The sequence below is a fragment of the Aplidium turbinatum genome, chromosome 1 (genome assembly GCF_918807975.1).
Source record: "Aplidium turbinatum chromosome 1, kaAplTurb1.1, whole genome shotgun sequence".
Lineage (NCBI taxonomy): Eukaryota > Metazoa > Chordata > Ascidiacea > Aplousobranchia > Polyclinidae > Aplidium > Aplidium turbinatum.
Window position 1 is genome coordinate 18,545,218 of NC_137472.1, and position 144,179 is coordinate 18,689,396.

At 37.6% G+C, this 144,179-nt stretch overlaps 2 protein-coding genes, 2 non-coding genes and 1 pseudogene across 6 annotated transcripts; 3 read left to right on the forward strand and 2 right to left on the reverse strand.

Moving 5' to 3' along the window:
- The first annotated feature begins 2,702 nt into the window (after nt 1-2,702).
- On the forward strand, nt 2,703-77,453 carry LOC145770325 (uncharacterized). Of its 3 annotated transcripts, XM_082581928.1 has the most exons (23): nt 2,703-2,818; nt 6,847-6,971; nt 19,238-19,313; nt 46,406-46,485; nt 56,324-56,415; nt 61,661-61,835; nt 62,244-62,342; nt 63,335-63,477; nt 64,085-64,255; nt 64,957-65,203; nt 65,534-65,675; nt 66,913-67,060; nt 67,253-67,489; nt 67,759-67,960; nt 69,208-69,362; nt 69,589-69,727; nt 69,998-70,232; nt 70,640-71,446; nt 71,843-72,012; nt 72,193-72,405; nt 72,844-72,960; nt 73,225-73,307; nt 75,652-77,453. In XM_082581928.1, exons 1-23 carry the CDS (start codon nt 2,776-2,778, stop codon nt 76,013-76,015), a joined length of 4,263 nt encoding a protein of 1,420 aa, XP_082438054.1. In that variant the 5' UTR covers nt 2,703-2,775; the 3' UTR covers nt 76,016-77,453. The 3 variants fall into 3 exon arrangements, with proteins under 3 accessions (XP_082438054.1, XP_082438061.1, XP_082438069.1); XM_082581935.1 differs by lacking the exon at nt 72,844-72,960; XM_082581943.1 differs by lacking the exons at nt 2,703-2,818; nt 6,847-6,971; nt 19,238-19,313; nt 46,406-46,485; nt 56,324-56,415 and adding an exon at nt 60,857-60,971.
- Nucleotides 77,454-82,556: 5,103 nt separating this feature from the next.
- On the reverse strand, nt 82,557-82,697 carry LOC145785053 (U4 spliceosomal RNA). The gene has a single exon (XR_014291111.1). It is a non-coding gene; the product is annotated as a U4 spliceosomal RNA (small nuclear RNA).
- Nucleotides 82,698-83,721: 1,024 nt separating this feature from the next.
- On the reverse strand, nt 83,722-83,862 carry LOC145784705 (U4 spliceosomal RNA). The gene has a single exon (XR_014291031.1). It is a non-coding gene; the product is annotated as a U4 spliceosomal RNA (small nuclear RNA).
- Nucleotides 83,863-117,587: 33,725 nt separating this feature from the next.
- LOC145786522 (E3 SUMO-protein ligase ZBED1-like) lies at nt 117,588-118,510 on the forward strand (annotated as a pseudogene).
- A 10,235-nt stretch (nt 118,511-128,745) lies between these two features.
- LOC145770898 (eukaryotic translation initiation factor 1-like) lies at nt 128,746-135,215 on the forward strand. Its single transcript, XM_082582645.1, has 4 exons — nt 128,746-128,880; nt 131,079-131,236; nt 131,832-131,933; nt 134,522-135,215. Exons 1-4 carry the CDS (start codon nt 128,847-128,849, stop codon nt 134,564-134,566), a joined length of 339 nt encoding a protein of 112 aa, XP_082438771.1. The 5' UTR covers nt 128,746-128,846; the 3' UTR covers nt 134,567-135,215.
- Nucleotides 135,216-144,179: the final 8,964 nt, after the last annotated feature.

Consider the following 144,179-nt stretch of genomic DNA (forward strand, 5'->3'; position numbering starts at 1 on the left):
ATTGAACAAATATTGGAAGCGTGAAGAATTCCCAGCTAGCGTCACACATCTCTGAACGACACAATGTCCTAAACAGGTTTCATGACGGTAACAAAACATTGGAAAAACACATATGCCGCAGAGCGCCACAAATGCAATATCTTAGATTGCTTTCAATGAGAGGATGACAGTGACGTGCGGTGAGGTTCCTAGATGGTGAGGCACTAATTTTTTCAAGTCACTTTCACAATAAAATTTTTTAACAACAAAAACGGTATCATACTAATCAAAAAAATTAACAGCATGCTTTCACATTTATTTAAAGTAAAATCCATGCGCCTATCCTTTTGGACTAAAACATCTGTGACTTTGTTGTAGAGACCTTCTTTAGTCCAAACATTATCACTAGATATTGAAAACAAGAGACAGGGAAGCAGAAAAGGTGATTTTTAAAGCATAGCCACACAGCCACTTCTTTTTTGAGTAGCAATCTCTTTGAAAGTTGTAAGTAATTTTTTTTGTTCAGTCGTCTGATGCAAACCTTATAAATTTGGAACAGGTCTTCCTTTATTTATGACTTCAACTTTGGATTAAAAGTTTAGTTTTTAAAAATCTCTTAGATTTGATACTAAATCTTCCTCCATTTTAGTTAAATTTTATAAGAAACGATCCTTTTCACTGCAAGAAGTCACATACCCCGTACTATGCGGGCATTCCAGGTTGACAGAAAAGGTTTCATAGCTGTGACGTCACAGCTGAGGCAGGCCTCAAATCGTAGCTAAATCGTTCATGATGATTTCTGGGCGACTTTGCGAAAGAAAAAGACACGCATAATGCCGTGTAGCCTATGGAAGTTTTCTGATCTGAAGTGGGGCACAGCTTGGCGCTGCCTCTCCTCACGTATTTCAACGATTTTGACCACGTGAACGCTCGATATGAATATCGCCACAAAAACAGAATAAAATTAAAGCACAGTTTGGGTGTAAAAACGCAAAGTTTTGAGGAAAGGGGGCACGACTACAGCAATTCACACAAATTAAAGCACTTAAAAACGTACAATATTTACTACTTTTAACAAATAATATTTATTCTGTGATAACCACTTCTTTGATATAACTATTGCTTTGCCAGATGTTGGCAGATGAGGCACTGCCTCACCTGCCTTCCCTGACTGCACGTCCCTGGAGGATGATAGAGAGAAATTAAATTACTGGTGTTTAAGTAAGATTTAATCTTGCAAATTATTCCGAAATTTCGTCGCAGTTTCTGTAGCAAGTGAATCATATGAGATTTCATGACAAATTTCAAGTCAGTAAAATGCCTAGAAAACTAACAGTTTTAAAACGTTCAATGGGTTTTAACTTTACACAGATGAGTCAAGTTAAAACAATTTGTGTTATTGTTTTATTTTATTGACATTTAACGACAGCCTATTTGCCGGCAGCCAGTTTGTTACCTTTAGCATTTCCATGTTGGCCAGTTCATAATAAAGCCCGCTAATACTGTTACCACAACCACATAAAAACAAATTAGAGTCATCAGCAAACATAACAGATTCAGAGTGTTGTAAGCTGTTGCAGAAATCATTTTTATATGTCAAAAACGGTACAGTTCCTAGTAGGCTATTGAACCCTGCGGGACCCAGAAACATATTTCATGTTTAGTAGACATTGATTGAGATATTTCTACTACGTGAAATCGGTTTAATAGGTAGGCTAACTGCTGATCCAGTCATGGGCTGCACCCCTGATACCGTAATAGCAATAGAAAGATCATGTAGCAAGACTGTTTTACATTCTTGTAAAGATTTCAGTTGAAATCCGAGACCTAGGACCTACCTAGCAATAATGTCGACTCCTTGTGCCATATTTATATGTAGGCTATGTAGATATCAACAGCAAACGCAACACTTCATAACTAAACAGGAGATGAGAGCTTCATCAACACCATCAGAACATCATCATCTTATCTACCAGCTCATCCACTTCACCACCCACTAGGACAAGAAACAATAACTTAAACTGGATCTCAAACCTCAATCGTCGTAGGTGACTAGGTGTGATGTGCTGTCTTACCATAGAAGAGCTCAACACCTGGCCCCTGGGCCACATCAAAAGGGCTTTTGTATGAGAATGTTTTTTTTTATGTTCGGTTTTCTTTCACCATCCTATTATTAATATGATGATTGCTCATCCACATCAATATTGGATCTGGCAAATTCAATCCACAACACTTTTTGTTAGGCTGTCAGTTATTACTACATGTGTGCTTCGCTTTGTTTTTGTTTTATTTTTTGCTGTTTGTTTTTTTGCTTTTGTGGCCGTGCTAACTGCAGACATATAACCTATTAGCCTACTATAGGCCTACATGATTTAGACTACTATTCAGACACGCTTGAAATCTTTCAAGGTTTTGTCACCTCTTACCGTTCAGTAACGTGCTGGTAGGCCTATATCAACTATCGTAGTTAGCAGAATTTTTTTCGTCCTGGATGCGTCAATGACGAAAAATAAAATAAATGAATATGAGGAATGACAATAACATCTGGACTGAAAAAGTAGAAATAGTTGCCATGAACCACGCTTGACTGATTTTTACTGAGTGATTGTTATGGATGAGTGATCAATCAGCTGAGTACAGTAAGCAAAGCACAAGGTTTTCAGTTTGATAAATGGTTAGGCTACACTGTGGGTTGTTTTTGTGGTAGTCGAGTAGTTGTTCTGGTACATTGTGAATAAAACATTCCAAGTTTGGTCTGCGCTTCATTTAAGAAAACAACAAACGAGGAAGGCCACAATGGCTTCCAATGCATCAAATCAAGGATGGTTGGCTGTGTGTGGTGAGTGGTTCAAATGATTGATTCATCACTTGTCTTGCCCTCTTTAGGTATTGACATTTAAAACTTGCAGTTAGGCTTTTTTGAACAATAGATCTTGTAACTTATCCGCTGTATTTTCTGAAATCGTTTGCTGTTTTAACGTCTATATCTTGTCCACCCCAATAGCTCATCTGGTTAAGTGCCTGACTTTACTTGCAAAGTAACTGCAAAATCAAGCAGCACTGGTTTCACTCTCGTGGTGTTCACTTAAGAAATGCATTTCAAGGACATGTCTCTTTTCAGTGCCATCTAGTGTACGGAACAATTCACAGACAACACTATGCTACTTCAATTGCAAACTTTACTCTTTAAAACTTGGTGAACTGGCTTGCTACAGTAGTTCAGAGCGCAGTGCGTCTACTGTGATTATATCCTAGTTGCTGGGGGGCTGCAACTCTTAGACTCCCCAACACTTTCTCAGAAATCTAATTCGAGTTCATTTTTCATAAAGAAGTGGTTTGGTACAGATAGTTTAACTTTTGTGGTTATGTTTGAAATAACTTATTCACCGGACCACTACAAATATTCTACTTGTCAAACTGGACCTTTGTTAACCCTATCTGTAGCGACACGGGGCTTTATGAGGACGCTCTACTCTAGTAGTGAAATATTTCACAGAAGGAAATATGTTAGAAATAGGAAATTTCTTGACTTTTAGTTTTTATTCTTTGTGAATTTTCTAATCCTAAACTGGTCATTTTTCTACCTTCCTGCCCTTCACAATAAGCATTTCGTCTCAGGTGGCTAAACGTTTTCGTGCAATCCTAGTTATATATATATATGTTAATGTTAGTACAATATAAATGTTAGTGCAATTACTTTGAAATGTAAAAACACCCAAAAAGGCCATTTAGCATTACTTTATGTTATAATTCAAAATTTCAATTTTGAAGCTATTTTCGTAAATAAAAATTGACTTTCTGACGATATTTTCATCTCAAACAACTAATTTCAATAAATTTGTTGGGTAAAAATTTAATTTCTATATGCATAATAAACATGGTTATTATCTTGTAGAATATTTTGGCTCTTTAATTTTTATAGCTCCCGTTAATTAACGATTAATTAGCATGGGGCTAAGATAGCCCATGACATGCTTTTCGCTTGCAAAAACCGCTAGTATTAAGATGGGTTAAGATTAGTTTAATAACCCTGCTCTACACGTATGTGAAACTGCCACTGGGAATAACCTTAAAGAAGGTTTTTCAGTTTTATTAGAAAGATTCCCTCAATCAAACTTATCTACCAAGTAACTATTGTGACTGTCAATGTATTCAGATGGCAAATGGGTTGTTTTTTACATCTGGGATCTGGGTATAACCAACTCATACTGACACATGAAAAATTCGTTGATGTCTGTTGCTTTATGCAATTATGTTTTTGAAATCAAGGCACCTAAAAACATTCACATAGTATTTACTCTCAGAACTAGCAAATTAGTTAGTGGTCTTTTTTTTTTCAACGTATCATGACAATTCATTGGTACATTTCATTGTGAAAGGAGAGAGGAAGCAAAGACCTTACCAGGTCACCAAATCAGCTTCCATCTTGTCAATATTTTACAAAAAAGTTTAACCATAAAAATTATACTGAAAAACACAAGAGAAAATAAAGAAACATTGAATAAGGTTACAATCGCAATGTGGTGGTTAGTACATACAAGCCGAACATTAGCAAATTGTATATAAATTATTAAACATATCATGATAGACATAACAAAAACATAACACACACAAATCAGCTCCCAAAATTCCACAGCACTGCAAGATCAATTCCGCCGAAAGCTACACAATAGAGTCACATTTAGCAAGAGTAACAACCAAACCAGATATGTTTGATATTGCTTTTTGAATGAAAATGGTGGTGGTGGTCATTGTTTTTTATTGGTAGCCTATCATGTAAGAGCATGTAGGATATGATAAAGATGCCTTTCTCATGTGTTATTGCAGGCTTGGAGGCATAGTCAAGTGTCGCAAATGAGTATTGTAGCACATGTCAGTGAATCTGTTGGAAAAGGCCAGGTGCCGATGATGATTAATCGAAAGTGAGGTCTGCGGCCCTCTACCAGAAGTTTTTGAAAAAATGCCTTAGAATTACATATTTGAGAGCATTTTCAGCCTAAATTAAAAGTAAAACTCTGTCAAATGATGCTGCAACTGAAGGTGAAAATTTACTAAGTTACATAAATCCAAAAGAGCTGTAAGAATAAATAAACTATGACAGGCCTATTATGGTTGGCTCTATGGTAGGCTTCAGTTTGTCAATAAATATTTTTCGCACAAAATACAATACTGTAGGCTACTTAGTACTTATCTAATGTTTACATTAGATGTGAGGGTATTCTTGTGTTGCAACAAAATTCCACATCACTGCTTATGACTTAGTATTAGCAGCAAAGTGTTGCATGGCAAAATGCCGCATCAATTTAATCCAGGGATTCAGAAGGACATGATTTCCAACTAAGCTACATTAACTACCTAGAAGAGGGTGTGTTAATAAAAAGTATTGCCAGATTACTTTCAATATTCAAGTAGAAATACTATTTTAAAGTAATGTCACCCAAATCTTAATCTATTGAAAACTAGCCCAAAACTTGAAGTTAGACAAGACAAGTCCTAAACAGTTTGTAAGCAACTCATTACTCACCTTGCAATGATATTTGTAAACTTGCCTAAAGTCAAAAGAAACCAAATACATAGCCTTAATGTCAAAAGTAATAGCTTAGCCACTGAAATAATATTTTAGGAGAAAACAAAAAAAATCTGACAACACTGCAATTTAGCACACCCTCTTTGTGGAAAGTAGTTGAACATCTCATACTTCTAGAAATCCCTGTTTTGATGAAAGTAATACATCTTCTCATAATGAACTTCCATAGCTTACAAGGTTGTTAGTCGGACAAAAATATTTTGCCCTTCCAACTAAGCCCCTGGGCAAGCTGTATTTATGTTACAGGCAGAAGGCTGACCATAATGATTGGACATTTAACAAAAGTTTTAAATCACTGTCAAATGAGAAAGCAAATCACCAGATATCTTTTAGCTTGATTATTGCCTATGGCAAGGCATTCATCATTTAAATACTATTCTTCAAATATATTTTTAAATTTTAAGATCTTACCAAGTTTAATATTGTGTATGAGATGCAGCTAAGTATGATGGAGGGCATATTTGTTACTATTCAATGTTATTTCGGCATTATTTATAGGCGTAGTTGCAATGCAAAGATTGCGTCGTTTTAGCTGTATAATGTGTGTATGCATTCAGGAAATAAAACAGGATGTAATTGGAATATGATTGCTAGCTTGATAACTAGCAATCATAATAGTTATCAAGCTAGCAATAACAAAACAAAACACCTTAATTTAGCTACTAGCCTGTTCATTAATGTGTAATAAATTTTAATTGTATGTGTAGTGTGTACATTATTTCATTTTTGCAGATAGTGCAAGTAAACTGAGAGATTGATGGTTGTGTTGTAGTTTTTAACAAGGTCAAAAATATTGTTCCCTGCAATGAATTAATTATCTTATATCTTGCAAATATCTTTCATTACTGGCTGAAGAAAATGCATTGTGACATCCTTGTTACATCCATGGGAATAACCCTCAATGATGTCCTAAGTAGTGTTGGCTTGACATTGTCCAGAAACGTCTGTGGTTGGCAGATTTGTCTCAGTTGACGCTCAGGACCAGGTGGCATGCAGAAATGCCATCAAACAAAATAGGCAAATAGACATTCGTTGGCATCTAACTCGCGCAATGCCGGAAACCGGATACTAATTAAAGCAACCAAATTTTATTTTTCATTGCAATACAGCATATGTGTGAAGTTGTATTTTCTGCTTTTATGGTTTTGTGTTATGCCTAGACATTGAACAGGCTATGGGCAAAACGAAAATCTACATTTTTATCTCAAGAATATTAAGCTCAATTGAAAACATTTTCTATACTTTTATAAAATAGATTGACTGTGGAATTATATTTGCAGATATTCAAGGTTTGCCAAGTCACCAGTTATCGTGTGGACAATTGGCATCGGGAATCTGGACTTTGAAATACTGCTTTCTTGTCCAGCACAAGTTGATGATAGTGGATTCGGATCATGTGGAACCGGTATGTTTTCTGGTTTTTAATTTAGTTATTTGAATATTGCTGGTTTTATGATTTTTATGACTGTTCTCTCACAAGTAAGTTTTAATGGTTGTGGTGCCTAAAATGCTCTCCAATCATTTCCCAGGCCTTATGTTGACAACAAACAACATCACAAGTGGAAGTGTTCAAGTAAAAATACAAGCTATTTGTTTAGATTTCGATTTTATTTGATTTTATGGTTGTGTCACTGAAGATTTGTACAATTTTTGTGGTTTTTTGATCTATTTGAGTTGACTTATTTTTGTTTGTAACATTACATATGAAGTTTTGTAGACATTCAGTGCAGATTTTTCTTCTCTAAATACGTAGTAATAATGTGATTTGTGTTGATGTAGTTTCCTTTTTTTTTGCATAAAGGGCCAAATCTTATGCTGTTTGTGGTTTTGATTTTCAACACAATCATACTTTTTGATGGTTTGGTTAATAACCAGATTATATACAAACTGACCAAAAAGCAGAAAAATCTGTTTTTAACATTTTGTAAGTTTTATTTTTTCTTTTGGTGCCAGTAGTAATTTTAAACTTCATTCACTAGTCTTGAGTCCACATCACAACAGTAGTTATGGCTTTTGCAATGAATGACAGTTGGCTTTTCTCTTAAAAAGATTATTTTCATCCAAAAATATAACTGCCTTTTTCTTGTTATGTCTCAATCAGCAAGTCAGTAATTTTATTATTTGAAAAGACTGATTTGCTAACCGGGGTCCTACTCTTGTATCATTCAGAAGAGCCAGCTAGTTATGCCGTCACTACAACATGTTTTGTTGTAGTGATGTTGTTTTGCGTCACTACAACATGTTGTCACTGGAGTGAACAACTGAACATGCACGTTGTAGCTAACCAAACCAGTATCAGAGGAAGTTGAAACAGGCTAATTTTTATGTTATGTTAAGCTTTCATGTAGGTTAAAAACTGATTCATTTGTTAGTGATAGTGTGATTTACCAGAAAAACCTTTATCTTGTGCATTTTGGTCATGTAGTGTAATATCTTTCTCTTGGCAACAAAACCAACAATGGTTTTTGCTTCAGAAGCAGCATTTGGGATTATTAGTGTGGCTTGTAGCAATGGATTTGCTATGAATGTTTTGAATTTTCTGAGTTTATATTTCATATGTTTGCTTCTAAGAACAGAAGCTTAGTTCCTAATATACTAGAATCTTAAACTTTTATTGCTTTCATCTAAAGTTGTACAGTATAGCGTAATTTAGGATTTGTGTTTTGTTCTACTATTCCGTTTCGGAATGGCCCGTTTCGGTGAGTCCGATTCGGAGAGTTCCCTATTCGGTGAGAGCCCTATTCGGTGATTTTTTTTTTAAATTATCGGCTACCGTAGCCTAATTGTCATTGCCGTTTTAGGGTTAGGGTCTTATTTCAACGTTTAGCGACGTTAAAACGATGTAAAAGCGGCAATGATAATTAGGCTACGGTGCCCGATAATTTTCAAAAAAAAATTCAAAAAATTACCGAATAGGAAACTCTCCGAAAAAGGCTCTCACTGAAAAGGCTCTCACCGAATCGGACTCACCGAATAGTAGCAGACCCATTCCGTTTAGTGCAGTTCAACTTTTTTATGCAACTTTCAAAAATCTGTTTCATTTGCAGTTTTTTTTACATCGATTAGATTCATTCTGTGATAAGCTTTTCACTTTGCTTGTATATCATATACCGTAGTATGATTTTAATTGTATGCCAATGTGTTTTTATGTATCCATCACAGGTAGGCTTATAAGTTGCTCTCAGCACTTTACAAAGCAGCCGTGTAGAGGCGCAACCCAGTATAGTCGAGTAAAAATATGATTCAGTATCACTTTTAAAAAGTCGTCGATATGATCTGTCAGGGTATCGAGCCCACATCTACCGCATCAGGGGGTGGACAATTTAACCACTAAGCGAGTCGGGTTTCTTCGTTTTATTTTCAAACAACACGCATTTTGTAAATCGTTTTTAACGAAAGAAGAGGCGTGACGTTTGTATAGATATTGAACTGTCTTACCCATAAGAAATTTTGTACTCTATGTCTAGACTTGAGACTGTATTAATAATAATATGTACAATTGTTGGCAATGAACCTTTTTTTCTTCCTTTCAGTGGAACTTTTACACAGCAGACGGTTTAGCAATGAGTAATGACATGTTTGTGCTATGACCTTTATTAAGTTTTGTCTGTGATGGGATTATAAGCGATTGTTACAACGTTTAGCTTTAAAACACCTGTTGAGATGTTTTGGGGTTATAGCTTTCTATTAGATAGCTGAAACCTACTTTTCTCAAATCAAAGTAACGTTTTGTAGTTCACAAGATCACTAGCTATTAGCGATTGACTGAGCAGGGAAGTTTTAAAAACTCCTGAATGAGTGAAAAGACGTGAACGGTGTGGAAGTGTTTTGTTTGAGCGATTTGATGAGGTTGGTTTAGTTAGTTGAAATGGCTGGTTGTGTCTGTGACCAGTGAAAAATTGCTGACCCAGCAGTGTTGAATCTTTATTTTTTATCTATTTCTCAGATTCAATCATAGAGTAAAATAGCAACGGTTTATCATGTCGAGCATTTCCTCAGCAAGTCCTTGCCTTTCACCGTTGTTTGTTCGTTTAGCAACATTGTATGAGCGTAAATCAGTGAAACCTTAGACCTTCAAGTTTTTAGTTATTTTTATGAATAATTTATGTCTTTTATTTCATAGAATTTTAACCTGCTCGAAGGCCATCTGGTCAGTGCCGCAGTGCGTGCAGCTGCCTACCAAAGTGACGTTGAGGCTACGTTAAAGCAGCGATTTTGTCAGCGAAGTGATAAACAGGGTTTCGTTTTGAGTGTCATTCTGAGTCAAAATCTCAACCTTTATCAATTACGAGTAACTCGAATCGATGTGAAAATGCGGACAAGTTTACGTCATCTGATACTCAATTTGTAAATCTGGCAGAAGACAAACTTGTGGATTTGTCGTCCTGCAGGCGTTAAACCATTGTACGAAAGGACGGATTTTGCTGACAACAACAAACGTAATGGGATATCAACAAAAACCACACGTGTTGAAATATACTTCATCGGTGATCAGAAAATTTGTTTTTCTTTGAAGACTCAAGTCAGTAAATCAATAGTTTTTTTTACATTTGCAAATTACCCACTGCCGTCTGAGAAGCTTTATGTGCCTAGACCACCAGTGTGCATACATGAGACAAAATTTCGATGTATCGTTTTTATTGCACATGATCTACATCAGTCCGTTCGATGTGGTATGTGTTTCTTATCCAAAACTGCACCGGCAAGATTTCGGAACAAATTTTAAGACGCGGTCTGGATAACGCCATGCCAAAGTGACGCATTGACGTAAATGACTTCTTGTTCCAATAACGCCGTGGTGAGGAGACACGTTAACGGGGAGCTAGGTGCTTTGAACGGAACAACTTTTTTAAACATTCCCAATGTGATCAACCCGATAGCATGACGTAGATTTGCTGACATTATCTTTTGCTCTCACCATCACCTTTTCCAGTTAGGAAGTCCCAAATTACGTTCGCTTTCTGAGAAATTTTACCAGTGTCTTCTCCCAGACAGCAAAATCCGTCAATTGTACATTAATTCAACGTCTGTAGACGTTGAAGCATTGTGAAAATGAAGGATTTTGCCTCTCGACTGTGCTCTGTGCCATCACTTTTCATCCATTTCACGTGCAACGATAAATTTTCAACGTGAATGTTGCGGTTGCTTGAAAATGTATTGAAACTGTGATACGGTTTTATTCCGCTGAAGCGATTCGAAATTGATTTCGGTGATTTTAATTCGGAGCTGGCTTGCTTGTTATAGGTCGTCTTTCTCTTTTTAAGCATTCTTCTGTTTACGGTGAAGCTTACCTTTTAATGAAGTTATTATCGCATTTACGCGCAGGTGAGTTTTACTGAATATTTTAAATATTTGGAGATTGATTGAGTGATCCTCTTCCAAATTTTTCACCTCATTTTATTGGCTTGAATGACAGGACTCTGAGAATTGCAAGGTGCGCAGTTTAAACTCGTCAACTGCGTTTTAGCAGTAAGACGTTTTGGCACTTTTTCATTTCCTCGGTTGCAGTTTGCAGGTGTCTTATTCCGCAAGTCAAAACGCAATTCATTTAACCTTGATTCGACGTATACAGACGTTGAATCGTTGTGCGAAAGATTATTTTTTTTCAACGAATCTGTGCATGTCCTGAGAGTGATATCACCAAGCAAATGATCTGCATGATGAAACCACAACTTAGTGAGAAGGTATAGACAACGATGTTGGTAAGTAGGATTAGGTTATGCGACAAACCAAAATGATTGCACATGCGTAAACACACGCGGTGTCACCAGAAGGCCAGTCCCACCCAGTGACGTGACACTGCGTAAGCAGCTTTGTAGCCAAAACCTAGCCAGTAAGTCAATTAATCTCTTTTTATATTGTTTCAACCTGTGCAGACGTTGAATCAATGTAAAAAGAAGCTGAGTTAATGTTTGCGAAGGCCACAGCAAGGTGATGATGTCATGCAGGCACAGCACATTTTTTACCTTTTTGTTTTACATCGTTTTAGCAAAGCGCGTCTTTTATATTGGTTATTTCAGTGTTAAGATAAAATTTTACTTTTTCATGCGCAGTTAACTTAAGAAATGAAGTCTCATCGCTCGGGATTTAATGTTCTTTGTTCTCCCAAAAAAGATTTTTGGATTTTAGTTAGCCCCAAAAAAAGATTTTAGATCAGTAGGCATTTTTTTTTTCGATAAAAAGCGGAAATATACTGACACAGAAACCTTGGTTTACTAAGGTTTACTTTAGGTCTACTACAGGTCTACTGCCAAAGTGATGTTTATGCATTGTAAGAAGAAAGGATCGAATAAACTTCACATTGCAAAAAAATTAAAATTTCTCTGTAAATCATTGAAAATTGCAAAAAAAATTCAAATACAAACCTAGTAATTTTTTTCAACTTTTTAAAATACAAGTCTTCCTCTTTTTCAGCTTCTTCATTGAGAAATTGAAGTAGAAGAAGCCTGCTTCATTTTTAAAAAATTTAATTTCATTTCTTGTTCAGTCAAGCGTAACCTTGCTGGTCTGATTTGTTCAAATCTGTGCTAAGTTTTTGACGTTAATTGACGCGAAAAAGATACAAAAAGGAATTTTCTTTTTAATCTACTTGTGAATGCGATTTGATTTTCGATTCAACAAGAACGTTGTTGAAGCCGTGCACAAATGGCAAAGCCTTTTTGTTTAACTCGATATTTTGAAAACGTTTGTTTGCGTTTATTTAAGTGAAAAGTCCAATTTTGTTTTTTAAATTCCAACTGTGGTAATTGTATTGCTGACTGGTGTTGTGAGTCGAAAGACTGTAGGCCGTCATGCCAAATGTTTAAGTTTATTGACGTCCTGAACCTTGTTGGGAAATGTTTCGTCATACGATTGTTTTTTCTCCGAGCGATATTGTTCTGCGAGGGTAAACACCAGTGGTTTTCAATCAGGGTTCCGCGGAACCCTAAGGTTCCGCCAATAAGTCTAGGGGTTCCGCAAGTTTACATTCAAATCCGAGAGTCTATTTTATTATTATATGGCTCAAGTTTCTCATTGAATTATAATGAGAATAAATGTAATTTTTTACCGTTTGTATTTTTATTGTAGGTCTACGTAAATAAATCTGAACATGAGTATTTCAATTCAATTTTATTAATCAAACGATGTTTTTTGCATAAGGCAATTAAATTATTGAACAGGGGTTCTTCGAGCTTTTGGAATGTTTCATTGGGTTCTGTTCCACCAGGAAGGTTGAAAACCACTGACCTAGACAGTGAGATTGGCCGGAACTAATCATTGATTTAACATCTATAAACGTTGAATCAATACAAAAAATGCTTAATTGTTGATTAAGACATATATAAAGACATATGTTAAGACATATATAAGACATATAAGACATATATATAAGACATATATATTGAAGAAAGTGACCTCTTTACCAAAATTGTTGATTAAGAAGCTGCTAATCTAACCAAAGCAATAAAGTTACAACTTTCCAGCTCGAAGAATTAGTTATTTTTGACATGTTATAGAAAAAACTGATTTGCTACCATTGTGGTGCGACTTACTCCAACTAAAAGGAGAATACCTTGGAATCCAATATTCATTTGAAATAGACGCTTTTTTGTTGAGTAAAGTTTATTTGATTATTGAAGGAATTAAAGACAAAAACTCTTGTTGCCTGAAGAAGCCTTAATACGGTAAAGAATTTCATTAATTTTAATCGGGTTAGATATCATTAGTTGAAAAATTATGAGATAAGGTCGTAGACGTCGCTTCATAGTGATTTTGGAAATGGTCAACTTTGTCTTTCACTATATAATACAATAAAAGTTGTACATTGGATGTAAATTAGTATTACCACCTCATCAATTTTATTCTCTTTTTTATGATCATTTTTCCCTCTATGTTAGGTATTATTCGTTTCATTGTGCATTTGTTCGTCAAAAATTACACGTTTATTATTTTAGTAGATTACAAGTTTCATTAGATTGGACGTATGTGGTTGTAGACCACATGTCATGCTACAAATATTGAACCATGTCTTGAAAAGTTGCAAGACTGATCATATGCGTGCGCCAGTTAAAAATTATGTCTACGTTCACAATTTTTTTTAAGCGTCAGCATTTCGGGTTGCTTACTTATCGTAAGTTCCCAATTAACAAGTTCCGTCATTTCTATATCTGTACAGAATAGACATTAAATCTGTTCTAACACTAGTTGCAACATTCTTCTGAAGAAATTGACGTCAGTGAAGCAATAAACCATCCTGTTTGTTGTTGCTTTTACTTTTAATTTCATCAGATGAACGTTGCAACTAGTGCTAGAAACGATAATTGTCCTGATGAACACCCAAATTGTCAGTATTCCCAATTAACAAGTTCCGTCATTTCTATATCTCTAGAGAATAGACATTAAATGATAGACAGACAAAACAAAATAACCTTAACTGGTTTAACAATGTATTACACACAAAAAACATAACGCAATTAAAATAAAGATAAACTCTAACGTTTTCGACACGTACTTGTGTAATCTTACTGTGCAGTATGCACTATATTATAACTGTAACGACACTCCGGACTGAAAAGCACAAACTCAACAAATGATTCAAGAATGATTACGAGTAAATAACACGGTGGGAAATAGATCACGTAAAGTGTAAAGTACTAGCATACTTAAATGAATAGACAAATATTAATGTATTTGTTTGTTTTTCATAGAGACTAGCTTTCTTCAGTCTGCTGCGGGAGAGGGGTGCTTGGGGGACACTCGCTCAAAAATATGTTTTAGTATAATTACAACGTTTTAGTAGGCTACCATTATAATTGTTGAATGACGTTTGCCCTCCCCAACAGTTGTTTTTGCCCCCTAAAATTTTTTTCTAGTTATATCATTGGTCTGCTTCCACGGCAACGTTTCATGCTTGAAAATCAAAGTTTTTTTATGCAAATAGGTTTGTAGTTGTACATACTAGGCCAAGAAGTTATTGTTTGTCCTACGTCACTGGATGTTGGAACCATGAACATGAACAAGACGGCTTTTGTCGATTGGAAACATCATCTCCAGTTTTGCACTCGGTGACGAATAGAAAATTCCTATTAAACCGCATTTGTGATAGATGCATTAAGAAAATGAAAAATCATCACTTGCGGGACAGAGTACGTAACTGCAACGTCGAAATCTATCAACGCGGAAATGTTGGCTTACCTCAAGGGAAAAGTTTAGCTTGTAGACTTGTGTCTTATGTACTCTTAATACAAACCAGTCTTCGCCTTGACAAAGTTTTCACAGTAAAACTTTTGTGGCTTCACGTTCTTGACGTTAAACCACGTTAGATTGGCGTCAGATCGTCACAAAATATTGAACCCATTATCGAAATCAAGAAACACAACAGAGGGAATTCAACCAAAGGTTGTAGAGTTACTCGAGAGAGATGAAGTTGAAACCAGTTTTGTCATGACCAATGTGACCGCATGCTTATAATAACCTGCTCCGACGTTTTTCAAAGCGTTTGATTAATGTACTGATGATAGAGGTACTTTAATATTCGGCAGAAGTGTGTGGATTAGTGTTGTGTTGTGATTTGGAAGCTGTGGAGTTAAAACGGACTTGCATTGCAGTTTTGTTTGTGTCAGATAGGTTCTGTTTCAGCTAGGCTAGGCTGTTTCAGCTAAACCTTTTCAGAGCAGCGACTGATGCTTCTGCAAATCATCAAAGAGGGACAAAAGAACTTTTCAAAGCGACGACCAACTGATTTAAATTTTAACTAACCACGTCATTTTAATTCATTCAGTTCACCGTATTATAACGTTAAATTTGTGTGAGGTTTCTGAAGTTTTCCACTGTGCTTTATTGCAGGTTTTAGTCATTGTTTTCCGAGTAAATAGCTGTATTTTGTTATTAAAAAGATCTCAAAGCGAGATGGGGTTTTTACTTTTATTGTCAAGACTTTCTAGACGGCTGGGCCAACACAGAACCGAGCTCATTGTTTATGCGTATAATTTTTTCATTTACATTCATAATACGTTACGGGATGATAAAATGGTAAAAAACTTTGTTAATTTTTTTGATCGTCACTCGTCATGCAAAATGTGCTGTCAATTACTCAAAAGTATAGGAAATATATTCAATCATTCTTAATAATACAATCATTAAGTAATATGACACTTGTTTGACACATTAACATTGGTTTGGGCTGGCTGCGTCAAGTCAATGCTTCTTGGTATTTCATAAGTAGTTGATGAATCAGATTATCAAGTTTTACTAGAGCGTAACTCAGAAATGAACGAAGGTGCAGTACTTGTTATGGCAGGTATTTTACATTGTGCAAGGTTTTGTTCAACACTAGCAGATCAGAACAAAGTGCTTGCTGTTAAAAAGTATGTTAGTTTTGTTGCTCAGTTTCGAGAGTATTGACTGCACTTTTCGCGTGAATTTTATGAGTAGGCTAGCACAGGACTTAAGTTTGATTTGACAGCTAAGTAAGTGCGTTTTATACTAAACATCAGGTCTCTGTGAAGGACATTCATTGAAGATAGGTTGCGAACGTTTTTGGTTGCAGCACATTTATACAACTTCACATGGCGAAGCAATTTGTTCAGCACAGGTTAGAAATTTTCTCAGTTTTTATGTTTTGTGGAAAGCCAACCCTTTTATTTTAACTTACACGATTGTTTAATGTTTATCCTGCACTACCAAAAGTACTTTGCTAGGTGGTTTTTAGTTTTTTGCTAGTTTTTCACAAGGCTCACATGGAACTTCGTGTTATAGAGTCCATGGAGTATTTAGTGCTCCAAATCCACCATCAGGTATTTTAATAACAATCAAGTAAAAAAAAAAAAAAGTTAATGGCGATTTCGTTCGCTGGCTCTAATGTCAGTTTTTCGCTGATTTGAAGTTTTTAACTACCTTTTTATCAACATGTATCGTTTACTTCGTTGCTCTGTTTTTCAATCACGTTCATCAACCTAAAAACTTAATCAAGACAAAAGAAAAGTTGGTAAAGTTATATAGAGTTACCATTGTTAGTTTTGTCTTGGTGCTACCTAGCCAGCCAATGTCCTTTTTTACATCGATTTACTGTCCACAGACATTGAATTAATATAAAAAAGGCTAATTTGCTGGGCTTGGAAGATTGTCTACTAATTTTGGTACTGACTTGGAACTGCACAAGAAAAGCAGGCGGTTTCTGAAATGAAACAGTTGCTAATCGACTTGTTTATTTAATTCCAATGAATACCAACTACGAATTCAGCATGAAAAAGTTTATCACAAAATCTCTTGCTCCAGTTTTTTCTGATCTCTTTGTAAATGAAGACAAATTGTGTGCCCAACTGCCATTATTACCTTTCAACTTTCAATAACTATTGATGTCGATATACGGTTAACCAAGTTAAAAATACATGAATTAAAATTATAAAGAGTTAAATTTACAATTACGGTAAGTTACTTTGAATTGATTAAAGAGTCACCGGTAATTGAATATATATATAATACATCTCTAGTTTCTTTCACAATTTCCACCTAATTTGATGGTTCTGGTCTTAATCTAATGTCATAAGATTTCAATTCTTGGTCAAGGCTATTGCTCCTGGTTACAGTTGCCCCTTGGTCGTCGAATCCACCAGGCGATTTAAAAAATCACATTTTGTAGGTCATTGTGACCACGCTTTCAATGTAGAAAGAAACCGAAAATAAATTTTATAAAAAAAACTTTCAAAAAGCGGCAGTGCGTGTGGGTTTAAAAGAATAAAAGCAGTTTCTGCCTTAAAATGTTTGCTTTCAAATTTTTAGACTAAAAGTAATTTTGTTTAAGCCGTTTATTGTCTATCGATTTGTTTAAATTTGTTATTGTTTGTTTCCAATTTTTGAAGCACCGGAAACATGATGTCATGTGGTAAGTAAAAAGGATGTCACGTAATATTTGAAAGAACACCAACGTTGAAAGAACCAAGAAAAATCAGTGAAAGAAGCCATCACCCAACGTTGTGCATCGTTGCATGAATGTATGAAACTTCCTTGTTCAGCACGAAAAAGCACCTCACGAATCCCGGATGTGTTTAATTTGCACTTTGGTTGTCAGAGAGTAACGTGCTTATTGATCAAAGGTCGATGTTGATCTAATGTTATTATACGTCCAGGTTGACTAAGCCTAGGTTTAAATAGACGCTGGCTTGAAACACTTGCACAGAATGAAAAGACGGAGGTTTCGTGCACGTCTCAGAACCTGTCCAGAGAAAATTCCAGGGGAGACCACTTCGGTATCTTCAATCAAAAGTTGGGAGGCCCCCCCGAGGAGATACACGCTAATGGGGAAGCGATTAAGTGAAGATATAGCCGGCATTCAACGGCTGCAGAGAGGCTTCAGAAAGGTTGCAAAAAAGAAACAGTCTTATATTTCTATCAGTTAAATTTTTTGTAGATTGTTAACGTTATATAAAATTATAAGGAAACACGAATGATTTTGTACTTAATTAATATTAAAACAGCGCCGTTCCAAATGGCGATTAAGATTTCTGCCGAAAGTGCTAAAAAAATCAGCTTCCGTTATAGATAGATGTAGAAACTGGCGAGCCTTCCCTTCGCGTAGGGCAAAGCTCTGCATGTCATCTGCTGAACCTAAAGAGAGAAGGAACGTTTATTGTTTTCGTGGTATCCAGGCTCACGCCCAGTGTTTGAAGATTTAGGTTAAGTGGACGTGTTTTTGTATCTTTGTATCCGCATTCAAACTTGTGATTAAGTGTTTTGCCAAAGACACAGCATCGTGCTCCCGCTATCGAACCGGTGCCCTTTTGAGCATGGTGCAAAGTATTTCAGCACTGGGCTACGCAGCCGACGCGCATGATGATGATGACAACAATGAACAGATTTCGCGTGATTTCGTATAGATATGAAATTTTGTGGTGATTGGGGATGTTGCGTCACGAGTGGCAGTAATACAAGTCGTCAGTTGTCTGTCGCTGTCAATTTTTACCACCACTGTACTGTGCAATCGGCTGCTGAGAAACATAATGCCAGTGTAGTTGGCCCAAGTAAACATTGTTTTATTGCAGTCCAAACTTTTGCGAGTTGGGATCTTGCTCGTGTACTCATTCTGCAGCAGCATCTCTCAGTGTTTTAGTAACGTTTCGCTTTTCCCTGTCAGCAAATCAGAGGCATGGGTGCGTCTCAACCGTCTTCGTACGGGCGTCGGGCTTTTCCGCTCAACCATGCATCAATGGGGAATGGCCTCTTCCTCCTCCCATGAATGTGGTGCCGAGGAACAGACCGCCGACCACACCATCAATGATTGTACCCTCTTCAAGCCACCTAACACAGTAGAAGGTCTGCGCGTCATGGATGATGAAACCAAAGGCTGGCTGCTCTGTAGCAGCCTTCCAGTGTAGTGAGGGAACATCGTGAATCTGGGGTTGTAAAAGGATAGACCCTCGACCCAAAGGCTCACACGACGACGACGAGTTCAACCACGTCTACAAACGTTAAATGAATGACAAAAGGGTTGATTTGCTGTTGTGTTTCTGTTTGTTTGTATTGTTTTGTATTCAAATTTTCAGCTATTTGGTCAGTGTAATTTTTTTGTCAGCTGCTCAAGATACCGGCTCCAGTCCAATTAAATGTGAACTTTAGCATCGTTTTTTATTACTCCTTTGTTAATGTCTGGTGACGTTGAAACGATGTTGTTGATTTTTGTTATTTTTTTTTCAGCTTTTCAGCGAAAACTCTGGAAACTGTTCAAAGGAGGACGATGATGTTTTTCACAAGTCACGTGACTCAAGAGAAGGTATGCATGCTTGTTGTTATATTTTTGGGATTAAGTCAAAGTTTTAACAACAAATCCACTCGCTCTTTTTTGCATCAGATCTTTGTCTAACATTGTTGTTTAAATGCAAATCAGGCAAATTTCAATCATGCCAAAAGCTTGCTACCGACCCGCAGTTTTTTGTTTTTGAACTATCTCTCTTATGAACTTGTTTTTGGACGACTTTGTGTGAAGTGAATACAATGTCCTTGAGCATTGTTGCAATGGAGTGTTTAGTTTCATTTGTTTACGATGGTGGACCATTGTCATGTTCAATTCTGGTTAGTGACTAAACTAAATGGTTGGCATAAAATCCAGCTTGATATAATTTGTCGTTTTTGCATCACCAGACGTTGTAGTAGTGTTAAAAGACAAGCAGTGCTCAATGTGAATTATTTTGCAATTCAAAATGTAAAAGAAATTATCCTTTACTTTAAAGTTTTAATTAAACCAAGGAGAATAGTTCACTGAAATATTGTATAGATATTTGATGTTACATTGTCGTAAAATGCCAGTAGTACTGTGGGTGCCAGCTGTGCCTGCGTAGCATGTGATCAGTGCTTCCACTTCTGACAATTGATAAATCCTCTTCAGTTTCCTTTTTTGTCCTGAAAAATTTCTTTTTTCCCAGTCCGAAATCCTTCAAAATTTCCTTCATAGGCGAGGTTATTTTTGACGTTATTTAAGTTAAAAAAGGCGCTAATACAACTTATTAGAACAGTAGGCTGCACAAAAGCCGCATATATTTTACAATAACATGGTTTACTTCCTTTGTTCACTGTCCAGCCAAAAAACTGCTTGTCAGTTGGTCGGTTTTGGGACATTTACCACCTGGAGTCCTGGCCATCATTTACCAATTACCACTGTCATCTTTCCTACCCGGACTTCTAACCTATTCCTAACACCAAAAATGCACAGGTGGTAAATGTCCAGTAACGAATTATCCATCCATTAACAAATTTATTTATGTGTTTAGCTATAGGCTAGGCTATCTATTTTTTCTCCTTGTCAGTAACGTCTTCACTATCATCTGAGACTGATGAAAAACTTCAGGATATTAGGCCTATTCATGACACTAACTCAGTCTGACTGTGTAATACACATACACAGCCTAGCTAGCTCTATTATTATGACACCATAATAGGTTAGCATAGGCTGTAACTAACTTTTCTAAACCGGAAGGATACCACTAGCCTAAGCTTATCATACCTAACTGTACGTCGAAGCTCAGTGAACTTTGTCATTGCTACTCAAGTTCAACTGTAAATCAACGGATTACCTAAGAAGTAGTAAGAACTAACTCACTTACTACACTCACGTCCAACTCCAATTCCCAAAATGGCGAGAATAGAAATCATAAATCAAGCGACAGAAAGACGAGAATGGGAAAGAAAGTGAGAGGGGGTTCCGGATGTCGAGTGACAACCGAAACCAGCTGATCATCGTTATTCCAGTCGTATTTAGAACTTTGAAAGGGAATATTAATAAAACTTTCTTTAAAATTGCTAAAAAGAAGAATTCCCTTTTAAAGACAAAATTTCCTTATAAAATTGTTAAAAATCCTTAAAAAATCCTTCCTATTTTCATTTCCTTTTTTTATCCTTCGAAGCGTTGAAAAATCCCGATTTCGGGATAAAATCCTTCAAAGTGGAAGCACTGCATGTGATCTACGAAAGTAAAGCATGTAGTCTACGCCTTCCATGGCCCGCGTTTGTGCGTCATGACAAGACATTGGATCTAACGTATTCTTGTTTTTTTTTTTCGAACTTAGCCGCAAATGAAAGGGCAGGTCTTATGTATGAAGATTTTGATTTTCAGTGAACTGATATTGAATTGATGGCATTGCTATTTGATCTTTGTGTAATATTAAATTTTTTTTACTGTCGTGCCTCCGTTTTTACCAGCTGTTTCAGCCACTCCCAATTTCACTGCCTGACGAAAGAAGCAAATAATCAGGAATCACTAACTCGTCACTGCACGTTGACTAGGCTTTCCTTACCGGGACCAGAGCTGTCATTTTATGCGTTATACTACATAATACGCCGACGTCAGTGAACGCGCAATCCGACAAGGTAGCTTTGACTCCCAACCCAGACATTGATTCAACGTCTGCAGGCGTTGAATCAATGTAAAAAAACGACTGATTTGCTGTCTGGGAAGTGTTCGCGTGTGTGCACAGGAAAAGGGCATGTTGTTGGTGTTTGTGGTGAATATTGCCGAAGTTTGGGGGAATTATTTGAGGTTGATTTTGATTGTGTGAAGAAATTAATGCTATAGATGGTATTAATACCACAAAAGAGTGCTCAATGCCAAGAGCAATGCTAAACAGAGCCAATTCAAGTAAATTGAACCACTATTATCAAAGTAACTTTTACAGCCTGATTCACGCTTTTCTGGATCGTCAGAAGGTTGCCTACCATCACGGTGCCCTTTTGTAAGGCATGCTGCAAAACTCCAGCTCGCTGATTTCAGCACGTCAGATGCCTGGTCCTAGGAATTGAGCACTGTGCCAAAAATAAAGTCTCGCTTCGTTCTATTCGATGTCTCTCCTGCCTCTTCACTCCCACTTGGTTCTGAACTTCAGAGAAGGGAGTGGGTGACACTGAACCGGATAAGAACGGGAGTTGGCCGCTTCAATGCTTGCTTGACACGCTGGGGCATAAGGGACTCTGCTGCTTGTCAGTGCGGTGCGACGGAGCAAACAGCTAACCACATCATCTTTGGGTGTCCCATCTATTCCCCTCCCAATGGAATAACAGGCCTACGCACACTTGACGATCTGACGAAAAGTTGGCTCCAAGTCCTTCCATTCGGCTGACCACAAACTTTCTGCTTCATACGAACGACGACGACGAGAAGGTGCTGAAAAACATGCAAAAGACAAACCATGCTAATTTCTGCCTTTGCTTGCTTAATATTACCGATATCTCTTTCGCATGTTTTGCTTATATAAAAGGAGCAAGTGTTGATGTAACACCTTATTTGCATATCCATAGCAAGAACGCTCACAGTGAGATCAACAAACAATCGGAAAATATTTCAACAAGAAAACAATTTATCTGAACTAAATGAGAATTGTGAAGAATATCGATCAAGTCAATATTGATCATCTGCCTTATTTCTATTTCACAATGTTGAGAAATGCTTTATAGCTCGAGAAAGGTTATGAAACCGTTGAAAGTGAAGTCAAAGGTGCCGTTTAGGCGGTGTGGTTTATCGCTATAATCTTTGCGATCGTAACACCCCCCGTGTTTGACCACCACCCACGTATGTGTATTGAAAAAGATCGTCAGGCTGAGTATCTTGATGCATTGCATAGTTTCACAACACAGTGGTTACATCTCATCGACTTTATTACAAGTAGCACGAATGATGTGATAAGCCTAAGGTCTGTGGGATGGTGTGGTGCGAGGATCGTGAATAGAGTGCTAATGTTACATTAATGTATTCTGCAGTATATGTAGTATGCAGGCTGCAACTTGTACTTGTTTTGTTTATTGCAACTCTGATGTTATCTATATCATACCGATCTACATACATTGTATTATTTTATATTCCCCGAGTGATGCACTATATACGCAGGATTTATACCGTTTTTGGTTCGTTGTTAAATTTCGTCATATTTTTTTACACAACCAAGTAGGAAACACCCTAAATTGCAGTGGAGGATAAATACACAAAATCCCACCATTGCTAACTAAAATCTAAACAGCAGAAACATCCCGGTGGGTCGTTGACTAAACAACACCAGCATGAAACTAGCAGGTTTTGGATTTTTCAGTTGTTCGCCACCCACTCCTGTATGTGGGTTGCAGTCATTGTTTTGTGTTGTTTATCATTCATACACTCACTGTGGTTGTCACGTATGCAATTGATTTCTTATTTAACTTCCGAGCAAGCAAAACCTGTATTTTGTACGTTGATTTAACATCCGCTGACGTTGTCATAGTAGTATGATTGTTCTTCTCATTAGTGTCACAATTGCTTTTCAAGAATAAATACATTGTTCAACAGATTTTCTTAGAAAATGGAAGTTTCTCGAGTTAACATATCTACTGACTGGAGTAGGTTTCGAAACGATGACGATAGAGACCAAGTCATTACCTAGCAGTGCTAGAGTAATGACCGTAGTCGTGGTAAAACTTTAATTTTTTTATTGCGCTAACCTCCCCAAAATGTAATATTTTATTAAAGCCATTCGTAGTAAAACTTTGTGGACAATTGTTGTTCTTGGAAGTTGTTCAGTCATCGCAAAGTAAACCCCATGTAAGCAACGCACGCATCGTATTGGACATCTCTTTATTGATTTGATAGCCATGCATTATTGCATATAGGAAGTTATTACCACAGCTGAAGTTTTGAAAATATGTTCAGAAAAAGAAATCAATTAGCTCTCACAATGTTTTTCTTTTGACTCTGTTCACTGAAGATCATTATGGGCTGCAGGAATTACGTTCGGGAGATCTCTTGAATAATTTAGTTTGAGTGAGATAGCTTTCGATTCGTATGGACTTGGACTGTGCGTTGAAGCTTAGGCTGATTTTGAAACACGGTTCATTCTGCCACGTTTGATTGGAGTAATGGAGTTACAAATGTTTTTCACCGTTTTCACTTTTATAAAAAGTTATGATATGTTTAGCTTCAAGAGAAAACTGAACCAGAATATGTCAAATAATGTAATCTAGGCAGTCAGCTCGTATGGAAGATGGTTGTTTTTTGTATGAATCAGAGAATAAATGTACCGATGAGAACATGCAACCGTATGAAACAACTCTCATTTTAGTGAAGTGATAGATGAATCAGGCTAATCACATATCAATTTGCAAAGGTTTTTCAAGGTTTCACTGAGCTATCCGATTTTCTGCGTTCTTAACTAAATTGGCTATAGTTTCAGCTTTACAATCCCAACTCAACAGTGCATAGATTATGGACATGGGTATGCAAATAATCGTATTAGAGTTCATTTTCCATTGTCTATTCTCTATTGTTTTATTCGAAGTTATACTTCATCAATTTGGTACTGCATGAAATATGCTAATCACTGCTGAAAGTTTGGCTGCAGTAATTGTATTGCAAGGAAATGCCAGCAAGGAAGTCCCATACTGCGCAAAACTTAGCGCTTTTAAAAAAGGTCCTCACACTGAGCTGGACAATAACGTTTTGAGGTGATATTATGTGAGAGCAGAAGCGTTTAGAGAGCCTGTGACATGTACATTTTGTAATATTGGAGTTTGGGAGGATTTGTGACAAGCACTGTGCGGTTTTGTCATCGCTTTCACATTAACTTTTTCACTTCGACTAAGAGTAATTCTGTAAAACACTTCTTCCCATCGAGGGTTTGATAAAACAAGCTATGATTTTCTGCTTTTTTACGTGTTTTTTTGGACTGAGTGCTGGCTTTCACAATTCCTAATCAGCTTTATGCTGCGCGTTTTTCTGGAAGTAAACGTCGTTTTACTGGAGGTTGAAATAATTGAGTTTTTCTTGGAATTGTTCATAGGATTTCTCGGTTGTGCTTAACGTTGTAAATAATTTAGTTTTGCATATATTTCTAAGTGACGATGGCAGTGGCGTTATCCTCAACAATTGATTAACAAAACTGTTCTATCCCAGACAGCAAACCAACCATTTTTTACATTGATCACCGTCTACACTCTGCAGACGTTGATCAACGTACGTCTTAGATCAACGTCTGCGTCTGCAGTCGTTGATTTGTCACTTTGTAGGCAACTTTGTACTTAGGCACTTTGTAGGTAAGTTGCTGCCATCTTCGGTGCTGGTGTAAGTCATAAGCCAACAGAAGCTCACTTTACAGTTTAACTACTGGAGGTGCATTTGTTTTATGTCCCGCAAATAGTCTCCGTTTCCAGCCACCAAAATCGCTTTTTTTATGTAGATTGAAGTGATGTAAAATGGACAATTTTGTTCTAGTTCGGCTGTTGAAGGGAATAAACATATTTTAAATAATAATTGTCCATTTCTGAAAGTAGAAATGAGCGTCAAACACCCCAACCTTTAAAGGTTACCCTTTTTGCATCGTTTACATCCCAGGTGTTGAAACAATGTAAAAAGTATCTTTTCTTAATTTACATGCGTTTTCTCGAAGTGAATTGATAACCGGACACTGAATATTCACGACTGTGAGAAAGTGTGTGATTTCATATCGTGTAGTAATTTGGAAAGTGTGTTTTTTTTCTCAAAAATACACAATGTTTTATGCGCAAGCAATGTTATAATTATTTCTTATCAACTCTTGAGTTTGTACAGAAATTAATTTTTTTTTGTTGCTGTTGACAAATGCTAATATTTGTCCCCTTCACGAGGAGCTTGAACTATCAATAGAATAAATAAAGTTTTGTCCATTTAAGGTAGATAACGGTATCTCGGTTTGACCCAAAGTTTGTTTTTGTTCACAAATTACAAGAAAATTAAACCTATTTTTTTTGTCATTCTGCAGATATGGGAAGTCCAAAGCGCATTTTAAAATTAGAGAAATGTATTTGAAATTAAAAACACACAGTTCATAATTTAATTCTTCAATTTTGTCGAAAGGTTGATAAACAAAAGATATTTATTTAGTGTCGCTTTTTTATCTAGCAACCATTAATTGACGTAATGTTTTGCAACTTGTTGATTGAAATTGCAAAACACAATGCACTCTACAGACTGAATTTTTTGTTTTGACCGAGCGTGCCCCTTGCTGACCTTTATTGATTTCTTTATCTCTTTCTCATTTTCTGAGCAAATATTTCAAACCGTGGTTTACCGGCGCGAATTCGTACACTTTTGTCACATTGAAACAAACAACGCGAAAACAAGATCTTTGTTAGAGGCAAAAGTGTCTTGAAGAATTTCTTAAATGCAGCACATAAAGAAAAACAAACACAGACGATGGTAAACCATTAATTTTAATTGTCGAACCAAGCCCTAGCCTTTTGTACGAATTTTTGTTGACTGATTTTATTGACAAGTGCTAGAGCCGTTGTCATTTCGTCATCCTGTATACAGAGAAGTCCTTGACAGGTGCAAGTTGTAAGTGGCTTAGGGAGCGAGCTATCACGAGCACTTGTCGATTTAGCGCAATTACCAGCAATTGGAACTGTAGCTAGCTGCCTCCGAGTTAGTTGACGAGATTCAGTTCTGTCACATTGTTAATAATTTTAAGAAAGAAAATAGTCTGATTTTTGTAGACAGGTAATAGAATTTTTACCTGAGCAATACAGCGTAGGTTTATATCAGTTTTACTTTTTCTGCAGATGAGGACGGTGTGCCGCAATAGCAAGGTGTAAAATAATTTACTTAATTTGAAAGTATCTGCAATCGTTCAAACTGCATCAGAGTATAGAGCACTTTTATTGGCAAAATAAAAACAGTTCTTCTATATATGTACCCACTTCCCTTGGAAATTAATTTGAAAACTGCACTACAAAAGTGGTCCGAAATCTTTTATATCCAAAACCACCAAAACCTACGATCATGAACAAGAGTCTTAAAGTGGTTTCAATATTCTTTTTCTTCTGGTTTCTAGTGGTCTACAAAGCTAAAATCCTTTTTCAGATACAAAGTCACAAGAAAATCATGAAAGTATTGCAATTTTGCATCAGCGTAACATATCTGGTGCATTGTTTTTCTGAGCAAGTGCCTTTGCTGACGTGGTCTGTCACAGCAACTGTCAAGTTTTACCAACAGCTGCTAATCCCTGATGTAATGAAATCTTTGTTGTTGCAGATACTCGACGTAAACTTGTGTCGAAGCTGCATAAGTCTTCATGTAATGGTCAGTGGATCGCTTTATGTTGGAATCACTTGGCTGAGTTTATTTGAAACAGCTCTAACATGAGCTTTGATGAAAGCTAACAAAATCTGCCCTTTCTACGGCGAAAATTCATGTTAACAGAAGGGATTTCTGTAAGAAAGTTATTCTTACTAGGCTTTCTCAGTCCAAGAATAACCATTTATTCAAGTTTAAATAGTAGAGATCGCTTTGAATAAACAAAAAACTGCAAAGTTATTATCACTACACTTACAGTAAATAGTCTTGAAATTCGAAAGACAGCGAAAAGTCTATTAGCATCACAGCACAGTTCTACTGAAAGTCCACCACAGATTCGCTATGTTGATAAGTTGGTTTAACAGGGAGAATTTGTCCTGTGAGTTAAAGACACCGAGAATTAATTCATGATAATAATTATTCATTCTGCACTTTCAGATGTGCAGTTCCCTTTTAAATCCTCATGTCGTCTACTTCTTGCCTAATTTTTTTCCTCTTTAACTGGAAGATTATTTTGATACTGCTTAAAATTACGATGAAAACTTATACTCTATTTTTGACAACACAATTTTGATGACGTCAGGGCAAAGGATTGGATGACTTAACTGTCGCTAGTTACACTGTATCAAGTCAGTCACAAGAGACTATTGATCTAGAGCTCACATTTTTGCTAATTTTTGCTAAGTAGATATGATTGTTGACCGCGGCAGACATGCCAGAGTTTGATTTGCAGAAAAGAGAAATGGTATCATTGAACAACTAAGAGTGTAACGAGGGATAAAATTGGGCTGTTTTCCTACTTTTTTGATTTGTCATCAGAAACTTCGTATGAATAACTACCTTCTTATAATCACAAAATTTCAAGAACTGGTACTGAAAGTTTGCGCAGAGTTCCGTCGCAACAAAGCACAAGAATAACAAGTCGGTACCACATGAGCGAAAGTAACAAAACGCTTAACTGATTATTAGTTACTAATCAGTTTAGTAATAGTTACGCTTTTTAGCTAGAAAAATGAAACTACCGTTCGTGTATTAACCTAACATCTTAGGTAGAAATTGCAGCTGCAAACTCACTCTATTGTGAACTTTGCAGTTTTCACATTTCCAAGCTCTGGCTTGGGAATGTTCAGCTGATACAGAACTGAGTTTTTCTGATTTGGCTGCAAGAATTATTTAATTTAGCGATGCGACTAACTTGAGTCAATTGTAATGGACAATTAAATACAGAAAAGTTTCCGTTGATTATTTGCAAGGATTTGAACACAGTTTTGCTCTTTCAACGTTTAGTAGAATTCAATCAAGTCGGATGACTAATGTTTTATTGATTGCGTTTATAGCGTCTCTAAAATAACAGCACGAGATGTGATGAATAAGCAATTCCATCGTTGCCATTAATCAACGGTTAAAATCGATAATATTTATACTGCTTAAAATAGCCTGTTGTGGTGTGGATAGTGTCAGGATTATTTTACTTACAATCGTAATGCACTTCTCACAAAATGTTCACAAAACCCGCTTTTTAACTGAGTTTTTCATGAAGTACGTCTAGAAGCGAACGTTAATTTTTACTTTCTATTTCGGATAATTTTAAATATTTTCCTTTGAACAACAAGATCGGAGCCAAGTCTCTGAAGATGAAAAAAGTATAGCTTCCGAAACCTTTAGCGAACCTTGAATTCGGTTTTTGCGTTTTGGGCTCTGCACTTCTATTTTGACTGAAGCTAGTTTCTTTGCCGATACGAATCAAAGTTGAAACTGTTTTTAAATTTTTGTAACATTTCCTCAACAAATGCTGTACTTCGGTCGTAGGCTGAAACGTGAGCAAGCCATCGATCAATAAAGTTGATTGATCGAAGAGTTTGTTGACCAATGCAGCAGATTTTTTGATTAAGTACTGGGTGTTGCACTAAGTTAACTGCTCTTTCCTTGAAATGGTTCTCTATTGAAAGAACTTTCGACTAAGTAGTTGGTATGTTTTGTCAAGTGAGGTAAATTGTAATTTGAACAATTGAATCTATGGAACAGTCTATGGAATCTATATATAAGTTTGTGACAAGTTTTTTTTCTTTGCTGTGTAGATCTGTTGTTGGTTTGAGCAGCGTATAGTGATTTCACACGCACAGAGAAGCTGCATTTTCATAGCAAGTAACCAGTAAAAATACAAAATGTGATTTTACACTGGAAAAATCTTCACAAGTTGATATATTGTTAACCATGTAATGGTGAAAATATCTTTTTGTTGGGTCACTGATGCAGCATTTGGTCTGTTATATTCACTGAAGAGTTATATACAACAGAAGATGGAACAAGCTCTCAAGTTTTGCACTGGCAACTTAATGTGTGATTCTGTAACAAAACACACAACTCTATCCGAAGAAAGCTCAATTGAAACCAAAAGTCCAGAGCCAGATGTATTGAAAGAGATCCTTATCGCTGAAAAGCGATCCAAAGAAGATCACTTTCAATACACTTCTCCAGGAACAGATAGCAAGTCAAGTATTGAGAGCAAGACGAAGCCAAAGATATACCTACGCCACCTACTGCCCTCGCAATCATGCTTCAATCTTAGTTGTGGCTTCAACAGCAAGCGACCTAGTTCAGCATATTGCTACCAGCTCGAAGACATTCCTTTGACTTCAATGGCAGAGGATTATGAATCTGGTATGTGTTGTTCTTCAATTAGTTTAAATTAAGTTGAATGAAGCTATTTTGTTTAATCTGGATGAGATGACATATTGACACAAGTTTCTGTGGTATTGACATGCTAGATCAAGGCGCATATTTTTATTGTTCACATTGGCAGAGTTTAAAACAGTGGTTCCCAAACTGTGGTACGCGTACCACTCATACCGCTAGTGGTACGCGAAGGTCTTTTAGATGGTACGCGAGAAACTCACGCACGTGGACGTCCACGGTTGACAGTAGTTAAAATAATACAGTTTACGCAAACTTTCAGATTACTCAATGTGCATTATTGTGTCATAATTAATTTTATTCGTAGGAGATTTAGGCGTTTATGAGTTTATTTTTTATTATTTTTATTATTTTTTGTTGCGACGTTTTTGAAAATTTTTGTTGGACTTGCGACGCACTCAGCGATAAGAATTTCAGTCATTTTTATTTATTTGTGTCTCTAGCCTTTATTTGTCGCGCGACGAGTTGCGCTATGTGATTGTTAAACCATAAGCATTTGTTACAGTTTCGCAAAGATGAGTTCTCATGCAGATTGCATGGGATAACAATATCTGTGGGCGCTTTATTAGGCAATTGAATTGAGATACGAAGCGGAATCATTGTGTGACGCCCTTGAAAAATTGAAACTACGCACCAAGAGCGTGGCGACGCACAGTTTGAGAACCTCTGACCTAGGTCGTTTAACAGAAAAGCCAAAAGTTTTCAGTTTTTAATGTTGCTACTGATAGTAGCAGTAGTAGTGCACCCTATTTATTGGTCTTCCACTAATCCGACAGCTCAATAGCTTACTGTAATTATATTTAGTCTAATGTTAAAATCTTTTAGTCTTGAAGCGCTGTGCTAAAATTTGTTAAACTTTTTTGCTTTTTATTGTATATTTTTGTGATTTTTTGGTTGTAGCGTAGGTGGTACGCGAACACTGTATGAAACTGCTAAATAGTACGCGAATAGAAAAGTTTGGGAACCACTGGTTTAAAGCATTTTGTTCCAACGAAACACTTTTTTTACTACGAAACTATTTTGAATAAAAATATTTTTTTAATTCTTTTGTTTCAACTAAAAAAAGGGTTTTTAACAGCCTTGTTTGGTTTTTAACTGCAATGATTACACTGCGGTTTTACATATTGTTTTTGCAACTGTTCATAGCGTAGGCTGTAGTTTGGTTAGTCTACAAGCTGTGTTAAACAGTCCAGTTAGTGGCGCATGTGAGCTAGCACATACTAAACAATAAGGAATGGTCGCACTTTGAAACACGCCATGTTTTTGTCGTTTGCCTCTCGAATTTTAATGACATGGCCTAATCGACTAGCAACGTTTTGTGGTGACAATTTTTGACGCTTGTATGAATTGGCTAGTTATTGCCAATTACCAAATTTGGCAATGTTATCGTAAAAACTTGTTAATCAGCTGACAGCTGATGATATTGTGAGCTTCGTGTCTGTCAGCAAAAGGCGGCACTGCAGTCATTTTCGAAGGAAATCGTGTTGTTCCAGTGTTTGCAGTTTTCTTTTTCAAATCTGCAAAACGTTTTGGTGTTGGTATCGTATGCTATGTAATTGGCATCATAACTTCAGGCAATGTCCGCCCCGATAGCTCAGTTGGTTAGCGCGTGACTTCGTGAACGAAGAAGCATCAAGATCAAGCGGCGCTGGTTCGACCCTCGAGGTGTGCGCTTGAGCAACGCATTCTAAAGAGTGCTCTCCATTCAGCAGCACCTAATGGATGGAATAATTGCTCGGCAACAACACTTCAACAATCGGAAAACTTCACTATATCAATCTCGGTAAGCGGCCCTGCGTCGAGCCTCTACAACTACAAGTATGCGAAACTATCAGGAATAATCTAGCAAAGCTTTGACAGTCCGACGATAAAGATTCAAAACCAACCAACCATTTTACCGAAATACTCTCGATGTCTAACCATGAACTTGAATCAGTCATAACCAACTTCTGTAGTGCCACTGATGTGTTCACCTATCCAGGATTTTGGGTTGAAGAATTCAATGTGGCAAGTAAAGCAAAGGAGCTATTCTTGGTGGCCACCTTAAGTCACATGATCAAGTGTCTTTCCAAAGATACAAACGCGTGTTTTCTGTCGAATCGTTATCAAGAATGAAGACAGGAAAAGGGAAAGGGTTTTGAAATCTGATTTTACCCGACAAATGTTTTTAAATGTTTTTAGTGCAGATCACAAGTTATGCATGCTCTACAAACGCATAGTGCTATTTTTTAATTTAAAACAAAAGGTGCACGATGCTATGTTTAGCGTGGTATTTACGTCAGCATCTACATGCTAAGTTTTGACAGCTGTCTTCACAATTATATTACAAAGAAAAAAAAAACGCATCAAATTTCCATTGTAATGCTTGTAAGTATAAGAAAAAGTGGCTGATATCTTAATTAAAAACGTCCTGTCAGTTTGCCAACGTTTTTTTAAGCATTATAAGCAAGTAGCTCTAGGAGTAAAGTAAAAATTTCCATTTTTTACATTGCTTTGATGTCTTAGTCTGCTAACAGCCAGTAGCCTATAGATTTTAATTTAATTTAGAGCTGGATTCGAGAACGAGAAGTCTGTGGTATCTGATCGGCGAAACGTATTTTAATCGCAAATTTAGTTGAGTAAGCGTTTACTTGCCAAAAAGTACAAACACGTGGTTAATTATAGAAGCTATGTAAAAACGGTAACTTTGAGTTGCTGCAAAGATTGCTGTTGTACAGGCTTGTGCATTAACTTTCAGATTTTAGCAATGTGGTTGAATTTGTGCAGGCTGCTGAGATGTTCAGTGGGTCTAATTCGTTGAACTGAGTTAGAAAATCTGTTGTTTATCAGAATAAACTTTACTGAAAGTTTCGAGAAATAGATGAAAATGATATGGAAATGAAATGGATACGAATTTAACGATAACGAAGTTTCAGACAACAAAACCCATCATTTTTACATTGATTTTATGTAAAAATAACAGATTTTCCTGTCTGGGGTATGATTGTTACAAGCGACTCTAGAGCGATCATGACTATCACAATCTACGTCAGCGGACGTTGAAACAATGTAAAAAGAGTTGGTTTGCTTGCTGGGTTATTGGTTTACCTACTGACCACCCACCCAAAGCACATGGCTGTGTCCACGGCTGCGTCACAACATGATGCTCATAGACGTTTTTCTAGGCGTACTCGAAAATATCCCTCATTGCCTTTCCAGCTAATAAAGATTTTCAATATTCCTTTCCGGGAGTGATTACAACATTACTGGTTGACATTAATCAATTAACGAATGATTGCGATACAACGTACAGCATCATGTGGTACTTTTGCAGTAAATGTGCAGGATCAAATTCTGTTCAGCTATTTTGAGACCTTTCAAACCTCAGCGTACTTAGTTGTTCAGCTATGCTTCTGTAGCCCACGTTGTCATGACACTTATTTTTAGATTTCCCGTCGTTGTTTCAACGTTTTCTGAACGTTTGCTGGCATGCAATACCACGCTAAAAGATTAATTGTCATATTTCCGGCTTGGAACTGAAAAGAAATGATACAATTATATTGACATTTGCCTACAACAATGGCAGTAGCTTCAGTGAGAGATACAGTTCAAATAAAGCGACAGTTTGTCTGATTGCTGCGAAATCACTTCAAATCAACGTAGAAAAATGTCTACTCTGAAGCATTGTCAACAGTATTTTCTTGATGAAGTTTTAACTTTTTGTAGCCGAGAGCTTTGGCTTTCTCCTTGTTCAACCGTGATTCAAGTCAAAGTGACACCGTCTGCTTTTTGATATTTCAACTCAGATCAGCTATATTGTTATCACCAATCACAGATGTTATTTTTTTTATTGGATCACAGATCCATCTATTTTTAGTGTTAGTGTGAGTTAAAGAAAATTGTTTTCTAATCCAGGATTATATAACAATGCACCAGAATATTGCATTTATAATATACTTGGATGGATGACATAGAGCGGCGTAGAGCAACAATCAATGAAAAGCATTTTCAAACCTGGTGGCAGTAATTTAAAAACTGGTTTTCTGACTTCTAGTAAATTCAATTTTGGCAAAGAGGTGATTTTCTTGAACCATAGATAGTTGATTACTTGAAAATGGCCAACATGAGTATGGGCGAAAACGTTTGTAATTTTTATTGGTGTTTCCTAAAAGAATTTCCATGTTACCAACTCAGTGACCAGAGCACCAAACATTTTCATGTGTTCTTGTTGCAAATGATATTTTGAGCGTCCGCCGAAGGATTCGGCTACTGACTAGTGAAGCCAGGGAGCAGTTTCTTAGTCGAACCCTTTTGTGATGTCTTGGGGTATTTTATACGCCGGCTTACAACATTGCTTTGACTTTCCTGTGTCGCATTGATAACTGTGACGATTTTTGCGTTAAAGTAGGAATTATTTATAAACTTTACTTTTCGTAAAATTGGTTTAGTTTGTCATGCTTGTTAGGTTCACAGTATAAGCTCTGCAGTCTACATCATTTTATAGTTAAGAGCGATTTTTGAAGGTTTTGGTTAGTTTAAATGAAGTAAACATGTCCATATTGAAATTTAGTTTTAACCGCTTACATTTCACTTTTACTTTCTCTTTTTTTGCGTTGCATAGACGTTAGTAACCTTAAATAGCTTAAAATGGCTGGTACTTCCTCGGATTGGACTCCGGGTGCTTTTCTAAAGCACAGAAGTGTGGCCAGGTATAGTTTATTTGGTTCCAAAAGCTTTCTGAAGATGCGACGAGCTATCTCAGTGGCAGACTTTCGCGACTTGTCATATTTAGCCGATATCCACACAGATGGTAAGTTGAATATCTAACTGATGAATCGTTAATTTATCATTTAATCAACTTGTCTTGGCTTGAGATATCTTGGGCATGATCACTGGACCTGTCTGAACTGCTGTCTGTCACCATCGATAAAACATTGTAAGATATTCGCTTAAAAAAAACGTATCGTTTTATGAAATTTAATATTAGCAACGAGTGCAAAAATAAGCTTTTCCATAAAGCATAGTAATGAAGCGAATACCCTTTGACAAGCAATCTCCCACAAAGGCTAATTGATGAAGTACAACACAAGCCACAAACACGTAGGCCTACAAGGAAGTGTTAATTTCGCAACTTGTCAAAATTCATGCGGTGGAATCGAGTTCTAGGTGATCTTGCGCTTGTTAATTGTTGCGATTCTTAATAGAAGTCGTGATTGGGTGAATAAAAGGTGGGCGAGGTATAAAAACGACCAGGTTATATTTATACTTTTCTTAATGTAACTTGTCTTTATAGGTTGTCTCACATATAACGTATACTAAGTTCTATAATTAAATCAATTTTTTCTCTTTTGCGTTGTTTTATGTGTAATCATATGATCAGACATTATTGTCACGGAATGACAAGCATTTATTGGTATCTTATTTTGAGTCATCGTCCTACTGTTGTCCTACCATAAGGTTGACCACATAGTAGACCGCACTCTAACACCTACAGGACACCCGCACAACCTTGTTTTGAAAGGACATTGCACCAGCCAGAAAAAGTTGCCTTTAATGCATCTGACTTGAACTATGGAGAGTAACTCTTGCCAGCTGGGATACATCGGAGACATTTCGTTGCTCTTCTGACGTTTTTAGGTGCTGATCCACCAGACGGTCTGTTCACCTATTTGAAACTAATTGTTCTTGTCAGCAAATCAATCTTTTTTACATTGATTCAAAGTCTACAAACGTTTTCTAAATTTAATGTAGGTAGGCCACCCTTCAATCACTGTGTGTCTGAAAACATTCCGCTCATAATTCTCTTGATTGTATTTGTGGTCTCTGTTTGAAGAAAATTATATCCGTTAGGTGGGGCAGACGATTATGCATGACGCGGTGCCTTAACTTTTGATTTGTTGCTAACTGTTCAGGTGTTTCTAACATTGAAGACGCAGTCAGTGATTTGATGGTGATTTGTTTGACCTTACAGCTGCATCAGAACCGAGATGCTGCGTGATAGTGGATTTGCTGTCTTTAGAAAATATAAGTTGTTTTGTGTTAATATTATTTTGAATAAGATTCTTGAAGTAGATTTATAAGATTAAGAAATATGTTTAATTCTTTCTATTTTACTTTGTTCTTTATTGTTGCTTCGAAGGTACTTCAGTGTGTGATACACTTGTTGCAGTTTTTCTGCACACAAAAAAAGCTGTACTAATGCAAAAGTACAATGGATTTTTGCCAGCTTGAAGTGTTGGTAGCAGAATTACTAAGTCTTATACATATGTGCTTGTTGCTATTACAAAAGTCTGGAGCTTTTCAGACTGAAACCAAATTTACTAACGTAAAAACTAAAAAGTAATTTTTATATAATGCAATTTATTTTTAACTATCAAAAATAAATGCCAAAGACAAGAATTGTGTGGTAATTTGAATTGGAGATTGCAACAAGATCTAACATGGACGTCATTGCTCTGGAGATAAACCTTCGGCCACAGAGATTCAAACGGAGAAGTCTGCGAATTGTTATCTTTTGACGATGGTTTAATTAGCGAAGTCGATCGTTTTCTTTACAAGGATATACCTCCACCCTTCTCTATTTTCTCCATGCGAAAAATTACACGGTTTATCGAAGTTAATAACTGCATTGAAAACAAGCAAATGCATCATTATTTTGTTAACTTCTTGTAAGTGGCGTTTCTTGGGTCAGTTATCTGACACACACTGTTGCCTGGGGCTATAGCATAGCTTGTTGCTTTTGGTTTACGCTTAGCCGCCCTTAAAAGTAGATGGTTTTTCATAAATATGTTGTCACAGTTCGTGCTGCAGGTGATCAATTGCAAAGCTGCCAGCAAAAAGTTTTATTTTGTATGACTTTTTCGCTGTATTTGGAAGGTAATGAGTTGGAGTGTGTAGAAAACATGATTTTGATAGCTTGAGTTGTGAAATGTCATAAGTCTGTTGTACCAAGTCACTTCAGAGCAAAATTATATTTCAAGCCTGTCACTTCACAGGTTGATTTCTTTCATAGATTTAGCGTCATTCAAGCATTGAACTGATGTAAATGTGATTAGTTATCTTCAACCCGTCAGCCATGTCTGTTTACCATCTTTTTTGTCAAGCACAGTGGAGTACTCAGGCTACACATGACTTGCTCAGCTGGCAAACAAAACCCGTATTTTTGTATTGAATCAACGCTTGTAGATGTTGCATTAGTGTAAAAAGGACAGTCTTTACTTCAGTCTCGCAAGCGATGCTACGCATTTGTTGTCAATGAATAGCTAGCAAAACTGCACTGGAGCAAAAGAGAAGCCTTTAAAAATCACTGTAATTTGAACGTTTTTAAGTTTGAACAAGTGGTTTTTCAATACATTTGTGAGTAAATGATTAGCGAGCCAAAGCTTTATCGGAGATCGTGTGTAGCTTTCCAGTGTCAGTTTTTTGCTTTTGTGTGTTCAATCAACTCAGCTAGCAAACAAACGCGATGTAATTATGTGTCAATTTTATTTGTCTTAATATCTCAGCAGTTGCGAAAGCAATCTGTAGAAAATAGAAATGTGGGAATATTCTACCAGTCATCTGAAATCAAACCTGCAAACAAAACAAAATTTAGTTGTTTTTCTGTTATTTTGCCACCTGTCATCGTTTTTCGTTCGTTTCCCAGACAGCAGTATCCCAGACAGCAAATCAGTCGCTTTTTACGTCTGCAGACGTTGTATCAATGTAAAAAGCGACTGATTTTCTGTCTGGGATGGGTTCTTTGAAAGTTGCCCAAAGTTGAACACTGGCTTTATGATGTTTAACTACCAAGAGCGTACGTTGTTGGTCTTGTGATAAAATTTGATGTTGTTTTATTCTCACGAAGCACTGAACTGTCAAGATTTCTTGATTTTGTTTTCATTTACATATCACATTTCATTTTCATTAATTTCATCGTATTTCGCATTTGGGTTGCAAACGCATAAAGTTATTGGTCAAAATTAGGCCAAATTTGTAAATTATAAACTCAAAATTTCAAGTTTTTAGGTCAAAAAATTGGTGGCTCTACATATTACACTCTACCAACATAGTGGCTGGGCTTGCGTCAGTTGTTATTCAAAGCGTCTTTACGTAGTGGACTCGTGCGAAACCTTAAAGGATTGAGCTTCTGATTTCTCGGAGATTAGTCAATCAATGAAGCTGCTGAATTTGTGACACTTTAGTGAAAAATTATATCTTCAACGTTTGTTTTGAAGAGCCTTATTTCGTGTGCGAGCTGTACTACCTTGTATGGAAGTTTGGCATTCAAAGGTAGTGACTTATCGAAAGTATTATTTTGTTTTATTTTTTGTTGGCTGAGTATAAAGAGGGAGAGCAGTTTGGCACAGGACGAGTTTGTGTTTCTTAACTCATAACCATTTGTTGATTGACGTATCAGATTCTGATTTTTCTTTTTAAACTGACCTACGCACCTGTTAGTTAAATGGTAAATCATACGCTTCCCTTTAACAAATAGGGTAATGGGAGAAGGAGAAAGTAACTTCTCTGGAAGGTAACTCAATTCCCGTCTGGATGTGAGTTAAATTGATGCGCGCTTTTCTTTAAGTTTTCAATCAGTTTGGTTGATTACAGTTTATTGTGCGATGCTTCTCAGGTAGCTAATCAAGTTTTTTACGTTGATTATACGTCTGTTCACTTTGAATCAATGTAAAAGACGACTGATTTGCTGGTGGGATTGTAGTCGCCTGGAATTTGATGTTGCAGTCGTTTGGATTTTGATGTTGCAGATGTTGTGTAACTGCCTGCAGCGTTTCACGTAATTTTCGGGACTGGGTTTTGGTTATTGAGGTTGGCTGTTGTTCACAGCTTCTGCAATTTCACCAAATTCGTAAAGCAAGTTATTTCGTTGCTCTTGTCGAAACCTCTGCATTGTTGTTGACGTTGCCTTACATTGTCATTTACAAAAACCATGTCAACTTTTGGATGTCACTTGAATACAATTCCGTAGAGATCAAAAGCCTGTATTGTTCAACGCTAGAACTTATTCAAGCGTGTAAGTGCTTCACAGTTGAATGGCTTCATGTGTCATTGGTTTTATTTGCCTGACGTTCGTACTAACGTTTACCTGAGCTCGGTGGCTTTATGGTTGAACATTGTGTGCCAAGTCAGAGGTATAAAGTGAATGTTGGACCGGTGACGTTTGACGAGACCAGTGCTTTGTCAGTGAAGAGCTACTTGAGGATTCTTGAGGCTTACAGTTTGTATTTTAGATACAATAAGCTTAACTTGACGATACTTTAAAAATTGATCAGACAAATCATGTTTAGATGTTGTTTTGTACGATAGCTTTGAGAAAAGAAAACTGAGCGACAGGTTTAGTTTACATTTAGACTTTAGAGACACTTCATTATTTTGTAAGGTTGTGATATTTAAATACTTTTGCATGCTATCAAGTTGTGTAAAGTTTATACATTATGAATTTTTTACGTAAAGTTATACACTTTTAATACCAGGATTCATTTTTTGACCTGATTTCAAAATCATGCAGGTTCTTTAAAAAAGTGAGCAAGCGTTTTTAAAAAATCTTGAAGGGTCAAGTGCTCAGTCATTTATGAACACTTTTGCATGTTAATTATCGCCAGTTATTGCTCATCAGGTATTTCTATCTGTAGCCTAATCGAAACTGGGAGTTTATTTGAAACATCACGGTTCACGAGTGTTTTACGTTGCATTGGCTTTGTATTAGATTTCGTTGGTTAGATCACATCAGTATCATTTGCATTTTTTCTGAGAATTACTTGTGCGTTTGTCTCACATCGTTTGGCGACAGACTTCATAGCGACAACAGTCGATCGATACCACAGCCCAAAATGTATTCATTCAAATGCTAATCACCATACGTAGTCACTTGGCTGAGCGACAACGAAATGTCTACCAATAAGCTTAACTAATTTGGCCAATCGAAATGCAAATCTCCGACCACCATAAATGCAAGAGTTGCGAAAGCGTTTGTCTACACTACAGAATTTACACTTGTGCGAGCCTATACCGTTACGTGAAGATCAGCTTAAAATGCATTCGCTACTGATCAGTCCGGTTGTTCCATTGTCTTTAGATGTTGCATCACTGTGAAGACAGATTTATATTTGCTTAGTTTTGATCAGATGAAAGGTATAGTTGTAGTTTTTAAGCGTGAAGCGCATTTTAAGCGCCGATACCAAGAAAAGAGTTGACAGCCTGAGTGTTTAGTTCTAACTAACAGTTTGTGTTGGCCTTACTCAAACAACAAAACCCTTCATTTTTATATCGATTAAACTTCTGCAGACGATAATTCAATGTAAAAATAACAGATTTTGCTGTCTAGGTAATGGTCGATAAATCTATCCCACAGGACAGAGAGAGACTGTTAGTAGGTTCAATATCCTTGCATGAATGATTAAATGTTTGTTTTCGGCGAATGCCTATTGCCTACCCTAAATACATGCTGCATATTATCAAAGTAAAGAGTAATGCTTTCTACTTGAAGATTGAAACTGTTAAGGGAGCGTCAGTGCAATTTTCGTATAGCAAAAGTTGACAAAAAAGTGTTTTGTATGTTAGTGTACAGTGGCCTAATTATATTAGTTAATTGGCCTAATTATATTTCAAAAAACTATTGTGAGAAAGGACGTTGCCGATTAGGAGCAGGTTAAGTTTTGAAACGAGAAAAAATATTGCTAAACGTTTGCTTGTAGAACAATTGCTCCCCTTACAATTCTCTGATCATTCGTCATACTGAGTCCTCTTGAAAGTACATTTTGTCATGTTTAATGTAAAAGCGCGTATAATATAATAATATCAATAATATCAATCTGTCAAGCAGTGGCTAACCAACGGATGCCCTGACATATAGCGACAACACGAGAGAAGAAGAAGAAGAAGAATTTATTGTAAAGAAGCGTTTTTGTAGCCCCGTTTCAATGTTGTTTCGCTTAACCTTTACTGAAATAGACGTCCGCATATTTGGCAATGGCTCTACAAATGTCATTGGAAAGTCATAAATATCGAATGATTTCCCGGAAAGTTTCTTGCTGCCATGTATTGAAGCATTTGTGATTTACTGAACGAAAGAGTCATTAATCTTGTTAATTTCACTCAGTCGTCTCCCAGTCAACAAAAATTGACGTTTTATGTCGTTTGAACGTGCAGCGATGTTGAAAGGGTGTAAAAACAATTTCTGTTACCTGTTTGGTAACGTGCCTCCCTGCGTGGTAACGTTTGCAAATTCGTTGTTTGCAACAGCCGATTCCAACAGCGGGTGACAATATAATTGATGATGTTCACTGCCCAAGCTGCATGGTATGTTTGCATAGTCCATTTTTGCGTGTATTGCAGCAGTATTCTTCTTCAGAGTGCTGAGTAAATGCAGTGTTTGTGTTATTCATGTAAAGTTTGGAAAAAAGACTGGTGAGAGAGCCAACCTAGAGTCAAAAGCGCAACCATTGTAACCGCGATTACAAATTTTGGAAATGAGCAATGAAAGAAAATCTCAACAAAACTTGAAAGATTTGAAACCAAGTCTTGTTCCTCATTACTACGGTACCAATCTGAAATCTTGATTTTTTTTACCGACTTTGGATACTCCAAAATTCATTCGACATTGGACTCTTTGGTTTTCTTCGTGTCACGGATGAGTGATCACGTCCTGAGTAATTAATAGAATCAGGGTGTAAAAGCATTTCTTTGCCAGCTGCAATATTAACAGTTGCACCGTAAAACTTTTTGTCTCACTGGGTTTTTCACACTCCTACTAGTCTTTTCAAACGATTGATCCATTCCCTTACCACAACAGCTAAAGCACTCTTCCGTTTTGACAGGAATCATCATCATCATCATAATCCATCGTCGGTTTGTTCCCCATTTGTTTGAGGAATGTCAATGCTTTTGCTTTACAACTAACCGTTTTCATAATTATTTAAATCAATGTTGTATATCGCTTCTGGCCTTGAGTCTTTTACAATTATGAGAAAGAGTTGAAGAGTTTGCTTTCTACTCCAAAAACAAAGTCCTGTTATTTAGTCACCCAGTGGTGTAACTGTGATGTTATTCCTGCTATCTGATAGCTTGTATTGATCAGTTTCATGAGAAATCTATGATATTATAGGAGTTTTGTCAAACGTTCCAATTTTTATAAAATAAAATTTTAAGAGATTGTGGAAATCGAAAACGTTCAACTTATTATTTTTTCTGTCAAATTAGGCTTGTGCAAGACAATAGCCATGTTTTCCAAATATGATATTTACCAAAACGCTGTCATGCCAAAATAACACAATCTTGATAATTTTCATCTATCAATGTCAGGGAAGGGTTTGTTTTGAAACTAGCTTCATTTTCTCGGTATTCAAGTGAGATATCTTGTTTTGCAGTCAGAACATGTCTTATTTTGAAAGACAGCTGATAATGATGTCAATGTTTGATTGATGGAAATTTGCTTTTAAATATAGTCTTAAATTCGAAATACAACTGGTAAGTTTTTTTTCACTCAATCGATTGCCAAGTCATTGACTGAAAGAATTATGGTTTTTATGGAAATTCGTGCCCCCAAAAAGCGGAAGTGCCGAAGTACTTTATCATTCTTTGTGTTCCTTCATATTCACACTTTTCTTCGTCAGTTCCTGTTGGTAAAATGTTGATTTTTTCCTTGTCGCATGGTTGGTGATGGCATTCGCTACTAGCGTTAAGTGCGAGCTTTATTTCTAGTTAATTATGCAAGAATCTTGAACCAAGCAATTTAGGACACATATAGCTGAGCGCAGGTGAGCAAAGCAATTGCCAGGCAGGTTTGAGTGATACCTGTGCAAGTGTGCATGGATTGGCTACTCTAACTTATAGTTGATGCATCGTACCAACAGCAATGTCAAGGTGAAGCGTGAAGAGAGGAAAGGTCGTTTCAACTCGACGTTTTACACTTTTTTTCTACCAACAGAGTAAAGTGGGACAGTCATGATGGAGTTTTTTTTGTTTTTAGTGTTAGCAAAACAATTCTTGTCATTACTTTGTAGTTTCTTTGTTCTACCGGTATGGCATTGGTCTGTTTTGTGTAGAGAGTGTGATGATATAGTTCTTGCCTTCACTGGGATGTAAAAATCTGCTACCAAATTGATAAAAAATGTATTGTGCGCATCACCATTAAAATATGTTACTTTCACATAACGTAACGTTTTTCTTTGTTAATTTTTCTCATTACTGCATGTCAATTTGCATGCTAAAAAGGGAATTAGGTCATGAAAGCTGGATGGACGTTATCTTTTAACAGGACGTATGTGTTGTTGGAAATCTTAGATACATAAATTTTTGTCTGCGTTAATGCAGGATTTAGACTAAACATCAGATTTAATATTGAATGTCACATTCAGCCATTAACTCTTTTAGAAAAGTGATTAATTTTATCAAAGATATTGCTTTGCAGAGAGTTTTCTTCTATCTAACGAACATATCACGCTAGTGTAAGCAAACACTCTATTTTAAGAGTCTTTGTTTGTCATAAACTGATTGAAGTGATAGTGCCGAATAGGTGTCAGACATTTTTGAAAATTTACTCTGTGTTCTTTTTGTAGAAATAAAGCATAGTTAGTTGAATAAGTCACTCCCTAAGTTATCTCACAAAAACATTCTGTTTCTGTCATGATCAATTTTCCAAAGAATATTATAATCAAAACATAAGTGAATCTAATCCAGAAGAAAACGACTCCGAAAAGGAAGGGGATCCATAACTTAAAATGAAGAAACACATTCCTCCAAAGCTGTCTTCTCCCGTCATAGACATTTATGATCCCTATGCCAATCCTGGAAGAAGTCTCCCTCGCACTCCCAGAAGTGCTGGACGAAAAAAGGGCAAGAAGTTTACTTTTGTCTCGACCAGGATTGGTATCAGGAGATCCTCCACAAGAAGACGACACAGAAGTTCCAGCAGAAGAAGAAACAGCCTTAGCAAAAGATCTTCAGGAATATATGGGATTGATACTTCCATAGCTGGCTCTGGTAAAAAGGGGTTATAACCTTACTTTTACTGTAAACTTAACATCACTGTAACGTAACAAATATGTAATTATAAATCAACAGAATTAAGCTGTTATCCACCAAAACCTCTTCACTTTCACCAGTTCCCGTGATACATCCGTGGACTAAAAACATTTTTTTATTCCTTGTGGCAATTAAGTTTCGAGGAAAGTGTGAAATGTTGATTCGCAGCAGTTACGCAGTCCATTGATGAAGTGTGTAGTTTAGTCGTCTTTTCATTATTGCTGTGAATTACAGTTCATAAAAAGTAATTGCTTTTGTAGTATATTTAGCGATAAACAAGCCATAATGGTATAGTTTGAGAAATCACGTTTTTAGGAAACTTGTTTATCAGAACTTCTAGTTTGATAGACTAAAGTTGGCCTTGAAGTGAAAGTATCTTAGTTTGTGTTAGCACTTAGCAGAGAAGATGGCGATTTAACTACTGTACACATGGCGCGTTTTTGTAAGTTTTTGCTAATTTTACAGTGTCCAACATTATATGGTGACTTGACTTCATACATTGGGTTGTTTCTCCCTAACACCAGAAAACATTGTGACGTCATGCCAAAATAAACAACAGAGGTGTAGACTAGAGGTTTAGTCATTGTGTGAGCTACTGTATTTTTCTTTTTAGGGCAACTGAATTTTGGTTCGTGTATGTCAGCTATTTCGCAAAAAGAAACGCTTAAAGTCAAATTTTCTTCAATGCTTGCAAACGTAAAATAACACTATTTGTGACAAAAAAAACGTACATTTAGGGTTTTTGAAGATGTGTGAATTGAAAAATTATTTTTTTCTGTCCAGCCTAAATAAGTTACAGAGCAACTATAATTTGCCAGTTTGCATTTATTTTTTTAAATTTTCTTTGAAAAGAACGATAAGTATTTGAATTTTTAGATAATCAAAGCAGGTCTTCACTTCCAAGTGTGAAATACAAATATAGCTCACACAATGAAAGGAAGCTGTACGCAGCATTGCAAACTAGTTTGTTGCAACAGTACGTCTTGCTCAATCATTTCACCGAGTTGTGTGTTTCTACCGGCGAGTTCAACTTTCACGTTTTTATTTTTGCTTTTGACTTTTGTGTTAAACTGGCATAATGTGTAGTTAAACTGCTTTTGTCTGCGTTGTGATACATCTAATTTTGCAGTCATATAAGGTAAGGCATGCCTACAAAGTAGCCACTACCTTTGGCAAACAGTTTTTGCACACGAGTTGAATCTTATTGACCCTAGAAGTGATGTGATTTTGAAAATTTTTTCAGGCGATTTTTACTTTTTACAATATTCACTTTTCTTAGTTCATGTTTCATCTTTTCGACATAATATATTCACGTCTCAAAGAAATTACTTTTTTTTACGTATAATAACAGTTTTTAATGTTCATTCACAGAGGTTAACTGCTCTGTGTCTTCATGTAACCCTTTTTGAATTATTTGCTGTAAACGAAGTGGCACACCAAAGATCGCTTTCTGTTTGACAACATTTTTATGAGACGTCAAACTGAATACATAGAATAGAAGGATACTGTTTTGCAGTACTGGACGAAACTATCCTGACCTTGCTTTTCACTTAGTCTGTCCGAAACGAAAACATTGTATTACAAATTTTTCTTGTCCCGACATTCTTTGTTTTTTCTGTTTTATTTTTCTAAAAAAAAAACGATTTCGTTCCGTTGTGAATACGATACTGAACGATTTGCTAATTATTCAAGTTGGAATGTTCTAAACATAAACGTCTCGTTTAGTTTCGATACAAACGTTATTTTTATTTTGTTTTCTTTCAAAATTTATTTTTTTTTAAAGATTTTTATTACCACAAGAAATGAGCCACCACCGCCAGCCCTGTACTGTTAAAACGTTGAATCAACATTGAGTTGTGGCAATTTCAGTGACTGTTTATCCAAGGTTAACGCTCACACAGTTGATCGTACAAATTTGCGATCGAACTAGAATGTCCATGGTGCTATCAGCCTGTCTTTTGGGGTGGACGTGTTTACACCTGCCTCTATTCCCACGCTTCTCGCGAGCTATACCTTTTACCGCTTTGCCTTTCAGAAACGTTTAACTGACATAGAAGTACGCCTTGTTGGGCGCACAGGTCTGTGATGGTGAAGTCACTTTGGCAAGTTTTTTTTGCCACGTGCCATTTTATGGTGCAATGTTGATATAGTGTTAGATTGTTTGTAGAAAAATTTCGCAGTAATGCTGTTGCTTGTGTGACTAAATCCTATACTGACCTAAACATTTTTTTTACTTGTTGTCTTCCTTAGTGACTCAAACTTATAACAGACTTCAACTACAAGTAGAAACGACTGAGCTTTGTATTTTTGCCAATCGTAGTTATCCAATGAAGTATTATTTTTTGGCTAACTTAGCTACAAACGCAGAATTTTTTTTATGTATCGTTAAAAAGCATTTCTTCGCTCCAAAAGTTATTTTGCAACCAATAGATTTGTTAATCGATTTAAAAAAAAATCTTTTACAATTTTTGTCTGTACGTCTTGTAATCTTAACACCCATTTAATGTTATTGTTTTGTAAATTGATGGCTTTAAATCTTCCGATGACAATCATCATCTGCTTGCCAAGGATCGTGCAAACATTTTGACGTATGTCTCTGTATTTCTCAGAAACCACGTCAGACACACGGCGAGGCCACCCGGATGTGGATTCAGGAAATGCATTCAGTCCCACCAAAGATGGACTGCCAGTGAGTGACTGTGCAATGATCATTTTCCCAGTCAGCAAATCAGTTTTTTTTACACTGATTCAACGTCGAATCATTACAAGAAAAAGACAGGTTTGCTGGTTGAGTATGTTTGCAACTGTATGAGGTTCGCCCCGCTTGACCAAAAGTAGCCTAATCTTGGGAATAGCTCTGTTTCTGTTGATCTGTATTTTATCGTTTTTGCGTTTGGAAATTCATTCACCAAAGGAAACGAAATCTTTTATTTTTTTTTTAGGGTCAGTAGCATCTCTCGCCTTGTGGTGGTGAGAGTGTTTCTCCAACCAGTAAAAATTGCCCCTTTTTTACATAGCCACGTTGAAATAACTTAGAAAGCCCAGTTTTACTGGCTGGATCGAGGATTAATTTATGATCTGCTGTTCGTTCCTCTGCACTGCACTAACATGGTAGTGACATTGTCAATAACAGAGCGAGTAACAAACAACACCTGAATTCTTGCTTTGCTTAATTGGGCTTTTTGTCAAAAACGGAGTTTAAAAATGCTTCTTCAAATAAAGCATGTTGCAGTTTCTTTGAATCACATATATAATCTCATAAGAAAGAAAAAGTAGCTTAAAAAAATTTCGTTTCACTGTAGTTATGTCTGAACTATATTTAAGAGCATAGTTAGCACTGTGGCGTTAAACAAATGCTACTTTTACGATTACTGAAGATTTTGTCATAAAAGCAATTGATTTCTTGAATGTTTCTTCATGTTGAAACGTTTATATATTAGACTGCATACAACCTTCAGCATTATATTATAGCTTGATATAATGTCCATGTCCGTCAGAGAACTTATTTTAAGTCCTGATTGCATTCTTGAACAAAATCCAAATGTTAATGTTCAGTTGTTAAACCATTAGTTCTCCAAGTCTAACAGAAGCCAGGGTGGGTTACCTTTGGGCTTGACGTGATGGGAGTCGGTTGTTTGTTGCTTTTAACTGGATACCAAGCTAACCAAAGTGTATTTGTTATCGTTTCAACGTTGCCAAACGTTTTTTTTTTTTTGAAAGATCCGAAACATATTTTAGAAACCTTCAAAATCTGTGCGTGGTTTTCTTTTAGGTGGCGCCAGCGAGTTGTTTGCTTGATTGATCATGACGAGTGCGCTCGAGACTGCGATTTGAGAGATTCTGCTCTTTGAGTTTTCAAAGCTGTGTTTTTTTAGTTTTTGTTTTTGCATACCGGTCCAACTAGTAAAATTCATTCTTTTAACTTTGATCCTTTTGTAACGTCTGTAAACGTTGAATCTATATAGAAAGACGGGTTTTGCGAGCTGGAATGTTGACATAATATGATCTGTCTATTTCCGTGTCAACTGCCAACTTGTGGCACATAAAGAATTGCACAGTGCATATACCTTCCGAGCACAAGCGATTGTACATCCTTGAAACGCACCTATTCTATGTCTACATAACAGCCTTAGTATGAAAGTGAATACTTGATCAAAAATCCTAAGTTTAAGAGATTGTCATGAGGAACCTTAGAATAAGTTTCCCTGTACATGTAAAAGAAGCACGTAATTTGATTGCTTTTCTTACGGAATTCTCATATTTTTCCACCTAATTGTTTTTCTATTATTTTTCCTCTGAAAGATCCCACAAATGTTTGATTGCTAATGGGATGATTTCATTTTGTAACCATCCCACTGTTCTTTCAACTGAAATGTTGTTTCTAACTCAACAGAAAAAAAACAAAAAAAAAAAACTCAGCAGATACCATCAACTACTCTCCCGCCAACAAATCAGTCTTTTTTCACACTCTGATTCATTGTCTGTACACACAGAATCAATTTAATAAGAACTGATTTGTCGGCGAAGTAAAAGATCTTGTAATAACCACGTCTATGCTTAAGTCTTGAAGTAAACGTTCTTCTTCTTCTTCTTTCGTTTGAGACTAGATCAAATTTCAGGGCAGGTGGTGGAGAGCCAGGTGAGTGTAGCTTCGTCCAGCGTTGCTATACCATGCGTTCCATTCGTTGTCTGCGTCCGATACATCACATAAAAAAAATCAGGACTTAATTTAAATTAACTAACACCTCTTTTCTGATTCAAGGATATTTTTTTTATTCATTTCTATATAACGTTGAATCACCGTAAATGGATTTGATTTATTGACCTAAAGGTTGGCATTGAATTTGTGTTTATGACAAAAGCTTGGAACTGAACGTTTGGTTTTCCATTCACGACTTTTAACACGTGATCTGGTGTCACTTCCGTCAATTTTTGCGTTTTTTCAACGTTTTCTACACAATTGGAAAATCTTGCAAGTGAAAGCCAGGCCCGTTCCCTTTGAAGAGACAGCACTTTTTTTGCGTTAATTTTAACGTTTGCAGAAGTTGAATTAATGTAAAATGACCTAGGTGGATCACTAACTTCAAGAAAGTCCTTCATAGGCACGCAGAACAAGTCCACCAATATCCGGTTTGTGCAAATATAGAAATTGTATGCAGTAGCACTTGTGCCTCGACAAACTCTTCATGGATGTATGTTTGGTAGCTGGGTTTTAACTTAACTATTTTAGTTTTTACATATTATTGGGATGCGCTTGTCATTTAGACAAATCTACAAATCTTAGACAAATCTCAGGCGCTGAAGTGTATCTTGTTTTCACCTATATTTTTCTGCAGATTGCCTCCCAAAGGTTGACCAGTACTTTTGGTATCAGAGTGCTGCAGTGCTTGTGTAGAATAGTACCAGCCAGCAAATCAATTCTCTTAATTGTTACATTGTTTTGACGTCTACTAACGTTAAATCAATGTAAAAGAGTATCAATTTTCTGATTGGTGTATCAGCTAAGCTTCGTCAATATAGACATTGATAACAGATTTTAGTGGTTGCAGATTTATAATTTAGACACTGATTTTCAAGTTAGATCTGCATGATGAATGAATATAATCACATTTACCTAATATTTGACGTCTGCAGAACGTTGAATCAATATGAAAATGTCAGGTTTTGTCAGAAGGGTGTTGTTTAAGCCCGTAAAAGAAAGCACAAAAAGAAACTTGGTCTTCACTGTGCCATCAGTTCTGTTAGTTCATAAAATTACAACGGTTACGTCAGTATGACGTTTCACAACGCAAAATGAATAAAAAAGGTTTTATTTTTTACTTCATCTTTCATTCAGCACACAAGCAGCAGTCACTCCGTAAACCGTGTTATTAACATTTTATTTATGTGTACAGACAGCGGGTTTTGAAGATTACGTAATGTCTCTAACCGCCCATCACCTTTTCTGCCTGTAAACAATACCGGAGATTTGTTGCTTGTTGTTTTTCCTCGCTAGTTTACCCCGCCAGCAAATTTTTTATTTACAGTGTACAGACGTTGAGTTAATGTAAAATACGACCAATTTTGCTTGTACAGTTAGCTCTTTTTAGACCATGTGCCTTGAAGTGGTTGCATTTTGTGGATCTTTCAAAAGAATTAGTTTTTGCAGCCGAAAACCGTGATTTATTTGCTTCTGTGTCATTAAATGCAATAAGTGTCTATTGCCTAGTGCATATTAAGAGAACACAACTTCTAATGGTTGAAAATTGAGTGATGACGTCTCAGTTTGGCACATGATGTATCTATTCTCAGCAGTCAGTCACAACTGAATTGCAAGAATGGCTTGACAAAAAAAATTTCGTTTATTTTTGTCAAAAAAAAATTTCAAAATAAAATTGCAATCAATTTTTTTAACTTTAAGATTATACTTTCACATTTATCGCATTAAGTTTTTATGTTGCAACAAATATAAAATGTTATTAATATCACCGTTAGCAGCATGGGTATAGGGAAGTTTTCCGTCTTGTGTTCTTTGATCGCATACATTAATTAATTATTAATCATACTGATGGCAAACAAATTTTCAGAAAATATTGTTCTATTTTTAAGTTTTACCTTTTTTGGCATTTCTATTGCTTCGGTCTTGCATGATTGTTTTAAAAACATCGCGTTTTGGTGTAAAAGTTATATCAAAATGAGAAGATTTGTTATCCGGTCTTATTACAGTACTCGTGAGTCGTGACTAATCTCATGGCTAAAAGCTCTGTGTTCAACCATTTCAGCAAGCCTAACAGTCTTTTTATATTGATTCAACGTCTGCAGACTCTGGATCTAAATTTCGTGATGTCCTGATTTCCTTTACACAAAAAAGATTTATTCCGTTCTGCTGGAGTAGCGAAAAAAATTACCTTTAAAAGTTCCGCCTTCAAAAGTTTCACCTTTATATAAGCAACGCTTGCTGTTTTAGTACTGAGCACTCGGCTTTATGCTGACTGTCAGGTAGAGCGTTCAGATAGACCACAAACTCGAGGTTTGTAATGCTGGCAAAAAACTGTGTCGAACATTGTTGTGTAAGCAGTGAAGTCAGCAAGTTTTGCAACTTCGGTTATTTTTACGTTTGTTTAACTCTGTGCAACTGTCAATGATTTCAAATGGAATTATCATACTGGTCAATGTTTTTTTTTCCTTCTGTGAAACAATCCTTAAGCATATTTATATTGGACCCCTTTAGTTTAGTCGGCATTTTCAGCACTGCGTTTTTTGATCAAGTAATTATCGAAGCTTGCCTTAACAAGTAACGACCCTTCATTCATGAAATCGTCCGCATTTGCCGTTTTGATTTTATTCACGACCCCGCATGACATTTAACTGTATGACATTACCGTCGAATAGATAACATTAAACTATAAACGGGCCTAATCATAATAGTCTTAATCCGTCAGCCCGGGGCAATGACGTAGCATCAAAACATGTTGCAAAGAAACCTTGTTGCTGATTACAGCTCAAGTCGTGAGTTACACTGTTCTCGTGCTTGTCGGAGTCCAGAAGACGATTTGTTTGCTTTTGTAACTTTGTGCTAATTTGTCATCAAAATACGTTAACTAATGCAGAAAGTGTGTTTTTTGTTGCCAAGTTCGAGACAGTCAGATGAAGCCCTTTTTTGTCAAAATCGTTAAAAGTGAAAGCTCTTCGTGCTCGCAACCGCAGAGTGCGACCTCAGCAGTGAAACCTTCGCGAACTTGGCACGACAGAATATGTTACTTCATTTAATTGAATGTCATCTCAAACAACTCGAGCCTCAGTGCAGTAATCCATTGAAGAGATTCTTTTGTCAGCTGTTAGATGTTGTTAGATCTGTGTGATGACGTTTATGTAGCAGTGGATAGACAGATCAAGTTCTTTGTAGACCGTTGTTTGTATTTTGTTTACATGTTATTTATTTGTTTGTACTTTACTTCAAAATGATGTCAAACTTCACTTCGAGTAACATTGAACTAACGAAGAAAGATTATGCTTAGCAAAAGTAAAACTTGTTTCTAAGGCAGGCTTCTTGAATAAAGTCAAGGTTTTAGTTGGTATACTGATGCAGCTTGGCTTTAAGAACGTTTTTCATGCTTCTATTTTAGTTGGTAGATAAACAATAGATTTTGAATACATCAAAGCGGTCAATGAAATGTTTCATTGTGCTGGTCAGAGAAACAACTGAATAGACATTGTTTGTTTCACTGCTGACTAGTTTGGAACAAGCCACTGCCTCAGGTCACGTTCAAATCTTTCTTGTGCAATACTATATGAAACGAAGCTAAACTCACTCAATGGTACGAGATTTGTCGCAATCCATTGATTGCGACAAGCAGGCACAACACTTTCCCATGGAAAAGGACATTTGAAAAAAAAATGTTAGGGAAATGCATTGGAGGTGCTGCTCAAAAGCAATTTCCAATTACAGTACCTACTATTATTTTAGCAAATTTGAGAAGCGAGCTGGTCATTCATGCAGGCGACTTGTGAAAGTTAACTGATGAATAGTATCCAGCGTTTGTATAAAATAGTGTCCAACTGTTAAAAAGAGTGAGACCACATGTTTGTATTTATGTTTTAATGGAGTTTATGATCAAGAAAGTATAAGCGTTTACTGCGCAGTTAATTCAAAGTGATGAGAGTTATAGCTTCCAACACATGTAAATGTAAATTGTGCAGCTCGTCAAAACATTTCTGCTGAATATAGATGAATGACCTATCTATACCTATTTTTTTTCGAAATCTAACTTAGCCAGTGAAACATCAGTTGTTGACAATCAAAATACTAGAGTGAAGATTTACCAGTGAGGTTCTAATTGTGATACTTTTATTTATTTTGTGTTTTTTGCTGTAATTGTACCAGTGGGGTTAGACTTGCACAAGAACTACAATGCTTCTATTTAGCACGTTTCTTAAAATGGTTACTCCTGTTTGTGCAGGAACTTTTAAGACTTTCCACCTAATTTGGCTGACCGCTTTTTAGATTCAATTCTTTTGCGATGATCAGATGCATTGAGACGGTGACTCAACGTCTATTAAAAACTTTAACTGTTTTCCAAAGTGGGATAGGCAGATCAATATTGTAGTTTGCGGTTAAACGTGCGTCAGACAATCAATGAACCTACTTTTAACAAAAATCGCTATAAAGCATTGAACCCGAAACATTAATGCATTTTTTTTACACGCGGTTTAACTTTTCAATCATTTTCCCCGGTACTGTGCAGTCAGTTGATCTTAAACGATCGTTCATAAACGACAAACATGCTAGAAAAACCTAATTTTTGCCACTAACCAAAAAGTTTTCATTTGGACAAGACCAGGTGACCTGTTTGTTTCGCGAACCTAGTCTCGCTTGTTTATTTTTCTATCGCCATCTTAGTCGGCAGCTGCGATGTCACGAAGGGTTTGTGCTTATCAAGCAAACACAACATGTACTGGCTTTGTCAGTCGTGCATTGACGCAACTTGAATGCGTGTTCGATGTAGTCCAGCTTGAAATGTTAAGGCAGTCTAAGAAATGACCAATATCACTTGTCTTCCTATTTGGGATGAAGACTGGCAAATGAATAGGCAACAAAGTGTACAAATGGAAATAAAGTATTGGTTTAACACTTTACCATACTTTTAAACAGAAATTTCTAGAAGTTATCAGTTGAGATAGATTTAGCTGGGAGGTATCACAAATAAAAACGAAAGTTAATTATTACTGTGAATATTATTGCGGTATTCTAAGAAAATTCACATTTTAGATAAAGTGCAGCTTGGTCATTTGAAAGCAGCGCCATTAGTGCAGTAAAAACTTGGAAAGAGCAACGATATAATAGACATCTGAAGCTTCATTGTAGTTTTAGATCGATCATAAAAATCAAAAATGTTACCCAGAAGGTCAGGCTCTGCACAGTTTTCTCTTTACAAGGTAGACTATGTGCAAGTAGACCGTGCATTCTTGGTGTGATTCTGGTTGTGTATTTGATCAACTTGTTTGTGCTTCTACCAAAATTAGGAAAGTTTAAAAGTGATAGTTAATTTTAAACATGATTAGGTTTTGGAAATAATTGAGGTTTCAATTTTTTTATTTGTATTCAAATCTTAAACATAAATTGATAAACGATTTGTTTCAGTCAACTTTTAATGCTGTGGTTGAAAGCAGGAAACTATTGTTGCTTTAGTTTTTAGTTTAATTTTTTTTTTTTATCAACATGGCTTCTTCCTCTTGCTCTTTGAAGCACTCAAGTACTTTCTGTGCATCCGATCTTAGGACGAATATACGAAAGAAGAGCTTTGAAGCGGAAGATGAACCTGTGCTTTACAGGAGTTACACGTCACCGCAGTCCAAGAGGCACAGCTTGCGTGTCCCAGGGCAGTACTTGGACCCCAGTGGGGTGCCTATATATTGTGGCTCTTCTATTAGTCTTTTGGATGCGGATGATTTCGACTCTTTTGATGGAATTACACTGCCTCGTTGCTCTTCAGAAAATAACTTTGCGGATTCCGCTAAAGATTGTAACGATGTAAAGAGAAATCACTCATTCAAGGTGTGTAGTTGTTATCAACGTCATATTATTCAAGGGAAGTGAGAGGTTCTTGGATACCAGAACAGGGATGTGCTTCACTTGATAATAAAAAAGCTTAACGTTCTTGTGTTCGGGAATGACCAAGGCCAGGCCTTTTCTATACAAAAATTGTTTTATTTTAGCAACGTTTGATGACGTAAAGGAATCGCTGATATAACTGTTGCTACTCTGGCAAATCGCTTGTCGGATAGTTTGGCATGAACGCCAGGCCACCTATTCGTGCGCGATGCTACTCAGTTTTCTTTACTTTGTGGTTGTGGATATCCCTCTTGGGTGATATGTGAATCAAGCATATTGATTTGGCACTGAAAACCAGTGCTGAATCAACATTACAGTGATGGATAGGTATATTGACAAAATAGCATCAGTTTCCCAGCCTCAATTGTATAAATCAAACATGCATTTTGCTGTGGTTAAAACAGTGTCAGTTTCAAATTTCCAATTTAAAGTGATGGAAGTGTGAACTGTACATTCAACATTTATCTCTGGTAACTTTATAAAGCCAATGGATGGCCTTGGCCTCACCCTAAAACAGGTGGCAGCCGATATTTCATCTCTTGTTTTAGCCCAACTGATCAATATGATCGATTGTGGGAATAGTGAATAATGAAACCATGGTTCTATGACTCAGGTCTGGTCACCAGTCAACTAGCGGAAGGTACCTTTTAAAAAATCATGCATAAATGGCAAGGTTTTCTAGTTGGGCAAGATTGATAGTTTGTGTTTGTAATTTGTTCCATTCACTGGGTGCCAAACATTGAGAGTAGTGCCCTGCTTAATCGTACACGCCGATTTTTCTGCCTTAACAAATTTGGTGTTTTGATGGAGTGCTGGGCCGACTTATTATTAATAATGTAATTCTAAACTTTTTGAAGATGATGTCACTAAAATGATTTGTTTTTTTGTTAAAAATGAAATGAGTTGTTTCCGCCACCGCCTTGTATTTCGTTAACTATTTTTCGTAACATTTTTTCGGTGAGGTGAAAAAAAACAAACATCACCTAAACAAACTCACTCAGCATGGGTAACATATGCCAGTGATTATTTCATTTCGTTTTGTTTGCTTTTTATTTCTTTGTAAACTTGTAGGAAAAATTTGAATGCCACCAAACATTACTCTACTAAAACGTCATTGGCGAAACAGGTGCGGTAGGGTTTGAAATTTTTGAATATGGTGCTGGCTGTGAGAGGTGTGCTGCCAGTTTTGTCTTCAAATTTGCAAATACTGGTCTTGAGAGCTAAGCACACACAACTTGCATTGAAATTTAAATCCTGCTTCAGATCTGTTGTTTGTTATTGAAAAGTATCATGAAAAGTTGTTATGCTTATGAGCGACAGCATCGGCAAACCCAGCTAGGGAAAGCCTCCCTTTTTATATCAACGTTTGACGATGATAAAGCAATGTAAAAAACTTATTGTGCTTGCTGAGAACTTTGTTTACAATACTTGAAAACGTCTCTTCAGTATGACTAACATTCAGGTTAAAGTTTAAACAATACTGTATCTACTGTGTCTTTAGAAAAAGGGAGTAGTTGAAAAATATTTCAGTCATCGAATCAGACAATCAGATCTTTTTTATATCTATTCAACATGAACCAATGTAAAATAGGACTGATTTGCTAATTCATTAACTGGCCTGATAAAACATTGTCTGCATCAGCAAACGAAGTCATTAGCAATCTATTGTGATTTTGAAATAAAAGATCATTTTTGATGTGTTTTCTCCAATACTGTGTTTAATTCTGTTTTTCAATGTTTTTTCCAACCTTTAAATTCCATCATTTTATAATTTATCAAAATGATCTGCCGGTACTTCAAAGCGTCAAACTTTTCCAGGCACTTAAACATATGCTTCCAACTTTTCAGAGATTCAACGTCTATTAACGTTATATCAACAAAAAGCCTAATATTCGTGCATAGATTTGCAACAACTAATGTATTATTCATATTTCAGACCTTTTTACAACGCAAGATCCCTCCTGCTATGCGGAAGGCTAAGAATTCCAAGATGGGCCAGGGAAAAGAAAATCGACCAATGGACATGACGTAAGAAACTAAGAATGCTTTTTAAATACCCGGCTTTGTTGTAGTTGTGATGATGTCGCAATGCATTGAAACGACACAAGAATTTCTTTGGCATTTTAAAGCTTTCAGAAAATTTGCAATACCTATCCGATACAAATTTAATATGAAGAATTTAAATTTTATTCGGAGTGTTTACTGTTCCTTGAAGTGCTCAATGGAAGAAAGGAAAAGTAAAACACTAAAAGCACAACGTTTCTTTCATTATAATGGGAGCTAATCATCCTCAGAGCAAATATCGTGCAGTTTGCATCAGATGAAAACTGCAAAAAAACGTTGCGTTTGAAACTGTCTTCTGTTTCGATCTTTCAGAAATTTGATTTTCACTTTTCACGCATTTAAAATATGGTATATATTGGTAACTACATGACCAAGTAGACAGTTTGTCCCCTACAACTTGTTCTACAAATTCAAGCGATTGTTCATGTTTTAAAACTAGCTGCTGTATTGTCAGATTTATTTGTACACAACAAAATCCACTGTTTTGAATACATCATACACCTTCTCGTGTCGTGCAGCACCTTTTTAAAATTATATTATGTTAAATGCCGTGTGGTTGTTAGGTTTTATTTGTCTACAATTAAAAATTGCCAAGAACCGCGTGTGATCAATAGGCCTACCGTTGATCACTTTTCCCGAACTTGTGCGTTATTGTTTTGTTGTCAGCCCCCTCTTTCTGACGTAAGAGCTTGTCGAACCACCTTGTAAATGTACGTTCGCAGTGCCAGTCACCACGAATGTCTGTGTTCCTGTTTGGTTATTGTGCAATCTCAAAAAACAATGACGTTGAACACGTTTCTGCGATCTGGTATGGATTTTCTGCTTTTAGTAATTTTGTTGGATTTTCTTCATATCTTGCTTTCACGGGTGGTCAAAATAGTGGATAGTTGCCATGTGGACTGTTGGGCATACTACAACATCGTGTTTTGATCCTAATGCAAGCTAGCAAAATCAGGCCTTTTGCGTAATATTTGTAGAGGTCAAATCAATATAAAGACCTATTTTGCTAGCTTGGGTAATTGCCTGCAGATCATGTCGCAACTACCATTTATTACATTTAAGTAACATTAATTTTATGAGCAGTGGCACTGGCCAGCTTGTAGCTCCATGTTATTCGTCACACCAAATTTAAACGCTTCTTTGAAATCACTAACTTGGCTATAGGCAATCTTTGCATGCACAGTGCATAGTAACCTTTCGATATAAGTGATAGAAAAAGTCTTGCATTTAAAATCAGAAGAGAATTTTCCAAATCTCTTCATGTGCGGCTTCTCTGCACATTGACGACCGCTGGTAATTAAACATGCGACTGGAAAATGGGACATTCCTTAGAAGTTCTCGATTATATTCTTAGTCTATGACTTTTTAAAGGAAGAAGCGAGACTTGAAACGAGATAGAAGTCGTGATAGTTAGAATGAAACCTTTTGAATCTATCAGTAGATTGTGAATGTCGAGAGTTGAGATTGAAAATGGAAACTCAACGTAGCATCTTACAATAACTTAAACCACAACGACTCTGACAACCAGTATTGAGACGTATTCTATGTTTGAAGTACCACAGCAAAAACAATACAAATGCACCACAGGTTATAATGAGATTTATTTGTACAGTAATGATGCTGGTATTAGGACAAAGGCAAAGGACCACAAGGTCATAGGTTTTACACTGGTAGCATTGGTACTTCCTCAACTCAGAGCAATCCCGCGAGCATAACTAATCTCCAGCGATTGGTTTTGACATTCAAAAGGTAAAAAGATAGATCTTTAGACCCAGATTATTGTAAATAAAGAACAATAACGTAGTACAGTGGTCTCCACGTGCGGCTGGAAACTAAAGAGTAGCAAGTTCGATTCCTTTCTGCGATTATATTTTTGCCGCATATTGATGACTTGACAGCAATACTTGGATTCTTGCCATAACCACAAAGAAGGGACATCAACATTTCTATCATGCTCCGACCAGCTTATATATAAGTCAATATCTAGTTCGAAAAATTTGTCTTTTTACATTTATGCAACGTCTGCATATGTTGAATCGATATAAAAAAGACGAATTATGCTAGCTTGGCAACATGTAACCTAATGAAACCGGAAATCTTCCAACTTTAGGATGTTACCCAATACCCGCCTCCTTGATTGCTGGCTAAATATATATTTAATTAGTTTGGGCATAGTTACATGGCGTAGTCGAAGAAATGGAGGTGGTTGAAGTGTAGGATGTGCTGTGTTAAAGCCTAATCTAAGCAGTCATTGACAGAGTTTCTAATAATCTGAAGTTGGCGATGAGAGAGAATTAAAAATGTTTACTGATGTAAGTTTATTCGATCAAAACACAGGTCACTGTCTGCAACAGCTAACAAGTAATTTTAGCAGTGGGAAGCTTAAAACTTGGTGCGGTTGATCTAGCCAGTAAGGTTCGTAGACAGTAGACATTCTATGTCATCTCAGTCGGCAAATGCTGGCCTGTTACTGGGATGAGCTAGCACTTTGCAGGGTTGCATTTGCTAAGCGTCTTTTTTGCTTTCAGTTTATCTGACAACAGGAAATATGAATAACAGCAGCGCGTTGCTTTGCCAACAGCGCAATATGTTCAAATTTTATTCATAGTGGAAAATGCAGCTTTTTTCACGCAGAAAATATTTTTAGCAAATTGACGTTGCAATCAACAAAGCGTTGTGAAAGAAAGTTTACCAAGTTATCTTAAGAAAACTTGCCACGAAAAAGACAAGCTTCAAACACTTGTTAGAGTTGGCAGTTGAAAAGTGGTTGGAGTTAGTGTTAATTTGCTGTCTGAAAGCTGATGCGAGCAGATCTGAATTTTGCAGCGAATTTTTGCTAGTCTTGACTTTTCTGAAAATAAGTAACGATAAGAGCAAGGGGTTTCAACCTGGAATACAGTATATGTTGCTTATCAAAAGTGTAAATGCAGTAAAAGAAAATACAGACAAGATGATGAAGGTAAATTTATCGTAATGCAGTCAGCAGAGGATAAACGGAAGCAAAAATGTCCAGAAGCTCTGGATTAGAGAGTCGTTAGTGAACATGCTTACGGTCGTACCCGTTGGTACACCTGGAAAGAGTTAAAAATCATTCAATATTGTTCTATCTGTTGAATAAATAGCTAGTTCCTTTTTGCGCCAATGTAATCGTGCTTGATGTAAAAATGATAATATTTGTGGCATTACTATGTTCATGTGGTTGGTAGGTGTTGTCTCGGCGTCACAGCGTAGGTGCCTACGTGTCTGAACCCTGAAGCCGTGGACCCCACAGTCAGGGTTTGTCAATATCGTTTGTTCACACCACGCTTCGTTCACTAGCCTCTTGCAAACTTACTTGAAGCATCGATTCTGTTGAATTTGATGTAACATCATACAATATATTTCGAATCGTTGACGCATGCGTGAATATATTTGTAAAATTCTGTCATGTTCTAAATAATTCTAAAAAGTGCTAGTTCCTTCTACTCTAATATAAAATAACCCGAGGTTTCTGTGTGCAAGCATTTAGCTAAGTAGTGTATTTGCATCAATTAATTTGTTGTGGCCTGGTATTACTTAGAATTAGAGCACATAATTGCGTATTGACCGTAGCACCAGTTAAACTTGTAAAGCAGACCAATGGTTTTAACGTTTTTACTCTTGATCTCTAAATTTTACCCTCGCCGACTGGTTGATAGACTTTATTTTTAGATCCAAATTAGAGCATTGGTCATGCTTATTTTCCTTTCTGACTCCACTACTAGACTCTACGCAGTACGTCACATCACTTATCTAGATCCCAAGTTACACCAGAAACATACACGTCGATCACGTAGCCTACTGCACAAGCACTATATAGCAAATTGTTTATGTATACTAGATAAATTGTATCTTCGAAGGGTTGAGAATCCTTATGCACCCCTGGTTATTAAGAACCCTTGCTGAAGACTTAGCAATGTACAAATCAACAGTTTAGAGTGATTTCACAACAGGCCAGAAGCTAGATAGATAGATGGGTTGGTTATTGAATCATCTATCGCTGAGCAACAGTTTTGCGTTTACACCCGTTGCATACTTACAATATTAACATCCTGAATAGTTTTGCAAGGCAAGGAATCACACAACCATATGGTGTTTGTGGGCTGAGTTACTTCCTGATGCTTGAATTAGAGCTGTGCTTTCTGCAAACCTCTTGTTTTTTCTTTTGATGTTTCAGTTACACTACAAGGATAGAACATTGTTTATTTCATATGTAGATCAACCTGAACGCTTTCAGCAGGCAATTCACTCACAGAAAGCGAGCAAAGTATATCACCACTTTTTTAAAACTAAATTTATTTGATTTAACAGCAGCTTTTCTTCTGAGTTCAGCTTTTTTGTTCAGGCAAGATCCTCTTAATATGAGGGGTAGAATGTTTCCAGGTAGATTCATTCGAGGGCTTGTCATGCTGTAGCTTAATAGAAGGTATCATAATGCTGTGTGTGGAGGGAGTAGATGTGGAAGAAAATCTACTATGCTTTTCGTTAATGAGTTGTTTCGGGTAAGTGTTGAGCGCCGTGTCTTGCAAAGTATTGCAAAGTATTGTTTGAACATACGTTTGTTTTGATGCTGGTTTCCTTGCGTCGATATAGTGCTTATATCTTTCCACTTAGAGCTAGTATAGAGCTTAGAGCTTATATCTTTCCAAGCTGTCAAGCTAGCAGTGAGATTGCTCACCATGATTTGCTCATCATTGATTCTCATCATTGATTCTCTAAAGTGTTTTTAAAATTCCTTATTGTACGTGTAAAAGATGATTTCAACAAGTGAGGTGAAGTATGCACGGTATCGCTCAGAAGGAAAACCCATAGTTTGAAGAATCCGTAGTGATAATAAATTATTGGGTTGTTTTAGTCATTGTTGATGTGGTTATTTGTTATATATACATTACAATTAAAATTAGGAATCTTTATATCTCGTCACACCTCCTACTTTTCCTTGTCTTTTCACGGAGATTTGACATTTTATTGCCCCCCCCCCCCTCAACACACTTAATTTATTTTGCTACAAGTCGTTAGTTAGCTTGTTTTACGTTGGATTTTTGTCCCATTGATGTCCTGTTTTTTAATAAAGTGTTTGTTTTATACCTGGGATGTTTTGAAATAGATTCTTGGACGTGAAAGAAAATGCACAAAGCATCGGCATCCAAGATTCAGATATCAGCAATTGACTATGAATCCTCTTTTCCAGATCCTTAATGGCCCAAGGAAGCAACCTGAGAAATACAGAGGTCGAACTTCCATTCTTCATGCCTTCTATTGAGTCTCCTGATGTCATCGACCTCTCAAGCTGCGCCACTGAGTTCCAAGGTGCCACAGTTCGTCCATTGCATCACAGTATCCTTGGACGAGACCATTGTTTTGAGGTACATGTTACGTTGCTTACGTTTCCTCAATGCTTAGACAGAGCAAGATCAGTTCTTTTTGCATCGATTCGACGTGTGCATTCGTTGAATCAACACAAAAAGACCTATTTTTGTAGCCGTGTAAGTTTGTTTTATATCGCCTGTAATACTTCCAAAGTCCCCTCTTTAAATTGAAGAAGCCAGTTAAACCTTCATGGCAACGTGACAAAGTCAGTCTATTTCACATAGTTTTACGATAGTTAGGAAGTCACAAAATACATTACGTCTTGTTCGTGAAGCCGGCCGATTGATTTTTTTCCAATTCTTTAAGTCACCTTTACAAAATCCAGTGTCTAGGAACCACTTCGATGCTAAGGCTAAGTGTGGTCGCCGCGTTTTTGCTTGTTACGAGTCAATTTCACCATCCAGGTCATCACGAGCAACGGTGCAAGATGCTTCGGATGCGACTCCGCAGGAGAGAGAGAGGCCTGGATAGAAAAGATAAAACGAGCCATCAATCCTAACTTGGTATGTTCTTATTGTTATGCATGTGTGTGTCAGCTTGTCTGTTTAATCACATCATTAATGCTTAATTGGTAATTGAAAGGAATCACTTTCGGAAACTTTTAAATGCTAAGAATTCCTGACAAATGACATCCGGAAGTTGTTTTTTGTTCCTGTGTTGCCAAGGGTACTTAAACATATAAAAAACAGTCTATTTATAATATTGAAGTTATCAAGCACTATATTGCCGCAAATGACATTGCACAGCATTAAAGCAGCATCTGAATAGAACCTTTCAAATTATGTTCGCAGGTGTAACTTACTGCAGTTACTTTTCACTGGAATCTCATGATAAAATGTAACACCTTTCAGCAATTTTTATTTTTAATCGTATTTTGTAAGAGATTCGTGTACACTGTACAGTGTACACTGTACAGAACTGGCTTCATTGTAAATCAATTTCAACCAAGTACTGCATCACGACCAGGATAAGCATTTATTGTTACTCAAAAGAGGCAGATCGGACGTTTTTAACTCCCATGGAATCTTCGTCCAGCTTGCAAATCACTGCTCTTTTACATTGTTTCAACGTCTGCACCTGTTGAATCAATGTAAAAACGGACTGATTTGCTGACTGAAAGGAAATTTAAATATTTCCTTGAAGTTGCAATTCTATACACTGAGTGACCACTCAGTAATGTGTATTAGAAATTATTTTGGTGTGACATAACAAACAGTTGACAACAAAACAAGGGTGGTTCAATAGAAGCCTACAAAATCGACCAAAATTCAAGTGCTTTTGTCCTAGCGCTTAACCAGACAGCAAATCAGCCATTTCTCATGTATAAATGACTGATATACTGTCTGGGTTTACGCTCGTCAGGATAACCACCAACTACATCAGAAGACAAACAGCTACTTAGAAATATGAAACACTGCAGTTGCATGAAATCGTACTCCACCAAAAAGCTAAGAGAGAAAAACAAACTCAGTTCTTAAGCCTTGTTCTATTTCAGGACAACAGCCGTCGCATTGAGCATCAGTTGACCCTGTTTGTTCAAGAAATGAAGGGACTGCCAACCAAGAAGAAATATTTCTGCGAAATTTGCCTTGATCGAAAGTTATGTGCGCGGACAACTTCCAAATGGAAGAACGACAAGTGAGTTATGAAGTTTCTATGCAATGGCGATGTAACTTCACCGTTCGTTGAACTTACATTACATTCGTATGACTTTGTTGTACTGTATTGCAAAACACACATATGCTTGTGCCGTACATTAAAAATGTCTTTTAAAATTTTAAAGTTTAAATGTTTCTATTTAAAGGGTATTTCGTTGTTAGTTTTCTAAATCTTGCCATGCAACATCGGCAAAAAATGCCATTGATTGATTGAACATGCTTGCAATACATTTGCATGAACGGGTGTAACGATGGAAAGACCGTTTGGATTGAAATATTCAACAAACCACAGATGCCAATCTTCGCTGCAGACACGCATCGTGCACCGTCATAGAATGACACGTATTGACTGGATCATGACCCGCGATTGGCTCCATATTTGGCAGTTTTAGGCTGTTTGCTTTTCTTTAAGAAGGTTTGATTTTAAATCAAGCCTACTCTAAAGTGGTCGTTTCACTCCCACTAAAATTTGCCGTTTTGACGTCGTTTCAAGGTGTAGTAGCGTTTAAATGATGCAAAAAGGCAACTTTTACTGGCTGCTTGCTAAACATGGTTATATTCATATTTTTCTTTATTTTGCATTGCAGTAGCATATTCTGGGGCGAACACTTTGAGTTTACTTCAATGCCAGATATTCAAGACGTCACTGTTCATTTGTATAAGGATTCCGACAAGAAGAAAAAGAAAGACAAGGATTACATTGGACTTGTAAATCTGCCTGTCAGCACTCTCGTGAACCAACAAACTGTTGAAAAATGGTCAGTGCTTTTCTCATAAATTGTGTTTCTTTTTTACTCCTTTTCTGGTTGATGGCGTGTTCTCTTGAATACGTTTCGACAGATTTGGTCATTTGTTTTCATCATGAATTATCATGAAAATGTTTTCAGATAACTTGTGAATTGAGCACATGACTCATGTACCACAGGTCACTTGGTTTTTGCTCCTACATCAATAAATTTCTATATGTCCGTAGTCCACTGTGGCGAGAGTAACCAAGGCAACAAACTAGGTCTTTTTGCCTAGATTTTTACCATTGTAAAAGATCTTTAAGCTGTGAAGAGACAAGCAGCTGTGTTAACTTTTGCGTGGCTTCATCCAGCCATCAAATCAGTCCTTGTTTTTCATGAATTTAACGTTTGCAACTGTTGCAATAGATATAGATTTAATGTAAAAAAAGGGACTGATTTTCTAGTTAGGCGGTGCTTCCGTGTATAAATGAAGCAAAGGCTGTCCTGTGCTGTGTGTTCTCAATCTTGTGTGGCAGAACATTTTGCTGCTTCATAATGTTTGCTTTAAGAAAATTGGTGAAATTTTTGTTGTCTTTGTCAGACGAAAACAATCCTCGTGGTCCAACAAAACGGAAAACCAAAAACTATAATTAAGCAATTAAGTGCAAGGCTGGCCAAAACACAATTTTTACTTTGACTCCTTCACATTTTTTTTAAATATTCGCTTTCAGGTACACTTTATCGACACCAAGCGGAAATAACAAAAGCAAAACGGGCGAGTCCATGGCCTTGAGGATCAAAGCAAAGTTTCTCTCAACCCGGGTCTTGCCAACCGACCAATACAAGGCTTTCGCCGAACACATTTCTAATAATTACTTGAACATTTGCCGCACGCTAAGTAATGTTATTTCTGTATCGAAAAAAGACGAGATTGCAAAGATTTTGGTGAATGTCATGCACGGAACAGGATGCATCAAGGTGAGAAGGTTGTTTAGTTTTTGCAGTGAAAAAATACGAATGATATTCAATTTACGCGCGGGTGTTTTTCTTTTTAAATTTCTACATATTGCATGGTAACTGGCACCCGCCCAGCTAAGAAAATCCTCTGTGTTTACATAGGTTCAACGTCTCGTACGTTCAACCCACATGAAAGAACCATTACATCAACTGGGCTTAAAACTAACTCTGTGATTGCAACGAGTTTTTGTTCTTGCTTAAAATAACACAGTAGCCTAGTTGGTTTATAAGACAAGAAATATGATTTATTTATCCTCAACCCTTATAATATCAGCTCTTATTTGACAACAGAACTACATGACTGACTTGATAATGGACGAAGTTGAAAAGGTAGAGGAAGAGAGCTTGATTTTCCGGGAAAACACCATTGGCACCAAATCAGTGGAAGCCATGTTGAGGCTGGTGGGAATGAAGTACCTGTACGATACTTTGGGTGAGCACGTTATTTTTACGTAATTGAAATGTCTTTTTTTTAGTGAATTGTTTCGTTTGAGATGTGGGCAAACGCTTAAGACCCTTTCCCAGCCAAGTTGCATATTTTGCTAACGTCTGGTAGTGGTTTAACGTCTAGTAATGTTGAAATGATTTGAAAAACTGCACTTTTTTTTCGGCTGGATTTGTTGTCACGATATAAAAACAGTGGACAACTCAACTGATAGATCAATATAGTTATTGTTTTTACATCTTTATAACATCAAATAACGTTGAGGCTATGCAAAACAACGACTTGTGTAATCTGGGCTGTTTTCCGTTCATGACTCAGGCAAGACTAAGACGCATATCTACATAAAAACGTCAATCATTGTGTTAATGCCTCTATGTTATGAAAATACTCAATTTATTTACATTTGTGAGTGTTATTTTTAATAATTTGTCATGCTATTGCCTCCGCATATTGCAACGCGTGTAGGAAGGGCATATTTTAGGTATTTTAGATTTCTGGCAACGCTGTCTCAACTTGATAATAATAATATTTCTGGAACTGTTTTCTTGAAGAAAATATCTTGTTCAGATCAGTTGCACATTAAAGTAAACTGTTCGCTGAGAGGATGTCTAAGGATTTTTAGGTTTTATAATATTTTCACCCTCGTGTGGAGTATGGGAATTTGTCTTGCCATCTTTGCTGATTGGCCAATTATCGCGTGATGTAATACCTCAATGGAAATCGTGTGCCGCAAACGGAAATGACGTATGAGGCGTGTAGCGTGGCTTCCACGTCTTTGATTAGCCAATCACCAAAGAACGAGCGGTGTTTTCTATTTGGAACTTCCTGGCTTGTCATGCGATACCACTTGGTTGTTATTTTTACTTTAATAAACAATTGAAAACTTGCACAAAGTCCAGCGAACAAGTGACGTATTGTTCTTTTGGCGATGCTCTTCTAGTTTAAGAAATTAGCAAACGTCAACTTCCTTGACTAGCATTCTGATAGATGTATTTGATGACGAATCGTTTGGTTGTTGATCAGTCATTTATCAACGTTTTGTTTAATTTTGGTCTTTTGTTTATCAAGTCGCTGCTTTGTTTTGTTTTTCAGACCTAAGTTTTCAGAAACTTATTGTTATCGCTGAATAAAGAGCAGTTCACTCGAAATTTCTGAGCATCATTCAAATAATAAATTCCCATACGATCGAGTATAATTATCTTAATTTTTCATCTTTCTTCTACAGGAGATTTCATCCTTGCTCTCTTTAACATGGAAGAGGAGTGTGAGGTTGATGGGAGCAGACTTCCTCCTCAGGCGTCTTTAGAGACCAATCAGAAGAATCTTCACATGAGCTGCGAGATTGCTTTATGCAAGATCGTCACATCCGTTAGGTCAGTAGAGATAAAGATTTGTTTGAGAAGGATCTACGTTAGTTTATAATATTGTTAGTATACGTTAGTATAATGTTAATGTCAAAATACGTTAGTATAATGTTATTAAATCTCATTAATTTTTTTCAATTTTTATCTGTATCATTGCAATTACTTCTCAAAGCTATATTATGTATTTAACTTTTTCTTCAGTATTTTTCCTTCGGAGCTTCGAGAGGTCATGGCTTCTTGGAGAGTGAAGTGTGAGGCTGCCGGGAGGCCTAGGATTGCTAATCGCTTGGTCACTGCATCCCTTTTCCTTCGCCTGTTGTGTCCTGCTATCCTCAATCCAAGTCTTTTTGGATTGGCCAACGAAGTCCCGGATATGAAAGTCGGGCGGACGCTGACTCTCATCGCAAAAGTCATCCAGAACCTTGCGAACAGATCCAGGTAGATTTAATAATTTCATCTTGAAATCTTCCTCGTTGTATTTTTCTTAGGACGTAGGCAAACGTGACTGCAAAAGTCATCTCCCACTCTTTTTATGCAAAATATTCTTGTAATTGATTAGATTCAAGTATTACACTTATTGTCATCTTAAAGACATCGCAACTACTCACGAAACTCATTACTCACGAACTACTCACGAACTTTATCACTCCGAAGTGATGAAGTTGCAAGTTCTGCATAAATTTGTATTAATTTTTCTCCTCTTCTAGATTTGGTATCAAAGAGGAATACATGCAATTCATGGATGTGTTTGTGCGAAAGAAGTGGGATGACATGGGAGAATTTATCGCGAATGTGTCTGATCCGACTCTTCCTCCTCTCCACAAGGGATTTAAAGGATTTATAGACCTTGGAAAGGAATTCGCAAAACTCCATGCATTTTTTGTCGAAACTTTGCCAACGTTAGACCAAGTAGGTATTTTATGCCGTATCATGTTACTGTTTATGCGCCTGCAAACTTAAGTGCATATTGTTTTTACATTGATTATTTCATAACTTTTTTTTTGTTGCTCCCCCAATTATTTCTTCCGTTTCAATTTAAGTTTGTTTAAACTAAGAAACCGAAGTGTGAAGGCTTCATTTATCATTGGTCACAAAATAAGTGGAATTAAACCAAACAAGACTTGCCGTTACATTTAGACCTCAGTATGCCATAAACTGCCATAAACAGCGCCCTGCGCACAGTGACCGGATGCCTGCGTCCCACACCATTGGACAATCTCCCCATTCTCGCTGGCATCCAACCTGCTGAGCTTCGTCGCGAAGAAGCCACTCTGTCCCTCGGTCGACGGGCACTGGAGCCTAATCATCTTCTCCACCACAAGATCTCTGCCTTTCCAAACGGGCACCCCCGCCGACTGAAATCAAGACACCCATTCGTGCCAGCCGCTCGGCTTCTGATCAACGAAGCTGACGAACAAGACATCTCTGCGGCTACTTGGGCGGACCATAAATGGCATTCTGAATGGAGGTCAAGCACCACCAGACTCCATTCATTCATCCCCGACGCCGACACACGCCCCATCGGCCTGACACTACAGAGACAGGCATGGGTGCGCCTCAACCGTCTCCGTACGGGCGTCGGGCTTTTCCGCTCAACCATGCACCAATGGGGAATGGCTTCTTCCTCCTCCTGTGAATGTGGTGCCGAGGAACAGACCGCAGACCACATCATCAATGACTGTACCATCTTCAAGCCACCTAACGGAGTGGAAGGTCTGCGCGTCATGGATGATGAAACTAAAGACTGGCTGCTCTCTAGCAGCCTTCCAGTGTAGTCCGGGAACATCGTGAATCTGGGGTGGTAAAAGGATAGACCCTCGGCCCCAGAAGCTCAGACGACGACGATTTAGACCTCAAATAACCTTGCACTGTTTCTTTGCAGAAGGAGTTGTATTGACATTTTTAACGTTCTTGTAGTAATTAGCGTCTCGAGACATTCATCGTGTTAATTTTTTATAAGCTTCAGCCCAGTCAGCCAATCAGTCTTTTTTACGTTGATTCAACGTCTGCAGACAGCGAGGTCCTTTTTTCTGCAGATTCAAGGTCTGCAGAAAAAAAGGACTGATTTGCCAGCCGGGCGATACCATTGAAAGGACCTCGCTTTATCTGAGGGTCTGCTGTGCACTCATAACAACATGATATTCTTTTCTCGACAGAAAACTGTGAACGAGTTAGGGGATCTTCCTGCCTTGCTGAGCGAGGTCACCGAAGCCCTCGCAAGACCAGCTACGTCATACGACCGGTCAGTGCAAAGCCACGTCACTGATCAGACCCACATTGCACAGCTGACTGAAGATATTTCTTTATCACAGTGAGTCATCTTAGTGCTGCTTTTGTATCATCGACTTGATGCAGTGACTGGAAGGTTCACATTTGCAACCTAAGTCAAAGTGAAACGCTTCAGGAGGGAGTTTTTAATTTTCACACGTGGGACACAAAGGAAACAATACTTTTTTTACGGCTTCATCAACAAATATTAAGGATAGAAGCATATCCAAATTCTAAATGAGACTTAAAATTTCCATGTTTTGCTTCAGTGAACCCAATCCTTTGGTGCATCCGAGATGCGATAGCTCTCCTGTTCTTGGAAGACGAGGTTACCTTTCTGGAGCAGCTTCGTCTATGCTAGATCTCCGTGACTTCATGAGCATGAACGAAAGCGCGGGCGGTAATGAGGTAAAATGCAACATCAACATACGAAATTTCTGGTGATTTTTGGGATTAATCGTAGTATTTTTTATATTGGTCATTTAATACCAATGCAGTTCTTGTCAGAGAGGTCTTCGTCACATGCTCAGCCAAACTAATTTCACAGAAGTCTTTTAAAAACTCTTGTATGTTTAAACACCTTGCTTACTACATCTTCATACCTGCAAATTTCTGCATCTTTTTATTCGCACGTCTATGTGTCACCTGCATCTTTAATATCTTTTGACTCTTTTACAGATTGCCTGCAGCTACAACAATAGCAACAACACTGCGTCCAATAGTCGACAAACCCTGACGTCGACCGAGAACCTCATTCCCGCCTCCTCCGTTGCTCAGCATCCGCAAGATCCTGAGAGACCTCCTCTCATGTTCAGCAATCCAGCCTACCAACTGCCCAAACATCGCAACCATCCATCCAAGGCTTCATTTTCCGCTGGTGATATGTCTTCTCATTCGTACCAAGAATCAAGAAGTGAGTGTTTTCATTGGCTTTTAGAAAACTTTTAACCGTCATGCCTGTTGTTGATATTGTATCTTGTTGTGGTTTTAAACGGAGCTGTAGTCCAATTTTGTTTGGCAATGAATGTCTCCTGCGTGATCTAGTCACTCTAGTGGTGAAAGCGTCTATCGAGAGTATATGGCTGTGGCATATCAGAAGTTGAATTCGAGTTTTAACTTTCATACGTTTGGTAATCTTAAATCCGTCCTCAGCCTGCCTAAAGATTTGGACTAGTTGCATTTTTTACGCAGCTACTCGAAAACTTATAACCAGGCTATCTTACGTTTTCTCATAGGCTTTGATTTTACAATTCCATAGTTTGTGCAATGCCTCACATACGTCAATGTCATATTCATCTCTTTTTAACTTTTTGTCTTTAGATCATCCTCCTCCACTGTCGTTTGCCAATCCTCTTCAAGCAATGCATCCTCCTCAAAAGCATCATCTGGAGACTGTCTTCACAACGGAGACCGTGACTTACACTTCCTCTTCGCCGTACACAGGCGCTTCAAATCCCGCCGCATCGAGTCAAAACTCTGATGTATTTGCCGGCTTACGTTGCGGTGAGGCCGGTTCTGCTTTCCGTACCAACAGCATGATGAGTGACTGCTCTCAAAGCAACGACTCGTCTCTCTCGTCAAGACAATCATCGACGACCACAGCCAACTCGAGTGACGTCACGGATTCCTCACCCAATCCTGCCCGGTTTAACCCAAATAATCAAAAGAAAATCACGCCAGCAAGAGGCAAAAATTCACACTTTGAACCCAGTAACGTTCCACTCGATGAAGACAAACTCCTTATGTCGGTCGAATCCACTTCCACCTCCGTGTCGAACGCGCATCGCAAAACCGGGCTCCAGCTGTCTTCACAACAGCAAAGACCGAACGACAACAACCAGCCTTACAAACCCCAGCCAAAGCCCCGGAGCAGTGTTGCCCATTTTCACAGGGACGAGACCTCAGTGGGGAGGAAAACCTCAGTCCCGAACATCAGTTCGACCCGGAAGCCAAATCTATCAACAAGACGCGGAAGTTGCGACAACGCTCGGCTTGGAAACTTACCAGGCGAAGAAACGACCAAGTACCCGAGCTTTGTCCTTTCGAAGCGCGACCAGGACATAGTGCTGGAACTGAATGAAGGAACCGATGTTGAAGTTCCTGACGGGAGGCAGCCACGACGAAAAGGTACGTCTTTGCAACGTAGAAGCAAATCTAATTTTTCATTCATTGCTTCGAAGCGAGGATTTGTTGCTTTTCGTGTCGGTATCTTTGTCAACGCCGAAGATTGTGATCATCTTCTGTCTAAAATTAACCCGAAATACCAGTCTTGGATTAAGTAGAGGAAAGGAAGTTAAGTGTGGTGTTATTATTGGTACAATCACTCCGACGTTTTGACATTAAAGCACGACTGACTTCTTCAATTGGTGAGCGTTGCACTCGACTAAATCTTAGACTGATCGGAAAAGCTCGACACCACCAGCCCAGACAGCAAATTAGTTCTTTTTACCTTACAACGTCTGTAGACGTTGAATCAATGTAAAACATGACTAGGATTGATTTCTTTTTGTTTTCACCCTTCAGACAATTCGAATCAATTCACAAAAGATGAAGACGGTTTAGTCACTGCTCCCGGTGCCGCTGTTAAGTCTAGAGTAGTTGTTCCTACTTTCAACGCAAACAGGGTCAAGACATCGAAGCATGTCACTCCATCCGCCCAACAGAAGCTCCATCCCAATGTCACGCAAGGACAAGTAAGTTGATTTTCAGCTTCTCAAACTTTGTGATAAGGCTAAAAGAGGGGCACAGGGTAGTTTTGTTATTTGATACTTTAATTTCTCGAAGTTTCTTAAATTGGATCTTTTTTTTTCAAGAGATTTTTTTGTTACAGTAGTTTTAATTTTTATGCTTATTTAAGTTTGTGTTTCACGCAGCCTCTTCGACGAAGCAGTTATCAAAAGCCATCTGCTACCTCAAAACCGACTCCCCCGCAGTCTGGGGGGTCCTCTGCTCTCCCACCCACAACGCCCGAAAGTGAACTTTCCCCGGAAGCTCGCACTGCCCAATGGATTCTTAATAGCGTTTCCACTCCTAATAAGGAGTTGAAGCACGAAAATGACATCGGAGTCGTACTCACCCCTAAAGATGTAAGTCCTCTTATTTTTTTATTTATTTTAACATAGGCTAACTCTGCGTTAATTTTTTTTTTTAAATTAACGTTGTACCAAAGCATGAGCTATGCCCCCTTTGATTTCCGACGATTTTATTTATCAATTAATTATTTTGCATATGTTGCATTTTTATGTTTGCTTTTCTTTTTGCTACTTCATTGCTTGTGCGTTGTTTCAACGTCTAAGGACATTAAACGTCATTAAATCAACGTATAAAGTGTAGAGATTGGGAAAGGGCTCGTCTTACAAAAATTAAATCTTTGGACGTTGATTCTACGTTTGTGGACCCTGGATCAATGAAAAAAAAACAATTTTTCTAAATGGACATCTTCTCCACTTTCATTCATCATAAATATGATTTAATTTTGTTCATTCATGGTGTCACGTTTTTTTCTTTAATTTCTACCTCATCAGTACGAGGATCGCATCATTAGTCTTGAATCCGAGGTGGAAAGACTCCGAGGACTTCTAAGTGATGGTGCAGGAGCACAGCATAATCATGAACGGAAGGAAGCCGTTTTATTAGACAAGGTATCACGTTGGTAAAACTTAAATGAAATCGATCTTTCAATTTCTGTGAAATGTGTAAAAAGCATTCAAGGTCATCAAACCATGTGTAGGTTGTTTCGCACATTCGTTTGTATTTCAAGTTTAGATATATTTTTGCACGTTTTTTGTTGCATGATTAAGGCATGGATGCTAAGTGTTCGGATATGTTATGTAATCGTCTGCATTACAACTTATTCATAGAATATTTCACCAAGGTTGTCTAGTGTCTATATCATTCTGTTTCAGATACGTAACTTAGAAAGAAAAGAATCAAAGTCTCGAAGAAAAAATGAAGAGAAGGATCAACAAATGCAGAAAGCATTACAAAGGTATCTACGATCTTTGCTAATAGCTAAGCACACAAGATAATAAATAACACAGGCCAACAAAAAAGATAAAAAAAATTGTGTCTGCAATGTAACATGTGATTTGGGGTATATTGAGGCTGCTGATTTCAAAAATCACATCAGATTTTACCCATCACATCAGGTTTTTGAGATTTTTGCATGATAGTTTTTTTCATAATATTGGCTTTTTGGCCGAATTTTTCTCTTACTGTTACCGTTTTATAAAGACCTTATGAGCCAATAGTGTTTGAAAATTTGTCATATTCATGGAAATGATTTTATTGTGTAACATTTGGAGATGTATGATGACACCATGACCATTGGAGTGACCGACCTACCTTCAGAAGGTACACTAGTCAGAAGCCATCCTAGCTAGATGGTTCACAGGTCAAAAGAGTCACCTAGACCATCTGGCTAGTGGACCATCTGTCTATGGTAGACCATCCAACTTATGTGCCTTCTGAGAACTGTCCATAAACCACCCCTTACAGGCAGGGTTGCATTCACTTTCGCCTGAATGCTTAGTGCCATTCTACTTTTTGATATATAACATCGGTTTTATCTTTTTCGCTGAACGTGGAGATTTAAGCTTATGTGAAACTTGTCTATGACTCATGCTTATTTGAATTTTCATGTATTCAGATTTTTTCATATTCGCAAGGTGTTAATTCTGTTTGTAGTGTGAATAAGTAGCAGAATGACATCTTCAAAAAAGTGTGTAAATGACCCTGATGTTCTTTGTTATATCTGTGGCAGTTATACTGTTCCTAACCAAAGGCAAACCATAACAAGTTTTGTGAAACAAGCATATCTTACATACTTTAAAATTCGCCTGGGTGATCAGGACAAATTATGGGCTCCACACATGCTGCATGTAAAGCTTGTGTGGAAAACCTAAGACGATAGATCAATGGAAATCCTAAATCCACTCACAACATTCACAAGAATCATGCAAGCGAAAGTTTGTCCAGAATAACGTTTCCCAAATGTGCATGTGAATTTCCCTATTTCTGTAGAATTGAACCTATTTTTAAGTGTCTATTCCATTCAATTTCTTCAATTTTATTTTTCTTTGCTGGCGCAAACATAATAGCGAATGACATTACAAACACACAACTGTAGCACTAACAAAAGGAAAAGATGGCAAAACCAAAAGGTTTAAAATATGTATTGGGGATTTGCAAAGCGAACAAACCTACTTCTTAACACGAAAAAAATAACAATGTAGCCTACTCTTGTAAAAAAAATGACGTTGAACGTTTAGTGTTAGCAGATAAACTTTGAAGAATTGGGTTCAAGTTACCACACTTCAATAAAATTAAAAAAACAAAACAGGTCTTGAAATACCTCAATCATCAATGTTTTCATTAATATTATGTTTGTATATCTTGTGTAGACATTAGACTTTATCGTGATGAAGTTAGACTTTATCACAGACCTTATTGACAAAAAAGAGTTCAAATTCCATGAAACGCCATAGTCTACCAATATAGATCAGGAGTCGATTTTATCCATTTTTACCAAAACAGCATTCAGATATCATAAAATCCTGATGTGATACAAAAAATCTGATGTAATTTTTGAATTCAGCACCCAAAATATACCCTAGAATGACATTTACTATGCTGACACAAAAAGTGTGTTGGCTTGTGTAATTTTCTTGGTTTCAAGTAGTTGTAGGCTGGAATCTTTTTGGCTAATAGAACCTTTAACGTCACCAACTGACGATGGTGCTTTTGATGTGGTCAGGTCACAAACCGAAATACTAGATCACTGGGAGAATTTACAACCAGTTTTCGGAAGGTTTATTAATTTCCTTAAGTCAATCGTCTGTTGTCGGCTGTATAGCCGAGTGGTGAGAGCCCTGGTACTCCTACACGCGAAAGGGCGCCGGTTCGACACCGCTCAAGAGCATATGGCTGTGTCTTTGGCAGGACACTTACAGACATGCCTAAAGGTGGACACGAAGATTGGCTTTCTTGCTTTTTCGTCCACTTAATCTAAATCTTCTGGATGCCTGGATGCGACCAAATTTTTCTCTTTCTAATTCAAATTTTTGCCTTCCTTTCCTCAAACGTCATACTTCTCTTTTTTTGCGACATGTTTCAACTTAACCTTGGTCTTTCCCGCCTGCATCACTTCAAATCTTATTTTGACAAAACCCGATCACCAAAGTTGACGCACTATTTATGTCTTTGTACGGTTTTTGCATGATGCAAGCTTTGAAAAAATGTAACAGAATAAAACGTGATTCAGTTGATACCTGGTGAATGAAATATCTTATTTGTTTCTTGAAACATTCAATATTGTTGTTTTTTTTTGTCAGGTTGACTGCTATGGAGACTTTGCATCGGAAAGACAAGGACGATCAACAGCGCGAAAGAAACCAACTTCAGGCCGTCATCAAAAATAAAGAGGCGGCCATGGCTGAACAGCAAAGAATCATTCGTAGACTAGAATGCAGGCTGAACCGATCCGAACATGCACGTTTGGGCGCAGATACATCAAACAAAAGTAGAGATTTTCGCGGGAAATCGGACCTCGAAAGCTCGCTGAGTTTCATAGATGATGTGGATGATCATGAGCGATCTCCGAGGCGGTCTAATAGAAGTCAGCCAAAAATGGAAGCGTCTGCGCTCAACGGTCAATTAAACGACGATGCCTCAAACTCATCATCTAGTTCAATATAACTTCATACTTCACCACCAACCAACCTTCAAAACTAAAAGTTGTTTAATTCTTTGACTAAACTTTAAATGCTGAATCAATCTTAAAGTCACCGCGCTATTCATTTGGCTTTGATACCAATAATGTCCTATAGTTGTTCTTTGTGCACTGTGTCTTCATTTCGTTCTGTTGTCAGTCTCAATATTTATTCTGATCATTTGTAAATGTCATACTCTCTGTCTTGGGTCGTTTTTTTACAGAAACGTCGAGAGTCACATTCTTTGTTTTTGTTATTTATTTTATTTTTGAGACGTTTTTGTGTTTTAATTTGTTACTGTTCAGTGTTACGAATGTTTTAACGTGATTTGGCTTTTTCAACTTGTACATGCGACAAATTTCTGCCTTATCAGCTAACATTACTCTTACGTAAGCTTAACGTCGTTTTTTTTAATTCTCCACTTAAAAAAAATTACTGAAACGTAAGAACGATTCCGGCCGGAAAAATCAGTCCTTTTTGCATCGATTCAACGTCTGCAGATGTTAAATCAATATAACAAGGTCTAATTTGTTTTAAAATGAAATTTTCTGAAATTTTGGACAGCTTAATGGCAAGATACCAGCTGGTTTAGTTTATCTCTCAATAAGTTTTTTTATTTTTTAAATTTTACATCATTTTATGTTTTTATTTATGTTAAAGAAACGGATACATGTGGTAACTTCCCATCAGAAACGTTTTGATTGGTGATCACTTCAAGATTGTTTGTACGTGCTGTGGTTTAAACTTAATTGTTTGGACACACACAATCTTTATGTCCTGGTCAATGTTTAAGTTACGTAACAGTTATTTCAATTACAAAGGCGTGATCTGACGTCGCATGTTGGTAGCTTTTCTATTTCTTTCCGTCGTAATCATGGTTTAACTTGAGAAGAATATTGTGATTTTGCGTCTGTTTCTTCATCACAGTTTGCCCTGCTTGCTATATTTCAACACTTTCAGATGTTAAATTAACGTTGCAGACGTTAAACCAATGTAAAAAGTACTTATTTTGCTAGGTGACATGATCATTTGTCGCACAATCGTGTAGAATTTTTGCCTTGTCCTGACTGTTATTAAGCTTTTTTTCCTAATTGGCCACTGCTTCATCAATTTTGACTTGACAAGTCACAACCAGCTTCTGTCTCCGAAGTTATTCCAATTCGTTGATTCAACATTCCAACTGAAAAACGACATCAAACAACGTTTAAGAAACAACCGAAGTATATTCAACGTGACTATTAATTCTTTGACAGTGTGGTGATTTTCTTTTTGCTTTTGGTGTTATATTTCTTTTATGTGTCTGTGTGCTGCTACGGCAGATATAGCTGTATTGTTATTGTTCATAATAGCTTCGATTGTACGGTTGTTTTTTTTCGTTAAACTTAGCATTTTTTCTGCTATCAATAAAAAAGAAAAAGCTAAAAGTTGTGAGAATTTGTCGTGTTTTTCTTCGATACCAACTTAGAGCGGCTGCATCCCGCTATTTCAATTCTCATCAGGCTAAAACAGATTCACAGACTAGCTGTTAGCTATAAATGAAAATGCGAGACACTCACTAGATACATTGGCATATGTGTAATGTGTATGTATCCTTTCCCTTGGAAGAAATTTCAGTTCCCAATGCAATGCGGTGTCTCCAGTGTACCCACTCAAACCGCCGCACCAGTTTGATGATGCAAACAAAACCCCAAGTGCCATAGCAAATATTTTGCTGGTTTAGCGACCAGGCAATTCCAACGCAGAGAGTTTAATGGACGTACTACCATCATGTGCAAGATGTGAATAATGAGCACTTCACCTTTAGAAATCCTCAGCAAAAGTTTCGCCAAGCGACTCTGTTTGATTGACGAGTGCTCGTTTTGTGATTAAGATGATAAAATAATATGTCAGTTACTTGAAAAGGGCTAACATTAGTGTGGCCGAAAACGTTTGTAATTTTTAGTTTATTTTCATGTTATTATGTTAAATACCGTCTGGTTGTTAGGTTTTATTTGTCTATGGTTAAAAAAATCACCTCTCTACCAAAATTGTAAAATAATACTTGGTTGTAAAATAGCGTCAGTTGGTATTTTTGAATGAAAACTACAGGGTGATCAAGCCAAGTGTACACCGATTTTGATTGTTTAAAATAAACCTTCTTAAAAAGACATTATTATAAACTTATTCCCAATAACTTAAAGTTTTCCATTTTTTAACATTTTTTATTTGGCAACGCTAATGGAAAATGAATCCAGGTTTATCAAAACCTTCGAAAAACACGATGCGAGTTTACTTTGAAGTATGAGTTTTGGACATTTTATAAATTCCTAAATTCTTGTATATTTCGTTTCGAACGCAGAATGAAACGACATAGCTTGGATTTCGAAATGAAGCGAAACGAAATTCTTTGCAGAAATTATTTCGAAACAAAATTCTTCACTCAAAAATTATTTTGAAACAAAATTAAGACATGAAATTTCGAAACGAAATATTTTTGTTTCGAACAGCTCTAGTAGTTTGCACTCTCTCCCTGGTTTCACATCAACTTGCTAAATTTGATCCAAAATCAATTTACCTTATACTTTACTTAAAATGGGGTGGCGATGCACTCGGAAGGAACAGCTTCCATTTTCAAATAGGCCTATTGCCGCAGCGCAAAGTTGATAAAGTCAATTTTGGGATAGATTTATCAAACAAGCATCGGTTTATACCAGAAAGTCATAAAAAGCATGTCTTGCAGAAAAAACGCCTGGCAACTCTTATACTTAACTTATCCTACTTCAAGAGGTAGGCACTTTAAGAAGGTAGTTTCGCATTGCTCACTTCTGTAAATCCCTATCTATAACATTCCAAATTTTATCCATTATAAACACATTTGTAATAAATCTTACAATTGATTCACATATTTTTTATCACTACCGTAGCCTATTTGTAATAAACCTTGGCTATTTTCCCGTTTCTAATCCTACTGTATTTCCGATAATAGCCTACTGGGCTGATATAAATTTTTTTAGATGAAATATTTTGCTTATGCTTGCTTGCAAAGCATCAGTTTGTGACCAATAGTGTTGACAGGGGGTCCAGGAGGTACTTTTAGGGGCTAGTGTAATTTTTTCAAGGAACCCGGGACCTCAAAAAAACACCGCCTATTTTTTGAATGTAAAGCGTTTTTCTCCTTGGTGCTGCGCCCAACTTATCCTCTCAACGGCCCTGTTTGTGACAGTGATTAATGGTGGGATAGCCTAGCCTACTGATGACCCCAGTCTGAAAGGCGAAACACGTGTTTGAAACAAGAATTGAAATTGGTGTCAGTTTCATGCACTTTTGGTAGGTGTAGCGCCTGCGGCTTTCCTTGCGTCTTATTGCCGTTGTGAAATCTGTGTTTGTTAGGAATTCGAAACGCTAGAATTTGGGCGTTGCCTTAAAATTTGTATCACTTACTGGAGTTCGATATACATGTAGTTTTAGCATTGTGTATCTGCCGCCAGTGCTTCCACTTTTGACAATTTATAAATCCTTTTCAGTTTCCTTTTTTGTCCTGAAAAATCCCTTTTTTCTCAGACGGAAATCCTTCAAAAGTTCCTTCATAGACGAGGTTATTTTTGACGTTATTTAAGTTAAAAGAGGTGCCAATACAACTTTAAAGTTATTTTAATCTCACCTAAGTTACGTTTTAACCTGAAAAAACAGAAAATTAATGAATTGAAGTGGTAGCCTACGATATTCAAATCGCTCCAAAAACAACACCTTGCCGGCAGTAGCATGGCTGATTTAGTTGACAAACCCAATCTAATAGAACAGTAGGCTACACAAAATCAGCACGTATTTTACAATAACATGTTTTACTTCCTTTGTTCACTGTCCAGCCAAAAACTGCTTGTCAGTTAGTCAGTTACTGCGATATTTACCACCTGGAGTCCTGGACATCATTCACCAATTACCACTCTCATCTTTCCCACCTGGAATCCTAACCTATCCCTAACACCGAAAATATACAGGGGGTAAATGTCCAGTAACGAATTATCCATCCTTTAGCAAATTTATTTTTGTGTTGAGTTTGGTTTTCCTTGATGCGCTAACTTGTTCAACTGTATAGGCAGAGATGTACGTATACGCCGCAAGTTCTACGCCGTAGACTTGCGGCGTAGACTTTTTGTTTGCGCTAACGCTTGCGGCCACATTTTTTTGGATAGTTGTCGCTTGAGGCTACGCCATAAAGTTTTTGCGTTTTTTTAGCGCATAGCGTCAACGCATACTTTTTAATGTCTTAGTTGTTGTTTGTATTTTTTTTTTATCAAACTTTCCAAATTTTGAATAAGTTGAAAGAATGTTTTTAATGGGCAAAGACATATTGAAACCAAAACGCAGCAAAATGTCAGATAAACACTTTCAGATGCTTGTGTTTCTCCGTGAAAATTCAAAATAAAACTTGTTTGTTTCGAGTGGTTTATACCTTGTGAATGTTTGGCACCTAGCAAACAAAATTAGTTTACGCTAGTGTATGCGCTGACGCCGCCAACTTTTTTTTACAAGTTACGTTGATACATACGGCGTATGGTTTTTCGAACGTTTGCGTTAACGGCGTCAATATTTTTGTATGCGCATACATCACTGTGCATAGGCTAGGCCAGGGATGGCGAACCTTTTTTAGTGCATGGGTCACAAAAGAGACCTTAATCCTTGAAAAAGCAAAAGTGGGTCATACATTTAATTACATGTTAATGCGAAACTTGCTGCTGCATCTTCTCCGCAAGTCTTATTATCCTTGGTTGGTAATCCGTAGTTTTTAGCTTCACACATGCAGCACTCATATCTGAGCTGAGACGATTCCGTGTGCTTGATTGTATAAAATTTTTGTGCGAAAATAAAGATTCGCACGAATATGAAGAACTAAACAACGTTAACAGAGCCACCGCAAATCTTTTCATAGTTTCAAACGAATTTGGCAGGGAGTTCCACTCTGTAAGAATTATATTTTCAGCATGGTTTTCAACAGCAGGAAAGTCACAACCATCCATATCCGTTTTCATTTCAATTTTTTGTAGGAGATGATCTAAGTCTACGGTACAAATTTTGTTTTCCAAACTGCACTTTCTTGAAAGTCTATCATTTCCATTTCCAAGTTGTAAAAAAAAAGACAAGTGGGTCACTGAAAATCTGTGATGGGTCACTTCGTGACCCGCGGGTCAGTGGTTCGCCATCCCTGGGCTAGGCTATCTCTTTTTTCTCCTTGTCAGTAACGTCTTTGCAATCATCTGAGACTGATGAAAAACTTCAGGATGCTAGGCCTATTCATGATACTGACTCAGTCTGACTGTGTACGCTATATCAATATCATACATGTTGTACGTACATAGGCTACAGCCTAGCTAGCTCTGTTATTATGACCAATTGACCATAATAGGTTTGCATAGGCTACTGTATAACTAACTTTTCTAAACCGGAAGGATACCACTAGCCTAAGCTTTTCATACCCAACTGTACGTCGAAGCTCAGTGAAATTTGTCATTGCTACCGTAGCCTACTCAAGTTCAATTGTAAATCAACGGATTACCTAATTTCAACTAAAAAAATTGAGAACAACTCCTTCCCTGCACTGACGTCCAATTCCCAATATGACGAGAATAGAAATCAAGGGACGGAAAGGCGAGAATGGGAAAGAGAATGAGAGTGGCGAAGGAAACCAGCTGATCATCCTTATTCCAGTCGTTTTTAGAACTTTTGAAAGGAAATATTAATAAAATTTTCTTTCAAATTGCTAAAAACAACAATTCCCTTTTTAAGACAAAATTTCCTTGTAAAATTTTTAAAAATCCATAAAAAATCTTACCGATCTTCATTTCCTTTTTTTATCCTTAAAAGCGTTGAAAAATCCCGATTTCGGGATAAAATCCTTCAAAGTGGAAGCGCTGTCTGCCGCATTACTTGGAGCACTGCGCTTTTCAAACAAAACACATAAACAATGATAAACTGTTTTATTTTGATCAACGACGCACGAGTACAAAATAATTGACACGGCGAGAAGAACACAATAAACATAGCCAGGTCAGAGACTTTAAAGAACCGGCCTGCCACGCCCCGTGGAGGCGGGGAGCGGCGTGATTATGGGGTGGCGATGCACCCGGAAGGGAAGTCCACCAGCTTAGGTCGCGGGGGCCAGGCTGGGGAGTCTAGGTAGGCCTACCTGTGGAAGGAAAGTGTGGATCGAGAATTTTGTGCGACTCGTCCGCAAAAGTTAGAATGGCGGAACGGGCCAGGGAGACGGACTTTGCTTTCTGCAAACGCAAAAAGGTCAGCTCACGACGGACCGGGCGACAGAAGTTTTATAAAGCCAGGCAGCGCCCACGTCTCCATCACGTGACCATAACACAGGTATGTTTAACTCCTATACCCGGTCTGCCCGTAGGCAGAGCGGATAAACTTTGGGGTCTCCCACGAGGAAGAGAAGCTTAGCTACAAGGACGATTTGAATACTCGTGGGAGACGAAAATTATATAAAATCTGGAGCAAAGGCTCAATTAATTGGTGTAAAATAATAACATATAGGAGTTCCGTAGAACCCTTCAGAAATTGCCACAGCCGACGGTTTTTCACGTCGTCAGGGCGGGGTATTGGGAAAAGTTTTCAACTAGCAATAATCGCGTCTCGGATAAACCTCATTGACTACGATATCGCCTCTGCGCAAAGCTGAAGAATTGGTAGAAGAAATTTGTTATCTGTCGTGAAGGTTTTGCTTTTCATTTGTGGTCTGATATCAAGCTTTTTTTTGTTTTGTAATCAAAATCTTATATTTTGCTTATAGACTATTTGCTTACAAAGCGGAGATTGAGAGCTTTATGGTGCGATTAGGATGTGAGTCGTTTTTTTTTGTCCTGTATCTCGTAACTTATTTTCTCAAAAAACAATCGATTTTTTAGCGCAAACAATCTGTCAATTTGCATCTCTGAAATATCTGTTCAGCAATGATCTGCAGGTTGCTGTAGCAGATGAGTTCCATTAAACCAATCAGGCGACAAGATTTAAATCAGCTTATGGCAGTCATGCGACTTATGTACGTTAGAAAGTAAATTAGTTTTAATGTTTCGCGTGGCCAGCTTGGCTTAGGGGGTTAGGAGTAGGGTGTAATAATTCTGATGGCGTGAGTTCGATTTCCAATGGTGCCATTAGGCCTACTCTTTTTTCTGCAGTAATTACCAAACAAAGTTCAAAGCAAGAATCAACTCTATGGCTGAGTGCGAGAAAGGTCACAATGACTACAGTCAGCTGCGGTTCATAGAGAAAATTGTCCTGTGTTTAAAGCGTCTACCAGTCAAAACACCACTCCATCTGCTGCAGCTACCTGCAAATTACACGTAGCTTACTGGTACCCTAACTGTCCCAGGCAACCACTTTCTCTGGTCTAGATCGGATAGGGAGCTGACCAAATAAGGTGACTGTCTGGTCTGGTAGTTTTTTCTAAACTTCCGCCCCGTTAGCTCAGCTGTTACGCGTGCGACTCAAGCTCACTTTGGCGCTGGTTCGGCTCTTCAACAATCGGAAACTTCACTCTGTCAATCTCGGTAACCGGCCCTGCGTAAAAAGCCTTCACAAGTATGAAAAACTACAAGAAATAACCTATCAAGGCTTTGTCAGTCTGAGGATAAAGATTCAAAACCAAACCAAGATTCTAAATTTAGTTAGTCACGGGCAGCTTATAAATAGTAACATATAGGAGTTCCGTAGAACTCTTCAGAAATTGCCACAGCCGACGATTTTTCACGTCGTCAGGGCGGGGTATTGGGAATAGTTTTCAACTAGCAATAATCGCGTCTCGGATAAACCTCATTGACTACGATATCGCCTCTGCGCAAAGCTGAAGAATTGGTAGAAGAAATTTGTTATCTGTGGTGAAGGTTTTGCTTTTCATTTGTGGTCGGATATCAAGCTTTTTTTAAATCTTATATTTTGTTTATGTTTGATTGATCAATCAATCAATCAATCAAAGGACCCGGGAACTCAAGAAACCACCGCGTATTCTTCGGATGCGATGCGTTTTTTTTTTTTATTGAAATGTCCTAATTTGGGCGCGAAAATCTCATTGGTGCTGCGCCCAACTTATCCTCTCAACGGCCCTGTTTGTGACAGTGATTAGTGGTGGGATAGCCTCAGTGTTGTACGTTGACGCTGAGGTTAGCACCGTCAGTTTATTTTTTAGTTGACGGAAGTGATAGCGCCGTCAACTATTTTGCCGATTTTAAGCGTCAAGCGCTATGCGTCATTTTTTGTTTTCATGGACAATCTCGTTTCACAATGAGAGTTTCACAATGTATTCTGGCCAGCGCGACTCATCCGAGTTACCCGCTTTCGCGTAGGTTGGAATGGTTACCTGGAATACAAGCGAAAGAAGTTCGCCAAATGGTGATCACTCATTGTTCCAGACAATTGTTCACCTAATCAAACGTCATATAAAAACCGTTCAGGTCTACTGAATCTTAGCGTATTACGTCATGGAATTTTTCCTAAAAATGAGCCAAAATTGCACCATCAATCGTAAGACTTGTGTCAAACCTATTTAAACATGAAACATTGGATCACCACCTTTGAACACCTGTTAGAATTGCGTGACAATGTCTTTCATTATTGCGTCACAGTTACTGTTTACGTTAGTTTGAGATATCGCAAATTATTCTAGTCATTTTAAAATTGTTGCTTGAAGAGGTTGGTCGCATGTTTAACTGTTTTGCTTTGTGCTTGTCAGCTGGACGAAAATTTCCGTCTTTTATCCAAGTAATCTGTTCTGTAGTGACAAGTTTTTAGTGGTGTATCGCGTTGCACCCCATTTTCGACAGCTTTGAGGCTATTTTTACAGAAATACAATTCTCGAATAGACGTTTCCTGAAGAGTGTTTCTTTTCGGTCATTACATACAGACGAACGGATCTGGGAATCTTATGTTACAATTTTCCCACGAAGAGATTATGGTTTACCGCTGTGACCACTCATATCGTGAGCAGCAGGCTTGCCAGGTTGGCATTTTTAATGCCAAATTACACAAATTTGGCATTTTTTTATGTTGTTTGGCATGAAAAAATCCTGTTTGGCATTTTTTCAAAATTTGGCATTTTTTTGGCCTTTTTTGTTGTTTTTTGCCCGAAAATTTTTGCTTGGCATTTCTTAATTTGGCCTTTTAAACGTTGTTCACATGGCTAATTGTGATTGGCAATTTTAATAAAACCATAGATATTTTTATTTTCCTCCGTTGTCTTCACAAAGTTTTGCGTTAGTGACGTCATACAACCTCGCCAAGCAATGAATGAAGATAGCTAGGTTGTGCAATAGCAGTAAGTGTAGTCTGAGCTTTGTTGCTGTTTTTTCCATTTTTTATCAAATCCATTACTCCTTCTGGCCAGGAAGGAGAACAATTGGATCAGGTCACCACGTACACATACCTAGGGTCCCTCATTACACAAGATGGAAGATGCCACAATGATTTAAAAAGAAGAATCGGTCAAGCAAAAGCGTCATTTTGGAAATGCAAGGAATTTTTAAGAGGAGAAATAAATTTACAATTAAAACTGAGACTTCTATCTTGTTACATCAAACCAGTCATGTCATAATGGAAGTGAAAGTTGGACTTACAGCAAAGAAATTCACAAAAAAATTAATGCTTTTTAACTCTGGTGCTACAGAAAAATATTAAAAATATCATATAAAAAACACATTACAAACGAAGCAATTAGGAAAAGAATAGGAGTGCAAGATAGATGGGCAAACGACTTGGCAAAACAAAAGATGAAATTCACGGGACATATTTTGAGGGGATCTGCAGGTCAGCTACATCAATTGGTTATTGAAGGTATGGTGGAAGGAAAGAGGTGCAGGCGAAGAAGGAGACGAACATGGGGAGATGCCGTGATACAGTGGGCTGATTTGTCAAGCATCGGAGAAACAAAAAGAGTAGCGGAAGAACATGACTTGTGGAAGAAAGTGACAGCCAACCTTCGGATCGGAGACGGCACGTGATGATGATGATTACTCCTTAATGAAAAAACCTTCAATTTTGCAGCGGTTTGCCTATTTGGCATTTTTTTAGGTTATTTGGCATTTTTTGACCAGTTGTTTGGCATTTTGCTATTAGTGGACCTGGCAATCCTGGTGAGCAGTATCGAGATTCGAGAACGAGGGATCAGAGAGAGAAAGCAAAAAATCAATGAATGTCATCGCGGAGGTTGAAGATACTTTATTTCAAGAGCTTTATGCCCCTGAAAAGAGCGATGCTGGTGCAGCTGACCACGTTAAAAATTTTTTATATGCTAAGACATCACAGCACGCTTGGAAGTTGGAACAGCGATAGGCTACCTTTCCGAGTAAACGTTTTCAAGACTTGTTTTTGAAATAGGCTACAACACACCGATACCATTCAGCGCTGCTGTGGAACGCATGTTTTCACTTGGAAAGGACATTATGCGTCCCAAATGCAGCAGATTGTCAGACAAACGTTTTGAAATGCTTGTGTTTCTACAAGGAAATAACTAATAAGCTGAGCAGCTAATTACAATACAGTCTCAAAACATAATACCTGCTCTCTATTTATAGCTATTGTTACTTGTTAGCCTAAACTTGGTTGAAATGCTTCCGTTTTGTGAGATCTTGGCTAAAATACTGTAGCGCTAAAAATTAGCGCTGATGCTGACGCCGTCAATTTCTTTAAGAGTTGACGCAGGACTTTACGCCGTAAAGTTTTTAGACAATTCGCGCTGACGCTGACGCCGTCAATTTATTTCATTGACGCGTACACCACTGGATAGGCTAGCCTGCTAATGACCCCAGTCTGAAGGGCGAAACACGTGTTTGAAATCGGTGTCAGTTTCACGTACTGTTGGTAGGCCATAAGATGTCTATAGAACAAACATGTCCAATGTCCATAGATATAAGAAGGAAGAGCATAAATGTATGCAAAACTGTCAGGATTAACAAGCTCTGCAAGAAGCTTTCCCAGTCCGAGGATAAAGATCCAACCAACTAATAAATAAAGATGCAATCAAAGATCCATTCCATAGCCTAGGCTTGGTGTAAAGCAAGTAGGCCTACACGGGTAGTTGAATTTACAAGTAACTATGTTTGTCATATATTGTTTTTTGTTGTGATGGTCAGAAATAAAAACAAACTGAACTGAACTGACTATGAGCATGCAGTGACTATTCAGGCTTGATATTAATAGCGCAATGCAGGTTATCATAACAAGATTACTATCGGTGCCTTTGTCATTTTACGACAAACAGAGATTATTTATGATAAACAGAAGCCTTTTTATTAGGAAGTGGCTGCATTTACGGCGCCGTAAATACAGCCGTTCCATGTCTTTTTTTAATCTTTACGTCGCTTTTACTGCGCATGCGCGCTGTTGCTGATAAAAAGTGGATATAGTGTATAACTAAATTCAACTGTTTTGCCAAGTGATTCGTTTGGCTCGTACTCCCAAGGATATGAGTTCGATACTTCCAAGAGGTGTTTTTTTTTAAAACTAAATTCTCACCCGAAGTAACTCGGTGCTCTTCCACAAGACGCCCTGTTGGTCAATCGGAAAAAAATGATGACGTCAGACACATTGGAATGGACTATTATGAAGGAGGAAGTGCGGGGTGGAAATGCAATGAAACACACCAGAAGGAAATTGTCTCCCATTTATTGATTTGTTGTTCAATTTAAAAAAATTTGCTATCGTTGAAAAGCACAAGCATAGATCTAACTAACTAAGTTAATACCAAGTCCCAAAATACTACTAGCTCTATCTGGTGGCCACCTAAACTTGACCAAATTCAAACGATTATCAAAAGTTTATTTGCAATGATAAAAACATTAAACGACAACCAATTAAAAGAACATGTTACTGTTTATTGAAGTGCTAACTTTCATTTTTGTATCTTATTCAGTATGCGCGCAATCGTTGTTCGAAGACAGCCCCCCAACGAAGCTTTTGCCCAATGCATTTCAATGGCGAATCGATCGTCTTCCAGTTCACGCCCTGCGTGATCACGATTTTTCTTTTTGCGTTTGAGATCACGATAATTAATTGTCTCCCATTTATTCATTTCTTGCTCAATTTTAACAGATTTGCTATCGTTGAAAAGCACAAGCATAGATCTAACCAACTAAGTTAAACCAAGTCCCAAAATACTACTATCTCCATCTGGTGGCCACTTAAACTTGACCAAATTCAAACCATTATCAAAAGTTTATTTGCAATGATAAAAACATTAAACGACAACCAATTAAAAGAACATGTTACTGTTTATTGAAGTGCTAACTTTCATTTTTGTATCTTATTCAGTATGCGCGCAATCGTTGTTCGAAGACAGCCCCCCAACGAAGCTTTTGCCCAATGCATTTCAATGGCGAATCGATCGTCTTCCAGTTCACGCCCTGCGTGATCACGATTTTTCTTTTTGCGTTTGAGATCACGATAATTAATTGTCTCCCATTTATTCATTTCTTGCTCAATTTTAACAGATTTGCTATCGTTGAAAAGCACAAGCATAGATCTAACCAACTAAATTAAACCAAGTCCCAAAATACTACTATCTCCATCTGGTGGCCACTTAAACTTGACCAAATTCAAACCATTATCAAAAGTTTATTTGCAATGATAAAAACATTAAACGACAACCAATTAAAAGAACATGTTACTGCTTATTGAAGTGCTAACTTTCATTTTTATATCTTATTCAGTATGCGCGCAATCGTTGTTCGAAGACAGCCCCCCAACGAAGCTTTTGCCCAATGCATTTCAATGGCGAATCGATCGTCTTCCAGTTCACGCCCTGCATGATCACGAAAATTAATTGTCTCCCATTTATTCATTTCTTGCTCAATTTCAACAGATTTGCTATCGTTGAAAAGCACAAGCATAGATCTAACCAACTAAGTTAATACCAAGTCCCAAAATACTACTATCTCCATCTGGTGGCCACTTAAACTTGACCAAATTCAAACCATTATCAAAAGTTTATTTGCAATGATAAAAACATTAAACGACAACCAATTAAAAGAACATGTTACTGTTTATTGAAGTGCTAACTTTCATTTTTATATCTTATTCAATATGCGCGCAATCGTTGTTCGAAGACAGCCCCCCAACGAAGCTTTTGCCCAATGCATTTCTCACAATTAATTCATTCAGCAGCATGGTAAACCTGCTTAGTTTGTTTGCTTTTTTTTTTTTTTTTTTCTCTTTTGCATAATGAAAACATGTGTATCTGTATCACCAAATGCTTGATTTTCTTTTTTTGTATGTGTGTTTGTGTATTTACTGTATATATGTTATTTAGGCCTACATCACCAAGCTTGAGGTGGCTGCTGACTAGATGACCGTTTGGTCTTTTCGCAGTCTCCTCGTCATATGACACACAACCGATTATTATTGTATACTTTGTATTCTTTTCATGTTTGTGTTTGTGACAAATAAATAAATGAACTGAACTGAACTTTCAATGGCGAATTGATCGTCTTCCAGTTCACGCCCTGCGTGATCACGATTTTTCTTCTTGCGTTTGAGATCACGATAATTAATTGTCTCCCATTTATTCATTTCTTGCTCAATTTTAACAGATTTGCTATCGTTGAAAAGCACAAGCATAGATCTAACCAACTAAGTTAATACCAAGTCCCAAAATTCTACTAGCTCTATCTGGTGGCCACCTAAACTTGACCAAATTCAAACGATTATCAAAAGTTTATTTGCAATGATAAAAACATTAAACGACAACCAATTAAAAGAACATGTTACTGTTTATTGAAGTGTTAACTTTCATTTTTATATCTTATTCAATATGCGCGCAATCGTTGTTCGAAGACAGCCTCCCAACGAAGCTTTTGCACAATGCATTTCAATGACGAATCGATCGTCTTTCTGGATTCACATTGCGTGATCGCGATAATTAATTGTCTCCCATTTATATAGAAAAAATGCTGAAGTCATAGAAAGGATTAGGATCAGGCACACAAATAGCCTAATTGGTGGTGTAATGGCTTGTCCGAATCAAGTAATGTAACAAACACTGATCAATAGGAAAGCGATGTGTGCTCTAGAGCGGTGTAGAACTTTGATCCTTTGGGAGGTCGTGGAAGAATTGTTGTCACTCGGCCCTCAGTCGACATCAACTGGAAAAGCTCGGTTGAGGAAGCAAGTGATGTCAGCTTTAAGCGCAGGAGCCAGAAAATTGTTCCTATTTGGATGGAGAAACCTCTGCAAATAATAAAAAGCAACAACAACCAGCGAGACAGTGGGTGCGGATACTTATGTTTTGTTCAATGCTTAGCCAAGAAATTTTTTCACAACACATAGGCTAAGCCTAATAAACCTAGGCTTAAATATGGATCAAAGGTAAGTAACGAAACCGTAATGAAATGACTTGGGCTTGCATTCTCGTGTTCTTTCATTACCACACGAAGTCTTTTTCCTAAAGGCATCCGTGTGTGTAAACAAAATGGTTCATAGGTCCAAACCTTAAACGTTAACACACAAAAATCATGTTACAAACGTAAGTTAAAAAAATTATTTTGTTTCATCTGACATTGCACTTTTGTTAGCCTAGTTTGTTTGTTATAGAATAAATATCACTAAGTATGTGGGCAGCAACCAGGGGCGCCGGAAGCAGGGGGGCCCTGCCCTCAAATTTTCTGCAGATGGAGGGGCAGGGGGGGCAATGGTGCCCTTTAAAAGTCATGTAAGCTACTGCACATTTTGCAATATAACAATTTCTGCTATTCGCTTTTAGCCTAATTATAATCTTTCATTTTTGCTTCAAAATAATATTTACGGCACAAAATTTTGCAACACAGTACAGGCCTTAAAACTCGTTTTGTTTTCGGCAGCCATCGTGGCCTATCGGGAGCTCCTTCGCGGCGGCCAAATCTGCGTGCTTGGAGGCCAAAATACAAAATAAAAATAACGATAGCACAAGTAAATAGAATTAAACTTGCAACAATGCTAAAATGATCACTTAGCGTTGTTGAAGTCTGGGCCTGGGCGACGTCCTACAATAGAATCGCTGCACCACGCAATAACTGCTTTATCGGGATTGTAATCCAGTACTATTCAAACGACACTCGCACGAGTGTCTCCAATGTGGCTGATTTTATAAAAGTTCGCTACTCCTTTAGAAACGAAAAACAACGTTCGACATGTGTTGACGATGACGGCAAGGTAATAAAATAAGTATTTCAATGATTAAAACATTACTTGTAGGCTTTAACTGCCCTTTATCAGAACTGACGATGCACTAGCAAGCGCGAAATATTTTTTCTGTTACATCTACTGACATCTGATTCTGTTGCCTTAGCAATTGAGGTTTTAGCTATTTCAATGATGTACATTACTAAAAGACATCACTAAAAGAAGCATAATTTTTGCAAAATATGATCAAAAAATGTTTTCCCCATTGATGTCAACTAACTTTGTTCTCCTTTTTAACAACGGTTCAATGTCCGACAACATCGAATCGACATAAAAACGACAATATTGCCAGCCGATGTAAATTAGCAATTCGGATTAAGACTTTGTTAAAATAAACGTCGGGAATTACAAACAAGACTTACAGCGCTGGCGATCACAGATGGATATTCCATCAATAACAAATATTCCCCACACAATGCAACAGTGGCGATTATGACGCGCTGACCTAACTTTGCGTCACTCTTTGATACTGCATGTTTTCGACAGTTAATCCACGATCATTGTAGGCCTATTGCGAAATTAAATAATTGGCTAGGAGAGACCGGCGGCCAAACTTGGCCGATTGACGAGGTAGCACCGGCGGTTCATTCAAGCACTACTTAGCGGCCATGGCCGCAGGCTGCTTTAAGGCTTGACAATAGGTTACATCATTATAAAATAGCATGATGCCCTTTTTTGTATACCGGACACTTGTAGGCTATCATTACTCAACACATACTGAGCTGATAGATTAGCATTATTGCTATGTCTTATCTTAAAACTTGAAAAAAAATTGGCCTTTTAGTAAACAAAAGTGCCCTTTTTTCGTAATCTTGCCCCCCCAGTCAAAAATCGTTCCGGCGCCCCTGGCAGCAACTCTTTTTTATCATTAGGTAGCCCTGAAAAGGGCTGTTGTTTTTGGCAAATGGACGATGTGGCGGCTACAGTAAGGGGTATGACTCCCTTATGGCGCGGAGAACTTCCGGAAAATGTCGTCCCCGTGGAAACTGATGTCGCGACATAAATTCATCAAGATACCCAGGTATCATGTGCCTTGTGGTGCCACCCATTCTTTTAAATTTCCGTTTACAATTCAGCCACAGGTTTTCAATGTGGTTCGTATAAACCCCTGTGGCCGAAACATAATGATGGTGATGGTTGACCGTTTGGTGGCGATATCCAAGATCTAAAAAAATACGAAAGCAACTTTAAATAAATTTCAGCGTAAAATGCTTGCTGCAACGGTTTCCAAATAGAAATAACAAAAACATGTTAAATTGGTAAATTTATTTTTAATGGATGCATAATTCTTTTGACATGAGCCATCGTGCTTTTTGAAAAGGAGCTGTGCAGTTTAGTGGCGAGGTCAGTTGGTTGTTTTTTTCTGCTCCCAAAGTAACTTTAAATGGTTAACTGTTGTTAACAGTTTCTACTCTATGAATAAGTTGTATCAAGTGGGACCTGGCATGATAGTTTAAGCCATATGGTTGGGTCTGATGCTATCACAACAGAAAAGTAGACATTGTAGCCTACTGTGATATGTCTTCAGACAAGCTAAACACAAACTGGTGGTTGAATGACCAATGGGACTGTGCAATGCAAGCAATCATTTAATTGGCTGTCGTTTAATGTTTTTATCATTGCAAATAAACTTTTAATAATGGTTTGAATTTGGTCAAGTTTAAGTGGCCACCAGATGGAGCTAGTAGTATTTTGGGACTTGGTATTAACTTAGTTGGTTAGATCTATGCTTGTGCTTTTCAACCATCGCAAATCTTTTAAAATTGAGCAAGAAATGAATAAATGGGAGACAATTAATTATCGTGATCTCAAACGCAAGAAGAAGAATCGTGATCACGCAGGGCGTGAACTGGAAGACGATCGATTCGCCATTGATTGATTGATTGATTGAATTTTTATCCTCGGACTGGGAAAGCTTCTTGCAGAGCTTAATCCTGGCAGTTTCGCATACTTGTAGAGGCTTTGAATCACTGACGCAGGCCCGGTCACCGAGATTGACAGAGTGAAGATTCCGATTGTTGAAATCTTGTTGCCAGGAAACTATTCCATCCATTAGCTGCCGCTGAATGGAGAGCAGTCCTTTAACGTGCGTTGCTCAAGCACACACCCCGAGAGTCGAACCAGAAATGCATTGGGCAAAAGCTTCGTTGGGGGGCTGTCTTCGAACAACGATTGCGCGCATATTGAATAAGATATAAAAATGAAAGTTAGCCCTTCAATAAACAGTAACATGTTCTTTTAATTGGTTGTCGTTTAATGTTTTTATCATTGCAAATAAACTTTTGATAATGGTTTGAATTTGGTCAAGTTTAGGTGGCCACCAGATAGAGCTAGTAGAATTTTGGGACTTGGTATTAACTTAGTTGGTTAGATCTATGCTTGTGCTTTTCAACGATAGCAAATCTGTTGAAATTGAATAACAAATCAATAAATGGGAGACAATTTCCTTCTGGTGTGTTTCCTTGCATTTCCACCCCGCACTTCCTCCTTCATAGTAGTCCATTCCAATGTGTGTGACGTCATCATTTTGTCCGGTTGACCAACAGGGCGTCTTGTGGAAGAGCACCAGTAACTCAACCGTTAGGCTACGCATTTTTGTGGCCTTTCAATTTAGTTTGTTTTTAGTTCTGAGTCAGAACTTCTGACCATCACAACGAAAAATCAGTTTAAAATATGGCACGGTCGTAACACCTAAAATTTTTAAAACAAGGAAAAAAACTCACTAGCCTTTTTTTTCTCTTCTAAATTTATAAACTTTTTATTAAGGTGTTACGACCGTGCCATATTTTAAACTGGTTTACGGTTTACGAGAGAATGAAAAAAAACACTTTCTTTTACGTACCGTAGTATTTCATCATTTTCTCATATTCTGACAAACCACACTCTTTTTTTCTTATAAGGTATATTTTCTTTCTCAAATCTATGAATATGTTCGAGCCATAGACATCTTATTATAACTAGACCGCGCATCGTCACTTCTCTCGTTTACGGTTTTTGAAGAAAGCAGGTTCAGACGTCAGCCATTATTAGTGTACCTATTCCGCGCGTTTGTCAATGCTTTTGTAGGGACCCGTAATGAATTTTCATTGTTTTTAATTCAATTCAATTTATTTTTGCTTGTCAGAATGCAAAATAAATGATATTGTGAAAAAGAAATACAGGAACAAAACCAACAAAAGGAAAAGGTGGCAAAACTATAATGGTTTAAGACGTGCATGAAAGGATCTAATATTGCGGTATATGAATCGATAAATATACAGTATAGTTAAGCACGGCCACCAAACCTGATACTTTAAAACAAGTAGAAGTAGATGAATTAATTAGTTAAGAATCAGTCGCCTCCTCGTTCCTGAAACAACTGGAGCGCCAATTCAGCAATGAGAACACGACTGAACACAACTTAACTTTTTACAAAATGTAATTCTCCTATAATATTTGCGTTTCTTAAAAAACTCAGTTGTTGTGAACAAATAATTGACAAAACAAATAGTTTTCTATGCAACAACACAACCGCAGCTTTTTACCAGGATTCTGTTCAATAGAGATTGATGGCTTTCGATTTTCTCCGTTGTAGCAAAACGTTGCATTATGACGTAAATTCGTGTGATTTCATCAACAATAACTTTTAAAGATATAGCTTCAGTTTCAAGTTGCTGTGAGATAACAACTAATAAATATCTCCGCAATTCACCTAGTATGACGAAATCTTTATATGATTTCACCTTTGCTGTTCTACAATCGCAAACATATTGTTGGAATTTGTTAATTTTAAATTACCGTACGTAATTGCTTGCTTTTTCTTTTATTTTGAAAGTGCTTTATATACCTCCGCACAAACAAGTTTTACATATAATATAGTAGGCTAGGCCTATAGTATAGTATGACAATTGCGAAGAGAACATTTCCGCGTTCATTTCACAGGTATGGAAATATTGTGATACTTTTAGCGAGCTATGAGAAAATAGAAAATACTAGTATTGTGACGATAACACTGGTTGGTTGGTTTTGAATTTTTATCCTCGGACTGACACTGACTAATTTCTTTTCCTTCTAGGCGGATATTTTTGTAATTTTTTTTGTTATATTTTGGACAAAAATTGTGGCGCTTTTCTTATAAAAAAACAAAACAAATGTGAAATCGGGCTTTCAATATATAGCCTAGCTACTACATTAGCCTATAACGTATCATGCTATTTTACGTTGCTTAGATTTCCAACCAATGAAGAACGAAGAAAATTATGGATTGCGAACGTCAAGCGTGCCAATTGGACACCTTCTAAACACACATTTATTTGTTCTGATCATTTCAAGGAAGAGTTCATGTATCGCTGTGGTGAGCGAGTGACTTTACGAGACAACGCTGTCCCCACTCGTTTTAAGGCATTTCCAAAGCATTTGAACAAGGTAATCATTTGAAAAACATACGAAAAGTTAACTGCCGCATGGGCTTAAATAAAAACACGACTAGCCTATTATTATTATGATTATGCGCACTGTTGGCCAATGATAGGCTATTTTTGAATTTAGTTCCAGTTTTCAAACAGCCTATAGCCTACCTTGTAGCCTATTTTGTATCTGCTTAATGAAGACAGACGCTTAGGCCTATGTGCATTGCGACTTGTAGGCTATGCAAGACGCATAAACATAACTCCAAATAAATAAAATTATTTGTAGAGTGACATATTGTGAATTTTAATTGGGTATATACTATAGGCTACTATGAGATCGCATAAGCTCTGTCGAGTAGAGGGGTTCAAGCAGACATAATCCTAATCTGCCACCATTGAAACATGGAACATTGGTGGGCCGAGTAGTTAAAATATCAGACTTGTCTGGCTGTAGACACCAGGAGGTCTAGGTTCGAAACCTGAGTCTGTCTGATGTGCTCTAAGAAGAGCGAAACCGGTCACGGAATCCTTGTTCACTTGAAATAATGTGATTTGAAAACTGGGATGCTTAGACATGATAATATTTTCATAAAAAATTACGATTGGTATGCTTGTAAATTTTATGCTTATAAAATTAAAACGATGTAACTTCAAAACTTTTTTTGAAAAATGAGACTTGGTTTTAATAAACGTTATGCTTATACAACTTTAAAATCAATGCAAGCTACTGTGCAATTTAATACATGCTTTTATTCATTTCATAGATGACTAAAACCTCTATTACACCAAAGTTCTAAATTATAGTTAACAAGTTAGTTTTCTGCAGAAGCGCAACCAGCTCAGAAATGTTATCGTTAACAGCGCAGCTTTCACGCGAGTTTGAGACACTAACAATGGCCGCCGCCTTTTTTCAATTTCTTCAATCGAAATACGAGAAGCGCAGTCTAGTTATAATAAGATGTCTGTGGTTCGAGCTTTGTTTATCTATCACAGTGAAAGTAGAGTTGCCAAGTAAAGAATTTTAAGTCCAATTTGGAACATTTGGTTGTTGTAAAGCTTGGTAAAATTGGTTTGTTGCAAACAAAAATTTTGAATTCGAAAAATTTTGTAGTTTTTGGGAGTAGTAGCGGGCTGTGAGACTTGCACCAGAGAGATGTCAAAGGAGGCGAGGACCTTTTTTTTCAGAGATTTTTATGTGAAATTATTGGAACAACTGCATCAAAAGCATGTGAAGACACTTTTTCTAAAAATCGCTTTATTGTTACCAGGGATTCTTCACTTTACTTTACCAAATCTGGTTTATTTTGCAACCGTTTAGTTTATTTTTTTCAATTTGCTTTATAGTTATTTTTTAGGTTTATATTTGTTTTTTTTAACATACTTTACGTTTTATTTTTTAGTTTATTTTTTCTAGAATTTGGCTTTTTTTTGTTTAGCCTCATGTGTCGTAATGCCATTTGTCATCACTCATCAGTATTGTATGTTGTATTGTCCGCCCCGTTAGCTCAGTGGTTACGCGCCCGGCTCAAGATCACGCGGCGTTGGTTCGACTCTCGAGGTGTGCGCTTGAGCAACGCATTCAGGACTGCTCTCCATTTAGCAGCACCTAGTGAATGGAATAATTCCCTGGCAACAACACTTCAACAATCGGAAAACTTCACTCTGCCAATCTCGGTAGCTGGCCCTTCGTCAAGAGCCTCTACAAGTATGCCGATCAAGGTTTTGTCAGTCCGAGGATAAAAATTCAAAACCAAACCATGTCGGTTTATTTTTTTTAGTTAATTTTTTATTTTTTTGGTTTATATATATTTTTTTTTTAACATACTTTTGGTTCATTTTTTAGTTTATTTCTGCTTCAATTTGGCTTATTGTGGTATTTTTTGTTTAACTTCATGTCTCGTGATGCGATTTGTCATCAGTATTGTATGTTGGTTTATTTTTTAGTTTATTTCTACTTCAATTTGGTTTATTCTGGTCTTTTTTAGCTTCATCTGGTTTATTTAAAAAAAACTTAGATGGCAACACTGGTATTTGTGGAATGAAGTTGCGTTTGAAAAATTTGTGACTTGTGAGGCAGCTGAGCTTTTTTGGCGGAGTCTGGCAGCACTGGTCTATTCTCAACTGAACAAAAAACCTGGTTATTCTCTTTTTGCCATGGCATTGGCATGGCATGAGAGCATATTAGTTTTGAAGTAGGTTTAAGGCAAGTGATAAATAAATAGCAATGTAAATTTCATTGTTCCCATTTTTATTGATCCTTGAGGACCTAATTTGCAAACAAAATAAAAAAATTTGGGACATTTTTTGTAAATTTAAAAAGTTTCGGTTGTGAATATATTGCCTAGGCTAGCAAACATTGTTTTTCTTTTAGTTTCCATTAAAATATCAATAAATGAAGAATGTGATGCTGAATGACATTTTGTAACAGATGCACAGTCTAACTTAACAGAAAGAAGACATCTCAGAAAAAATAAATTTATTTTCTGCAGTGGTTACGTTAGATTTATAACAAATGCTGCATATATTATCAACTTCATGCTCTTATTTGTAGGTGCAACCTAATTCGTACCCTGAACAATCCGTACCCTCAGTTCGTACCCTGGAAAGATCAAGAGAAAAAATAGCACAAAGCCGAAGTCGCTAATCAAAGTTTCCGCAAACATTTTAAAGTTAGGGTTAAGCGGAAACTCCGACAGTGTGCTATTTTCGTTTTTTTTTAATTTTTCTCTCAATTTTTTCAGGGTACCAACTGAGGGTACAAATTAAGTTGCATCCGTTATTTGTGATCATTGTTACGATACTCACTGCTAAAGTTGTGCATTGTAAGCTCCATGTACTAATATGTAAACATAGATGGAACAGCGACCACTTCACAAAGATTTTGCAATTGAAAATTATTTGACAGAAAAAAATTTATCAGTTTATTTATCAATAATGTTATCACAACTTGTTTTAAAGTAAGTTTCCTTTTACACCATTACATGACTGGTTTTTTTACCGTATTTATCCGTGTAATAAGTCGCAAAATTTTGCACCAAATCTTGCCCAAAAAGGTTGGGGTGCGACCATGGCTTACGTAATACAGGCCTTGCCATCGTGCAGGCTGGAGTCCAAGCTGGAGGCGAACAAAAACTCATGTCTATGACTTGCTAAACACACTTTTCAAGGCTTGTTTGCCCATTTTGTTAAATCCTGCTCGATTGATACCATATCAGTAAATAATAATCTTTTTTTTTAAATTTAATTGATAAGTTATGTGCATTCTATGTTCGATTTACAATGAATGACACATTTAAATAAAGCACATAGTAGAATAAAAGGTGTTAAATGAAACGGTACAAATGCACACAAGAAAACAATATTTCTTGTCAAGCATAATCTGCTATTATTAACGTTGATTTAACGTCAGTAACGTAAATACAAGCACAACACAAAAGCACAATGAAAGACAATATGCATGAGTCATTCTATTATAATACAGTCAAAATTTTGAAATTTTGTAACCCATCCTCTCAGAATTTCTTCATTTTTTAATATATTAGAGCTATTAGGAAAAGATGAAGATTGGCATTTGCACTGTCAAAATCCATCAAGCAGTTTTCAAGATATCAACGATTATATTTTTGCCACCAGAGGCGCTATTTTCATATCACAAAAACAAAAATAGCTTAGAATTCTTATTTTGTATCATGCAGAAATAATAAAAATATGTATTCTTATAGTTTTTGGGGCAAGGAATTCAAATATGTTTATGCAAATATGCACCTTCGTTATTTGTAATTGCAAATTCTGATCTGTCAGTTTCAGATGTACTTGATGATTAGCATGCATCATCACACTCATCCGTGTCAGAAGGGTTGCCCTTGGCTAGAATATCAAGCTCTGTTTTGCTTGTCTTTGGCAAGTGATGCATAATTTCAATCTGGGTGTAATTGCATTGTGAGTTTTTATCAAACTTCTTGCCATAGTTCTAGTTCATTTCGTTTCAACTGTGCAATGGGTAACAATTCTTGTCGTTTGGTATACCACGTTTTATGACATTCATCAGACTCCTTTGATTTTCCAATTAAGCCCTTTTCCAGCTCCATAACTTTGACACATAAATTGTAGCAATAATGTTGTGTATTGTACAGTATGTTCTACAGTAAGTTATTTGCCTATTAAATTCCTAAAAGTCATGATGGTAACACATTGAGCACTCTGAAAGCATTGATCACTATCATACAGCAGTAGTCACAGTCTCATTAACCCTTTGCTTTTCAACGTTTTTTGGGAAGTTAACTGCTCAAGGGGGGGCCGTTTTTGGATCAAATTCAATCAGCTGTTACGAGTTATCCGCTGATGCTATTTCAACAGAAGTTGCACTGGTGTGAAAGCAAATCATTTGTCTATAAGTTTGAAAACTCATTATTTTAAAATTTTATATGTTAAACTTGATATTTCAATTTTTGCAAAGGTACCCAAAAACGACAATTTTGATTTAACTTGCCGCCTTCAATTAACCGTGCTAATCCGATTTCATGCAAACTTCTAAATAACAAAGAGCTCGATCGAACGCACGAAGTGTGTGTGCGGTGTGCCGAATCATTGCATTGATTAGAATTTACGACTTGCGAGCAAATCTTATTGTAAGCTACTCGCTGATTCTAAAATAGTTACAATCAGAGTAATATTGTTACACGAATTTGAAAAAAAACAAAACTGCGTTTGTTGTCTTACATTTTTATCCTAAACTAATGCATTCCGAAACTCATGGCTAGCTTCTCGTTTTATGGAACCAAATTTCTCATAAGTAACACCTTAGCCTGCTTGAATAGCTGTTTACATCTTCGTTTGTGTATTTTAGGTCTACAATTGAGTTTGTAGTATGAATATTTTTAGTAGAGAGAAGACAATTGAACAAGTTGTTGAAATAATCTGAAATTTCTAAATTCAAATTAGGTGCTTTTGAAATTGTGGATTTGTGTCAAGTCGCATCACAAATATCATGCAGGCCACATCATAAGTCATTTCGCTTACGGGTGTTTATAAACATGACTCATAAATTACATCCACAAAAAATACAGCATTTACATCAACAAAGCTAAGTTCGAAGCTCACTTTTTATTGAAGATTGTGTCAATCAATTTGAAAATACATTTTTAGTCAGCCAGCGTCGAAATAATGCAACAGCGAATTGAGGAACATGCGTAAACAAAGGAAATGTGAAATAACCCACAGTCAGCAAATCTACATAAATTTAACGTTTACAAATGTTGAATCAATGTAAAAGGACTGGATTGCTGACTGGGTCCTTATTGTTTGAAGCACTAAAAATACGCGTAAAAGCGACAACGTCAGCAAGGCAGTAATTATGTTTCTGGCCAAAAAAAAATAACGTTTGACTTCAAAGATAAAAATGATTATAACGAAGCTTCAAAGTTTGTCGTAAAACATTTTACTGAGATACAATAAACATAATCATTTTGTGCCAGATTGTGAGAAGACTTCCTAGATTCTTTCCAACCATTTGCATGATTGCAAATTATTTTCTATAACTTTACATTGCTAAAAAATGGCTTCTTTGTTGAAACAACGTGGTTACAGTTCTATAAAAAATTCTTAGGCCTACTACATTGAAGTAATGAAATTTTTTTTGTGATTTTGCTGATGACGTTTTACAATATCCGAGAAGTAAAAAATAATAATGATGAATTATTTTACAAAACCGTGGTTTGCAAGTGCTTCACAAAAAATTGTTGGGGGAAAATTTACTATTAGACGTAAAACGTTTGTAAAAGAAAAGTGTCGGTTTACGTATTTATAATGTTTATTGCGCTGTTATCGAATTATAAACTGCCTGTAGGCTATTGTCTACCTTTGTGGTTGCCGGCCAGCTTAGAGCAGCATGCAAACTAAGCGTTTATGGTATTTGCATCGTGTTATGATTCTCGAAAACTTCCCACAAGGTCTTTATTTTTATCGTGATATTTTGTGCCTCTTCTGTCCTAAACTTGAAGTTATTGTGCAGCACTATCCACATCGGTTTTTAGACTCAGTCTTCATTGAAAATCTTTTGTGTGGTGCATCATTTCAAGTAGTGTCTTCCCCTAAACTGTTACACAAATCGCCCAGAACCAGGTTGATTATTATGTATCTTACAGCAGTTGAGAGCCCGTTATTGTATGTGTGGAATTATTACTGTAGATGTCTGACTAAATTCATGCCAAAGTCGAGCAAATTCTGCTTTCGGGATCCTTGCCGTTATTTACTGTATTTTTTGTTGATAAGTTTAGGCAGCATTTTTCCAAGATAAATGAAGACATCGGTATTGTTCGTCACTTAGATTTAGTTTTCTCAGCATTATTTATTCATTCTTTGATCCACTAGTTTGTCCCACTTCTGGTATAATCGGATCGTTTATAAATGGCGGGTCTTCACAATAGCCGGCCTCTTATACATTGGCGCAACGTATTCAGATGTTGAATCAATGATGAAGAAAGCTGATTTGTTGTTTGTCTTATGTGACGCCTAAATTTATGCCTCGTCTACAGTACAAAATATTTTGTAATGTACATTGTGTACATTGTACATTTTGTTTGTAGGCCTACATTACAAAATATTTTGTAATGTAGATGAGGCATTATCATCTTTATTTTGCGCTCTTTGGAACAAAACACAGTGCACTGTGAAACAAAAATACAGGACATAACAACAAGTAGGCGACATAAAGCAGTGAAGGGACGCCATCGAGTTAGCTGCTACGTGTAAATGGAGCCTATCTCATAATTTTGAGTGTATCTCACAATTACTGTTTGCAAAAACGCTATTTCTCCGGCTTCTCCCAAAAGCATTTGCAGTGATACATTTCCTCAATTGCAAGTTTTGTCAATGAGAGCATTTCCATAGAACGTTTATTTCGAAACCAGGTTTTCGTGTCTTTATCCAAGAGAAGATTTCTTATTGTAACGTTTTTTATTCGTCAATGAATATTATCTGCTTGAAACAACTGTTTTGAATAGTTTGTGGCCTCCATAGCCTACTATTTTGATCGTGGATTGCTATTCTTCTTTGTAGAGCTGATAACGCAAAAAAGCTTGCTATTATTGTTTCTAATTAACAGCTTTGCAATCACTGGCTTTTCTTTGTAGCATAAGAAATAACGCGCTTTGTATTATTGAGGTCAAACCAAACAAAAGAAAGCAAGAGGATGCTTCTCTCTGCTCGCGCATATCGATGCACGAAGCAATTATGAGCTTATGGCTTGTCATCGCAATGTAATCCATTTCACGCTTTGCTGGAAGTTAGCTAGAAATAGCAAAAATTCACCAAAATCTTGAATTTACAAGAAAACTGCACAACTTTTAGCATCAAATTTAATATCATCAGATCCGCCTGGCAATTTTAGGAAAAGTCAAGAAAAACCAAGTGCATGGCGTTACTGTGCTTCAAATAATTAAAGGAAATATGAGGGGGGGGCCAAATCTGGCCTCCCTTTGAGGAGCAAAGTGTTAACGACCAGAATTGAAGCAAATAGCTTTGCCATTTTGTTGTTGATGATTTAGCTAGCTTTCTGTCTTTCTTAATAGGAAGTGGCTATTTTTCCACACTTAATGCCATTGTTACAATCAGGTGTTGCCAGAGTTAGGATTAAAGTTAGGAAGGTTTAAGGTAGGGTTTAAAGTTAGGAATAAGAATAGGGTTTTAATCTTTGCCCAGGACTAAAAAAATTTTTTTAGCTACAAGTTTTTGTTTTCAACAGCTTTAATCTTTTCTCAAATTTAGGCAGAATTCCTTATCTGGCAACACTATTGAGGCTATTATTATACTATTGTGTAAATATAACCACAGCCTTCTTAATAACTGAATAACTATTACTAAATTGATTTAACAAATTTAGTCAAGTTTCACAAGTCATTCCGTTCATTGTATGAAAAAACTGATACATTCTTGCAATGAGCAATAGACATTCATATCAAGTAACCAACTGCAAAAGTTTACAAGACTACACATTTATCATATCTTTGGCAAGGAGCAAGTAATAATTGCAATTCATCACACATTTACGCCCCATTATGAATTAATTGTTATTAAGTTACCTAAACATAACATGCGAGTAGTTAATTACAGTAGAATATATGATTTTATTCAACCATAGGCTTACCTTTTAGGTTCCTTATAGCCTATTCCAGATCAGTAACATATAAAAAAACTAAAGTTTTAATTTGCTTTGACCTAGCCCTGCGCAAAGATACTTTTATGCTCTTGGTAAAATTCTTTGTCAAAAACAAACATGCAGAGTAACTTCTACTCTGTAATTTGTTTATTAAAATTTTTATCAAATCTTGATTGCTGAGAACCTGGCTGTATCTATAGTAGAGAAGTCCTCTTTGATAGTTTGACTGTTCAAGGTACAGCTATAATGAAAAAACTACACCTATCTAGCAACTTAATGATTGTGAGAAATCTAATGTACAACAGTTAGTGACTATTCACCAGCTACAACATTAGCTTATAACATTACCAACATTAAGAACTTGTATTAGTAGACTATACTTTGCTGCTGTCAAAAATCTTCTAGCTTGCAGCATCGATTCCTGTTTTCCCAATCATTATCTTCACAAAGACCGATTCAACATGTGGCATGGTTGTTAAGAACTCGAACAAATGGCTACTTTAATACACGTTTGTACAAATTATGCTTCTAAAAGTTACACATATACAGTAATAAATAAAAAAAAATTGTTCAAAATAAAATAAAATCAACACTACATTGCTATTTCATAATCAAAATAAGAAAAATGCCCCCTTCTAGTTACTTGGCTACTTTCGTATTATTTTCTGAATTTTTTTATTATTTTCTTATTTTCGTAAATATTTTCTGAATCAATCATTGTGACGATACATACGAGAAATACTACGAGATCGCGGAGGAGCAATTTTTTTCTTTCTCTTTATTATCTTATCGCATCTGAGAGAACTCTTCACTGCAAACAGTTAAAAAGCAAGCTTCGCCTCCAGCTTGGACTCCAGCTCGCACGATGGCAAGGCCTGTATTACGTAAGTCATGGGTGCGACTTATACACGAAGGTGCGACTTATACACAAGGTTCTGAACTTCTGACAAACGAATGCCACAGTACAGATCGCGCGTTAGGGCTGCTATTTAGCGTTTGTATTTTGCGTGCGAGGATTGCGAGCATCGCATTAACATGCTCACTGCACAGCATGCATGTGAATTTTAACGCAAACATCTCGCATACTGTGCGTGTGCGGCACGCTTGATTGCAATGAGAAAAATGCACGTCTCGGCAAGCACACACGTGCTAAAAAAAATTTTGTACCAATATTTGAGCCAAATTTTAGGGTGCAACTTATACACAAATGCGACGTATACACGGATAAATACGGTATATATTTTAAAATGACGTTTTTAAGTTTTTTTGTGAAAAAAGTCATCCTGACTTTAGTAGCATAAAAATTTAGTACGTCAAAGAGAAGTGCTTTTATAAGGTTTAAGTATTGTTGCTGTCATCGCATTATTTACCGCGTGTTCTTACAGATTATTTTCATAAGTGTGTCTTGCAGAATTATTCTGCCAGAATGACCTTTTTTTTCGCCGAGACTTTTTGATCATTGGTCCAAAATGAAGCAAACAATTTGGCATTTATTAAATTTGGTCATTTTTTGCCTACTTGTCAGAGGTCAATCTTAACTTTTTTTTTCACTAGCCCACTGGACTAGTTGCTCCCTGTTTTCACTAGCCCGCACGATTTTTCACTAGTCTGACCAGTTTACTGCCTTTTCACTTGTTTGATGAGGGTCCACGGTCCACGTCTTTTAGGCGCAGACAGTTAGGCGCCGGTCAAATAGGCGCGCACACTGTGGCGTCTGGATATTTAGGTGCGGAGCGCTGTGGCGCCCGTTCATTTAGGTGCTATTCCTAGTAAAGTCTGCAGATTGTATCAGCTTGGCAGGTAGGGCAATGCTTTTCACACAAAATGTTATATTGAACAGAAAAAATATGTTGTTTTGTTAATGCGCGTGTGGAGATGAGGTGCGAGACAACGCTCTACTACTCTTGATATTAGCACATCTCCACAGGACATTTGCTATGCATCCTGAACACAGGTTGCAGCCAGATGGAACCCTGATGGAACCTTATTTAATCTGTTATCTTTCGCAGTTACTTCTACTCGGGATTGATTGGTCGTGTGTAGAGATGTACCGATATATCGGTATCGGTGATATCGGCCATTTTTTGAGTATCGGTATCGGCATCGGTATCGGCAAAATTTGGCCGATATTGTGGCCGATACTAAACAATGTAAAAAAAAAGGCGTTTGCTGCGGATTTTCTGCAGAAGCAAAGATATAGATTTTTTAAAGTAGTAACTAACGTCACATTGAAGTAGAAAAATAACAACCTGTTCAAATTTTTGATACCTCACACTCCCTTGACTTCATGCGCGCACCTTTTGGCATTGTTTGCTTACAGTGATTCTTTCACTCAAACAAAACGTTTTGTTTCAGCAGTTTTGCGTTGTTCAATTCTTAAGTTGTGAAGGAGACTCAATTTCTCCAATCTTTATCATTTGTGTTTCTTTTTTACTCTCAGCAGAGGATAAAACCAGGCCATGACTACCCAGGTGGCGGGAATGTGTAGTTTTGCATCGTTTTTGCGTTGCTGGACGTTTGAGGGACCCGTGTGGCTTGGTTGTTTTTTTGTGGGCTGGTTCTGTCAGTTTGTGATTTGGTTTCCGCCTTTCGTTGTGGTGGACTCACCAGGCTTAAACAATGATGTGGCACAGTGGGTGGGCTCGGGGTGGGGGCGGTGGGACTGCGAATCCTCACTGAACTAATCGATAAGTGGTCTTGTTGCGCCTGGGATGGCGGCCTCATTGTAGGGGGAGTGTCCTTCCCTGCTGTTGGCACGGGGCTGGGCGCTCACTGGTGCGGCGGGCTGTTCGATTCGCAGGCCATAACGATGTAGCTTCCACGCTAGCCATTTAAACCATCCAATCAACTATATGTTTCTCGGCAGCCGTTTTGTAGCAAGAATTGACATCGACAAGAATTGGAATGGCTAGTGTGGACTGTGAAAGCTGCACCGTTGTGGTTGGCGGGTCGCGCCAGCTCACTGTGCTGGTGGCCGGGGGCGGAATGGCCCGAGTCCGATCCCTTAACGGAGGATTTTTCAATTTTTTTTTTAAATTATCGGGTACCGTAGCTTAATTATCATTGCCGTTTTAGGGTTAGGGTTAGAGGTTAGGAACTCACCGAATCGGACTAACCGAATTGGACTCACCGAATCGGACTCACCGAATAGTAGCAGACCCGGCCGGGGGGGACGCTCCTTTTTTTGCAATGAGGTTGGCATCTTGGGCGCAGCGGGACCATTTTGATTGGTTTAGTGAGGATTCATGGTCCCATCGCTTTCTCTTTGAGCCTACTTATTCTGCCGTGACATTGTTTGGGCTTGGTAAGTTTGTTGCGGCTAAGGATGGAAGTTCAATCGCCGACTGGTGGAGCCGGCTTGCTGGGGGCAGCCGAGTTGCACGGGTTTTTTGAGCATTTGGCGGGGTGGGAGCGATGCAGAATTGTGCATTTTTGCTACCTGGGTAGTCTTGGCCTGGCAAAAGCTTTTCAACCAAACGACAAGCGCCCTTAGGTTGTCGAAATAGTTTTTGTACGACTACACAGATCACTTGGTTTACATTTTACATCTTATTATCAATTATGATAGCCTATTTAGAGAGTTTGCGCAAACACTTTATTAATTTTTCAGAAACCCCAATTGTGATGTAATGTTTCTTCCCTTATACCCCAATCCTCAATTACGGTGGCCTTTCATTACTAAAACCTACTATTATGACACAACAATGCGGTTGAGATTGGATTCTTGAATCTTTAATAAATTATGCCAATTGAAAGCTTTTTTTAATAGTTTTATGCAAATAAGGTAAAACTTAGCATTTGATATAATTCCTTGCAAATACCAAAATTGCTTCTTTTTGTAACACCAAAGTATCGGCCAAAATATCGGTATCAGTATCGGTATCGGCCTAAAAAAGTGATATCGGTATTGGGATCAGTATCGGCCAAAATATTGGTATCGGTACATCTCTAGTCGTGTGGTGAGTACGTATGAGACAATGCTCTACTACATGAATAGATTTCTATAAGGCGTATGAACCCTAGCTACAAGTTGCAAGCATAATGGTGCGACTTTGCTTGTTATTAAACCTAGTCGGGGTTTCGACGGAAAACTAAGTTACTCTTCACTCAAGCCTACCACCCGCTTGAATATAGGCTAGGCTACGATATATTTTTGACCGATGTTTAGTGTAGTTATTATTTGACTCACTAAAAGTGAACTCAGTCATGTTCGGAAACTTGAATAATTTATTGATAAAGCTTTCGCCGACGCAAACTGGACTAACAACAAATAAATGCCGAACACGCGCATTCAAATACAATTTATTTTTCTGTTCAATGTAACATTTTGTGTGAAAAGCATTGCCGGTTTAAGCAGCTTCACTCAGTCACGGAAGCCATGACATAGTTTTTTGTTCAATATAGAGATGTACCGATATATCGGTATCGGTGATATCGGCCATTTTTTGAGTATCGATATCGGCATCGGTATCGGCAAAATTTGGCCGATACTGTGGCCGATACTAAACATGTAAAAAAGGCGTTTGCTGCGGATTTTCTGCAGAAGCAAAGATATTACATAAATTTTTTAAAGTAGTAACTAACACCACATTGATGTAGAAAAATAACAACCTGTTCAAACTTTTGATACCTCACACTCCCATGACTTCATGCGCGCACCTTTTGGCATTGTTTGCTTACAGTGATTCTTTCACTCAAACAAAACGTTTTGTTTCAGCAGTTTTGCGTTGTTCGATTCTTAAGTTGTGAAGGAGACTCAATTTCTCCAATATTTATCATTCTTTTCTTTGTGTTTCTTTTTTACTCTCAGCAGAGGATAAAACCAGGCCAAGACTAGCCAGGTAGCAAAAAAGTATACTTTTGCATCGTTTTGCGTTGCTAAACGTTTAAAAAAAAACATGGAACTTGGTTGTTTTTAGTAAGCTGGTTTTATCAGTTTGTGGTTTAATTTCCACCTTTCGTTGTAATGATCTCACCAAGCTTAAACAATGTCATGGCAGAGTAAGTAGGCTCAAAATGAAAGCAATGGGACTACAAATCCTCACTAAACTAATCAATAAATGGTCTTGTTGCGCCTAAGATGACAACCTCATTGTGAAGAAAGGAGCGTTCTTCCCGGCTATCAGCACAAGGCTGAGCACTCACTACAGCGAGCTGTTGCGATTCGCTACCCATAACGGTGTAGCTTCCACGCTAGCCATTTAGACCATCCAATCAACTATATGTTTCTCGGCAGCCGTTTTGTAGCAAGAATTGACATCGACAAGAATTGAAATGGCTAGTGTACGCCCGGACAGCAGAATAACTAACTTTTATGATTTAATTTAGGGTGCTTTTATCAGAACATTTTGCACGTAAAGCATTAAATTACCACTTTGGGCCCATAATTTGCTTGCAAAGCACTCGATTTCCTTTCTGGGCCCTTTTGCCAGATTACGGGCCCCCCAGGACTAAAGAATAACAAATTTAATGCTTGAAATCAGTCGTTTAGGATGGTTTTAGCCAAACATTTTTGTGTGTAAACTATAAAACCACAATTTCGGGCCCTCCCAACAAACACAGGCTTGGGCCGTCAAGGGTACGCCGTACCTTCCGTACCACCCTCTCATAGGCCTTGGTCATTTTAGGCGCAACAAGACCATTTGGATTAGTTTAGTGAGGATTCTTAGTTTGCTTTCATTTGAAGCATAGCCTACTTATTCTGCCGTGACATTGTTTAAGCTTGGTGGGTTTATTACAACGAAAGGTGGAAATTTAATCACAAACTGATAGAACCAGCTTACTAAAAACAACCAAGTTACACGGGTTTTTTAAACGTTTAGCAACGTAGAAACGATGCAAAAGTATACATTTTTGCTACCTGGGTAGTCTTGGCCTGGCAAAAGCTTTTCAACCGAACGGCAAGCGCCATTGGGTTGCACATTACTTGTTGAATAGTTTTTGTACGGCTACACAAATCACTTGGTTTACATTTTACATCTTATTATCAATTATGATGGCCTATTTGGAGAGTTTGTGCAAACACTATATTAATTTTTCAGAAACCCCAATTATGATGTAATGTTTCTTTCCTCATACCCCAGTCCTCAATTATGGTGGCCTTTCATTACTTAAACCTACTAGTATTATGACACAACAATGTGGTTGAGATTGGATTCTTGAATCTTTAATAAATTATGCCAATTGAAAGCTTTTTTAATAGTTTTATGCAAATAAGGTAAAACTTAGCATTTGATATAATTCCTTGCAAATACCAAAATTGCTTCTTTTTGTAACACCAAAGTATCGGCCAAAATATCGGTATCGGCCTAAAAAAGTGATATCGGGATCGGTATCGGCCAAAATATCGGTATCAGTATCGGTATCGGCCTAAAAAAGTGATATCGGTATCGGCCAAAATATTGGTATCGGTACATCTCTAGTTCAATATAACATTTTGTGTGAAAAGCATTACCGGTTTAAGCAGCTTCACTCATGGAAGCCATGACATATTTTTCTGTTCAATACAACATTTTGTGTGAAAAGCATTGCCCTACTTGCCAAGCTGATACAATCTGCAGACTTTACTAGGAATAGCACCTAAATGAACAGGCGCCACAGTGCTCCGCACCTAAATATCCAGACGCCACAGTGTGCGCGCCTATTTGACCGGCGCCTAACTGTCTGTGCCTAAAAGACTTGCTCCCTTTGATGACGTATTAAGATAAGTGTTTTAGCTTAGACTGAAACTAACTAAAGTAAAGGCTTTCAGATTTCAGTACACACAAGAGAGCAACAATACGCACAAAAACACCTTCTCGTACTACAGACGCAAACAATGCAATTTTAAAACATAAAAAATAAATGTGGCATGCGGTGTGCTTAATATTTATTTATGTTTTAATATTACATTGTATGCATCTGTAGTACGAGATGACACGCCACTCGCCAGGGTGGTACAATACATAATATTTGTTCAATTTTTTTTTTCGTTAATATATTCGTTAATTTCGCTAACTGCTGCTTGCTGGGATGCTGGCTTCTCCATGCTGGCGTGCTCACTACTACCACATGTTGTCGTGTCTAGCAACGTTGCGAGAAAAACTAGTCACATGCTCAGTTGACCGACTTTGCAGCCTTCTTCGTGCAATTTCGCCTCTGACAAGCAAATTTTTGCAGTATTTCAGAGTGACGTCGCCAATCGCCATTTTGTAAACCAAAACTTTTCACCGGCGAATATTTTCACTAGCCAATCGGACTAGTACTGCAACATTTCTACTAGTCCGTGCAAATTTTCACTAGCCATTGGCTAGCGGACTAACGTTAAGATCGAACCCTGCTTGTTTTTATCTGGCTTATACTAACCAATATGTGCATTTCCGGAATGGCCCGTTTTGGTGAGTCCGATTCGGTGAGTCTGATTCGATGAGTCCGATCCCTTAACAGGGGATTTTTTCAATTTTTTTTTTTAAATTATTGGGTACCGTAGCCTAATTATCATTGCCGTTTTAGGATTAGGGGTTAGAGGTTAGGAACTCACCGAATCAGACTCACCGAATCGGACTCACCGAATAGTAGCAGACCCGTGCATTTCATGTCTAGCTACCTACAACATCAAGTTTCGCTGAGAAACATCATGTTTTAGCATAGTGAAGTTAGAATAGAGAAACGTTTCTCTAATGTTTACCACCGAAACTCAATGTTGCAACACCTGGCCGCAGACATCTTTTATTGCGCAGTAATACACGTTTCAAAATACTGCAAACCAAAAATACAGTACTACACAATATAAACAAGTAGGAATGACCAAACAAAAACATGTTTCACTGTATCATAATGATTCGCTGTTACAAAGTGATTCAATTCTTCGATAATTTCACCGCTCATGTTGTAGCGTGCTCGCTTGGCACTTCTGTTCCAGTGCGCGTCTGTTGTGTCATAATTAAACGTTTTGTATAGTGCAGCATTTAACCTCTAAAGCAGTGGTTCTCAACCTTTTTGTCATGGTTGGACCCCTTTTGGTGCCTTCGAAGCGGTGGCGGACCCCTAAAAATTTCTATTTGAAATTTTGGTATATTGCGTCTCCTTATGGAATCATATGTTACATAAGTTTCGAAGCAACACACTTAGAAGAATTTGCGCAACGCACTTGACGACGGTGAGATTGACGAAATAATGTTATGGGCTATAGCCAATGTTGGCACACGGGATCAAACGTCACTGATCTATATGCTCATTTGATGTTTTTCTATAAATTTTATCAAAAGTTAATCGAATAGCCTACTTGCGACCGTTACAAAGAATTTATCCCTTTTTTCATTTGTAATCAATATTAATTTATGACACCCACATGTCGCCTAGAGTGCACATATGAATATCGTATAGTTTGATAAGCGTACGGTAAATTACTTAAGCTAACTAAATCGGGATTTTGAGTTTATTCAAATAGTTCGCGAGTTCTGATTGTTGCTCTGGCTAAACTTTTCTGGACAAGACCACAACTCACAACACATATTATAATTTAAGTTACATTGATTATAAATATTTTTATACATAGAAATAGCCTGACACAAAGTAGTTAGGACCAGCTATATAAGCATGTGTCGATGCCTGCCGCGCATCTGAGTTGGTCTAGATGAAAATCCAACTAAAACCCAACTAAAACTCAACTAAACTCTGGCAAGCAAACACCTGCTTATATGTCTGGTCTAGCCAATGAAATAATCAAATAGGGCCACATATGTGTTTTGTTGACCAATGAAATAATTGCTAGTACTGTACGAAAATGTATATAATTTATCACTCTGCACTTAAGTAATTTAATCTGATGCAGATATGACATCCTTCGAGTGATTTATGAGTGAGTCCGATATCTTTACAAAAGTTCCGACAAATAAAGAATGACCTAAAAATTCACACACAATGTCCTTAATTGCGAAGCTCCGATAGGTGATCTGGGGATAAAACAATAATTATTTGTGCAGTCTTCTGGCCACGCTTCGCACGCATTTCCAATTCATCAATAGGTTCGTTTTTTCATGAAATTACTACTTGGTTAAGAAACACTAAAATACTTTGATATAATGAATCACGCAGGCTATAGTCTTTGCCAAACAACAATCCATCAAATTGTGATGTGGCTGATAATATGGGATTGTTACAAATTTGTTATAATTGCAGTCATTGCACAACTGTGAGTGGTGATAGACTGTTGACTAACGTTTGCATTAAGTCAATCATTGATCAATCTGCTGTCTCAAAAGAATTAAGTTGAACAAAGCCAACACAGCCTTATTAAAAGGTTTAAGTCATTTATATGATATTTTTAGTTAAGAAACCAAACCTTTGTGCAATGTCCTTTGCAATTTCAAACGACGCACCAGTGCGCTGCGACTTACAGTTTGAGAAACACTGTAGGCTAATACATGAACAAGGTTGAAGAAAGTCACCTCTCTACCAAAACTTATAAACAAAGCATAAAATTTTTTTAAATTTTTTAATTTATTAATCATGCTGAAAACCCGAAAACTTTCGCGGACCCCTTGAAATCGCTTCACGGACCCCTTGGGGTCCGCGGACCCCCGGTTGAGAACCACTGCTCTAAAGCATAAGGGTCATTCCACATCAAATCACCCAAAAAAAATGAAATTTTTAACACCACCACCTCCGATTTTCTTCAAATTTGGTTTGTGTGTGAGTTCTGGGTAAAAAAGCATGAATTTTAAATTTCATCAAAATCCGGCCAGTGGTTTTGGAGATATGGGCCTGTGAAATTTCGTATTTTGGGGGAAAATGGGGGTACCCGGCTGATTTCAAAATGCCATTTCTCCTCAACCACTGGGTGTATTTTAATGAAATTGGTGTCATTTTGCAGGAAATTGGTCAAGGATTTCATTTCTGTGGTTAATTTTCAAAAATAAGCATGTTTGGGGGTAATGGCCTTTTGACCTTTGCTTTGACTTTGACCCTGTGGATCACGTGATACAAAAAACTTGTCTACATGAAAAATCTTCTTTGACACTGTCTCTATAACATATGAAAAAATGGGAGAGGTAATATTTCTATTTTAGCCATAGTTTTCACTCAAAGTTTGCATGTCTCATAATTTTTCAACAAATTTTCTTAAAATCACTTTCAAAAATAGTATGGTATGTACAAATGGAACGATATCAATATGCACATTGCATCATCAGAAAGAATGAGTCCAAAATGATGATGAGGGGTGTTTTTTTTTTTGTAAAATAAGCTTATAACATTGGGAAATGATGGCAAATGGGGGAGGGGGTAAAATATTTCAAATTCTGATGATGTAATACATAAACGCACCCAATTAATACTGCATAAAAATGAGTTAAATGACACAGTTTAGTCCAGACACAACAGACAAAATGTTAGGTTCTGAAAGTTTTCCATGGACAGCCATCACTGAGCTGACTACACAACCTGTGAAGTTTAATTGTATCGTTTTTGGAAATAGTGTAACGACATCTGCCAGATGCAATCATGGAAGGAGTTTCAATGATACAAACAATGTTATTAATATCGATCCAGCATTTATCAGCAGAGGAAGGCCAGTAGAAGATTCTGGCTGGACCATGAGGATGCATAAAGTTTACATGGTAGTCTCCAAACTCATCAGAAATGTCTTCCACCAAACCTATCCACGGTTCATAATCATATATACAGCAGTCAGCACACATGTGTCTGTGTTGCGATGTTGATAGGTTCATTCAATGCTTCAAGTGCAAGGTCTTCATCTCTCCCTCCTGTCACTGACACTATTTCAGGCAGATTTTTTTGAGCACTGAGTTTGTATGCAAATAGCTTTGTTTCAGAAATCGGAGCAAATCTATGGAATTTTAGTGTTCCTTTTATTGTCTTTGCCAACGAGAATCTTTTTTTCAATTTTTCTTTGCAAGCTTCATACCGGTCAGGCTTGACATTGAAAAATTGAATTCCTTGTATGTTAGCTTTGCAAAATGTCATAATTGACTCGGTAGTAAGGATAGCGTCACTGTAAGGCCTTTGTAAACTTGCCTTTTTTTAAGAGGCGCTTCACTGTCCCCCTATACCATCACATGCACTCTTTCCATGCGAAGTAGAAAAAAAGTGCCATTCTGCCCTGATGCTAAAATCTTTGACATGATTACATAAATTGATGAAATTTGACTTGTTCTTGTATTGGCCAGCACAGCCGTCTGTAAAATAATAAATTTTTTCAAGTTCAGAAAATTCAGCTTTCAAATAATCAATAAATACTTGTAAAAAAGCATAAACTGTGTAGGTGTTGTGTTCCATGATATCGCTTATGATGCATACATTTCTGTGTTCAAGTGATCCATCTGCCAGTCGACGATATGCAATAAACGGATGTAAAGTGGCCTGCCTATTATCCCAGTGGAAGCTTTGCTCTTCATCTTGTACTACACATGAGTAATTTTCTGCAAAGTCACCTTGAACAATGATTTCAGTTTTCGGTTTTATGGTTGTCTTCAAATTGTTCATATACTTATGTTGTGCCTTAGCAGTGTAACTAACTATGTCTTGTCAATTTCATAATCTGATATGAAAGCTTTTCTGTGAATTCAGTTTTTGATTGAACTAATGTGATCAATTGAGCCCGATCTGTACTAATCCATTGCTGGTATGTTACATCTTCTGGTATTTCATCACAGCTAAGGAGATGCTGCATAAGCATGTCATGATATTAAACTCGCAAGTTTCGTCCCGCAACCCGCACAGGCGCACATACCAATCACAAAAAATATGCGGAACTGAATTACCTGGACCAGACGTTGTTGCGTACCAATTATATTTATTACTTGTTTCCAAATTGTGTTAGAGGAGACATAGACTTAAATGTAAAACTAGGCTAGCCCAACAACCTAGCAAAATCGCCCTTTTGAAAAACGCACAAAATAACCTTTATGATGTGACAGTATGTGTTCGCCCGCCCAGCTATTTTGAAAACTCGGCGCCTATGGATAACGATATACCTTATCAGACTGACCATGCTATAACAGTATGGCGAAATTGATTTCTGATTATTAAAAATGAAGCTGGTACACTGTTGTTGCAAGAGCAGCAAGACTTATTCTACAATATAAGGTTTAAGCTAACCGGATTTTATAAAAATTTCACAGATATCGTCCTCTTTGAATGAAAACTATGGCTAAACTAAAAATATTACCTCTCCCATTTTTTCATATGTTATAGAGATGGTATCAAGGAATATTTTTCTTGTAGACAAGTTTTTTGTATCACGTGATCCACAGGGTCAAAGTCAAGGTCAAAGCAAAGGTCAAAAGGCCATTACCCCCAAACATGCTTATTTTTGAAAATTAACCACAGAAATGAAATCCTTGACCAATTTCCTGCAAAATGACACCAATTTCATTAAAATACACCCAGTGGTTGCTGAGAAATGGCATTTTGAAATCAGCCGGGTACCCCCATTTTCCCCCAAAATACGAAATTTCACAGGGCCATATCTCCAAAACCACTGGCCGGATTTTGATAAAATTTAATATTTATGCGTTTTTGCCCAAAACCTAACCACAAACCAAATTTGATGTAAATCGGTGATGGTGGTGTTAACAGCACTGGGTGAATTGAGCTGGAATGACCCATAAGTTGATCTGCACTGAAATGATGCAAGCGATTTCTTGTTGGAGTTTGCAAAAGCAAACTGAATCTACGTTCTACAGTTTCTTTTTGTGCAGTGGAAGTCAGCAAGTTTGCATCTACTCAATAGAGTACGACATAGTGATGGGCAATTCAGAATATCGAATCCAGAAGGATTCGGATCCTAAACTATCCGAATCCAAAATGGCAATAAAACTGGGTAATAACTAATAAGATTCGTTTTTAAAGATATGCATATTGCATAAGTCTTGCAACTTTGCAAGCTGTCAGATTGAGACAGTAAACTGAAAAATCCACTTTTTCAAAAACGTTTTGCATGTGTTATGCGCAGACAGCGCATGCATCCTTACGTCGCTCGCATAAGCAATCAAAGAAACTAAGCGCACAACTTTCTTCACTTTTTGTACACATGCACAATCGTGCGATGCCTTTTTTCAATGCACATGCGTAGTATACCCAGAGGTGGGCAATAGCACGCTACTATTGTAGCGCCACTACTTTTTTGGTAAAAGTAGCGGTAGCGGCGCTACTTTTTAGTTGGAGTAACGTCTGCAGTAGCGGCGCTACTTTGTTTCCAAGGTAGCGGGAGAGGCGCTACTTTTTGCCCACCTCTGCATATACCACTCGAGGAACTCAAGCAGCGATCTGTGCATTACACGTGCATTCGTGCAACTTCAGTTTCAATTTGAGTTTGATTTGAACAGCTAGCGAGCAATATGCCTGGAAAGCGAAAATCTTCAGTTGTCTGAAAGCACTTTACGTTGATGGCTGGTAAAGTTGCGATTTGTAAGCATTGCAATGAAGAGATGAGTTATTGTGGGAGCACAGGTAGCCTTCTGAAACATCTCAACTGTAAGCATGTCTTTTTCGATTTGGGCAAACAGTCCCGCAATGCCAATAAAGTATCAGACTTGGAACCTCCAGCTCCGAAGCAGCAAAAGTTAACATCGTTTATAAGAGCTCCCATAACACCTGCAATCCTGCATGCTCAAAACAGATCTTGAAATTGATTCTTAACACTATAGTAGGCGATCTAAGACCAATCAGCCTAGTAGAAGGAGAAAATTTCAGGAAACTTATTTGTGAACTAGCACCAGAAGAAAAGTTTGTGTGCTGCAAAGTTGCGATGACAAAGTTGTTGGCTCAAGCCTAGTATGCCTCCATTACGACAGTCATGTGGACTGTGGAGCAATGTCAGGATGCAATCATTTCTTGGCATAACCATTCACTTCATATATAAATAAAAAATTTGAGCTTGTTAATTTGGTTCTTGCTACGAAGGAACTGAATGAGGTACATTCGGGGAAAAATATTGCTGCCTGGCTGGAAGCAGTTCTAGATGATTATGAAGTTTCCACACATCAGATTGTGGCAATTGTCACAAGCAACGCTGCAAATGTTGTAAGCGCTTGTGACACACTGGAAGAGAAGTTTGGATGGATTTACATTCGTTGCGCCCCCACACTCTGCAACTGTGCTTAAAACAAGCATTTGACATACCTCAAATTAAATCCGCAATTGGTAAGTAAATTTTATTTTTTGTTAAGAATGAAATTAATAGCAAAAATATCTAAAGACTTTAAAGTCTAATCATAAATTACTTTTTTAGGAGCAGCAAGGCATCTTGTGGTATTTGTTCGGCAGTCTTCAAAAGCTTCGCTGGCATTGAGGTCTAGCCTATCCAAGGAGAAGGAAAAAATCTAGAGCTAATCCTTGATGTCGCCATGCAATGGAATTCTACATTTACCATGGTAGAAAGATTGTGCTTCCTGCAAGTGCCTGTTCGACAGGTGCTTGGCTATGCAAACATTGACTGTGAAACCAAATTCTGCTGATCATCTAGAGCTTAAAGACTCTCATTGGACCATAATCCAAACTTTGATCGAAAAACTAAAACCAATTAAAGCAAATGTTTTACTTTTATGTGTTTGGTGCTCACTGTAAGATTTCAGTTGGCCACTGACTACTTCGAGGGGGAGAAGTATATTTCAATTGGAGGTGTCATACCTGTCATCAAAAGACTGGCAAAAAATTTGCTCAATGTGAAGAAGACTCACATACCCTGGCGCTTTTTAAGAAAAGCATCTTTGATCAACTAAAATTACGATTTCAGTTTGTTTAAATTGAGAACTTGTCAAGCTCCAGTGCATTGACTGGCAGTCATTTAGAATGCCTTAGTGTGTTGCACTGCAACAAACATCTACTTTGATTGTGTTGCTTTTGTGTCTAAAATTGCAAATAAACATTGCATGATTTTTTTTACTTTTTGCGTTGCTGGAACCTGGAAGTTAATAGGTCTCTAGTAGCCTTCCAGTGTAGTCCGGGAACATCGTGAATCTAGGGTGGTAAAAGGATAGACCCTCGGCATTGCCAGTCCGCCTCTTTTGACGTTCAGAAACGCTCTTCAAAAACGACAAAAATCCGAACCTTTGCCGGCTATAGCTGTGTCTACAAGATCATATGCAGGGAAAGCTACATAGGCAGCACGATCCGCCCACTCCACTCTTGCATGTTCACTAGGGTGGGGTGAACCAAAAATTTTGCTTTGTCTCGTTGATATTTCTTGTGGAACAACATAAAACGACCAGAAACCGAATTTGAGGAAATTTTGACCTTGGGAACCTACCCACTTTTTGGGTTGAAAATTCTGCCTTTTTCGAAAAATATGCGAAACATGCTTATGAAAATAAAACTTTAAAGACACTTTTTTTGGCTAGATCTTCAATATACTATTTTGCATTGCACTAATACTGACTTGGGCTAGCTTCTAATACAAGTTTTTTTTAGGTTTTGAGATTCGATTGCTTTAATTTTTTTGCAAAAACATGCAACTTTTTCCAAAAATTGAATTGCCTACCATTGCATTTTAAAATCAGTTTTGGGAATATAAAATGATAGACATGCAAAATCAACTGGATTCAGCAGTCACTAATTCAATTGTAACACAAATATACTAGCACTTGATTTTAGTGTTAACAGTATCTACAAATGTGCTTGGCTGTAGTGCACCTTTGTGTCTGCAACAGGAATCAGATTCTTGGAAGCTATAGGCCTACCAGCACGGATGAATCCATGTCTTCTATCAAACCCACACACTTTGTACGATGCATCAGTCACCAATTTCACAATTCTTTCTACTGATTGCGAGTGGTTTGGATAGCTTTTCAATTCTATTTTGCTTTCACGACATGAGATGATGTCATCCGATGTAATTGTGGTTGTGAAGATAGGTTCATAACATAAATATACGGTGATGTCGGAATAATGGTTGGCCTCATAATTTATCGTTGGAACAACAAACTTCCGAACGGATCTATCACCAATATTTGCCTCATTGCGAATTTTCAATATAGCCATGACTGCATTTTCTCGAACTTCTCTGGAGTCATCCGCAAGCATTGCCATTATCACATTTTCAGAGTGTGCTGCGGTCGTAGAAGTAACTACACTCCGTGCTGGAATGCAGAGTGCGAGCGCCTCTACCAATCTTTTGTTAGCTCTTCAGATGGTCAAACAACACCCTCAGCCGCCAAGGCTCTTCTGGAAAGACTCGATGCAAAAAGAAAAGAACGCTGGACAGAGACCATCCAATCTCTCGCACTCAAACCGTACAGCGTGGAGCACACTCAATAGCCTAACCTTACGGGACGATCAAGACAATCACCCCGACAATGTCCCATTCCTGCTAATAAGATCGCATCGCAAGTAATAAAAAATGGGAGATATAAGCCGTGTGACCGTACCTCCGATCGGTTTGTTACCAAAGAAGTGACAAAGCTTTGGAAGATCAACACACCCAACCAGGAGAGCATTTCTAGCTCCTTCTCACGGAGCGAATTCAATGCTGCCCTCAAGCACCTAAAACCTGGTAAGGCCCCTGGTCCAGGTAGGATATGTCCAGAGCTTATCATGCAGGCTGGTTATGTTCTAAAGTCCTGGTTATGCGATTTCCTGTCGTCCTGCCTGCGCCGCCTCAAGATTCCTAAAGTATGGAGAAGATCTCTGGTCGTCGCAATCTCTAAGCCAAACAAACCACTAGACGATGCAAAGAGCTATCGCCCCATCTCCTAGCTCTGCATACCTTTCAAGATTCTTGAGAGACTGATCTACGCCCGTGTCGAACCAATAATCGACCCACTGCTTCCCAAAGAACAAGCTGGTTTCCGACACGGGAGGTCAACTGTAGACCAAGTCACACTACTAACTCAGGATATTCAGGAGAATTTCTCGGCAAAAAAGAAAGCGGGGGCTGTTTTTATCGACCTAACAGCAGCCTATGACACTGTTTGGCACCGTGGCCTAGTCTACAAGCTACTCCGCCTACTCCCTGACAGGCACATGGTCAAAATGATCATGGAACTCATCCACAACAGGAGTTTTACCCTTACCACCGGAAGCGGAAAACCAAGTAGACTGTGGCGACTCAAAAACGGTGTCCCACAGGGATCAGTCTTGGCTCCCCTTCTTTTCAACGTCTATACGCACGACCTACCATCAACAACATCTGACAAATGACCATCTTGTACTCTGCGAAAGACTGGCAATCATTACAAGCGACGTTGAGCCAAGACATGACGACCATGTCTGGATACCTTCATCAATAGAAACTGAAACTCAGCGAAAGTAAAGCTGTGACGGCAGCCTTCCATCTCAACAACAGGTAGGCAAAACGTGACCTGAAAGTGACCGTTAACGGCAAAATTCTGCCGCCCTGCCCAGAACCAACATACATTGGGGTTACACTTGACAGGTCACTCACATACCATTTACAGTCACTGCGCAAAAAGCTGACATCTCGCGTCGCCCTGCTGAGATGTCTGGCAGGCAAAACTTGGAGTGCAGGTGCTGACACCTTGCGCACTGCAACCCTGGCTCTGGTTCACTCCACTGCTGAATACTGCGCCCCTGCTTGGTGCCGCAGTACCCACACTCGCTTCATCGACAGCCCAATCAACGACGCATTGCGAACTGTGACTGAATGCCTGCGCCCAACTCCAACAGAGTAGCCTACTTACCAATCCTTGCAGGCATCCAACCTGCTGAGCTCCGCCGAAAGGGAGCCATTATACACCTGGCTCGCCGGGCGGGGGATCCTAACCACTTGCTCCATGCAAAACTCAACATCTCACCTCAGGAATCCCCCTGGCAACTAAAGTCAAGACATCCCTTTGTGCCAGCTGCTGTTGAATTACTACATCCACTCAGCGATCATGCCATCAGCGCAGCACACTTCATGGAAGATACTTGGAAAGCAGCGTGGTGCGCCACCGACACCAAACTACATGGTTTTTATGCCCCACCCGGTGGCGCGCCCCCCTGGTATGGACCTGCTTCGGCCGACTTGGGTCAAGCTCAACAGAATCCGAATCGGAGTCGGTCGCTTCCATTCCAACATGCACAAGTGAGGTCTGGCTCCCTCATCGGCCTACAAATGCGGCGCGGAGGAACAAACTGCTGACCATGTCGTTCTCGAATGTCCCATCTACAAGGCACCAAATGGAACGCATGGTATAGCAACGCTGGACGAAGCTACACTCACCTGGCTCTCCACCACATGCCCTGAAATTTGATCTAGTCTCAAACGAAAGAAGAAGACCGCCTCTATCAAATTGTCAGACAATCACGAAAGGGTAAACGACTATTCGACGCGGAAACTATTGAATGCGGGAATTATTGGCCTATACAAAACTAAATACTGTAACTTTTGACTTTGGTAAATTTTTAGAAAAAATCCAAGATTTTTACACTTTTTGTGATTCATTTCCCTACTTTAATTTGCATCTATTGGCCCCATATTGGGAAAAACACATAAGTAAACTAATAGTTTTAGGTATAAAAGAAATATTACAATATTATATCAACTTTAAATAATGCGAAAAAATTTTTGAAATTTTAGGGATTTTTTGAAATATTATGAAATTTCAACTTAAAAAGTGGGTAGGTTCCTGTTGTCAAAAATCGCTGAAATTTTTTGTGTGATGTTTTCTCAAACCTCCACAAGAAATATCTGCGAGAGAATGCTCAAATCCAAAATTAGTACTTTTTCACCCCACCCTAATGTTCACTCCACTTAAAACCGCCCACTCCACTTAAAAGTTCCGTCTTTAATCATCAACAACATAGCCTTGCTGACTTTAAATTTACAATCATTGCCAGAGAAAACAACTCGGTGCAAATACACTTCAAAGAGGTCGTTTTCATAAGTAGACAGGGTCCAAAGATCAACATCTGTGCTGAAAGGGAAGAACTACGTCACCAAATCTATTATTCAACTTATTTGACAAAATTTTACAGCAATAATGTCTGGCAACACATAAACTCAACAGACAGCATTCAGGACAGTAGCCTCAAGCCAAACAAAGAATCGCATAAACCAACAACACACTGACTTCAACACCATTCGTCATGACACATGACTGGGGAACTGTGTTCCAAAAACTAATGCTAATCGCTATTACCACAGCAAACTCGCAGCATTACGCTAAAACAGGTCGTTAATATCTAAATTTTGACGGAATGCCCGTTTCGGTGAGTTTGATTCGGTGAGTCCGGTCCCTTAACGGGGGATTTTTCAATTTTTTTTAAAATTATGGGGTACCGTAGCCTAATTATCATTGCCGTTTTAGGGGTTGGGGTTAGAAGTTAGGAACTCACCGAATCAGACTCACTGAATCGGACTCACCGAATCGGACTCACCGAATCGGACTCACCGAATAGTAGCAGACCCACATTTTGAATTAAAGACCAGCCCAACCAAGCTGACACTTTTTTGTTACAAGTTTACTCTTACTGTGCATTTTTTCGGAATGGCCCGATTCGGTGAGTCCGATCCCTTAACGGGGGATTTTTTTTTAATTATTGGGTACCGTGGCCTAATTATCATTGCCGTTTTAAGGTTAGGGGTTAGAGGTTAGGAACTCACCAAATCAGACTCACCGAATCGGACTCACCGAATAGTAGCAGACCCGCATTTTTTACATGTGAGCCATTCCGTGTCAATTCACACAGTCAAGAAAATCAACCTCTTCGATTTTTCTTAAATTTTACACACCTTTTTATTATCCTATATGATGAACACCTGCAAAATTTGAGTGAAAATTATTAAGATACACGAGAGTTATGAAGCATTTAGTTTGGGGGGGTCTGCCGAGGGGGCACATATTTTTTAATTTTGGCCATGTTTGAGGCCCTATTACTGCTAAATTAAATTAGGTAAGAACCCAATTTTTTTACATGTGATAGTACTTCTGCCAAATAGTGAAGAAACAACATTGTTCACAATGTCACTCTAAAAGGTCAAAGGTTATAGACATCCAAAGTTGGCCGTTTCCAGCTCTCGGCTAAAATTTTCCAAAATTTGAAAACCTTGCCAAGACCCTATTTTTGATTGGTTTTGGCTGAAATTTAGTAGAAATGTTGTTTACAGGATTCTCTATGAACTGAGAAAATTTCAGTACAAAATATTAAAGGGGTTTTGAGGTATTTATTGTGAAACATGGGTCGAAATGAAAAAAAGCAAAAAGTGGGGTCCTTTTAATACCCCGGTTACCCATGACCCCAGTGAAAATTTGCACTGAATTTTTTTTTACATATTCACTAAGATATGACAAGTCTACCATGCAAAATTGATCCATGGTTCTCAATGTTTTCTTATAGAAAGTATTCGTCAAAGTTTGGACAAAAACGCTAAAAATTAGAAATGAAAAATTCAAGGGGAGTAGGGGTGATCATTATTTTATTTTGCTATTGGCTATATAAAGTGTTCTAGATGACAGTAGCAATATTATGTGCTTGACAAATAAAAATGTAGACCTATGAATAAGTTTTGCAAGACGTTTTATGCATAAAGTTTAAGACATTATTATCTTTATGTGTTTTGGTTACACTGTCCGATATCGTTTTGTTCGATCTTTTGGTATTAAATTTTCTTTAATTGCATAAAGAAGAAGAAGTATATAACATCAGAATGCCAAGTTAATGCAAGCCGAAATTTTGTTCACAAATTCACTAAGACGTGACAAGTCTACCATGCAAAATTGATCCATGGTTTTCAGTGTTTTCTTACAGAAAGTATGCGTCAAAGTTTGGAGAAAAACGTTAAAAATTACAAACGAAAAATTCAAAAAAAAATACAACAAATATATATATACTAGAAAACATTTGAAGTGTATTTTTGATTGTGATTCTAGCAATTGTTATATATTTGACAACTGTAATGTAGAGCCTATATATATATACCATGTAGACGTGGTCCTCATTATCAGTGAACAAAATGGCAAATTTTGTCATAATCTTCATTGCTCAGTTTGTATTGTTGTCCAGAAGAACCATGGATACTCGGCACAGCAATTGAACAAATAATGTCATGAAATGGAATCCAGCATGTTTGTTGATGTCTGATAGTCTGGGCGAGTTTAAACATTTGTTGCTTTTGTTTAGTATCATAAACTGAACATTGAAGTCTTGCGTTTCATAGCTTTTTTCACAAATAATGCCAATGTACCAATCAGAATCATATCTGCAAGCCACATATTGGCCTACATTTGCATCATTTTCTGGGGGTTGTGATTGACCTCGTACCACATCCACAAGGGCAGTGTTTTTTTTAAGGTGTTTTGGGGGACCGAAACGGTGCCCCAAATTTCTCCAGCGGTTTCCCAAAATTTGGACTGGCAACTACAGTAGAAAAGTAATGGTTGGTTCTTGCTATGTTTTGTCGATAATACAAATATAGCCTACGATCAATAGTTCACGTACAGAAAAAAGAATAAGTGGAGGCAGTGTTTTTTTAAGGTGATTTGGGGGACCGAAACAGTCCCCCAAATTTCTCCAGTGGTTTCCCAAAATTTGGACTTGCAACTACAGTAGAAAAGTAATGGTTGTTTCTCGCTATGTCTTGTCGATAATACGAATATAGCTTACGATCAATATAGTTCACGTCCGGAAAAAAGAATAAGTGGAGGTACAGCTAACAGCTGAATCAAAGAGTTATTCACAAAAGAAGTGCACCTTCGATACTCGTCAATGTTTATTTCTGATTTATGGCGCATAATGATCAGTTTTTACGTGCGGAAACATAACAAGCAGAAGCCAACAAGCACACTTTGTTTGATTGTGCAGCAAACTTATTTGGCGGCCGTGTTGGGCAGGCTGTTTGGTCGCTGTCACAATCATTTAAGTTGTGCCTTGTCGAATAATTCATTTTATGTTGCGTTGACCGTTGATTGTATGTAGTTATGGCTATTTTTTGGTATTTAAATGAAACACTTGCGGTCTCTTAAAACTACTTAGCGGTCACCCAAACCAAACCTTAAAAAAAAACCTGCACAAGGGTATGTGAAATATCATTTGACAGTCGACGCATTTTCTAAGACTCACATGATTGTGGAATAAAAGTATGATGTGATCTCGTGCCTGTTATTGTTTTACACAATGCATATCGCTTTTCCAATTCAAATTTTGTGTTGAGGTCTTGAATTTCAGTTGAAGAAACCCAAATATGTTTAAACCCAGAAATGTGATCTTGCTCCCATTGAAAAAGATCTTGTGGTGTGAGAATTTGGTTGGTGGTTGCTGCGTGAAGACTTGCACGACTGCACTGCACATGCAGCTAATTTTTTGGTGGTTTTACCAACTCCATCACATAGACTTTTGCCATGAGATGTAGCAAATAAATGCCACTCAGCTTCAATTCCAAAATCTGTTGAATGATGGCAAAGATTGATAAAAATTTTACGGTTTTTGTATTGTGAAGCAGCACCATCGCTGAAATAGATCATTTTTTCACATTACCAAGTGATTTGATAATTGGAATTATTTGGTTAATGAATGTATGCATTGTGCTTGTTGAATGTTCCAAGTGATCTGATATTGCAACCAAATTTTTTAATGTTAAAGCTCCATCTTTTTTGTAGTCTATTACAAAAGGGTGAAGGGTTGCCAGGAGTGTTGTCCCAATGGAACCCTTGCACGGCATCTTGGACAATAAATGAGTAGAGTAGTTCTCAGCAAAATCAAGTAGTACTACGACTTCATCATCAGCTAAATTTTGTTTCAAGTAACTTGATTGTGATTTGCTAATGAAGTGATGGGTCTTCTAAGCTGTATTTGGTACATTACGACTCAGCTCTTCGGAGCTGAGTATCTGCTTTGTTTCTACTTTTTATGTTTGATTGTAATATTGACCATCTTGAGTTGAGCCTGATGCAAATAAATAAGTAAATAAAAGCAAGAAAGGTGTCACACAATGATTCAATAAAGTCATCCAGGCTTTTTAGCTGCTCAGTTAATTGTCGTTCTATCAGTATGAGCCCATTGCTTGTCCCTTATAGTATCATCAAGATCATACTGGTTGCTGAATGTATCAATTAAGTAGCTCTTCAAACATTCTCTGCCAGAGCAATCATTGCACAAATTCATCATGCATTCTTTGTTAGAATTATGGAACACACCAATTTTCCAAATAGTCTGTGTATGTCAGCTTATCAGGTTCTTCGGCTTGCATTAACATGGCATTCTGATGTTATATACTTCTTCTTCTTCATGCAATTAAAGAAAATTTAATACCAAAAGATTAAACAAAACGATATCGGACAGTGTAACCAAAACACATAAAGATAATAATGTCTTAAACTTTATGCATAAAACGTCTTGCAAAACTTATTTATAGGTCTATATTGTCGTTTGTCAAGCACATAATATTGCTACTGCCATCAAGAACATTTTATATAGCCAATAGCAAGATAAAATAATGATCACCCCTACTCCCCTTAAAGTTTTTATTTCTAATTTTTAGCGTTTTTGTCCAAACTTTGACGAATATTTTCTATAAGAAAACATTGAGAACCATGGATCAATTTTGCATGGTAGACTTGTCATATCTTAGTGAATATGTAAAAAAAAATTCAGTGCAAATTTTCACTGGGGTCATGGGTAACCGGGGTATTAAAAGGACCCCACTTTTTGCTTTTTTTCATTTCGACCCATGTTTTACATTAAATACCTCCCAACCCCTTTAATATTTTGTACTGAAATTTTCTCAGTTCATAGAGAATCCTGTAAACAACATTTCTACTCAATTTCAGCCAAAACCAACCAAAAATAGGGTCTTGGCAAGGTTTTCAAATTTTGGAAAATTTTAGCCGAGAGCTGGAAACGGCCAACTTTGGATGTCTATAACTTTTGACCTTTTAGAGTGACAATGTGAACAATGTTGTTTTTTCAATATTTGGCAGAAGTACTATCACATGTAAAAAATTTGGGTTCTTACCTAATTTAATTTAGCAGTAATAAGGCCTCAAACATGGCCAAAAATAAAAAAAAATGTGCCCCCTCGGCAGACCCCCCCAAACTAAATGCTTCATAACTCTCGTGTTTCTCAATAAATTTCACTCAAATTTTGCAGTTGTTCATCATATAGGATAGCGAAAAGGTATGTAAAATTTAAGAAAAATCGAAGAGGTTGATTTTCTTGACTGTGTGAATTGACACGGAATGGCTCATGTGGTATTTTTCATCTTTTTTAAATACTTAGTGCAGAGGTGGGCAAACTACGGCCAGCGGGCCGCATGCGGCCCAAAAAAACTTTCTGTACGGCTCGTGAAAGCCTTCAGCAATTATATAAAAAAAGTAATCCCAAAATTGCTTGAAAATTTTATCTACTACAATGACATAATTAAACTTTTTCTTCATGTATTTCATCTTGATAACAATAAATTATAGTTATTTTGTCGCATTGTAGTTTGTTTTCCCAGCCACATTGTGATCTTGCATGAATGCATGGCTATTATATTGCTAAACAGCCGCTTACGTCACAATCGAAATTTCTGACTTCAGCCTGTCGCATCATGAGACTTTCTTTTTAGTCTTGGATCAAGGCCAAGACTCTTGGTGTTTGTAGAGAAGAAGCAGCGATTGCGACAGTTTTTCTGATTATGTTAATTCTCTCACAAATGTATTCTGTTTAATTCGCTCAAAGTGCGTCTGGCAAAGTGTTACTTTGATGTGGGTTGCAGTCAAATAAATAATTGAGGCAAACGTTTTTTATCACACCTACTGTATATAAAATCTCCATTTCTTTTGTCACTTTAAAAATAACTAAAAGCTTGTGTTTTGACTATTTTAGATTTTATGTTTTGGCTTGTAATCTTAATTATACTATACTGCGGCCCTCGAACAAATTCAGATTCTAAATGTGGCCCTCAAGATAAAAAATTTGCCCACCCCTGCTGTAGTGTCATTTTTTACAAGTTTCACTGCATTATTGAGTGTCAGTCATACATTACGCTATAGATTTTATAGGCATGTATGTTCACTTGTATGTTTATAAAGTGTTTACCATGGTTTCTTTCTAGATCTGCAGGCTTGTTGTGTTTATAAATTTGATTAAACTTTATCAATTAATCTATAAAGCAAATTTTCTTGTTAATTTTTACAATTTTTTGGATACTAGCTTCCGCATGAGTGACAACGTCCTTAATCTGCAGAATTTTGGTGAGAACTTCTAATGTTATGTTTGGCTTTGTGCCTTTTGCGCTGATTTAATTTTGGAGTCAATGGTACCATTTGAGTAATAATGTCATTGATTCGTATTGAATTTTGTTACCAAGTTCCAATGTTTGGCTTATACAGTTCTCTGAATAGTTAGGGAAACCAGGGCAATATGAACCAAAAGAATTTAAAACTCTTATCTTACGTTGATGCAGGTCTCTGAAACTTCTAAGTTACATAGCGTCACATGGTATCTTACTACACATATCACAAGCACAATCGATAGACATCAAAAACTTTGTTATTGCATTTTTTCATAAAAATGTTCATTGTGGTATCAATCATGAACCCTGCTGGGGTATTATGAACCAATATTAAATTTGTTTGATAGCAGTCCAAAATTTCATTTAAAGCTCTTGCAAAACTTAATATTTGACAAACCATGTAAAAAAACTGTTGTTCAATAAAAGAAAGTTTTAAACAAATAAGAATTGGATATAAATACAACTAGTTAACCCTCATGGTTTCAGGCCCAAGCCTACAAAACAAATGACAGATTAAATGAGTAAGGTAAGCAAAATGCAGTTCAAGAGTAACATCTCACTTGTAGACACAATTAAGTGTTCAGATTTTTCACACAGTTGACTTCATACTGAGTGTTGAAGTGCAACTGCACAATCAAATTAACATTGGCTAGAATCCATTGCCAAGACATCCGGTATTCCGGTACCGGTTGGAAAAACTCACTTTCTTGCAATTGATGCCCACAGCCAAGAAACCGACCTTTTTTCCACGCTCTCTAGCGCTTCTCTCTCACGCTACCTGGAAGTGGCAAACTCGTCAATGCCATCTGGTGATATGACGTCAGTTCAAGGTGAACTGAGTGGAGACCAAACTAGCCGAGATAAGCTTGGCATCAAATAACGAAAAAATTACAAAAGGACTTGTAAAAGCGATTGTCGCTTCAAGGTCTGTCAAACTGACGTCATAATCCGGTGTGTTGTGCAATACAATCCCCCATTGCAGCAACGTGTCCAAAAATACAAGTGCGTGGAGAACCATGGTTTTGATAATTTTAATTGAGATAAACATAGTCTTAAAATGTAACAGCGAGGTTGGTATTTATAGATTGAAACATGCTCTTTCAGATAAAGTGCAGTAAAAAGTCATCTTGCAGTTGCATTTTAAGATTGCAATCAAATCTAATTAAGACTATGGATCTCACTGTCTGTCCTACAAAGATGGGTTCATAAAAAGGCTGCTCAATTTGGTTTCTTTCCGGCTTCCGCATATATTTTACATCTCCAAGTGGTGGCTTCTTGAAGTGCAGGTTTCCTGTCTTTTTATAAAAATCTATCTCAGTGAAATCGAATTGTAGCAGTTGTCCAAGATAGCAAACTGATCTTTTCTTCCCACTGAACCTTACCACATTTTTCATGTAGCGCAAAAGTGTACTATGGCATGAACTGTCTGCTCTTGGAGCTACTATAACTTTTCCTCCTTTTGCACAGCATCAAGAGCAGCAGTTTAAGATGCAGAACTCAGTTTGCTTGATGAACGTTCTTACCACTTTAATTTTAACTTAAAATGAATAAACAACATACAACACATAAATCTACAACTTGTCTGGGGTATTATGATTGTTGGTTCATATTGCCCCGAATGATGTTTTCTCACTTTGTGTTGTTAAAAAAAATTTAGTCAACATTATCCAAAAAATCAATTTGCGGTACTTCATAATTACAACGTTTCCTTGACCAAAAATCTGAACAACTAGCTTCTCTCTACAAGTTGTGCTTGGCTTACCAAAAAAGAAACTGAATTTATGGTCTTAAAAATCATCTTTTTCTAGTTTGTCTGAAAACAAAGAACTGCTGAAACAGCATAATGGCCCAACACAAAGCATGGTAGTCATGTGACCAAAACATGCTTTTGAGGTTTCACAGCTTCCTATCAGTTTCTAAAAAATTGGCTGGTTCATGATGCTCCAAAGTTCATATTGTCCCGGTCTCCCCTACATTTTCGTTACTGTACATAATTCATATCATATTATGATTGTCTTTCTGTGTTATTCATGAGAATGAGCCTATGTTTTTTATTTTCATACTGAATGAAATTAAAAATCTGAAAACAATATGCAATGCTGAAAAAGGAAGTGTGGCAGCATCAGTATTTTGCTGAGACGTCAGTTTGCGTTTTAGATCCCTTTGCCGATGCAAGCAAGGGGGATGATCAAGGCAGTCAAGGTGCTGTAATTCACATAAGAATCCAACAAAGAAATGGCCGCAAAACGCTGACCACAGTGCAAGGTATATCTGATGATTATGACAAGAAGAAAATTGTAAGAGCATGCAAAAAGGTGAGCTCTTTTACAACTTATGTGTCCCACCAAAATTTGTTAGATACTTTTTGTGAGCGTAATATTGTAGTTTACCGTTTTTTTTTTGTTTTTTTTGGCCTAGAGTCTATCCTCTGTGGTGTTCCCCTGCCTATAGTGTCTATATACTGAGAAGGACAGAGCAACTAGTTTTTTCTTTCATTTTCTGACATTTGTGTAAATCCTGTGGCAATTATATTTTTTCATGTAAGTCACTGTGTTTGAATGTGTGACTAATGCCACAGGCCTCGAACAATGTTTGAAATTCTTTGAATAAAGCAGGCGACTGTCTTGTCTGTATGAAGATTTGTTGTGTGCCAATTTATTGTATCCAGGCTTTCACCTGATGGTTGAAGATTTAGATTAAGTAGATGGAAAGGCAGTTTTCCTATCCACTTTCAGCCATCTCTTTAAGTGTCCTGTCAAAGACACAACCACATGCTCTTGAAGGGTGTCAAACTGTGCAGCTCGCTCGGTGATGAAATATGCAGAAGACCATGTTTCACCAGTGTACAGCATACATACATACAATAAACATTAAAAATAATTACTATTTACGACTGTGTTTGCATGACAGGAGTTTGCATGCAACGGAACAGTAGTCGATCACTCTGAGTATGGAGAAGTGTTACAACTGCAGGGAGACCAGCGACAAAATATCGCGGACTTTCTTCTTGAGGTGCGGTGTTAATTTGTTTAGCCAAATGTATTCAAGATGTTGATGCTCACTATTGATTGCAAATCAACTTCAATTTAGGAGATAATTAGGAAAAACTTTCCACACAAGAAAGGATATGTTGTCAATTAGTTAGCTAATGTCGATGTTTTACAACTTGTTTGTGCCATTTCATCGAGCTTCCATCACAAAATGCATATTATACGCGATTGCACAATTTATAATCTTTTGGTCGCAGATAGCAACAAAAAGTAAACAATTTTAACGGTAGCTCCCAGGAGCACTGTTTACACTGTTCATGTGACGCTAAATAATATAAATGTTGTTATTATTAGTAAAAAGTGTTCTATATTAAAGTCAAAACAATATCAAACGGTATCTGTATTTGCTTGATCGACTTACACAAAGTCATGTGACCGTAACAAACCTGTATATTTAGTTCAGTCGCCTACCTGACCTACAATGACGATGTTGAACCTGTAGTTTAAAGCAGGCCTCGAAACTCACGGCGGACATGTCCGCCGTCACAGCATGTGATGTCCGCGGGAAGTACCCTCTAGATCGGTCATATTTGTCCGCCGAGAAATAACGCAGGAACTAGCGATGTAAATCGTCATTTATAGCACGAGCAACTGTTGCAAGAATATAATTTGCGCTGGAAATGCGAAATTATCGCATTCTCAGCGCGCATCTAGAAAAAGTTAATACTGTATCGGTATCCCTTAGCTTCCATTCAAGCAGGAAAACTTTCGATTTTTACGTTGCTTCTACGATTGATGACATTGAATCAGCGTAACAAGGGTGAATTCTTCGCTAAGAATCGATGGGAGTACCGACCGCTACTTCCACACTAATCACGCCCAACTTAGTTCAAGTCTTATGTCACAATGTCTGGCTTTGATCTCCGAGTAATATTGATAAGGCAATGTTGGTCACAAAGTTAGATAATACGAGTAGGTTACTACAGCAAGATGCAGCAAAACTTAAGTTTTGGTATTACAGTAAGAAAAAAAAGACCCAGAAAAAATTCTGAAAGTGAGAATAAGGGCAATCAACCTACTACTAGGAAATTTAGTGGTGATAGACGCATATATTAAAGGAACAACGAATGTAAGGATTAGCTCTGTCAAAGATCACAACACATCGTTACCTCATATGGCTGCAGCTTCAACATATCTGGCCGACAATACTCCAAGCCATCAATTTCCGATCACCAAGGCTTTCGACAATATGAGTGGCAACGAAAATAATCAAAATTAAAAGGTTGTTTGAAATCGCACATTTTATCGTTAAACAAGAGCGCGCATTTACGCTTTTCCCTCAATTAGCCAGTCTGGAGAGAAGACACGAAGTAGATCTCGGTATTACGTATCTTAACGACAAGCAATGATCGCCTGGAGATTGGCGCACGTTTTTGAAGATCGATACTATTGAAGCTCTCATGCGCATATGCCTGGACGGCCCTGACTGCGCTGATTATAGTCCCGAGCCTGTCGTGATCTCGTGGAATACTGATACTATTTTGGAGAGGCGACCGCATCACGGAGAGAGCAAAATGTAATTGCGCTTTTTCTAATGTTTTGTTTACTCTTTTCGTCACTTTCGCTTACATGACACGCAAAAATAAACTTAAAGAAAAAAGCCTAGTGAAGCTTCGCACAGTAGAAAATAGCGTTAGTGTAGAAGTTTGCCGACTCGTGCCCAGAGCATTGTGACGCAAGAAGCCATACGACCTCGGAGGTGGAAGTTAATCAGTTATGCGGCGTATTATTTTTTTATTATTTATTTGCATCAGACACAAAGTCCATAAAATTCAAAATTTTAACAATCATCATATTATCATCATCATCATATTTAGCAGCTACACGGCGCTTTGACTCTTCAAGCGCACCTCGTTGGTATGATGAAAGCCTTTTAGAGTGACTTCGCTAAAATTTTAAAAAGCCTAAACCGTAACTATGGTTCTCAAATGGCGAAGACTTATCAAGATAAAGTGATTAAGTATGACGATCGACGTTAAAACTGGTGTGTCCGCCGTGAGACTTAATTTGTCCGCCGAGATAGCTGCTCAGACCGGACACGTTTGTCCGCCGTCAACAAAAACGAATTTCGAGGCCTGTTAAAGGTTATTGGTTCGTCTCTCATCGAGGGCACGAGATTGCGTCTTGGCAAGACACTTAGTAGTTAATGACATTTTGAGCTTGTCTGCGTTCATGTGTTGCTACCCAGCTTTTAAAGTTGGTCATTTTTACATTGATTCTACATCTGCAGGCTGACGATCTGTTCATGCTTTGCCTTTTTCTGCACGAAAACGCTTCAATTTGATTAACAGTTCGACTTTTTGCGGATGTTTCTTATTTGTGCTCTCAAAACGGAGTATTGAACGCTTTACACATCATCGTTAACTCATTATCATTAACCAATTTTGATGATCAGACCTGAATTAATCGTCACGTTGAGGGTGTGGCCTGTCTGTCGGGAGCGAAGTCTTCTTCTCCACTTTGTTATATTAACTATGTATTGAGTTACTTAGAACATCGCATACTTCTCAAAAACCTTTGAATAAAATTTGATTTCTTGCAACTTTTTAGGTCGGATTAGCCAAGAAGGACCAGGTGAAGATCCATGGATTTTAAACGTCGTCTCGTTCAACTCATTTTCTTGTAAACTTGTGTACTTACAATATATGTACATTTGTAAAATTACAGTGCACCATGGCTATAATTCAAGAACGCAAGTTCAATCATTTTAATGTAAATTCAACGTCTGGTGTTGTTGAATCTATGCAAAAATGGCTGATTTTCTTCGGTTCTTCTTCAGTCTTTGTTAAAATAAACTGAACAGTGAACATGCATCATCAAATTTTGCTATTGATATAAGCTTACAGACAATAACAACCTATTTTCAGTTTCTCCTAATTTTTTTCTCCTTTATTGTTTTTACGTTGATTCAGCGTTTAATTGCGTTTTTTAAAGAAAATTTTTTTTAAATCTTTCACTGATCTTTTGTGATTAATTCTCACACTAATAAAGATTTCATCAAATAAAAACAAATTTTCAGCTTAACAAAAGTGCATTTTTTACATCTTTTCAACGTTCCTATACATTGAAACGATCTGAAAAAGGTAACTTTTGTTGACTGAGTTTCTGACCCGCAACATTACGTTGCTGTCGTTTGACGTCTATGGATGGTGAACAGGTTCGCATGGTATCTCCTTATTGTTGAAAAGTTTTGCGCAATACATGGTCAAATTACAATTGAGTAACATGAAAATACGCAAGTTGCTTTACTTTTTTTCTTAGTTTAGCGAAAATAGATTGCCATGACTTTTTGTGTTCAATGGCGCGGCTACCGATTGGATGTTGTGGACAATGAACATGTCCAAGGACGGCAGCTTGGTGGGAGGTTCCAAACAACAGGTTCATTGTAGTTTTTTGTTAGAATTGAATTGGACAAAAAGGGAACGTTCAAATATTACGTAACGCCTTTTTTCCGAATTTTTGACCCCCCCCTCCCCCATGTAACGCTTTTTCACTACAAATTCAGCACAAAAAACTACCATTCCGTACTCGAAAGCGTTACGTAACGTTTTGCTTGAAGCCCCTCCCCCCCGATGTGACGCTAACGTAACGCTTTGCATAAACCCCCCCTCCCCCTCGAAGGCGTTACGTAATATTTGAACGTTCCCAAACTGTGTTGCAAAGATCGAGCATTGTTTTAGGTTTGACATTTTAAAATCATTGTGTGAACTTCTGTGGCCGAGGGTCTATCCTTTTTCCACCCCAAATTCACGATGTTCTCGAACTATGCGGGAAGGCTACCAGAGAGCAATCAGCCTTTGGTTTCATCATCCAAGACATGCAGACCCTCCACTCCATTAGGTGGCTTGAAGGTGATACAATCTTGAGATGGTTTTGCTTTTCTTCTCCGGCTTTGTTGGAGGGTTCGTCCGCTTTACTCTAACCCAGGGGTCACCAACCTTTTTTGCATGCGGCCACTTTGGCACCAAGGAGAGCTGTGGCGGGCCGCACTAATAAAATGTTCGGTAGGTTGACTCTTATGCTAGAAAAGAACGCATTTCGTACCCAGTATCCAGCGTTACATGTTGTTCATATTTATGTTGGAATATCGCAGCAACAAAATTAATCGAGCAACGCTACTGCCAGGCCAAGCTCCTTTTACAACACTTTTGACTTTTTTAACAATGCCTAATAGATACGAGGCCACTTGTTTTGCGCACTTATAGCGAGGCGAGCGGTTTCATCAAAATATTCATCGCCAAGCAAGAGTGGTGTTGTCACTCCTCTTCACACAAAAAAATCTTGCAATTAACAATTTCAGTAAACAAGGAAATGTTTGACACATCGCAATACAGGCAACAATAGTTACCTGCAAACATATCAGCGAAAAATAGGCTCCAATAACAGGGAAAAAGAAACCAGGCACTATGAAACAAACGCTTGTGGAAATCACCGAAAAATCGTAATTCATGAACAGTCTTCCCTCAAAAAAAGCAATGAGTTGGTTTTTCATCCTTTTTGTGAGAGTCGATAAAACCGTCTTTCTTTTATTATAGACAACTGTCACTTGCGATGCTTATCAGCGTGGCAAGAATTTGTTGATTAACAACATTTTGCAGTAGCCTACTTGCTTCGGCAAAACATATACCGGTACTAAAATTGGAACGATATAGAAAAGATTAGCATGGGCATATTTTCATAATACAATCAGAAAAAGTCTTTAAATTTATATATAATATTTTGCCAATTTATTATAAATTGAATTGGCACACCGACCTATTTTGCCAACAAAAACTTGCATAAAGATAAGATAACACTGTTCGTGAAACACAATAACGTTGAAACGCACACTAGTGTTTACATGACATTTGCAAACTTAAAATAAGCAACCCTATGCTCACAGACAATTTCGAAAACAGACGTTTTAATCAACCACTGGGACAGTGTGGCTGGACATCGCATTGGAATAACTTTAAGCAACCCCCACCTAGAACTATAATCTGATTGGTCGATCGGTGGAATCGTATGCAAAGCGAAAATACGCTTCCCGGAAAATATTTTTTGCCTTCGTGCTCTTTAACTTCTCAAGAAAAGTATTTTTAGTTATACTTGTACGCTGATACCTTCCGCGGCCGCAGCGTGGCGGCCGCCAGTTGGTGACCCCTGCTCTAACCAGATTTAGGCATCGATGAAACACTGTTTGGAAAACACTAGTGGTCACAGCGGTAAACCATAATTCTTCGTGGGAAAATTGTAACATAAAATTCTCGGATCCGTTCGTCTGCATGTAATGACCGAAAAAGAAACACTCTTTCGAAACGTCTATTCAAAAAGTGTATTCCTGTAAAATTAGCCCGCGGCTATCGAAATCGAGATGCAACACCGTACACCACTAAAAATTGTCACTACAGAACAGATTACTTGGATAAAGACGGAATTTTTGTCCAGCTAGCAAGCACTAAGCAAACAGTTAAATGTGCGACTAACTCTCAAGCAACCATTTCACGAATGACCAGAATAGATAGCAATATCTCAAACTCACGTTCGCAGTACTGTGACGCAATAGTGAAAGACATTGTCACGCAATTCAAACAGGTGTTCAAAGCTGGTGATCCAATATTTCATGTTTAAACAGGTTTGACACTGAAACAGGTTTAAACAGGTTTGACACAAGTCGTACGAACGATGGTGCAATCTCTGCTCATGTTTAGGAAAAATTCCATGACGTAATACGCTAAGATTCAGTAGACCTGAACGGTTTTTATATAACGTTTGATTAGGTGAACAATTGTTAAAAATACACGGCCACCAAACCACATAGTAAAGAAAGAGAAAAAATAAAAATTTTGTTTCGTCAATTGTAGCCTACAGTAAAATAGGCTTACAATCAACACTTGCAAGAGCAACAAGGGCGATTTCACACAAAAGAAATTCAAAAAGTGACAAGTTTCCCGAAGTTTTTACTTTGAGAGTCTGGCATTCAAAAACTTAGTTGTGACTTGTGATCAGGGCCTGATTAAGGCTCACGAGGGCCCGAGGCACAGCTAAGTTTAGGGGCCCCTATTGGCAATCGCTTTCGATGCAGAGCAGCAGTGATAACTGAAGCCTAGCATAAGTAACTTTCCAAGTAGCAAATCTGCCCAAGACCATGAAAGCATTAATAATGATAGAATATGGGTGCAACCTATTTCGTACCCTGAACGCTTCGTACCCCCATTTCGTACCATGAAAAGACCGAGAAACTAATAGAACAAAGCCGAAGTCGCTGATCGGAGTTTCCGCAAACATTTGAAAACTAACCGAACTACACTTTCTTCCTCTCAATGCTAGACTGCAGTTTTATTATTGTTGTTTGGCTTACTCTAACCATGTTTTCCTTCTTTTCGCTATTCGAAAATGCGTTGTTTCAATAAAAACGTGAATCCTGGGCCGTATTGCATGACAGCCCCCATGAATGACTTTTGCTCATTGTGACGTAACCTACCCTAACAGGAAAGAAGCAAGACAGTGGGGTGCAATTGCATTGGAATTTTCTAGCTGTAGGCTAGTAGTCCAGTCGTTGAAGGGTTTTACCTTGACTTAATTGGTGTAAAGCTGAAATTTTGCACAGTGGTTCTGTTCATTGTGTACAATGACCAAAAAAAAACCCCTTGAAAATTTTTTGGTGAAAAAAAGTTATCCGCTATTTTCGAAATTCCGCCATTTTTTCAAAATGACGGATGTACAAATACTGAATTATTTAATTTTTATAAAATTAGTGTTAGTGTTGGTGCTCATTTAAAAGTAAATTTCATACTGCAATTATTTCAGTTGGCAAAGTTTTGGTCCAGCATGATTGCCGGAGGAAGTTTACGGATACACGGAAAAGGGTTCAGGGAAAATGCCTGCAAAGAAATTACGATCTGTGATAAGGAAATTCAAGCTTCTGAAGCCTCCAGTATACTGCGTCAAAAAGGTGTTGATGGGATTAATGCTGCCAGTACTAATAGAGGGGACAACACTGTTGCGACAGCTGGTCGAAAAGTACACACAGACTGTCGTAGGCCTAAACGTTACACCAACCCAATCGATATACAGCTTAAGAAGAACAGAGAGGAAAGTGGGTCCTGCGTCACGAGGAAACGAAGTGTTCGATTTCTTGATGGCAATTTCGGCAGTAAGACTCATTGTTTGTTTTGTGGGACTCGAGTTCTCACGAACAGACCTGGCTTTAGTTTTGTCAAAACAGATGTGATTGATTGAATCTTTATCCTCGGACTGGAAAAGCTTCTTGCAGAGCTTAATCCTGGCAGTTTCGCATACTTGTAGAGGCTTTGAATCACTGACGCAGGCTCGGTCACCGAGATTGACAGAGTAAAGTTTCCGATTGTTGAAGTCTTGTTGCCGGGGAACTATTCCATCCATTAGATGCCGCTGAATGGAGAGCAGTCCTTAACGTGCGTTGCTCAAGCGCACACCCCGAGAGTCGAACCAGCGCCGCTTGATCTTGAAGCTTCTTCGTTCCAGAAGTGACGCGCTAACCAATTGAGCTAACGGGGCAAGGACTATAGCCTATTAGACTTAGAGTGTTGTGAGAGACGTGCTGACGATTGGTCATTGGCCGTGAAAGGTCGTATTGAATATTACGGTGGCGATTTGCATGCTGCAGACTGTTTATACCATCATTCTTGTAGTGTTAATTTTATATATGGATTTAACGTAACTTTGTAATGCGGCAGAGTAGCCTACCTGAGGTAAATCGTCGAAAATCTGGGCGACCGAAGGATGAGGAACAGGACCAGGCATTTCTAAAGATGTGTTCCCATCTTGAACAGAATGACGAAGAAAAGTTAACGATATCAGACCTCAGTTCTAAAATGAAAGAGTATTTAGCAAATGATGATTGCCTTCCTTATGGATCAAAATATCTGAAGACCCAATTATAGAAACAGTAGCCTATACCGGTACGGTGAATCTATTTATATGGCCGAAGGTCAGGGCCTTCATGACATTGTCACTATGAGAGAGAAGACATCCGAAATCCTCCGATCTTATTAGGCTACCTAAAAACAAGGCATGAGGATAATGAAGAGTCACAAAAGAGAGAAATAATTAAAACTGCGGCAAGGCTCATCAAAAATGATGTTCCATCTGCTATCCAAGCATAGACGCACTCAATAATAATAATAGTAATCGTGTTTTATGTGCGCCCATTGCGATACATAACATACAGTAACACTGCGATCACAGATGCCATACAACAGACGATAGGAAGCAGCGAAGCGAAAGCAGCGAAGGGACGAATAGGCTGCATCCTCACAAGTTGTGATAGGCTACCATAAAAGACTCAGAAGGGTAAAAATTGCAGGAAACCTGCTCAAGGTGACCGTGCGGATTCAGAAAAAAAGTAAATACAAATAGATATATAATAAAATGCAGACAAACTACTTCTGTTCAATAAACTTTAATCAATCAACTCCAGTTTCAATTTCTAAAGGTTTTACGAAAGTATTTTTCGTTGTGATGGTCAGAAATAAAAACAAACTGACCTGAAAGTTACACTTTAGTCCGCCCCGATAGCTCAGTTGGTTAGCACGTGACTCTGTGAACGAAGAAACTTCAAGATCAAGCGGCGCTGGTTCGAGTCTCGAGGTGTGCGCTTGAGCAACGCATTCTAAGGACTGCTCTCCATTCAGCCGCACCCAGTAGCGGCGCCACGGGGTGGACTGGGGTGGACATGTCCACCCCACTCCTATTTAGGGTCAATTTTGTAATTCGTCGAGATCCGATGAGAAAACTTGGGGGGTGTATGCAGGGGGTTAGGGGGGTCTAGTGACTGCGTCATAAATTAATTTCAACTTCTTACGTATAAATTACTTTTGCAGCATTGACATACGAAGAAATGAAGAATCTTCAATTGTTATCGCTCTGTTGTATTGATTGATTGTAGTCTAATTTTACCATTTTGAGGTGATGGCTTTTATCACAGCTGAGACACAAGCTTTATAAGACCTAATAGGCAAAGGTTTTGATGGGGCCACCAACATTTCAGGCAAGGATGAAAGTGTACAGCAACACCTAGTTGCAGCGAGTGCCAAAAACTGTCGGTATATTTTCATTGTTTTGCACACCAATTAAATCTTGTGCTTGGGCGCAGTGTTAAAAACGTAGCGACAGTCAAAACAATTTTTAAAACAATTGGTAACATCTACCACTTTATGGACTGTTCTCCCAAGAGAGATTTTTTGTATGAAGAGCATTTGAAAAAGGAGGGAATAACGTCTGAAAAAATTGCATTGTACTCGTTATCTGATAGGCTACTACAGTAAATGGTCTGCACGTTCAGATTATCTGGATGGGGTTTTAATGAAGCCTCTATCCAGCACTGCTGTCAATGCTCCAACAAATGTCAAACGAAAGTAATGATGTAGCTACTGGTTTGTTGTTCCGCATCAAGCAATCTGAATTTGTTACTGCTAGTCTTATTCCTCATAAATGCTTTTCGTTAAGTAAACAGGCTTCAGATTATTTAAAAAGTGAAGAAATGGATCTCACCACTGGGGTTATTGCTATCAACGACTTGACAAGAGCATTTGACTCACTGCGTTCAGAGGAAGATATCAACAAATTGGTTTTCAACTCATCGCTGTTTGCGGATAGAAATCAAATTACCAGTGAAACCACTACGCCGGCTAAGCGATGCCGCTACCCACCAAGCCATTTCCGAGATGGTAAGATATTATTTATATTGATAGGTTGCAACAGTCTTTTTTGGAGTGAATCTGAATCCATTACAGAAAAGTTAAGAAGAGATTTTTCTTCATCCTTTGACAGAATGCTAAATGAACTTAAAAAACGTTACTCGGATCAAGCATGTGAATTAATGTCAAATGCAACTGCATTTTATTTCACGCACATGTCTCCATCAAATTTGCCTAAAGTTGAATATTTAGTCAAATTTTATAATTTCGACGAAAATCAGGTTGGGCAGCAATAGGATCTTCTTTTTTTGAGGTCAGCTAATTGTCACAAGTGGAAACTAGAATTTGAAAAGCACCAAAGTGGATTGACCAAGACCGCGTGGTTGTGTTCGCCTTTAGCCTACTTTTGAATTTGTGTGGACAAAACGATCTTAAATCATTTGTAGGCTACAGCAATTTGTTTCAAATTATTGCTACTGTTGCTACTGTTGCTACTTTGCCCATGACTGTGGCATCTTGTGAACGTATCCACAGCAAAGTTAAGACAATAAACTATTATCTGCGGCCTGCCATGTCATCACAAAGACTTGAACATCTGCTGCAGATCAGCAGTGAGCGAGACATTGCCGATAACACTGGTCCTCAAAAATTGGTGAAAGCTTTTAAACTGACCTGTGAGCGCAAAATAAAACTTTAGTGCAGTGATTCTTAACCTATGGCTATGGGTAATATTGGGTAACAGCTAGGTTTTTAAAAATTATGTTTAAGGGACAACCCAATAAATTTTTATGAAGCCGCCTATCGTTGCAGCAGCTCCATGACATAAAATAACGACAAGCTTGCTAACATCAAGATCGTAGTGGACAATTCTATGGACCGCAGATGAAATGTATGGGAGCGTTTGGTCCCATTCTATCATTTTGTTCATAATTTAGAGTGCGCTCAATGGAAAACCAGCTTTTGCCTCCTTTAAATTTCCTTTGTTTATTTTTTAATAAATTTCGCAACCGAGCTGCAGTGAGTCACATCGCAATCAGGAATCTAAGCGACCATACTTTACGTAGTATATTACCTCGAAATATGTTTGTCCACCCCACTCATTTTTGGCTGGCGCCGCCCCTGGCCGCACCTAGTGACCTATTGCTATTGGATGGAATAATTCCCCTGCAACAACACTTCAACAATCGAAAATTTCACTCTGTCAATCTCGGTGACCGGCCCTGCGTCAAAAGCCTCTACATCTACAAGTAAGCGAAACTACTGTACCAAGAAAGATTCAAAACCAAGAAATAATTTTTGGCGATTTAAATGCAGTTTTACCAAAAAAACTGCCAAAGTAATAAAACTGCAAAAAAATAATTGTACATAAAAGTAAATTAGGGAGAAAGATTATAATTCTTACAATGCTTATAATTCTTATAATTATTATTCTTATAATTATTATAATTATTATTTATAATTCTTATAATTCTTACAATGTGTATAAAACATTAAAGATAGAGAGGTAAAGTAGTTTTGATGAAATGAACGTTAGTACAAAAAATGTAAAAAAGGTCTGGCAGCACATGTCCTTGATTGGGACTTACATTCATGTGATGTTAAGTCATTGGTCAGGCGTCATCATATGACAACGCTTATTTATACATCATGTGACGCTTCCACTTGTAGTGTTGTGACGTAACATGCGTCATAAGCAGGACGGATCGCCATTCTCAGTTTCCAATAATAACATTGACATCTGAACGAAAATAATAGGCTCTCTTTAGAAGCACAAGTGTACAACTGTGGAAGTATCCTACCTTGTGTTTATAGATTGTAGTGTAGTGCTTGTGGTTCGTGTAAAATTTAAGCTGAGCGTAACTTCATAGAGTCGTTATTTTGAACAGACTGAAGATAGGCTAAGCTAGAACTGTTTGATGGGTTTTCGGAGGTATAGCAGCCTATCATACTGTGCATAATCTATTGAATGAAGTTTTCTGCGCAGATACAGTGTGTCTGATTTCATTGGTAGGTCTACTGTAGCAAAGTTGGTGGGTCTAAACCAGGGGTGCTTAAAGTTTGCTTTTTGGGAGGCTGCATTAAAATTTTCACTTCATTTTTCTTTGAAATTTGTCCCAAACTTTGAGATTTTATACTCCAGAGCCCAGACTTAGGCTGCAGATAGTGTTCCATGTGTAGCCTGCAATCCTGCATCTGTCTTGCAACCCGCACTTTGGACATGCTGGTCTAAACAAAGTGTTGATAAGATTGAATTTGTGGACTAACCACTAACCAGTCAATGCTAGAGTAGGAAAAAATAGATAACACCCACCTACTTTACCAGAAACAGAATGTGATATCTTCCGCAGACTATCGGAATGCCACTCACACAATACTCGCCAATCATCCAGTAGTAACTATTTTGTATCAAGGGTGCGTACTGAATTTTTTTGGGTAAAAAGCAGATGTTAATCAGGGGTCCTAAAATATGGCTTGAGGTTCCAGGCGATCTCAAAGGTCTTTCTCCAACTTCTTTTAAAAGAAAATTTAAACGCTGCCTTCTTGATTTA

Excerpts from the sequence above, each read along its gene's own strand:
- LOC145770325 (XM_082581928.1), top strand. The coding sequence starts at position 2,776 with ATGGCTTCCAATGCATCAAATCAAGGATGGTTGGCTGTGTGTG. Across the intron at positions 19,314-46,405 it reads GTCACGTGACTCAAGAGAAG|AAACCACGTCAGACACACGG; the intron begins GTATGCATGCTT and ends TGTATTTCTCAG. Across the intron at positions 56,416-61,660 it reads AATCGACCAATGGACATGAC|ATCCTTAATGGCCCAAGGAA; the intron begins GTAAGAAACTAA and ends CCTCTTTTCCAG.
- LOC145770898 (XM_082582645.1), top strand. The coding sequence starts at position 128,847 with ATGAGTGACAACGTCCTTAATCTGCAGAATTTTG. Across the intron at positions 128,881-131,078 it reads CCTTAATCTGCAGAATTTTG|ATCCCTTTGCCGATGCAAGC; the intron begins GTGAGAACTTCT and ends TTTGCGTTTTAG. Across the intron at positions 131,237-131,831 it reads TTGTAAGAGCATGCAAAAAG|GAGTTTGCATGCAACGGAAC; the intron begins GTGAGCTCTTTT and ends TTTGCATGACAG.